The following is a 115,000-nucleotide window of genomic DNA, read 5'->3' on the forward strand; positions in this document are numbered from 1 at the left end:
ATGAAACATCTCCCAAAACCAAGCGCCCCCCTTCTCCTCTGGAGCCGCCTGGTCTCCACCTGACCGCTCCAGATGTCAACTACTACAAAACAGCTGCACCCTGCTTCCCTGCTGAGTGACGTATCACGAAACAAGTGCTCCCTCCGTCTTTAGATCCAGCAGAAGATTGTCTTCACTCATCACCTCCCTCCCAGACTGTAGGGAGTCACAAAACAAACATTCCAAAGGACCTGAAACTGCAGCTGACAGCTGTTAACACCCACACGCTGTTCCTGCATCGCAGCTTCATGCAAAACAGCTCAACACAAACACACAAAACACACAAACCCCTCCCTCCCGGGCCTGTTATGTTAAATTGTTATGCACAATAAATCAAGCGCTCCACTCTCCTGGGGCGGCTGACAGGTTACCTGGATGTAAACACACTGCAGGTGCTGCTGAGGCACAGGTGACCACGTCTGTTCTCACCTCCCTCCTTGGTTTATCATGCATCATAAATGAAGCGCTCCCTTTAGTCCAGGAGCTGCTCCACCCAACAAAAGATGATTTAATTCACCAAAACAGCAAAACAACAAATAATCCCAAAACTCTCCTCAAGCAGCAGCAGCACCTCCCTGTTGGCTCTGTACCACATCACAAACCAAGCGCTCCTTTTCCTACCTCTGGAGCTTCTCCTCTGGCATCCATCACAAACCAAACGCCCCCCTGCTGAAGCGGTAACACCTCCCTCCCCATGTCTAAAACATGCTTAACCACCCCTCCATACCTCCTTAACTGACATGCATTGCATTACAGACCAAGCGCTCCCTTCGTTCCCTCAGGAGCTGCACAATAATCTTTACCACCACCTTCTCCATCTTGCCTTAGGTGGCGTGTAGAGCATCATAAACCAAGCGCTCCTTTCATTAACTCATTAAAAACAAAGTCGAAGCACCACCTTCCTCTTATCTCCACCTCCATCTGGACACTTTCTCCTTGTGCTGCATCACAAACCAAGCGCTCCCTTCAATTACTTTGATAAGAAGCACCAACATCTTCACTTCCTTCCCCTCCCACCTCCCAGCTGGCACGTGATGAATCAGAAATCAAACACACACACACACACACACACACACACACACACACACACACACACACACACACACACACACACACACACACACACACACACACTGACTCATCATCTCCATCATCCACCTCCATCTAGACCCCCAAACAAGCATAGCATAGTACATAGTGCAACACAAACCAAGCGCTCCCTTCATTAATTCAACAAGCATCGTGTGTAATTCTGCAACTATAGCTGCTGTGTGGTGCATCATAAACCAAGCGCTCCTTTAATTTGCTCTTGAGTCTTCTGATAGACCTGGTGTTCCTCCTCTATCTCCTCCCTCCATCTAGACTCCAAGACTGTGAGTAGTGCATGACAAACAAGCGCTCTTGACATACACCACCATCATTTCTTGTGTCTGTGTTGCTGCTACTAAACCAAACCAACCCCTCCTCCTTTTAGACCTTCTCCTCGTGCAGGTGGTGTCCAACAAATCAAGCGCTCCCTTGATAACCTCAGGACCTGAAGCTTCAAAACCAAGCGCTCCCTTCATCACCATCATTTCTCTCTTTTGCACCACATAAAGTGCACCTGCCTCCAAAATCAAGCCAACCCCTCCTTTCATTCAGACCCTCTCCCCTGGCATGTGATGCACCACAAAACCAAGCGCCTCCCTCCATCACCTCAGGAGCTTTACATGCTTCTGTGGGGGGGTTTAACTCTGTGACACAAAGTGGAGCTGCAATAAAAATCAAACTAACCCCTTGCTCCACGTATAGCCTCCTCCCTCAGCATGTGGTGCATCACAAATGAAGCGCTCCTTCATTACCCTCATGAACTGGAGCTTTCTTCCTCTCCACAGGAGCACTCATCAGTTGTATTATCCTCCTCTAACATGAACTGTACCGGCAATTACAATCAAACTAACCCCTCCTCATCCCTCAGCATGTGGTGCATCAGAAAATCAAGCGCTCCCTTCATTAACCTCATGAGGTGGAGCTTCCCCCCCTTTCACACCCACAAAGCATCATCACTGTTTATCCTCCTGTAACCTGAACTGTACCAACAATTAAAATCAAACTAACCCCTTTATCCACATATAGCCTCCTCCCTCAGCATGTGGTACCTCACAAAATCAAGCGCTCCCTTCATTAAATCTCATGAGGTGGAGCTTCCCACAGAGCATCATCTCTGTTTATTATCCTCCTGTAACATGAAGTGTAGCAGCAGCAGCAACAACAACAAATCAAACAAACCCACCCTCCTTTCTTCAGCTGGCATCACAAACAAGCGCTCCCCCCTTCTTCTTCTTCATCACCTCAGGATGCAGAGGCATCTTGAGTGTTAGTGTGTGTGCGTGTGTGTGTGTGTGTATATGTGTGTTTTCTGCAACCAAATCAAACCAACCCCTCCTCCTTCTCCTCCTCCTCTAGACACTGTCCTCTTTAACTGTCATGCAATGCATCACAAACCAAGCGCTCCCTTCACCTCCAGCATGAGCATCTGAATCCCCGCAGCTTCACATCAAACACCATCATGTGCCCTCTCTCTCTCTCTCTCTCTCTCTCTCTCTCATCTCTCTCTCTCTCTCTCTCTCTCTCTCTCTCTCTCTCTCTCTCTCTCTCTCTCTCTCTCTCTCTCTCTCTCTCTCTCTCTCTTTTCTGCAACATCAACACACAAAAACACAAAAAGCTGCACCATAATGTCTGTGAAGGAGCAGCTCCGGTGTGTGTTGCATGCCAAACCGAGCACCCCCCCATGCCCCCCCGCCCCCCCCGTGTCTTACCTCTGGAGCTGCTGAAGGCGGTGTACCAGGACAGGGAGGACCAGCCCGCACAGCCCGAACAACAAGACCGTCAGGAAAGAGACATTTCGGAGCCTCATCTCCGGAGCACCGGGAGCATGTCCGCACCGAGAGAGGGGGGGAGGAGAGGGATGGAAGGAGGGAAGGAAGGAGGAAGGAAGGCAGGTAGAGAGAGAGAGAGAGAGAGAGAGAGAGAGAGAGAGAGAGACAGGTAGACCCGACACGCAGAGAGACGCGCTTACACACACAGAGAGAGAGAGGCGGTGACAGAGAGAGAGGCGGGCGGAGCTGTTGCCTTCTGAGCAGCAGCAGCGAGACTGAAGAGAGAGAGAGAGAGAGAGACAGAGAGAGAAGAGAGAGACAGGAGAGAGAGACAGAGAGAGAGACAGAGGAGAGAGGGAGAGAGAGAGAGAGAGGGAGAGAGAGAGAGAGAGACAGAGAGAGAGAGAGAGGGAGAAAGTGACATTCACATATTAATAATAATAATCATCTTTATTTATTTAAGCTTTAGATAATAACAGAAACACAGCAGCAAATAAAAAAAAAATGTTATACATTTTGTTGTACATTTGTTATGAATTTTTTTTATATAAGATTTATTAACATGATGAAAAAACATTTATATCAGCGAGAGACAAGAAATAAAAAGATGCTTCAGTCAAAAATATAAAAAGAGAAAGTATAAGAAGTATTTTCTGAATGTTTCAATATTACTGTTGAGTTTTATTTCACACTAAAATATATTTATTGTGAGACGTGACTGATTACAAATGAATGAATTTAGGTTAATAATAATAAATAATAAACAGTAAACAAGCTTCAGTTTGAGTAACATGAAGTTTTAACTAATAATTATTATCAGGTTGAAAGATGATGTTGTATATTATAACTTATATTTCTATAAATTCAAGTACAAACATCTCAGATCAGAGCCTTCACATGTGTTTTACTTCTATGTGTAATAATAATAATAATAATAATAATAATAATAATAAGTTAATTAAATCACATGTTTATTTTTTCTTCCTCACATTGTTTGTTTCTTATTAAGTCATAACTATGTTTGGATCAGCTGTGATATCAAAGGTCAGTTTTTATTCATGTTGAAATGAATCCAGCAGCCTGAGGCGCCACCTGGTGGCCAGCATGAGAACTGCAGGACAGTGTGACGTCATTCTGTCTGTAAATCAGTCAGAGTTAAAGTTTTAAGGTCATATTAATTGATATCTGACACATTTACAGTGTTTTAGCTTCAGATTCCCTCTTAGTGTTTCCCTGTTGAGCTGTGCTGTAACCATAGCAACACAAAGACTTTACTACTAACAACACTGAAGATGAAGATTTACTCTCCTCCTTTCTTTCTTTCTCTTTCGTTCTCTCATACTTCTTGTTCTTTCTTTCTCCTCCTTCCTTTTTTCTTATCCTTTCCTTCTGTCTGTCTTTCCTTAATCTTTCTTTCTCTTCTTCCTCCTTTTCCTTTCTGTCTTTCTTTTTACTGAATATTTCTTTCCTCTTTTTCTTTCTTTCTCATCCCTTGTCTTTCTTTCTTTCCTCATACTTTTTGTTCTTTCTTTCTCTTCTTCCTCCTTTTTCTTTTCTTTCTTCCTCTCCTCCTCATACTTCTTGTTCTTTCTCTTCTTCCTTTTCTTTTCTCTCCTCATAAACTCTTTTTTCTTTCTTCCTTCCTTTCTTTCTCTCATTCAGAAGACTGAAGCTTCATATTAGCTTCAGATCAACTTTTAAATCCATGTTTCCACAGAAGGAGGACTGTGGGTTTAGTCCTCCATCACTTCCATTGTAAACATGATGAAGGGATCTTCTAATGGTCAGTATGAACAGGAGGAATCATTACAGTAAACATGATGAAGGGATCTTCTAATGGTCAGTATGAACAGGAGGAATCATTACAGTAAACATGATGAAGGGATCTTCTAATGGTCAGTATGAACAGGAGGAATCATTACAGTAAACATGATGAAGGGATCTTCTAATGGTCAGTATGAACAGGAGGAATCATTACAGTAAACATGATGAAGGGATCTTCTAATGGTCAGTATGAACAGGAGGAATCATTACAGTAAACATGATGAAGGGATCATCTAATGGTCAGTATGAACAGGAGGAATCATTACAGTAAACATGATGAAGGGATCTTCTAATGGTCAGTATGAACAGGAGGAATCATTACAGTAAACACACTTCATGTTATTTTGGACTCCTGACTGTTGGATTAAGACAGACTTTAAAAGGGTTGAAACTGTCCTTTAGCTTAAAATTTTACTATTTAAACATACAAACAACAATAAAAACCAACATTCAAAATTCCTAAAGACAAATAAATACTTTGAGATTCACAGAAAACCAGAATAATTGACAGAAACAACTGAGTCTGATTTACTTAGGATATAATGTCTCTCTTTAAAAAACACTTTACACCTCACACATGATTTTATTATATTGCCTCTTTCTCCACTGTTAGTGCTTTACTGGTGTTTTCTGTGTGTTTCTATACTTGATTTCCCCTCTGTTGCCCATTTACACACCTGTCCTGCATCAGTCTTCATTGCTTCTTCTTCTTCTTCTTTGATGTTTAACAGCAGCTTGCATCCAACACGTTGCTCTACTGCCACCTCCTGGAATTAAATTACTCCTACAGCATCCCGGCTTTCTAATTCTTACCATCAGTCCATCAGTTCTTTTAAGAGTCCTGAATAAGTCTTTCCACTGCTTCCATACTCTAATATATCTATTTAACATGCCCCTCTTCTCTTAGCCCTCTGCTCTTTCCATTCCCTCCTTTATTTCCTTTCTTTCTTTCTTTCTTTCTGCTGCATATTTCCTGCAAATGTTAACTGCATGTTCTACGGTTCCTGGTGCCTGATAATACTCACAGAGTCCAGTTGGATGTTTCCTTTAATATGAAGAGTCCTGTTCAAGCTGCTCATTATTACTTCCTCCTTTCTATTTCCTCTGTTTCTCTTAACCCTCCTGTGTGTCCTCGAGTCAAGGAAGGAAGGGAGAAGAAGGAAGGAAAGGAGGGAGAAGGAAAGGAAGGAAGGAAAGGAGGGAGGAAGGGAGGGAGGAAGGAAGGAGTGAGCGAGGGAGAAAGGAAAAGAGGAATGGAGGAAAGGAAGGAAAGAAGGACAGAGGAAAGAAGGAAGGGGGAAGGTAGGGGAAGGAAAGAAGGAAGGACGGAGGAAAGAAGGAAGGGATGAAGGGAGGAGGGACGGAGGCAGAAGGAAGGAAAGGAGGGAGGAATGAAGGGAGGAAGGAAAGGAAGGAAGGACGGAGGAAAGAAGGAAGGAAAGGAGGGAGGAGGGAGGGAGGGAGAAAGGAAAAGAGGAATGGATGAAGGAAGGAAAGAAGGACAGAGGAAAGAAGGAAGGGGGGAAGGTAGGGGAAGGAAAGGAAGGAAGGAAGGACGGAAGGAAGGAGGGAAGGAAAGAAGGAGGGAGGGAGGCAGAAGGAAGGAAAGGAGGGAGGAATGAAGGGAGGAAGGAAAGTAAGGAAGGATGGAGGAAAGAAGGAAGGGATGAGGGAAGAGGGAGGGAGGGAGGGAGAAAGGAAAAGAGGAATGGAGGAAGGAAGGAAAGAAGGACAGAGGAAATCAATCAATCAATCAATCAATCTTTATTTGTATAGCGCCAAATCACAACAAAGTTATCTCAAGGCACTTTACACATAGAGCAGGTTCTAGGAAAGAAGGAAGGGGGAAGGTAGGGGAAAGAAAGAAGGAAGGACGGAGGAAAGAAGGAAGGGATGAAGGGAGGAGGGAGGGAGGCAGAAGGAAGGAAAGGAGGGAGGAATGAAGGGAGGAAGGAAAGGAAGGAAGGACGGAGGAAAGAAGGAAGAAATGAAGGGAAGAGGGAGGGAGGGAGAAAGGAAAAGAGGAATGGAGGAAGGAAGGAAAGAAGGACAGAGGAAAGAAGGAAGGGGGGAAGGTAGGGGAAGGAAAGAAGGAAGAGAGGAAGGAAGGAAGGAAGGATGGAGGGAGGGAGGGAGGAAGGAAGGACAGAAGGAAGGGAGGAAAGAGAGAAGAAGGAAAGAAAGAGAGAAGGAGGGAGGAAGGAAAGGACAGACAGAAGGAAGGAAGGGAGGAAAGAAGGAAGAAGGAAAGGACAGACAGAAGGAAGGAAAGAAGGAAAGAAGGAACAGTCAAAACAGACGGGATCAATTTGACCCGGGAGGACGACACAAAGGTTAATATCACTCTGTTTTGTATTGAATGCCTTCCTCTTACTTCTTGACTCCAGTGCTGCTGCCACTCATCATTGACTTTCTTCCATGCAAATACTCTTCCCTTCTGACTTTGACAGTTTAACTATAACATCTATATTTCCTTTATTAACAGCTTGTTTGTATAGATTATTCTCTCTTTCATTGCCCATAATGCCAAGTGTGTGTGCAGGAATCTAAATGAATGTAACCAAAGCGCCTTTTTTCTAATCAGTTGTGATTACTTTTCCATGATCTCATATATCAGGTCTGAACTATTATTGGATATACTGAGTTTTAGGCATAGACTGTATATAAAATGGACGTAACATCCGTAACGTCACCCATTGGTTTGTGGACTGCTGCTCAGAGGCCAATAGTATCGGATCTGAGCAGCGCCATCTTGACCATTTCAGGTGCATGCTGGGAAAAATAAAAACATGGATTCTACTTATATGGGCATCAGGAGGAGCAAGAGGCGCCCTCCTGAACCTGTGAACCAATCAACCTGTCAATCATGACGTAGCCACGCCCTAATGCATACCCTGCTTTATCGTCACATATAAAATCAGGGAGGCCAAAATGTCCCAAATGAACATCATACTGCATTGAAGAAGGCTTTAAACTAGCGATTGAGACCATAAACACATTTTGAAAACGTTTACTGAGGTTAGAAATCAAGTGAGAAGTTGGTGAATTCTCCATTGACTTGTATAGAGACGGAAGTCCTTTTGACACCAAAATGGTCGCCCCCCTGGTGGCCTTTTGATAGAATGCAGTTTTAAATTAATTCCGTGTTGGCCTCATTTCAGAGGACCGGAACTCCCCGCCTGTCTCAGACACAGCGTCCATGTTTCTGGTAGAGGTGGTGACTTTGATTGACAGGTGACACTTGGTGGGGGGGGCGGGGCTTCAGTGAACTCGGCGGGAACGCCCACAGTGATTGGGAGCAGAGAAAGAGGCTGATTTTTACAAAACTTTGAAGCCTAATTTCATATATTTGGCGATTTTTTGAATCATTCAAATTTGGCAGGGTGGTTAACAACACACTTTACTGTGGTATGTCAAACTCAGAACACATATTTATTCTTACTTTACACGGATTTTAACTACCATGATCTATAATGCTGTAAGAGCTCTAAACGTATTGATGTCCTGAAGTTGCAGTTTTTACATGACTCGTAACATATAAGGCCTACAGTTTCTCCCTGATAACCAGCGCTGAAACCAGTCTGTCCTACTCCCTAGACCTCAACCGTCCACTGCATTGGCTAGTCCTATGAATAAGGTCAGTCTGTAAATAAACACACACAAACTGTTATTATGAACTTTATATTTTTGGCTGATGCTGGCAATACATTTATATTATTCATTAAAAAGAACAGTGTGGATGTTATTGGTTTAAACATTGGTTAATGATCAAAATATGTTTTATTCTAAGTAAATTCCTGAAGTACTTCCAACAGTCAAAAGTCTTACTTTACAAAACACAACCACCAACATGGTAATGTGTAAAACATAAAAACACATTCACATAGTGTCTTCTGAAAACTGAAAAAAGTGCATTACAATGAACATTCATGAACAAACTAGTGTTCATACAAAACCTACTGAAAATATATAGGCCACATGACTATTTAAGGCATTGAAATGAAACTGTGTGTATAACAGACTTACAACACAGAACAAAAACAGCATTGTAATTGCCATAACAATAGCTTTAATTGTAAATATAAACCAATTAAACAATATTAACAAACAAAGAACTAGGAGCCTAAAAGTTGTGGTAGACCTGTGAAGAGTGAAAGAGCTGCTTAAAGAAGGTTGTGGGTGTCTCCTCATGCGTAGGACAGGAAGGAAAGTGCAGAGGAGGCGGATGCTGCTGTGGATGTGAGGTTGGCTGGAATGAAGGCACCATGATCATCCCGTTTGTCTCCTGGCTGATGATTGTTGATGGTTGATGATGGTTTTTGGTGGTAACACTGGGATCCCCCTTGTAGATCTGGGTTCCTTGGCCCAGTTTAACAAACCAATCATCACAAACCTACAGTAGGGGTTACAGTGGACTCTGATCTTCAGCTCGACAGTCAGATCAAGTTGGTCGTTAACTCAAGCCAAAATAAAGCCAATTCTTTCAAGGTGTGAAGAAATCAGGTGACACAGTTACTATGAAACTACTATAAGAACTACAAGAGAACATTGTGAAGATCTCATTCCCATTATCCCATTACAGTTCAAGCCTCTAATACACTAACAACAGAAAACAACAACAACTGGACTCAGTTTATCATTTCATTCATTTTGCAAATAAACTGTCAATCATGTGGTAACCATGGTTACATTTACAAGCAGTGAGAGATCATGTTGGTACTAAATACCATCAGCTGTGTGTGATCCTGTACAGACTGAACTATCTGGTCAACAGTGAGAAAGTTTGTTTAACAGGAGGAGACTCTCTCTCCTACAGAGACACAGAGAGACTCTCCCTCCTACAGAGACACATAGAGACTCTCCCTCCTACAGAGGACACAGAGACACTGAGGAACCAGGACGGACTCCAAACCCAGCACACAGAGGTTCAGTGAATGTGGTGTTGAAGGTGTGGAGGTGGATCAGTGTGTCAGAGGAGACTCTGTAGAAGGACAGAGTACCAGCAGGACAGTCCACATACACTGCTACTCTGTTAGAGACAGAGGAGGAGGAGGAGGAGGAGGAGGAGGAGGCGGAGGAGGAGGAGGAGGAGATACAGCCATCAGTTAATGGATCATTGTGACGGAAAGAGAAACCATCATCAAAGCAGTCCAGACTCCAGGACTGATCATTATATCCAAACAAATAGGCATCACCGTTTCCTTTCCTGCTGATTCTTCTGTAACTCACTGATATATCAACTGTTCCTCTCCACTCGACCTCCCAGTAACAGCGACCAGTCAGATCATTTCTACACAGCAGCTGACCCCAGTCATCAAATCTGTCTGGATGATCAGGATATGACTGATCCTCCTCCACATATGTCACCTTCCTGTTGTTGTCAGACAGTTTGAGTCTCCTGTTCGCTGTGTTTAGATCCAGTTCCAGTTCACAGGCATCTGATGGATAGAACGAGACACAATACAGCTGCAGTTATTGATCTATCATCTGTTTGATGATGAAATCATCTTCATCCTCAGTAGGATGTGAATGAGTGATGTCACAGTTTGATGAATGAAATGAAAAACAAACTTACACTTCCTCAGACCTGGTGTCAACCATCGGACTCCAGCAGGCTGTAGGCTGAAAGGAGGAGGGGGGTCAGAGCAGCATGTTCTCTTTCAGCATGCTAACATGGACATGACATCACTCTAGAAAAAGTCAGCCATATGTTTCCCCTGCAGCTCTGATCCTGATCACACTGAGAAGCTTTGCTGTTGCTAGGCAACAGAACTGTCAATCAGCCGAGTGCCGGTGAACTACACCTGACGACTATCAACAGCAGCTACATTCAGCCAATCAAAAACAGCGCCTCAACGTCAAATCACGTGGACAATGAGACTTTTTCTTTTCAGACTCAGCAGTTTTCTGAGTGTCCACCTGTCTGTCCATACCTGAGAGTGTCCAGTCTCCAGTGTGGATCCTTCAGTCCAGAAAACAGCAGCTTCTCTCCTGAGTCTCTTGGATGATTGTATCTCAGGTCCAGCTCTCTCAGATGGGAGGGGTTGGAGCTCAAAGCTGAGGCCAGAGAAGCACAGCCTTCCCCTGTGATCAGACATCCTGACAGACTGAACACACACACAAAAATACACATGTCACCTTACCTGAGATCACTGCAGGACTGGAAGCTCCTGTGTTTATTACTGTCATCAGCAATGTGTTTCTGTCATCTTTACAGTTAAATTTCATACTTTCAGTCACTATTTCTCAATTCAAAAGGCCAACCACTGTAAAGCTTTTATTGTGAAGTACTTCCAGCTTCCTGTAACCTCAGTCAACATGATGTTAGCGACTGCTAACTCTTCAGTTTCAGTGATCATCAAGTTTTAAGGTTGTTTGAAACTATCCATCCATCCATCCATCTTCTTTCCGCTTTATCCGGGGTCGGGTAGCGGGGGCAGCAACCTAAGCAGGGAAACCCAGACTTTCCTCTCCCCAGCCACTTCGTTCAGCTCTTCCCGGGGGATCCCGAGGCGTTCCCAGGCCAGCCGAGAGACATATTCTCTCCAGCGTGTCCTGGGTCTTCCCCGGGGTCTCCTGCCTGTGGGACGTGCCCTGAACACCCCACCAGGTAGGCGTCCAGGAGGCATCCTTACTAGATGTCCAAGCCACCTCATCTGGCTACTCTCAATGCGGAGGAGCAGCAGGTCTACTCTGAGCTCCTCCCGGATGACCTAGCTTCTCATCCTATCTCTAAGGGAGAGCCCAGCCACCCTACGGAGGAAGCTCATTTTGGCCACTTGTACCCGCAATCTCGTTCTTTCGGTCACTACCAAAAGCTCATGACCATAGGTGACGGTAGGAACGAAGATCGACTGGTAAATTGAGAGCCTTGCCTTTCGGCTCATCTCCCTCTTCACGACGGATCTGTGCAGAGCCCGGATTACTGCAGACGCCACACCGATCCGCCTGTCGATCTCCAGCTCCATCCTTCCCTCACTCGTGAACAAGATCCCGAGGTACTTGAACTCCTCCACTTGGGGCAGGATCTCATCCCTGACCCGGAGAGTGCACTCCACCCTTTTCTGGCTGAGGACCATGGACTCGGATTTGGAGGTGCTGATTCTCATCTCGGCCGCTTCACACTCGGCGGCGAACCGATCCAGTAAGAGTTGGAGGTCACGGTCTGATGAAGCCAACAGGACCACATCATCTGCAAAAAGCAGTGACCCAATCCTGAGGTCACCAAACCGGACACCCTCAATGCCCTGTCTGCGCCTAGAAATCCTGTCCATAAAACTTTTATGAACAGGATCAGTGACAAAGGGCATCCCTGGAGGAGTCCAACCCCCACTGGAAACGAGTCTGACTTACTACCGGCTATGCGGACCAAGCTCTGACACCGGTCTTACAGGGAACGGACAGCTCGTATCAGGAGTCCGATACCCCGTATTCCTGGAGAACCCCCCACAGGACCCCCCAAGGGACACGGTCGAATACCTTCTCCAAGTTCACAAAACACATGTGGACGTGTTGGGCAAACTCCCATGCACCCTCAAGGATCCTGCAGAGGGTGTAGAGCTGGTCCGGATTGTGGTCCAGAACCTCTTGGAAGCCGTCCGGAGGTCGTTCTCCATGGCCTCACCAAACTCCTCCCATGTCCGGGTTTTTGCCTCAGCGACCGCCGCAGCCGCACTCCGCACTCCGCTTGGCCTGTCGGTACCTGCCTGCCTCCAGAGTTCCACAGGCCAAAAAGGACCTATAGGAATCCTTCTTCAGCTTGACGGCATCCCTTACCGCCAGTGTCCACCAGCGGGTTCGAGTATTGCCGCCACGACAGGCACCAACCACCTTGCGGCCACAGGAACGGTCGCCCGCCCCGACAATGGAGGCACAGAACATGGCCCACTTGGACTCAATGTCCCCCGCTTCCCCAAGTACATGGTCAAAGCTCTCCCGGAGGTGGGAGTTGAACTCTCTCTAACACGAGGTATGTTTGGGCCTGCCTGGTCTGACCGGCAGGCACCAAGGTGAGCGTTGAAGTCCCCCAGCAGAATGAGGGAATCCCCAGAGGGAGCACTTTCCAGGACCCCCTACAAGGAGTCCAGAAAGGGTGGATACTCTGAACTGCTGTTTGGACTATAGGCACAAACACCAATCAGGATCCGTCCCCCTACCCGAAGGCGGAGGGAGGCTACCCTTTCATCCACTGGGGTAAACTCCAACATACAGGCACTAAGCCGAGGGGCAATAAGTGCTGCCACTCCTGCCCGGCGCCTCTCACCAGCGGCAACTCCAGAGTGGACGAGAGTCCAACCCCTCTCGAGAAGGCTGGTTCCAGAGCCCTTGCTGTGCGTTGAAGTGAGGCCGACTATATCTAGCCGGAACTTCTCAAGCTCGCACACCAGCTCAGGCTCCTTCCCCGTCCCTAGAGCTAGCTTCTGCAGCCGAGGATCGGACCGCCAAGGTCCCCGCCTTCGGCTGCTGCCCAGCTCACATTTCACCCGACCTCTTTGGCCCCTCCTACGGGTGGTGGGTCCACTGGAAGGGCGTCCCACGTTTCCTCTTCAGGCTGTGCCTGGCCGGGCCCCATGGGTGCAGGCCCGGCATGGCCATCGAGCCCCACCCCCAGGCCTGGCTCCAGGGAGGGGCCCCGGTGATCCACGTCCGGGCAAGGGAAACAAAGGAACATATATTTCACTCATCATTAGGGTCTTGTGAGCTACGCTTTGTCTGGTCCCTCCCCCCAGACCTGTTTGCCATGGGTGACCCTACCAGGGGCATAAAGCCCCCGACAACTGAGCTCCCAGGGTCATTGGGACACACAAACCCCTCCACCACGATAAGGTAGTAGCTCAGGGATGTCAGCAGAGACACAACAAAACTAATTAATATATATTAATAGAAAGTTATTCACAGGGTCTAAACACATGCTGAAGATAATCTGAGTAGATCAAATGTCCAGGTGTTTATCTCCTCATATAAATCACAGTTTAAATGATGATCAGTTGAACAGGTTGATTAATCCTGACCTGAGAGTTTCCAGTGTACAGTGTGGATTTTCCAGTCCAGCAGAAAGCTGCTTCACTCCTGTATCCTGCAGGTTGTTGTTACTCAGGTCCAGATCTCTCAGACTAGAGGACTGGGAGCTGAGAACTGAGGACAGAGCTGCACAGCTTCTCTCTGAGAGGTTACAGTCACTCAGTCTAGAGAATACATTTAGAAATGAATGATTTATTTTTCTCCACTCTTGAAAAACTCTCTTTGAATATCTTTTTAAATAAATCAATAACTATCTGAGTACTTACAGAGCTTTGTTGGAGGCTTTGACCACTGGCAGCAGCCTCAGAAGAGCCTCTTCTGAAGCAGAGTATTTCTTCAGGTCAAACACGTCCAGATATTTTTCTGATGACAGTAAGATGAAGATCAGAGCTGACCACTGAGCAGGAGACAGTTTATCTGTGGAGAGACTTCCTGATCTCAGGTACAGTTGGATCTCCTCCACTAGAGAACGATCATTCAGTTCATTCAGACAGTGGAACAGATTGATGCTTCGCTCTGCAGACAGATTCTCACTGATCTTCTCCTTGATATACTCAACTGTTTTCTGATTGGTCTTTGAGCTACTTCCTGTCTGTGTCAGCAGACCTCGTAGGAGAGTCAGATTGGTCTGCAGAGAAAGACCCAGGAGGAAGCGGAGGAACAAGTCCAGGTGTCCATTTGGACTCTTTATAGCCTCGTCCACAGCTCTCTGGTAGAAATGTGCTGATCTGCCTGTGAACACTTTAGACCACCTGGATGTTGCCAGCAGATTGACTCCAGACTTGATGAATGTCAGATGGACATGAAGAGCAGCCAGAAACTCCTGAAGGCTCAGATGGACGAAGCAAAACACCTTGTCCTGGTACAGCCCTCTCTCCTCTTTAAAGACCTGTGTGAACACTCCTGAGTACACTGAGGCTGCTCTGATATTGATGCCACACTCTGTCAGGTCTGATTCATAGAAGATCAGGTTGCCTTTCTGCAGCTGCTCAAAAGCCAGTTTTCCCAGAGACTCAATCATCTTCCTGCTCTTCTTACTCCAGTGTGGATCTGTCTCAGCTCCTCCATCATACTTGATGTTCTTCAGTTTGGACTGAACCACCAGGAAGTGGATGTACATCTCAGTCAGGGTCTTGGGCAGCTCTCCTCCCTCTCTGCTTTTCAACACATCCTCCAGAACTGTAGCAGTGATCCAGCAGAAGACTGGGATGTGGCACATGATGTGGAGGCTTCGTGATGTCTTGATGTGGGAGATGATGGTTCTGGCCTGCTTCTTATCTCTGAATCTCTTCCTGAAGTACTCCTCCTTCTGTTGGTCAGTGAACCCTCTGACCTCTGTCACCATGCCGACACACTCAGGAGGGATCTGATTGGCTGCTGCAGGTCGTGTGGTTATCCAGAGGCGAGCAGAGGGAAGCAGTTTCCCCCTGATGAGGTTTGTCAGCAGCACATCCACTGAGGTGGACTCTGTAACATCAGTGAGGATCTTATTGTTGTGGAAGTCCAGAGGAAGTCGACACTCATCCAGACCGTCAAAGATGAACACAACCTGGAACTCTTCAAACCTGCAGATTCCTGCTTCTTTGGTTTCAGTAAAGAAGTGATGAACAAGTTCCACCAAGCTGTACTTTTTCTCTTTCAGCACATTCAGCTCTCTGAAAGTGAATGGAAATGTGAAGTGTATGTCCTGGTTGGCTTTGTCTTCAGCCCAGTCCAGAGTGAACTTCTGTGTTAAGACTGTTTTCCCAATGCCAGCTACTCCCTTTGTCATCACTGTTCTGATTGGTTCATCTCTTCCAGGTGAGGCTTTAAAGATGTCTTCTTGTCTGATTGTTGTTTCTGGTCTGTCTGGTTTCCTGGATGCTGTTTCAATCTGTCTGATCTCATGTTCATCATTGACCTCTGCAGTCCCTCCCTCTGTGATGTAGAGCGGTGTGTAGATCTGATTCAGAAGGGTTGGGTTTCCTGCTTTAGCGATCCCCTCAAACAGACACTGGAACTTCTTCTCCAGGTTAGACTTGAGTTTACTTTGACATCTGACAGCATGAGCTCCTGAATGAACAAACACAAAAAAAGAATATAAACATATTTTCCTCCATCTCTTGAGACCTCAGTAAATGTCTCATTTATCCATCATGTTAAATCTTTATAGAAATCGTCTTACTGCTCTGCAGACAGTCAGCCAGGTCCTCCTGCTTCATTCTCCTCAGGAAGTGCAGTGTGATCTTCAGAAATGCGTCTTTGCTTCTCCTCCTCTGCTCTTCCTCCTCACCGTCCAACACCTCTTCATCCTCCCTCTGACTCTCTAAGCATTCTGGGTAATCTGAACTCAGAAGCTTCTGCATCCTGTTCAGATCGTTCTTCACAAAAGTGACGATGTTCTCCTCCAGCAGCTGGAACAGAATAATATATGAATGACATGATCAAACTAACATCATGAAGCAAACATCAGATCCATGTTGGACACACTGACAATCCACTGGTCTACAAAGTGCAGCATGGAGATGATTGTGAACACAATAGAAGTAAAAGTAGTTGTTGTACATGTACAGACCATAAATATGGAGTCCAGGTGTGTTTGATGCTGCTGGGCAGACTGACCACTGGGAACCTCTGAGCTCTCCTGGTCCACTCTGTGGAGGAATCATGAAGAATGAGCTCACATTATGTCTGTCCACACAGAGACAAACACAAGCTAAAGGTCCATCAAGTGATATTTGGATGTGAACAGAGAATCAGATGAGTCCCTGTAGTGGTAAAGGTTTACTAGTCCTGCTGATCCCACTGAGAATCAACAGCTCAGTCTGTTTGTAGCTTTCAGCTCAATGTTTGGCTTCATCAGTCAGTTTGGTTTAGTCCCAACAGTTCTGAACAAACCTCCATACAGCTCTCCCTCCCTCACTGTACACTGCTGAAGTGCCCCGGAGCAAGGCAGCTACAACCTCCAGCTGCTGCAGTGGAGCTGCTCAGTGTCTGCTTGTATCAGACTGGTTGAACTGGGCAGCTCCCAGTATGAACATGACATTGAGGTGTGTGTAAGTGAGAAAGTAGGCAGGTGTCATGTCTGAGGTGTTTGAGCAGGTTGAGTATTTAGTCAGACACAGTTTGTTGTGTAGCAAACTCTACTGGCTCCTGTCTTATTCATGAGTTTGATTTTATGAGTCAAACCGTGATGGAGGAAATGATGCTGACTTGCAGAAAGCCTTGACACAGTCATCCATTCAGTGCTGTTGTCATAGTTACAGTGCAGGTGTTTGGACACACATATCATGTCACTTTTCATTGCATTTCATGCATACCCTGCTTTATCGTCACATATAAAATCAGGGAGGCCAAAATGTCCCAAATGAACATCATACTGCATTGAAGAAGGCTTTAAACTAGCGATTGAGACCATAAACACATTTTGAAAACGTTTACTGAGGTTAGAAATCAAGTGAGAAGTTGGTGAATTCTCCATTGACTTGTATAGAGACGGAAGTCCTTTTGACACCAAAACGGTCGCCCCCTGGTGGCCTTTTGATAGAATGCAGTTTTAAGTTACTCTCATCATAGTTTTCGTCAACAACCTTTTCTTCCTGCCAAAAACAAGACGATTAACTAAATAAGAACTTAAGCACGAGGACGGAAACTATGATGAAATGTGGGGACACATTCATCAATGGATAAAAACAAGACTCACCCTTTCTTTGAGGAATGCTGTCTTTTAAAACATAAAGGGTCATCCTTCGACGAGTCACTCTTCATGGACACACAGCTGGGTTCAGGTCCAGGTTCTGGTTCAGGTCCAGGTTCTGGTTCAGGTCCAGCAGAGTCAGGTCTGTGCTGTTTCTTTGTTCTTCAACACAACACACACAGATGTTTGAGTGTGAATAATGATGCTGGAGTGATGTGAGTGGAGAACAGTGATGGACAGTTAGAGATCCTCATCTCACCTCTGAGCTTTGGTCTGGCTGTCATGTTCCCCACACAGAGAGCTTTTAGAGGGAGGGACTCCCTCCTCTCTGTCCTCACACTGATCCATAGCAGAGAAACACCTTCACACAAACACAACAACACATTATTTCTCTTCATTCCTCTCAGTCACATGACAAACACACACAGCTCTGACTGGAGGAAAGCAGCTCATTCACTTCAATACTAAATACACTCATCTGACAGTTTCCATGTTGTTGGCCCTTCGAGCTGCAGTGTCATATCCAACAAATCACTTCCACAAAGCTCACAATGGGCTTCACGCAAGAAGCACTCCAACCAAAACAGTTGTTCTTTAGTGACACGTACGAGTGATTTCAGACACTTGTGGCTTTCACCAATTTACAGAGACTTCTCTCTGAGGTACGAATGAAAGTGACGAGTTCAGAGCTGTCGTACGAGTCCTGAACAGACAGTCTGACTTTCTCACAGTTTAAATATGATACAGAAACCAAGTCAAATCAAATATAAATCTTTATATATTACAGAGGTTTAGGAGAAGACAGTAAAAATGTTTTTGCAGCAAGCTTTTGGATGGTTTGAAGACTAGAGGGAAACACTTCCTGTTGCTGTTTCTTTGGCTTTCTTTGGGGATCACATCACTTTTCATTTCTATCTGACAGACTTTGATAAGCTCTTCATCCTTTGATATGTTCCTCTTTTTGTACTAGTCTACTATATCCAGTCAGAGCAAGCAGCGGCAGCTCGTCCAATAATCCAAAATCAATCATGTTACCTGGACAGATGCTGCTGGATTCACATCCACATCAGCTCACAGAGACTTTCTATCTTCATCTGTAGAGGAAACACAGACAGAAAAGCTGAAAGATGATAAAGTCTGATCTGATCTCTGATGTTCACATGTTGCTGTGATTCTTCTTCATTGACCACATCTATAGACATTATATATACTGCATTCATATTTATATCAGTCAAGCTGTAAAGTAGAACAACAATGAATAATAAAACATATATTAATCTGACTCTAAATATAAACTTGTCAGTGTGAGCTTACAGAAACTTTTAATTTAAATGTTGAACCCTGTTTCTCTTTGTTTCACATCAACTGAAAGTTTCTCTCTCACTCTGTCTCTCGTTAAAAGGTAGTTTTTTCTCTCCACTGTCACCAAGTGATGCTCATGTGGGTCTCTTTAAATTAAACCTGAAGAGTTCGGTTTAGAACCTGCTCTATGTGTAAAGTTGAGATGACTTTGTGAGTCATCTCAAGCAGAGGTTTAACAATCTGTGAGCTGAGCTGCAGCCTGATTTCACCCCTTCCTCCACCACTGCACACACACTCTCTATGCTGTATATTCACATATTTTTACCTCCGTTTTTACTTTTGTTTGTTTTTACTCAGCATTTGACCCACATGTGTTCTCTGTGTTTCTTCTTCTTCAAACGACACGTAAAGTGATTTGAAGTTGAAGCTGTCACTAATACAGACAGCATGTTGTTGTTTTTCTCCACAAAGAAGACAAATGTGTGAAGTTATTGATGAACACTGACTCAGTACTGTCAGCTGTTATCACACACTTTAAAATGGAGGAAAACTTCCTGAACTGAATAAAGTTATAATAAATACCTTTACAATACAAACTGAATAAAGTTATAATAAATACCTTCACTATACAAACTGAATAAAGTTATAATAAAAACCTTCAGTGTACAAAATGAATAAAGTTATAATAAATACCTTCAGAAGGAGAAAAGCAATTGTGACACGATGAGCAGACAAAGTGGAATTAAACTTCAACAGGAAACATCAGCAATACAATGAGAGGAACTGGCTAACATATATTTCCTTGTTCTCTGAAATCTCACCTGACAGGTGACCTGATCTCACTTAACAGAAGAGGATAAAATAGAAAATGTCAAATGTAAGAAGCTTCAACTCCACTAATTTATCAACAACTAGAGCTTTTAACCATCCTGTCGTCCTCCCGGGTCAAATTGACCCGGTCTGTTTTGACTGTTCCTTCTTTCCTCCCTTCCTTCCTTCCGTCTGTCCTTCCTTCCTCCTTCTCTCTTTCTTTCCTTCCGCTCTCTTTTCTCCCTTCCTTCTTTCCTTCATCCATCCCCCTTTCTTCCTTCCTACTGTCCTTCCTTCCTCCCTCCCTCCTTCTTTCCTTCCCTCCTCCCTTCCTTCCTTTCCTTCTTCCCTTCCTTCTTTCCTCCCTCCCTCCTTCTTTACTTCCCTCCTCCCTTCCTTCCTTCCTTTCCTTCTTCCCTTCCTTCTTTCCTCCCTCCCTCCTCTCTTTCTTTCCTTCCTCTCTTCCTTTCTCCCTCCCTCCCTCCTTCTTTCCTCCTTCCCACCCTCCTACCTACTTTCCTTCCTTCCTTCTTTCCTTCTTTCCTCCATCCTTCCTTCCTTTCCTTCCTCCCTTCCTCTCTCCCTCCCTTCCTTTCTTGACTCAAGGACAACAGGAGGGTTAAGCTCTCTCTTGAGTATTTGTTTTGGATGTGAAATACCGATGTGGTTTGCTATTTTGGCCAAATCATTTTTTCAACAGTCAATTTGAATAAAAGATGGATTAGTTAAGAAAGAATTCAAATCAAACAGCGACATGACTAGACTGAACCTTCCTCCTCCAACAAGAATCCTTGGCAATCAATCATTTTATTATGTTATGAAAAAGGGAAACAATTATCCCAGATGAGCCCCCATTTATGTTACAACCCAGCTCGTTAAATGAAAGATGTTACATAAAAAACAGATGTTAAGGTTTGAAACTAAATTATTTATTAACCAAGATTACTCAAAATACTAAGCAGAGCAACAAGGGCCGATTGATGCTGCTCAAACAAACCAAAGAATAAAACCAAAAGAGGACTCCTAAAACAGAGCTAACAAATCTGTCTAATGTAATAAAAGTAAAAATAGAAACAAAACCTCTAATAACGATTGATACAAAAAATACAAAAAGATGAGCAGCACCCCTACTCCTGGTGAATTCTAACAAAAATAAATAACTAAGGAAGGTGTGTGTCAGCAATAACTAAACCTGACCCATATTCAACAACTCACAGTAAACTGAAAAAGAAAATGTGCAGAAAAAATATATATTAAAAAAAAGAGGCAAGAAAATAATTATGCAGCATCTCTCTGCACAGCTGGGTCTGGTCACAACGCCTCGTCCATCACTCTTCCTCTCATTCTCACCCTCCCTCTTCCTCTTCCTCTCTCTGCAACGTTTTCCATTGTTGTTGTAAAAAACAAAAGGTGCTCACTTGAGGTCTTTTCATAGTGCTTACTTCCTGATTGAAGTGCTAGTAATGAACCATTGAGTTGTTTGGCAGGTGGCTCATATATTGGCCAATTAGCTCATGTAGTGTCATTTTGAATGGCAGTGTTTTGAAACGGCAAACATGTGACTTCATGTCAGATTGTTGTGTCTTATGCAGAGAACCGTGTTCAGTGCATTTAAAAAGGGACATTTTGAAATGCAAAATGTGTGTAAAGCAGAAAATGTGTTTAGACTTTTGCAGACTTGAGAAGAGGTTTTGCTCTCTGTGTGTCAGTTTAAATAATTGTGCTATGATGTCATTTTAGTGTGTTAGAAATTGGAAAAAACTAATATATATTGTATATAATCATTAGTATGTTTTATTCATTTAGTATTTACCGCCCTCTAGTGCTCACTGTCAGTAACTACAACTCTCCACAAACAGCACATACATAATCTGCATAATGTCAGTCTTAGTGATACAGATTACAGACTGGTTTCATATTTATAAATGATAAAAATACATAATTTTGTCCATGTGTCACTTTGTTTTGACCAACCTCAGTCACAGTTCACATCACTCCTCATTTCCATCATGTGTTGATAAGGCAGTGGATTTGTGTTTGTGTTTATTTCACAAACTTCATTTCTTAGTTTTTTCCTCCAGTTTCTTCTCTTTTCCTCTCATCTCTGTACTTTTATAAATGAGATAACTCACCTTCTGCTGCATGAACAAACACTGTGAACAATCAAAGTAAAACCATGAAGAAAAGGGAGAAACCTGGAGGAACAGCAGCCCTCTCCAGTCAGCTGAATGTTGTTAATGAACTGCAGCTGGTTGTAGATCAGCAGCAATGAAACTAAATAACTGCTGGACTGTTTCGCAGTCATACTGAAGGTGAATATTGTCACATTCATGGCAGATGGAGTAAAGGAAACTATTAATATTGAGATATGATGTCAGTCAGTAGAGAAGCAGCTTCATAGAATAATGTTCAACATATAGATAGTGAATATACACCATCATCAAACCAGTGAGCCCACTGTTAGATTCATACTGGGACCAGTTAGACTGTGTTATGGGAGGACTGGTCAGAGAGAAACACTCAACTGTTTGATTCTTCACTACATTTTATTTCTCACAGCTTCAACAGACTTTAAATGCAGGACTTTTACTATAAAGAATTATTTCCTGGTAGTTTTACTACTTTTACTAAAGTAAAGGAAGCGTTTTATTTCTTCCACCTCTGAACAGATAAACAGAAACATGAGCGTCTTCTGCCACCTGCTGTTCACTCACAGCATCACATCCTGTCAGAGGAGAGGCTGTTTGCTTCACTCACACTTTCCAAACATGAACACAGGAACATTTAGGCTTTAAAAAGAAATGAACATTGTATAGATGGATGGATAGAGAGAGAGAGAGAGAGAGAGAGAAGGAGAGAGGAGCTCATTGCATCATGGGAGTCCCCCAGCAGTCTAAGCCTATAGCAGCATAAACTAGGAGCTGGAACCCTAACTATAAGCTTTATCACAAAGGAACGTTTGAAGCCTACTCTTAAACGTAGAGAGGGTGTCTGTCCCCCCGACCCAATCTGGGAGATGGTTCCACAGGAGAGGAACCTGAGAACTGAAGGCTCTGCATCCCATTCTACTTTTAGAGATGCTAGGAACCACAAGTAGGCCTGCATGCTGGGAGCAGTGTGTTCTAGTAGGTTAATGAGGTTCTATGATCTCTTTAAGATATGATGGAGCCTGATCATTAAGAGCTTTGAAAGTGAGGAGAAGGATTTTATAATAATAATAATAATAATAATAATAATAATAATAAGGTCAGTCTGTAAATAAACACACACAAACTGTGTTATTAAAACCAAGATCTAAAACATTAATTTCTCAAATAAGTGATTGCTACTAATGTACCAAACATGTTTTACTATCTGTATTTATCTGTATGAGTTTAACGATAACATGAACTTTATATTTTTGGCTGATGCTGGCAATACATTTATATTATTCATTAAAAAGAACAGTGTGGATGTTATTGGTTTAAACATTGGCTGATGATCAAAATATGTTTTATTTAAAGTAAATTCCTGAAGTACTTCCAACAGTCAAAAGTCATTACTTTACAAAACACAACCACCAACATGGTAATGTGTAAAACATAAAAACACATTCACATAGTGTCTTCTGAAAACTGAAAAAAGCTCATTACAATGAACATTCATGAACAAATTAGGGTTCATACAAAACCTACCGAAAATATATAGGCCACATGACTATTTAAGGCATTGAAATGAAACTGAACAGACTTACAACACAGAACAAAAACAGCATTGTAATTGCCATAACAATAGCTTTAATGTAAATATAAACCAATTAAACAATATTAACAAACAAAGAACTAGGAGCCTAAAAGTTGTGGTAGACCTGTGAAGAGTGAAAGAGCTGCTTAAAGAAGGTTGTGGGTGTCTCCTCATGCGTAGGACAGGAAGGAAAGTGCAGAGGAGGCGGATGCTGCTGTAGATGTGAGGTTGGCTGGAATGAAGGCACCATGATCATCCCGTTTGTCTCCTGGCTGATGATTGTTGATGGTTGATGATGGTTTATGGTGGTAACACTGGGATCCCCCTTGTAGATCTGGGTTCCTTGGCCCAGTTTAACAAACCAATCATCACAAACCTACAGTAGGGGTTACAGTGGACTCTGATCTTCAGCTCGACAGTCAGATCAAGTTGGTCGTTAACTCAAGCCAAAATAAAGCCAATTCTTTCAAGGTGTGAAGGAATCAGGTGACACAGTTACTATGAAACTACTATAAGAACTACAAGAGAACATTGTGAAGATCCCATTCGCCTTATCACATTACAGTTCAAGCCTCTAATACACTAACGACAGAAAACAACAACAACTGGACTCAGTTCATCATTTGATTCGTTTTACAAACAAACTGTCAATCATGTGGTAACCATGGTTACATTTACAACCAGTGAGAGATCATGTTGGTACTAAATACCATCAGCTGTGTGTGATCCTGTACAGACTGAACTATCTGGTCAACAGTGAGAACGTTTCTGTAACAGGAGGAGACTCTCCCTCCTACAGAGGACACAGAGAGACTCTCCCTCCTACAGAGGACACAGAGAGACTCTCCCTCCTACAGAGGACACAGAGAGACTCTCCCTCCTACAGAGGACACAGAGAGACTCTCCCTCCTACAGAGGACACAGAGAGACTCTCCCTCCTACAGAGACACAGAGAGACTCTCCCTCCTACAGAGACACAGAGAGACTCTCCCTCCTACAGAGGACACAGAGAGACTCTCCCTCCTACAGAGACACAGAGAGACTCTCCCTCCTACAGAGAGACTGAGGCACCAGACCAGACTGCAAACCCAGCATACAGAGGTTCAGTGAATGTGGTGTTGAAGGTGTGGAGGTGGATCAGTGTGTCAGAGGAGACTCTGTAGAAGGACAGAGTGCCAGCAGGACAGTCCACATAGACTGCTACTCTGTTAGAGACAGAGGAGGAGGAGGAGGAGGAGGAGGAGGAGGAGGAGGAGGAGGAGGAGGAGGAGGGGATGGATGTTTCTCTCTTATTGTGACAGACATAGTAACCATCATCGTCAGAACAGATCAGACTCCAGGACTGATCATTCCTTCCAAACAAACAGTCATAACTGTTTCCTTTCCTGCTGATTCTTCTGTAACTCACTGATATATAAACTCTTCCTCTCCACTCGACCTCCCAGTAACAGCGACCAGTCAGATCATTTCTACACAGCAGCTGAGGACACCTGCCATCAAATCTGTCTGGATGATCAGGATATGACTGATCCTCCTCCACACGTGTCACCTTCCTGTTGTTGTCAGACAGTTTGAGTTTTCTGTTCATTGTGTTTGGATCCAGTTCCAGTTCACAGGCATCTGATGGAGAGAACGAGACACAATACAGCTGCAGTTATTGATCTATCATCTGTTTGATGATGACATCATCTTCTTTTTTTTCTTCTTTTTGTCCCCCCAAAAAAACTTTACTGAAAGTTTGCAATGTACAAACAAAAGATCAGTCATTCCAGTTCACAGTTTGTGTAATAGCAACAGCATGGTTTACAGTCATGTGAAGGCATAATAATGATCATTAACAGTAATAATTAATGAGAGACAAAGGAAAGAAAAAGAAGAAAAAACAAAAACAAACTCTGATGTGACAGACTTCATAATCTTCTGTATAAAATGAAAATTGTATTTGTGACAGTTTATTGGTTGAAACCCTCTGAATGGATATCCATCATTGATACACACTTCTTACAACTTAAATAATGGAGATGAGTTTTGAAATTTACATTTATGGATGTGAAATGTTCCTAATAAAATATAGAGATTGATAATAGTACATCATTTATTTTCTTTGAATTTGAAATAAGTAATAATGTTCTTCCCTTCAATGTTGATTTTATGTGTTGTTTTGCACAATATAAAGCTCTCACGTTCTTTACAAAATGTTATATGAGCATAAAACAAGATTTAGAAAAGGTGCAACGAAATATTTGTTTTGAAGGTTTTTTTTAATGAGCCTTGTATTTTTTTTCTTTTTTATATATATATTGTTTATTATATCCTTTTATGTGTATAGCATTGTAGATTTTATTTATAATGGAGATATCTTTGTATTGTAAAAAGAATGCACGTTTCCTATCGAGAGTTTTTTGTATATTACGGAAATGAAAATAAAGTTTATTGGGAAAAAAAGGAAGCATCCTGGTTCCTTTCATACTCAAACAGAAATGTATATGAAAGTGTGTGCTAGATAATATACATAGAACAAATAAACACACACTAATAATCACTGTATGACATTAGCATGAAACCATGAATGCACGTCACTTATCACTGATTATAAAAAAAAAAGAAGCTAATAGAAAGTCTCCCTGTGGGCAGACACACATTAGGCCCATATCGTGGTCTAAACCAATCAGAGATGAAGGGCGGGACCCCCCTCTGATTGGCCCTGGTCCAGATATTCCTGTGTGTAATGCGTGTGCTGCAGTCAGACAGAGAGAGTGGATGTAGAGCAGGGCTGTCAACGAATATTCTGAATTCAAATATATATTTGAATATTTTTTTTAAATGGAGATTCGATTGTGAAAATTAATATTCGACTGTGGAGAAAAACACATCAGCAGCTGCTTTGTGAGTGGGCGCACTGCATGACGGGTCAGGGACAGAACAAAGTCACAGGAGTCGCACTTGCACAGAGAGAAAAACGAAATGGCAGAAAGTTCAGAGCCCAACTCGGAAGCAGTGAGAGTGGTTTGGACTTCAAGCAACCTAAAAAGCTGTAACGACCTCAGACAGGAAGGAGGACTCAAACGCTTAACTCGAAGGGAATTTATTAAACAAAAAACGCTCTCAAGGAGGATGATAAAACGGAACAAAAAACGCTCACTTGGAGGACAGAATGAAACAAGGCTTCTCGGGCTGCATGACGGTGACGCTGACAAGACAAAACGAACTGACACAAGACAAGACAAGGACTATTTGAACATGAGGTAAGGGGACACAGGTGGAACCAATCAGGGGCGGGGTTGACAATCACAGCGGAGGGAAGGCACACAAAGGGAGGAAGTCAAGATCTGAAACAAGAGGGAAAAGGTGAGTACAAAATAAAACAGGAAGTGCATGACAGGACGGGACATGAGTGACTTGACTAAATGAAAACATAAAGGACCAACACATGACACAAGACAAGACATTAACAAATTTGACGAGACATAACAGTACCCCCCCTTCTAGGGCCGACTCCTGACGGCCCAGGACTCCCAGAGTGGGCATAAAAGTCCCTGACCATACCCTTGTCCACAACAAAACGTGAAGGGATCCATGAACGCTCCTCTGGACCATAACCTTCCCAGTCCACCAAAAACTGTTTCCCACGGCCACGGTTACGAACCGCCAGGAGCTTCTTAACAGTATACACAGGCCCGCCACCGACAATCCGGGGGGGCGGAGGGGGGGCGGCGGCAGGCACCAGAGCACTTTCCCTGACCGGCTTGATCTTGCTGACGTGGAACGTGGGGTGGACCCTCAAGGACCTGGGAAGGCGTAGACGCACAGACACAGGGTTAATGACTTTTGATATGGGAAATGGACCCACAAACCTGGGAGCCAACTTCCTGGAGTCGACATGAAGGGGCAAGTCCTTGGTGGCTAACCACACCCTCTGGCCAGCCCTGTAGGGAGGAGCTGGCTGTCTGTGTCTATCTGCCGCTGCCTTCATCCGAGCTGAGCTCCGGAGGAGGGCCCGCCGAGCACCGGCCCAAATCCGCTGACAGCGTCTGACCATGGCATGAGCGGAGGGGACCGTGACCTCCTTCTCATTGGCAGGGAACAGGGGAGGCTGGTAGCCGTTGACACACTGGAAAGGTGAGAGACCTGTGGCAGACGAGGGAAGGGTGTTGTGGGCATATTCCACCCAGACGAGGTGGTCGCTCCAGGTGGTTTGGTTCTGGGAGACAAGGCATCGTAGGCACGTCTCGAGCTCCTGGTTGAGGCGCTCAGTCTGCCCGTTCGACTGTGGGTGATACCCGGAGGACATGCTCACCGTGGCACCAAGGAGCCGGCAAAACTCCTTCCAGAAGCTGGAGATGAACTGCGGCCCTCTATCTGAAACGATATCACTGGGAAAACCATGGATCCTGAACACATTAATCATCATGACCTCTGCAGTCTCTTTGGCAGAGGGTAACTTGACAAGAGGGATGAAGTGTGCCATCTTGGAGAAGCGGTCGACCACTGTCAGGATGGTCGTATTACCTTTAGACAGCGGCAGTCCTGTTACAAAATCCATGGAGATGTGGGACCATGGTCTTTGAGGGACTGGCAGCGGGTGCAGCAGGCCTATTTGGGCCCGAGGTGAGGCTTTATTTCGTGCGCACACGGGGCAGGCCACCACATATTCTGAGACCTCACTTTCCATGGTCGGCCACCAGAACCGCTGCTTGATTACATAGATGGTTCGCTTGACGCCTGGATGACATGTGAGCATGGACGTGTGAGCCCAGTGGATTACCTTGGAGCGTAATGACAGAGGGACAAACAAACGGTTTTGTGGACACTCACTTGGTGCTGGGCTCACATCATTAGCCTGCTTCACCTCTGATTCTATCTGCCATGACACCGCTCCAACCACACGGTTCAGTGGAAGGATTGTTTCGGGTTCTTTGGCAACAGGTTCAGGGTCATGAAGACGGGATAGAGCATCTGGTTTAGTATTTTGTGAGCCTGGGCGAAAAGACAGTGTGAAGTTGAACCTGTTAAAGAACAAGGTCCATCTAGCCTGACGTGAATTGAGCCTTTTAGCTTTCCTGATGTATTCAAGGTTCTTATGGTCGGTCCAGACTATAAAAGGTTGTTCTGCCCCCTCCAACCAGTGCCTCCACTCATCTAGAGCTGCCTTGACAGCCAACAGTTCCTTGTTTCCCACATCATAATTTCTTTCTGCAGGTGTCAACTTACGTGACAAATAGGCGCATGGATGCACCCTGTTGTCTTCGGCGGACCTCTGGGATAACACTGCCCCAATGCCCTGATTGGACGCATCAACCTCCACCATGAACTGCCGCTGGGGGTCCGGAACCGTGAGCACAGGAGCTGTGGTGAACCTTTCCTTGAGGCACCGAAAGGCTTTCTCGGCTTGGGGGTCCACTGAAAAAGTATCTTGGAGGAGGTGAGTGCATGCAGTGGTGCAGCAACAGAGCTGAAGTTACGAATAAACTTTCTATAAAAATTGGCAAATCCCAGGAACTGTTGTACCTTTTTCCTGCTGTCCGGAGTCGGCCAATTAGCCACCGCACTGACCTTTGCTGGGTCCATCTGTACCTTGTTGGCCGTGATAACGTAGCCCAGGAAGCTGACAGTAGCTGCATGGAAGTCACACTTTTCACCTTTGACATAGAGCTGGTTCTCCAACAGCTTCTGAAGGACTTGACGAACATGAAGCACATGTGACTCCTCATCTGGTGAAAAAATTAGAATATCGTCGATGTACACAAACACAAAAATGTTCAAAAACTCTCTCAGAACATCATTCACAAATGCTTGGAAAACAGCTGGAGCATTGCATAGCCCAAAAGGCATGACCAGGTACTCGTAATGACCATTAGGAGTGTTAAAGCCCGTCTTCCATTCGTCTCCTTCTCTTATCCTGATGAGGTGATAAGCATTCCTGAGGTCTAACTTGGTGAAGACGGTGGCCTTTTGGAGCAATTCAAAAGCAGATGCAATTAACGGAAGCGGGTAACGGTTCTTTACGGTGATGTCATTAAGAGGGCTATAGTCAATGCATGGCCTGAGTGAACCGTCTTTCTTACCCACAAAAAAGAAACCTGCACCAGCTGGAGAGGAGGAGGGTCGGATTATTCCTGCCTTCAGTGAAGAGGTTAGGTATTCATCCATGGCCGCTCTTTCCGGCCCAGAGATGGAGTAGAGACGCCCCTTGGGGATGGGGGCACCAGGTAACAGGTCAACGGCACAGTCAAAAGGTCGATGAGGAGGGAGAGACATGGCCTTCCTCTTGTTAAACACATCTTTTAAGTCATGATAGCATGAAGGTACATTACATAAATCTGGACAGTCAGTGTCAATGCCCCTGCTGCGTTCACTTCCTGGGCTCTCAGGGATGTTGGTCTGCCTCACCTGATTAACTTTACATGAGTGTGCACAGTCTCCTCCCCACCCCTTGATTTCCCCTGAGCGCCAATCTATGTGAGGGTTATGTTTTTTAAGCCACGGAAACCCCAAAATCAGTGGATGCTGTGCCGAGTTAAACAAATGAAACTGCATAACCTCGGTGTGGTCGTCTTTGAACGTCACCTGAATGGGTTCAGTACAATGAGTCACTCTAAACAGTCGACGACCATCCAAGGCACTGGCAGTTACCGGATGGGTCAGAGGAATAGTCTTAACCTGGTTCTGTCGAGCTAAGCTCCAGTCCATGAGACTTTCGTCTGCCCCAGAGTCAATTAAAACCCCATGAGTAACTGTCTGGTTGTTGATGGAGAATTCTACCTGGGTCAGTTGACGAGGAGGAAAGGCGGAGGTAAGCCTGCTCACCAGCGCTCTCCTCATGGCTGGTGAGCTCGACCCTTTCCCCGGACAGGTGGCAAGTTGATGGCCTGGCTGGCCACAGTAGAAGCAGCATCCCTCTTGCAGACGACGCTGTCTCTCCTCTGCAGTGATTTTGGTTCCCCCCAGCTGCATAGGTTCCTGTGGCTCTTGGGGAGGCCGCATTCTCCCAACACCTCCTGGCATGGGAGACGAAGTGGCCCTTGAAGGTTGGAATCCCGCAGAGTAACCTTCGTGACCTGGAGGACGACCTGCAGTCCGACGCCGCTCTCTCTCCCTTTCTCTGAGCCTGTTGTCCACCCGAATAGCCATGTCGATGGTGGCTTCCAGGTCCTGGGGGAGCTCTAAAGGTGCTAAATGATCCTTCACAGGCTCAGTAAGACCATTCATAAAAGCATCTATTAGTGCGGGTGTGTTCCACCCACTATCTGCGGACACAGTGCGGAACTCAATGGCATAATCAACCACTTGGCGCTGGCGCTGTTTGAGCTGCATGAGGACCCGAGAAGCATCTCTGGCAGGTGAGGAGTGATCAAATATTTTACTGAAATTATCTTGGAAATCTGCGAGTGACTGACAGATATTAGAGTCTCTGGACCATTCGGCTGTGGCCCAAGCGGCGGCTCGGCCCGTTAAATGGGACACAATGAAGGCAACTTTAGCCTGGTCTGACTCAAAAGCTGCTGGGTTGAGCTTAAAGTGCAGGTCGCACTGGACTAGAAAGGTTCTACAGTCACCTGAGTTTCCAGAGAACTTCTCAGGGGGGGCCAACCGCAGGGATATGGGGGCAACTGGTCCAGTAGGTGCCGCAGCTGGATTCTCTGCCGGTGGTGTTGCCGGGGGGGCTGTGTCTAGGCGCAAAAGGACTTGGTGTAGTTGACCCGCCAGGTGGTTGACCTGAGAAGTGACTGAGGCTTTAAAATCCTCCTGACGCTTGGAGAGTTCCTCCACACCCCGGCCGACGGTGCTTAGCTGCGTTGCATGCTGATGGATATTTGTGACCTGTGCAGCCATGGAGGTTTGGAGATTCTTCAAGTCAGCTGAGTCCATTGTTGGTCAGTTCGTTCTGTAACGACCTCAGACAGGAAGGAGGACTCAAACGATTAACTCGAAGGGAATTTATTAAACAAAAAACGCTCTCAAGGAGGATGATAAAACGGAACAAAAAACGCTCACTTGGAGGACAGAATGAAACAAGGCTTCTCGGGCTGCATGACGGTGACGCTGACAAGACAAAACGAACTGACACAAGACAAGGGAGACAAGGACTATTTGAACATGAGGTAAGGGGACACAGGTGGAACCAATCAGGGGCGGGGTTGACAATCACAGCGGAGGGAAGGCACACAAAGGGAGGAAGTCAAGATCTGAAACAAGAGGGAAAAGGTGAGTACAAAATAAAACAGGAAGTGCATGACAGGACGGGACATGAGTGACTTGACTAAATGAAAACATAAAGGACCAACACATGACACAAGACAAGACATTAACAAATTTGACGAGACATAACAAAAGCCCCGTTTGGAAATACTTCGGATTTTGGTCAGTAGACGGCAAAAATGCGGAGCCTGGAGATCAAGTTTTATGCAAGCTGTGTAAGCTACAGCTAGCTTACCATTCCACCACTAGCAATATGAGGGCACATCTCGAAAATGTGAACCCAAATGAGCATGCCCTTTTCCTCACTATACCGCTTCTCCAGATCCAGACATTCCAACTCTCCCGGAAGTTAAGGCGAATGGTTCGAACCTATGTGTTTTTTTTAGAGGGAATTTTCGCACGTCATTTTGGAGCAATTTTGACAGCCCTAATGTAGAGTGCATGTAGCCGCGGATGACAGGATGAAAAGAACGATTGACATTTCCCCACTGTGATGAAGTAAATATGTTATACATGTTATGTATGTTATACATGTTATGTATGTTATACATGTTATACATGTTATGTAGTATTTTTAAACGTAATTCACACACTTTAAAAGGAACAAGCCTTAAAATAGCATTCAAAAGAATTTCCCTCATGGTTATTTTCCTTTTTCCTTATTTTCCTAGCATCATAGAAACATTCTCTGATATGTTTATTTGTGCATTTTTTACACAGGATGTCAATACTGTTTATATAAAGAGTGTTAACAGTGGTATGTTGCATATTTTGTTTTTTATAGCTTTTCATTAATTCTATCATTCTGCTGGGAATGGAGTTTATTACTGAGGTAAATAAATGTATAATTCAAGTCCACAAAGTCCAGTAGATCAAAACCACCTTTGGCTTTAGGTCCAGAAAGGTTTTTTTCAGATGATGGTGCTTATTCTTCCAAACAAAATTAATAAACACATTATTAATTTCTTTACATGTAGAATCACAAACATTAAGGGAAAGTGCTGGGTACACACATCTAGAAACACCTTCAGCTTTAGTTAAAAGGACTCATGATAATAAGTCTCTTTGAAGCCATAAGTTCAATATAGTTTTAGTTTTTTTCATTTTGGGGGAGAAGTTAAGTTCTTACAGACATGAACACCGAGATATTTAACACAATGTTTATCAGGGATGTTATATAAAGTTTTAACATCGTTTGGAACAAACAGATTTATTGAGTTTGAGTGTTTGGGTTCTATTAATGAAACTTTCAATCTGATGTTTGTCCTTTAAGAATAAAGCTGTATCATCAGCTAGCTGGGCCAATGTTACTGTGTGTGTTACTGTGTGTGTGTGTGTTACTGTTACTGTGTGTAAGTAGCTCAGTGTTTCCCCTAGAAAATGTTTGTAGCGGTGCTGTGTGTCGGTAACCTAGCAACACTAGGGGGGTGCGGGGGTTTGCTCCCCCGGAAGAAAAATTTGAAATATAATAGGGTTGCAACTAACAATTATTTTGATAATTGATTAATCAGTCGATTATCTTTTCGATGAATCGGATACATTTTTTTAAAAAATTTCCACCCCTTCAATCAAAAACAAAACATTATTTCAAATTGACAATGCAAAAAAGTGCTCAAACAACATGTTGCTGCTTGGACGTCCCTGAGTTATTAAAGTAATATTAAACTATAAATAATAATTTAAACAAAACAACTAAATGTTAATGTCTGATACCTTTTACAAAATAACATGTATGCTACACAAAAAGAGGTATTTTCTGTAAATAAAAGATAAATAATAATAAAGGTTTATTTTTGTAGTTACCAGTTTTACTTTTACCATCATTAGGCTTCCATACTTAGCTACTAGCTGCTGCTCTCCTGCTGCTGACTGTGAGATCTGAGCAGGTAGAAGCTGATAGTTCACTAACTATAACCAGGGAGCAACAAGGTTAATGATCCACACAGTGACATTATATCATTGATATGACGCAAAAGCGACGAAAACCGAGCGTTTTTTGTGGATGCGCGCAGTCACTCTCTAGTGCGCGCTCTTGCTTGCTCGCTCCAGATTCCCGGAGATTGTGTCTCATTTGCGGGCGTCAAGGAGCCGCTATCAATAAGCGGGAGACTCCCGGAACGTCCAGGAGAGTTGGGTTGTCTGCTTTTGTCCTCCCCCTGCTGCAGTAGCTTATGAAAGGAGGGGCAGGTTGTGTTATGAAGCTTACACCGAAGCCAAAAGCAAAGTTATATGGTTAACTAGCTGCTAGCAACTTCTAATGAAATCGAGCAAGTGATCAACATAGTTAACGTCACGTTACTTCAAGCACCGTCATTCTTGCCGCTGCTGAATGTACATAGGGGAAACACTGGTAGCTTTCATATTAACTTAAGGTATTTAGATCACTTTATTGATCCATTGGTGTCCTCTTATGCAGTGTGTCTTACACCGTCGATGATGGCCACCGGGCCGATCCATTTGGTCTTTTTCCCTTCGTCGCAGGTGTTGTAACTGTGTAATTGACATAATATGTAGATGTCTGCCAGTCCACTAGATGGCGTTGGCTAGAGCTGTTACCTGTTGGGGAGTCCGACAGAGGATAGAAGAATAGTTGATACTGAAGACTGAAGAAATGTGGTGCCAGAGAGATTATAATGTGTTCGTCAAGAATAAAATAAACCCCCATTGTTCAGCAAGAAGCCTCCCGTTGAGTTACTACATAAATGGCGACGAGGATAAAGTTTCAGCGAATGCCTCGCGGGAATCAAGACGAATGAGTAAGACTCCCTGCTAAGTTGCTAAGTTAGCATACCACCCGGACTTTGTAACCAAGAAAAAAGTTTGGAAAAAAAAGAAGAAAAATCATGGCGGCGGCTATGGTAGGAAGCGCCGCTCCTTTTGATTGCCAAACCCAGTCATGGGAGGAATATTGTGAAGTGCTCCACCATTTTTTTGAAGCTAATGAGATCGACGATGCAAGTCGACAGAAAGCTATATTACTTAGTTAAGTGGGCAGTCAGACGTACAGCCTCATGAGGAACTTAGTCAGTCCCGCCAATCCAGGAGACAAGACATTTGATGAACTGGTCAAGTTATTAAAGGAACATTTCAACCCTAAACCCAGCGAGATTGTGCAGCGTTTCAAGTTTAATTCCAGAAACAGGAAGAATGGAGAAACAGTCATGGAATATGTTGCTGTGCTAAGGAAATTAGCGCAAGACTGCAACTATGGAGACAAGTTGTCTGAGATGATACGGGACAGACTGGTCTGCGGTATAGGAGATGACCGCATACAGCGCCGACTGTTGTCAGAGCCGGATTTGACATTCGACAAGGCACTGAAGCTGGCCCAGGCAATTGAGACAGCCAGCAAAGATGTGAAGGACTTACAATCTCTGGAGTTTGCACCGTCACACTTGAGGGCACCTCAAACAGTGCACAAAATGTCAGCAAAGCAGACCCCCAGTAGGCAGCAGCACCAGCATAAGGTTTGCTACAGGTGTGGAGGGGAGCAGCACAGGGCTGGGGACTGTAGGTTAATTAAAGAAACCTGTCACAAGTGTGGTAAAGTTGGCCATATTCAGAAAGTGTGTAGGTTCAAAGGCCCAGCCAGTAATTCAAAGGCTAGAGGGGGTGGAGTTCACTCAGGAAAGCAGGGGAGAACACAGGGAGCAAATTATGTCAGACAGGGGAAAGATGAAAAAGATGGCGTTGATACAGATGAAGTCATGTTCACACTGTACAAAATAGATGAACTTGATGTACTAGCATAAGAGCCATTTGTAGAGACATTGTCAGTTAATGAGACAGACACGCAGTTTGAGATGGACTCAGGGTGTGGGGTAACAGTAATAAATCACTTGGTGTTCAAAACCTTAGGGGGGGAAGGAGGCACCAAAATTACGCCCACGTCGAGTGAGACTCAGAACATACACAGGCCATAGAGTCTTGGGAGCAGCTGTGGTTAAGGTGCAGCACAAAGGGCTAGTACAAGACTTACCTGTGGTAGTTGTAGCGGGTTCAGGCCTCAGTCTGGTAGGCAGGTACTGGATTAGGAGGCTAGGTTTACAGTGGAGATCAGCACCCCAGGTCCATCACATCCAGGAAGAGACCTCAGAGGAGGTACAGGGGAGACCAGATTCCCAAATCCACCATCTGGGAGAAGTGACATTGGAGGAGGTACTGGGGGAGTATGGTCAAGTTTTCAAAGATGAACTCGGGAGATTCAAAGGCCCCCCAGCGAAAATATATGTGGACAAAGAAGCAGCCCCCAGGTTTTTTAAAGTCCGGCCCGTCCCATATGCTATGAGAGGAAGAGTTGAGAAGGAGCTCAACCGTCTCCTTGCCCAAGAGATCATTGAACCTGTTAAACATGCTGAGTGGGCAGCACCTGTGGTCCCGGTGCTGAAACCTGATGACACCGCAAGACTGTGCGGAGATTACAAACTGACGGTAAATCAGATCTCAAAGCTTGAACAGTACCCGATTCCCAGAATTGAGGACTTGTTTGCCACGCTTTCAGGTGGACAGAATTTCACAAAATTAGATCTGAGTCACGCTTCAATCAATCAATCTTTATTTGTATAGCGCCAAATCACAACAAAGTTATCTCAAGGCACTTCACACATAGAGCAGGTTCTAAACCGAACTCTTCAGGTTTTATTTTTAAAGAGACCCAACCTTCCCATATGAGCAAGCACTTAGCGACAATGGCAAGAAAAAACTCCCTTTTAACAGGAAGAAACCTCAGGCAGAACCAGGCTCAAAGTGGGCGGCCATCTGCCTCGACCGGTTGGGGTAGGGGGGAGAGAGAGCAAGAATAGGAGAGAGAGAGAAGCACATAGTTCATAAACATTAACGCTAGAAGGTCCGGGACTGGAATCTGTCATCCGGACGTCTACAGGCCCAGATTGCCTGTGAGACGAGAAAGCACAGGCAACTCCGGGGAAGAAGTGTAGGTTATTGAATGCATTAATAGTACATGAATGGTATTGGATATAGAGAGAGAGAGAGAGAGGAGGAGAGAGGAGCTCAGTGCATCATGGAGCTTATCACCAGATTCCCTTGGAAAAGGAAGCAAAGAAGTACGTGACCATAAATACCCATAAAGGTTTGTTCACATACAGAGTGCTACCTTTTGGAGTTTCATCAAGCCCAGCGATATTCCAACGGACCATGGAGGGACTGCTGCAGGGCATTCCTCGTGTGACCATCTTCCTGGATGACATCCTCCTCACAGGGAAAGATGACCAAGAGCACCTGGCCATGGTGCTGAAACGGCTACAGGAAGCCGGTCTCAGACTAAAGAGGGCCAAGTGCTTATTCATGAATGAGGAAGTGATGTTTCTGGTTCATAAAGTGGATGCAACAGGGCTGCACCCAGTCCATGAGAAGGTGCGAGCAATCAAAGGAGGCACCCACACCTTCAAATGTAACAGAGTTGAAGGCATACTTAGGACTGTTAAACTATTATAACAAGTTTCTGCCAAATCTGTCAACTGTCCTCGCCCCAGTGCACAAACTGTTACAAAAAGAGACAAAATGGCAGTGGGGAGAGGCACAACAAGCTGCTTTTGAAAGATCAAAAGAAATGATGCAGTCTGCTGAAGTGCTTGTTCATTATGACCCAGAGAAAGACATTGTGCTGTCATGTGACGCATCACCCTATGGAGTAGGTGCCGTACTGTCCCATCACATGCCAGGTAGAACGGAGAGACCCATAGGATTCACCTCACGAACATTGAACGCGGCTGAGAAGAACTATTCACAACTAGATAAGGAAGGACTAGCAGTGATGTACATTTATGGACGGAAATTCACAATAGTGACAGATCACACGCCCTTGTTGTCACTTTTCAGTGAGATGCGAGCCGTACCACAGATGGCCTCACCCAGAATCCAACGATGGGCGGTAACCTTGAGAGCCTATGAATACACAATAGTGTATAAAGAAGGGAAGTATCACTGCAATGCAGATGCCCTGAGCCGCCTTCCTTTACCGGAGGAAGCGGAAGTTGAGAGGCTGGAAGAGAGGGTTCTCATGCTGGAGAGCTCTTACTTGATCAGCTGTCACCAGCGTGATGTCAAAGCATGGACAGACAAAGATCCAGTACTCCTGAGGGTGCGGGAGATGGTACAAAATGGCTGGTCAGCAAAATTAAAAGGGGAAGAGTTTGCCCCATATGAGCTGAGGAAACATGAACTCAGTATCCAGAATGGATGTGTGTTATGGGGCTGGAGAGTGATTGTGCCAAAACCAGGCCGAGAAAACGTTATGAGACAGCTTCATCAGTGCCACCCAGGAGTGTCTAGAATGAAAGCACTGGCTAGGAGTTATGTGTGGTGGCCAAAGTTGGAGGATATGGTCAAGGGCTGTACAACATGTCAAGAGCACCGTAATATCCCTGCACCAGCTCCATTACACCCCTGGGAGTGGCCGGACAAACCGTGGAGCCGTCTCCATGTAGATTATGCCGGACGGTTTATGGAAAAAATGTTTTTTGTGCTCATTGATGCACATTCAAAATGGATGGACGTGTATACAGTGAACTCTGCCACTTCAGCCACTACAATTGAGTGTCTGCGTACCAGTTTCAGTAATCATGGACTGCCTAAGTTGTTGGGGTCTGATAATGGCACTTGTTTTACCAGCACAGAGTTCAAAGACTTTGAGTAAAAATGGTATCCGTCATGTGACCTCTGCATCCTACCACGCTGCCGGTAACGGGTTAGCAGAGAGAGGGGTACAAACATTCAAGAGAATGATGAAAAAATGTCCAGAGGGCACACTCACAGCTAAGGTAGCCAGAGTGTTATTTAGCTACAGAGTGACTCCTCAAACCACTACAGGCCTATCCCCAGCAGAGTTGCTTCTAGGAAGGAAGCTACGTTGCACACTCGATTCAATCCATCCAGACCTGAGCAGGAAAGTGAAGGAAAGACAAGAAAGAAAGATAAATGAGGAGACATGTGGATCAGATTCACACTCGCCACCAGAGACCACAAGAATGTAACAACAACCAACAAGCTGCTGCTATTCAGCCAAGTCAGGCCAACGAAAAAATCGAAGCATGGCTGGAAGCTGAGCAGGTGGTACTCAGTGGTGACAAGTTGGAGGAGCCAGCAGCTACAGAAGCTGTTGAAAGCTCAGAGACTGAACGGAAAACTGTTACAAATACAACTCCAGTAAGGAGACAGTCAAGAAGGGAAACTAAGTTGCCCAGTTACCTTAAAGACTTTCAGTTGCATTAAGAGAGACTGATTAACACTGTTATGGGCAATTGGACAGAGTTAAATAGTTATAATGTTCCGGTGATATGTATAGAAAATGCTTAAGGGGGAAGGGATGTTGTAACTGTGTAATTGACATAATATGTAGATGTCTGCCAGTCCACTAGATGGCGTTGGCTAGAGTTGTTACCTGTTGGGGAGTCCGACAGAGGATAGAAGTATAGTTGATACTGAAGACTGAAGAAATGTGGCGACTGAGAGAGATTATAATGTGTTCGTCAAGAATAAAATAAACCCCCATTGTTCAGCAAGAAGCCTCCCGTTGAGTTACTACAGCGGACTTGTTTGACTATTGGCCAGAGTATGTTTCTGCATTGTCTCTCCGTGTAGGTGAGGTCTTCTGCCATCAGTAGATTCTTCCTCTTCATTACGTCTGAGTTGAGGGAAGATCTCCATACTTTGTATCGGAAGGTGCGCATGGTGAATTGCATGCCGATAGGACGTGAGCTGTTTTCATCTCTTGTTCGTCAAACTCTGTACACAGTATCTATCATGAACCCGTTTGTCTTTTCCTCTGAGATGATCTGGGCCATTATGTCCATCACTTCCTTTCTCACATCTTTGTTGCTGTGCACCGGGAGAAGACGGAGGTTCCACCGCCGACTGTACCTCTCCGCCTCCTCTTGTCTTTCCTGGAGTGCAGTCGTCCGGTCGTTTGGCTTCTTCATGTTGTCATCTGTCGCCTTACACTGTAAGGCCTTTCACGTGTTCCTGCACGGCAATAATCTCCGCCATGTTTTTATTCACCATTTCTTCAAATCTGGAGAATCGGTCATTCAGCCCATTAATAGCTTTTAGGATGTCAGCGTTAGACACTTCAACTCTCTCCTCAGGAGTTTCGGTGCGGATCTTGTTTGAGATGGGGCATTTGAGAGGGGATTCGGGAAGAGTTGAGCATAAGCTTGAGAAGGATTTATCAGGCTCCAAATCCATTATCAGACCTCCCTTTCGTCTTGTCTCTTTTTTGGCCATATTCGCGGCGGGCACTTGTCTCTTTACTGCTAGCTAAACTTTTCTTTACAAGCTAACGTCAACAGTTCACTTTCTCGGAGACGCAACGTCGAAAAGCTCAGTTTTTTTTTTTTTGGGTAAGGTAGTCCTGCTGTCAGTGCATAAAATGCAAGGCCAATGACTCACTTCTCAAAAAACATTAATTTGAGTCCGTTTAAATCATTTAAAACGTCTGGTACTCATTGAAAATCCATGAGTTCACAGAAAAGCATCCACACAGGTCGCCATCTTGGACCGACCCATGACATGATCTTCATCCTCAGTAAGATGTGAATGAGTGATGTCACAGTTTGATGAATGAATTTAAAACATACTTACACTTCCTCAGACCTGGTGTCAACCATCGGACTCCAGCAGGCTGCAGGCTGAAAGGAGGAGAGAGCAAACATGGACATGACATCAGATATGTCCACCTGTCTGTCCATACCTGAGAGTGTCCACCTGTCTGTCCATACCTGAGAGTGTCCATCTGTCCATACCTGAGAGTGTCCACCTGTCTGTCTCTACCTGAGAGTGTCCACCTGTCCATACCTGAGAGTGTCCATCTGTCTGTCTCTACCTGACTGTCCACCTGTCTGTCCATACCTGAGTGTTCACCTGTCTGTCCATACCTGAGAGTGTCCACCTGTCTGTACATACCTGAGAGTGTCCATCTGTCTGTCCATACCTGAGAGTGTTCACCTGTCTGTCCATACCTGAGAGTGTCCATCTGTCTGTCCATACCTGAGAGTGTCCACCTGTCTGTCCATACCTGAGAGTGTCCATCTGTCCATACCTGAGAGTGTCCACCTGTCTGTCCATACCTGAGAGTGTCCACCTGTCTGTCCATACTTCAGTGTCCATCTGTCCATACCTGAGAGTGTCCACCTGTCTGTCCATACCTGAGAGTTTCCACCTGTCTGTCCATACCTGAGAGTTTCCACCTGTCTGTCCATACCTGAGAGTGTCCAATCTCCAGTGTGGATCCTTCAGTCCAGCAGAGAGAAGCTTCTTTCCTGAGTCTCCTGGATGATTGTATCTCAGGTCCAGCTCTCTCAGATGGGAGGGGTTGGAGCTCAGAGCTGAGGCCAGAGAAGCACAGCCTTCCTCTGTGATCAGACATCCTGACAGACTGAACACACACAAAACAACACACATGTCACATGATCTGAGATCACTGCAGGACTGGAAGCTCCTGTGTTTATTACTGTCATCACCAATGTGTTTCTGTCATCTTTACAGTTAAACTTCATACTTTCAGTCACTACTTCTCAATTCAAATGGCCAACCACTGTAAAGCTTTTATTGTGAAGTACTTCCAGCTTCCTGTAACCTTAGTCAACATGATGTTAGCGACTGCTAACTCTTCACTGCTAAAATAGATGTAAATAAAATAATACTCATTAGAAAGCAGCCACAGTGAGTTGATTAGATGAAGAGCTGCAGGTGACAGACTCTGACTACAGTTTGTATGAACATCAAACCTCCAACACGTCACAGAGGTAAATGACTCCGTCTCAGATGCTCACAGTTGAATACAGAACAGGAATCACAACTAATGTGGCAAATAAGGACTGAACACTGTGGAAATAACAGCAAAAAGTATCAGAAACCAACATTTCTGACTCCTTCATTCAGTTTCAGGGATAATCCAGTTTTAAGGTTGTTTGAAACTAAAGAAGAATTAAATGGTGGTTAACCAGATAACAGCTGAGGTGAAGTGTCATATCACCATGGTGAGTAACAATCACTATCATCCCAGCACAGATACTGCTCTGAGATTAAAAGAAACTACATCTGTTCACTGAATAACTGTCTGTGTGTTTTACTTTGGGCCAGTTACACAGTTCTTCATTCAGTTTGTGAATCTTAAAACTCCTCTCTGGTATTTCAGGTTCCAACAGCAGAGACACAACAAAACTAATAAATATATATTAATAGAAAGTTATTCACAGGGTCTAAACACATGCTGAAGATAATCTGAGTAGAGAAAATGTCCAGGTGTTTATCTCCTCATATAAATCACAGTTTAAATGATGATCAGTTGAACAGGTTGAAGAATCCTGACCTGAGAGTTTCCAGTGTACAGTGTGGAGTCTCCAGTCCAGCAGAAAGCTGCTTCACTCCTGAATCCTGCAGGTTGTTGTTACTCAGGTCCAGATCTCTCAGACTAGAGGACTGGGAGCTGAGAACTGAGGACAGAGCTGCACAGCTTCTCTCTGAGAGGTTACAGTCAGTCAGTCTGAAGAATACATTTAGAAAAATATTCAATGAATCATTTATTTTTCTCCCCTCTTGAAATAATTTATTTTAATATCTTCTCAATAAATCAATCAATCAATCAATCAATAACTATCTAAGTACTTACAGAGCTTTGTTGGAGGCTTTGACCACTGGCAGCAGCCTCAGAAGAGCCTCCTCTGAAGCTGAGTATTTCTTCAGGTCAAACACATCCAGATCTTTTTCTGATGACAGTAAGATGAAGCCCAGAGCTGACCACTGAGCAGGAGACAGTTTATCTGTGGAGAGACTTCCTGAACTCAGGTGCAGTTGGATCTCCTCCACTAGAGAACGATCATTCAGTTCATTCAGACAGTGGAACAGATTGATGCTTCTCTCTGCAGACAGATTCTCACTGATCTTCTTGATGCACTCGACTGTTTTCTGATTGGTCTGTGAGCTTCTTCCTGTCTGTGTCAGCAGACCTCGTAGGAGAGTCTGATTGGTCTGCAGTGAAAGACCCAGGAGGAAGCGGAGGAACAAGTCCAGGTGTCCATTTGGACTCTTTAAGGCCTCGTCCACAGCTCTCTGGTAGAAACGTGTTGGTTCAGGTTTGTCTTTAAATACTTTAGACCACCTGGATGGTGTTTGTTCTTCTTCCAGCAGATTAACTCCAGACTTGATGAATGTCAGATGGACATGAAGAGCAGCCAGAAACTCCTGAAGACTCAGATGGACGAAGCAGAACACCTTGTCCTGGTACAGCCCTCTCTCCTCTTTAAAGATCTGTGTGAACACTCCTGAGTACACTGAGGCTGCTCTGATATCGATGCCACACTCTGTCAGGTCTGATTCATAGAAGATCAGGTTGCCTTTCTGCAGCTGCTCAAAAGCCAGTTTTCCCAGAGACTCAATCATCTTCATGCTCTCTGGACTCCAGTGTGGATCTGTCTCAGCTCCTCCATCATACTTGACCTTCTTCAGTTTTGTCTGAAGTACCAGGAAGTGGATGTACATCTCAGTCAGGGTCTTGGGCAGCTTTCTTCCCTCTCTGCTTTTCAACACATCCTCCAGAACTGTAGCAGTGATCCAGCAGAAGACTGGGATGTGGCACATGATGTGGAGGCTTCGTGATGTCTTGATGTGGGAGATGATGGTGCTGGCCTGCTCCTCATCTCTGAATCTCTTCCTGAAGTACTCCTCCTTCTGTGGATCAGTGAACCCTCTGACCTCTGTCCCCATGCCGACACACTCAGGAGGGATCTGATTGGCTGCTGCAGGTCGTGTGGTTATCCAGAGGCGAGCAGAGGGAAGCAGTTTCCCCCTGATGAGGTTTGTCAGCAGCATATCCACTGAGGTGGACTCTTTAACATCAGTCAGGATCTCATTGTTGTGGAAGTCCAGAGGAAGTCGACACTCATCCAGACCGTCAAAGATGAACACAACCTGGAACTCTTCAAACCTGCAGATTCCTGCTTCTTTGGTTTCAGTAAAGAAGTGATGAACAAGTTCCACCAAGCTGTACTTTTTCTCTTTCAGCACATTCAGCTGTCTGAAAGTGAATGGAAATGTGAAGTGTATGTCCTGGTTGGCTTTGTCTTCAGCCCAGTCCAGAGTGAACTTCTGTGTTAAGACTGTTTTCCCAATGCCAGCCACTCCCTTTGTCATCACTGTTCTGATTGGTTCATCTCTTCCAGGTGAGACTTTAAAGATGTCTTCTTGTCTGATTGTTGTTTCTGGTCTGTCTGGTTTCCTGGATGCTGTTTCAATCTGTCTGATCTCATGTTCATCATTGACCTCTGCAGTCCCTCCCTCTGTGATGTAGAGCGGTGTGTAAATCTGATTCAGAAGGGTTGGGTTTCCTGCTTTAGCGATCCCCTCAAACAGACACTGGAACTTCTTCTGCAGGTTAGACTTGAGTTTATGTTGACATCTGCTAGCACGAGTTTCTGAATGAACAAACACAAAAAAGAATATAAACATATTTTCCTCCATCTCTTGAGACTTCAGTAAATGTCTAATTTATCCATCAAGTTAAATCTTAATAAAAATCCTCTTACTGCTCTGCAGACAGTCAGCCAGGTTCTCCTGCTTCATTCTCCTCAGGAAGTGCACTGTGATCTTCAGAAATGCATCTCTGCTTCTCCTCATCTGCTTTTCTTCCTCACCATCCAACACCTCCTCATCCTCCCTCTGACTCTCTAAGCATTCTGGGTAATCTGAACTCAGAACCTTCTGCATCTTCTTCAGCTCGTTCTTCACAAAAGTGACGATGTTCTCCTCCAGCAGCTGGAACAGAATAATATATGAATGACACAATCAAACTAACATCATGAAGCAAACATCAGATCCATGTTGGACACACTGACAATCCACTGGTCTACAAAGTGCAGCATGGAGATGATTGTGAACACAATAGATGTAAAAGTAGTTGTTGTACATGTACAGACCATAAATATGGAGTCCAGGTGTATTTGATGCTGCTGGGCAGACTGACCACTGGGAACCTCTGAGCTCTCCTGGTCCACTCTGTGGAAGAATCATGAAGAATGAGCTCACATTATGTCTGTCCACACAGAGACAAACACAAGCTAAAGGTCCATCAAGTGATATTTGGATGTTAACAGAGAATCAGATGAGTCCCTGTAGTGGTAAAGCTTTACTAGTCCTGCTGATCCCACTGAGAATCAACAGCTCAGTCTGTTTGTAGCTTTCAGCTCAGTGTTTGGCTTCAGTCAGTTTGGTTTAGTCCCAACAGCTCTGAACAAACCTCCATACAGCTCTCCCTCCCTCCGCTGTATACTGCTGAAGTGCCCTGGAGCAAGGCAGCTACAACCTGCAGCTGCTGCAGTGGAGCTGCTCAGTGTCTGCTTGTATCAGAGTGGTTGAACTGGGCAGCTCCCAGTATGAACATGACATTGAGATGTGTGTAAGTGAGAAAGTAGCATAGACTGTATACAAAAATGGACGTAACATCCGTGACGTCACCCATTGGTTTTTGGACTGCTGCTTGGAAGCAAATAGTTTCGGATCTGGGCAGCGCCATCTTAAAAATTTCAGGTGCATGCCGGGTAAAATAAAAACACGGATTCTACTTATATGGGCATCAGGAGGGGCATGAGGCGTCCTTTTGACAACAAAATGGACGCCCCCTGGTGGCCTTTTGATAGAATGCAGTTACATCCACGTTAGCCTCATTTCAGAGGACCGGAACTCCCCGCCTGGAAAGTAGGCAGGTGTCATGTCTGAGGTGTCTGAGCAGGTTGAGTATTTAGTCAGACACAGTTTGTTGTATGAGCTTCAGTCTGGCTTTACAGCAGCAAACTCTACTGGCTCTTGTCTTATTCATGAGTTTGATTTTATGAGTCAAACCTTGATGGAGGAAATGATGCTGACTTGCAGAAAGCCGTTGACACAGTCAATCATTCAGTGCTGTTGTCATAGTTACAGTGCAGGTGTTTGGACACACTGCTGTAAAATGGTTTATTTGTTACATTACAGGAAGAAGTAAAGTGTGTGATGTTGAAGTGGTTTTATCAGAACCTCAGGATATTACATGTGGGATGCTGCACGCTTCTATTTTATCCTCTTTTATTTCTTATGTATATAAATGATACGACAGCTGCTGTGACATCAAGCTGCTGCTGTGATGATTCTGCATTACTGCTATCTGGGAATGATGTCAGTGAAATACACAACTCTTAGTAAAGAATCAGAAAGTGTCAGAGAGTGGCTCATAGATAACAAGCTTTCAATACATTTGGGTTAAAGCCAGTCAATCCTGTTGGGAACAAAGACGTCAAGAACAAATACATTGAAAATCTTTTGTAATGAAACTGAAATTTGATGATATTTTGTCTCATATTTAGGAATAATATTGGACCAGTCACTGTCCTGTAAATCTGTTGTTGTTAAAAAGTTTGCCATCAAACTTCACTTCCTGTTTCACAGGCAAAGGCTGTTTTTGACTTTTCTGTTTAGAAACTTCTCATGTCCTCATTGGTACAGTGTCAGTTTGATTCTGATGTTCTGATTGGTTCAGTGGTTTAACATCTAAATTTAGGATCAAACTGCAGCTGATATAAAATAATATGATTCAGTATTAATGAAATGTTTCCTCTTTAACTCATGTTGGTTGTGATGAATTCAGAAGTGTAGGACTGCTGCCAGTACAGCTCAGAGTAGAACAACAGAAGCTGCATCATATGTTCAACATTATCAACGGCTTTGATCCTCAATACTTGACAGATAATGAAACATCCTCAGCATGGCTGTAACACCAGGGCCAGTGTGTGTTCATATAAAGTCTCTCCAGTGAATAATAGAGGCACAAGTTCCTTTTTAAAGCTGGTGCCGTGTTGTGGAACAGCTTCCTGTTACACATGCAGCTGTTAAACATGAGAGGAGCTTATAGAAGTCAGGTCAGGACTTATTTATGGAACAGGCTCACAGCTTTATAATGACATCTGAAATTAAATGTTTACTTTGTGTTTATGATTTAATTTATTTTGTGCTGATTCAGTTTCATGTTGTTTGTCTTGTGTTTTGTCTTTTAACATGTTGGGACGATGTTAGAAAGTGTTTTCACTTTAACATGTTTTTTATGTCTGTAATGTATAAATAAATAAATAAATCATGTCACTTTTCATATGATCAACTGAGTGAAACAGCATGAATGTGTTCCAGGAGAGACTGTGAGAACATGTGATGTGTTATCTCCATATTTAAATGATTATCACGTCTCCTCTCTATGACGGCCGGCTTTTCACTGACGAGGTCGGACAACACGTCATATAAACCAGTTCATTTCTAGCATAACCCAACATTTACTGTTAGTTACAGCTTACATCTGATCAGCTGATGGATGTCCTCCTTCAAAATTAATGTAAAAGTCCTTCGACCGGTCGCTCTTAAAGGACACACAGCTGGGTCCAGGTCCACGAGATTCTGGTCTCTGATGGATCCTGAAACAACAACAGCTCTGATTAATGTCATGTTGGATAGAAATGTAAAGTCTGTTCATTGTTTGCAGCTTTACATTCTTACCTTCCATCAGCTGGTTGTCCACGTTTAAAATATATACGTTCATCCATGGACCAGTCGCTCTTAAAGGACACACAGCTGGGTCCAGGTCCACGAGATTCTGGTCTCTGATGGATCCTGAAACAACAACAGCTCTGATTAATGTCATGTTGGATAGAAATGTAAAGTCTGTTCATTGTTTGCAGCTTTACATTCTTACCTTCCATCAGCTGGTTGTCCATGTTTAAAATATATTGGTTCCTCCATGGACCGGTCGCTCTTCATGGACACACAGCTGGGTTCAGGTTCTGGTCCAGCAGATTCTGGTCTGTGATGGATCCTGTTAGACAGAGAAGATGAACCAACATGGAGGGAACTTCTCTGAGTCTTCAGACACAGTCAGGGTTGGGAGGGCAACTTTGGAAACATTCCAGGTTGGAAACTTTCCATGGGAATTTACAGGAAATGTTGGGTAATTTATACAAACTATATTAAATGTATACAAACATAAATATCAACATTTCGTTTTGTCATAAGCAGACATGCAAACTAATAATTAAAAAATCAAACAAACAACATTTTGCCTGATTTAATTGTGATTAGAACTAGAAAAGGAGCCTGCTTTCAACACTCCCAGTGGAAGATAACCAGTGATCATTTTTGTTGATGAATCATTTTCATCATAGTTTCGTCAACAACCTTTTTCTTCCTGCCGAAAACAAGACAATTAACTAAATAAGAACTAAAGCACGAGGACGGAAACTATGATGAAATATATGGACACATTCATCAACGGATAAAAACAAGACTCACCCTTTCTTTGAAGAATGCTGTCTTTTAAAACATAAAGGGTCATCCTTCGACCTGTCACTCTTCATAGACACACAGCTGGGTTCAGGTCCAGGTCCAGCAGAGTCTGGTCTGTGCTGCTTCTTTGTTCTTCAACACAACACACACAGATGTTTGAGTGTGAATAATGATGGTGGAGTGATGTGAGTGGAGAACAGTGATGGACAGTTAGAGATCCTCATCTCACCTCTGAGCTTTGGTCTGGCTGTCATGTTCCCCACACAGAGAGCTTTTAGAGGGAGGGACTCCCTCCTCTCTGTCCTCACACTGATCCATAGCAGAGAAACACCTTCACACAAACACAACAACACATTATTTCTCTTCATTCCTCTCAGTCACATGACAAACACACAGAGCTCTGACTGGGCCTGGACTTTACTGCTGGGATGGACTGAGCACATGGCTTTCTATTGTGTCCCTGATAGGCCTACATCGCAATAAAAAAGCCTGCTCTGAGCTGTCTTCAGCCCTCAAACAAATGAAAGCGCACCTTTGACTAGGGTCAAATCACCCTAGAACTCATAATCCCACCGATCCTCATCCCTGATTGGCTCACTTCGAGCTGCTGAAATCACCAAAATCTTTAAAATGGGGACGCATACCTCAACGCTGCATAGCTGCAGAAGGGAGAAAATGACGATAACCTCCGGGGGACTCCTGTAATACCACGCCATCCACCACCTTTTGTTGACAACATTTTTCCTAATATAATAATCATCTTTCTAAATAATGAAGTCCAGAACAACGTCACCTCAACCACAGAACCAATGAACCAGATTTTAATCAAACTTTTATTGCATCACTGTTGTATTTCATGGTATTTTACAGGTGTTTCTATTTTTCTGGTCACTCAGTGTGTCAACAGACTGAATTTTAATTGTGACCAAACGTTTCCAGTTTCCTGATGTTTCTGCTGCTGATCAGCGTCTTATTAACAAAGCTAATTACAGTCAGAGAGGATTAATGAAGCTTCCACCAGTATTCAACAAAGCAACATAATAAATCTCTACTGCTGACACTAACATGATGAAACCTGCTGCTTACGTTACCTTTAGATGCTGAAAATCATTTTCATCAAGCTGATGACTGAAGCTGAAATGAATCAGCTGCTTCAACCAGGAAACCAAACGTGGGAAGAACAAACATGAAACTCACAGCAGGAAGGTTCAACTCTGAATTAATCTTTAACCAGAAGTTCACTGATCCCAGCACAGCCCTATTTACTGATTGATGCGCAGGTGCACTGAATGACTGGTGTAATGATGGTTTCTCAGTGTTGTAGTGAGTCAGTGTGTCCAGTAGGGGGCAGTGATCAGCCATTGTTCTAGTGACAGCAGCACTCACACCTTCAACACAAACATTCATGCATGATGACTGACCTCCAGTGGTCACTGTCGGTATTTACAACTCTCCACCTACAGCCTTGACTATAGTACTGATATTATGACACATTTACTGCATTATATCAGTACTAATATTCATCAGTCTGATAATGACAATATGTGAATACACACATTTTTCTGCTATAAATACTGACGTCAATAGTGATATTGATCTTTGTAAACTTATGGCGCTTCACTCTACAGTTCTAGCTCTACTCGGCTCGACTTGGTACAGTCCCAGTTACGACCTTTTCCATTACTATAGTTCCTCCTCAATGTGAGTGGGGTGGTCATAGCAACGCTGCATTAAACTGCCGTGACTTCGTTTTATACGCGACACAAACACATAAACAATGGAGGCAATGGTGTACTTGCTGCTCAGTCTGTGGCTTACTGATATGGACTCATACAGAAATAATCATTAGTATTTTTTATTTATTTAGTATTTACTGCTGGACCCACATTCATGGCAGATGGAGGAAGGGAAACTATTAATATTGAGATATGATGTCAGTCAGTAGAGAAGCAGCTTCATAGAATAATGTTCAACATATAGATCTATGTCCTCAGTTCTATGAGCTGGAAGCGCAGTGTTCTAGTAGGTTCATAAGGTTCTATGAGCTGGGAGCGCAGTGTTCTAGTAGGTTCATAAGGTTCTATGAGCTGGAAGCGCAGTGTTCTAGTAGGTTCATAAGGTTCTATGAGCTGGGAGCACAGTGTTCTAGTAGGTTCATAAGGTTCTATGAGCTGGGAGCGCAGTGTTCTAGTAGGTTCATGAGGTTCTATGAGCTCTTTAAGATATGATGGAGCCTGATCATTAAGAGCTTTGAAAGTGAGGAGAAGGATTTTATAATAATAATAATAATAATAATAATTAGGTCAGTCTGTAAATAAACACACACAAACTGTTATTAATACCAAGATGTAAAACATTTATTTCTCAAATAAGTGATTGCTACATAATGTAACAAACATGTTTTACTATCTGTATTTATCTGCATGAGTTTAACGATAACATGAACTTTATATTTTTGGCTGATGCTTGCAATACATTTATATTATTCATTAAAAAGAACAGTGTGGATGTTATTGGTTTAAACATTGGCTGATGATCAAAATATGTTTTATTCAAAGTAAATTCCTGAAGTACTTCCAACAGTCAAAAGTCATTACTTTACAAAACACAACCACCAACATGGTAATGTGTAAAACATAAAAACACATTCACATAGTGTCTTCTGAAAACTGAAAAAAGCTCATTACAATGAACATTCATGAACAAATTACTGTTCATACAAAACCTACTGAAATATATAGGCCACATGACTATTTAAGGCATTGAAATGAAACTGAACAGACTTACAACACAGAACAAAAACAGCATTGCAATTGCCTTAACAATAGCTTTAATTGTAACTATAAACCAATTAAACAATATTAACAAACAAAGAACTAGGAGCCTACAAGTTGTGGTAGACCTGTGAAGAGTGAAAGAGCTGCTTAAGGAAGGTTGTGGGTGTCTCCTCATGCGTAGGACAGGAAGGAAAGTGCAGAGGAGGCGGATGCTGCTGTAGATGTGAGGTTGGCTGGAATGAAGGCACCATGATCATCCCGTTTGTCTCCTGGCTGATGATTGTTGATGGTTGATGATGGTTTATGGTGGTAACACTGGGATCCCCCTTGTAGATCTGGGTTCCTTGGCCCAGTTTAACAAACCAATCATCACAAACCTACAGTAGGGGTTACAGTGGACTCCGATTTTCAGCTCGACAGTCAGATCAGGGTGGTCGTTAAACCAAGCCAAAATAAAGCCAATTCTTTCAAGGTGTGAAGGAATCAGGTGACACAGTTACTATGAAACTACTATAAGAACTACAAGAAAACATCGTGAAGATCCCATTCCCATTATCACATTACAGTTACACAGAGAGACTCTCCCTCCTACAGAGACTCAGAGAGACTCTCCCTCCTACAGAGGACGCAGAGAGACTCTCCCTCCTACAGAGGACGCAGAGAGCCTCTCCCTCCTACAGAGGACACAGAGAGACTCTCCCTCCTACAGAGGACACAGAGAGACTCTCCCTCCTACAGAGGACTCAGAGAGACTGAGGAACCAGAACAGAGCCAGAACCTAAACCCAGCACACAGAGGTTCAGTGAATGTGGTGTTGAAGGTGTGGAGGTGGATCAGTGTGTCAGAGGAGACTCTGTAGAAGGACAGAGTGCCAGCAGGACAGTCCACATACACTGCTACTCTTTTAGAGTCAGAGGAAGAGGAGGAGGAGGAGGAGGAGGTGGATGTTATTCTGTCATTGTGACTGACATAGTAACAACCATCATCATCAGAGCACCTCAGACACCAGGACTGATCATTCCTTCCAAACAAACAGTCAGTACTGTATCCTTTCCTGCTTATTCTTCTGTAACTCACTGATATATAAACTCCTCCTCTCCACTCGACCTCCCAGTAACATCGACCAGTCAGATCATTTCTACACAGCAGCTGAGACCAGATATCAAATCTGTCTGGATGATCAGGATATGACTGATCCTCCTCCACATATGTAACCTTCCTGTTGTTATCAGACAGTTTGAGTCTTCTGTTCATTGTGTTTGGATCCAGTTCCAGTTCACAGGCATCTGATGGAGAGAACAATAAGCTGCAGTTATTGTTCATCTGTTTGATGATGAAATCATCTTCATCCTCAGTAGGATGTGAATGAGTGATGTCACAGTTTGATGAATGAAATGAAAAACACACTTACACTTCCTCAGACCTGGTGTCAACCATCGGACTCCAGCAGGCTGCAGGCTGAAAGGAGGAGGGGGGTTAGAGCAGCACTTTCTCTTTCAGCATGCTAACATGGACATGACATCACTCTAGAAAAAGTCAGACATATGTTTCCCCTGCAGCTCTGATCCTGATCACACTGAGGAGCTTTGCTGTTGCTAGGCAACACAACCGTCAATCACACATGACGACTATCAACAGCAGCTACGTTCAGCTAATCAAAAACCGGCATTTCAATGTCAAATCATGTGGACAATGAGAGTGTCCACCTGTCTGTTCATACCTGAGAGTGTCCACCTGTCTGTTCATACCTGAGAGTGTCCACCTGTCTGTCCATACCTGAGAGTGTCCACCTGTCTGTCCATACCTGAGAGTGTCCAGTCTCCAGTGTGGATCCTCCAGTCCAGCAGACAGCTTCTCTCCTGAGTCTCCTGGATGATTGTATCTCAGGTCCAGCTCTCTCAGATGGGAGGGGTTGGAGCTCAGAGCTGAGGCCAGAGAAGCACAGCCTTCCTCTGTGATCAGACATCCTGACAGACTGAACACACACAAAACAACACACATGTCATATGATCTGAGATCACTGCAGGACTGGAAGCTCCTGTGTTTATTACTGTAATCACCAATGTGTTTGTGTCATCTTTACAGTTAAATGTCTCAATTCAAATGGCCAACCACTGTAAAGCTTTTATTGTGAAGTACTTCCAGCTTCCTGTAACCTTAGTCAACATGATGTTAGCGACTGCTAACTCTTCACTGCTAAAAATAAATGTAAATAAAATAATAGTCAAATAAAAAGCAGCCACAGTGATTAGATGAAGAGCTGCAGGTGACAGACTCTGACTACAGATTGTATGAACATCAAACCTCCAACACGTCACAGAGGTAAATGACTCCGTCTCAGATGCTCACAGTTGAATACAGAACAGGAATCACAACTAATGTGGCAAATAGGGACTGAACACTGTGGAAATAACAGTAAAAAGTAACAGAAACAAACATTTCTGACTCGTTCATTCAGTTTCAGTGATCATCCAGTTTTAAGGTTGTTTGAAACTAAAGAAGAATTAAATGGTGGTTAACCAGATAACAGCTGAGGTGAAGTGTCATATCACCATGGTGAGTAACAATCACTATCATCCCAGCACAGATACTGCTCTGAGATTAAAAGAAACTACAACTGTTACCAAAAACTGGTCACTGAATAGCTGTCTGTGTGTTTTACTTTGGGCCAGTTACACTGTTCTTCATTCAGTTTGTGAATCTTAAAACTCCTCTCTGGTATTTCAGGTTCCAACAGCAGAGACACAAAACTAATACATATATATTAATAGAAAGTGATTCACAGGGTCTAAACACATGCTGAAGATAATCTGAGTAGAGAAAATGTCCAGGTGTTTATCTCCTCATATAAATCACAGTTTAAATGATGATCAGTTGAACAGGTTGATGAATCCTGACCTGAGAGTTTCCAGTCCACAGTGTGGAGTCTCCAGTCCAGCAGAAAGCTGCTTCACTCCTGAATCCTGCAGGTTGTTGTTACTCAGGTCCAGATCTCTCAGACTAGAGGACTGGGAGCTGAGAACTGAGGAAAGAGCTGAACAGCTTCTCTCTGAGAGGTTACAAATACTCAACCTGGAGAATAATTTTAATAAGTTAATTCACAGATCCAATATATAAAGACAATAAAAGATTGCTGGGTAAACTTTTACAGACAGTTGAATACTGACCTGAGAGTTTCCAGTGTACAGTGTGGACTCTCCAGTCCTGCAGAAAGCTGCTTCACTCCTGAATCCTGCAGGTTGTTGTTACTCAGGTCCAGATCTCTCAGACTAGAGGAATGGGAGCTGAGAACTGAGGACAGAGCTGCACAACTTCTCTCTGAGAGGTTACAAATACTCAACCTGGAGAATAATTTTAATAAGTTAATTCACAGATCCAATATATAATGACAATAAAAGATTGCTGGGTAAACTTTTACAGACAGTTGAATACTGACCTGAGAGTTTCCAGTGTACAGTGTGGACTCTCCAGTCCAGCAGAAAGCTGCTTCACTCCTGAATCCTGCAGGTTGTTGTTACTCAGGTCCAGATCTCTCAGACTAGAGGACTGGGAGCTGAGAACTGAGGACAGAGCTGCACAGCTTCTCTCTGAGAGGTTACAGTCACTCAACCTGGAGAATACATTTAGAAATGAATGATTTATTTTTCTCCACTCTTGAAAAACTCTGTTTGAATATCTTTTGAATAAATCAATCAATAACTATCTGAGTACTTACAGAGCTTTGTTGGAGGCTTTGACCACTGGCAGCAGCCTCAGAAGAACCTCCTCTGAAGCAGAGTATTTCTTCAGGTCAAACACGTCCAGATCTTTTCCTGATGACAGTAAGATGAAGACCAGAGCTGACCACTGAGCAGGAGACAGTTTATCTGTGGAGAGACTTCCTGAACTCAGGTGCAGTTGGATCTGCTTCACTAGAGAACGATCATTCAGTTCATTCAGACAGTGGAACAAATTGATGCTTCTCTCTGCAGACGCATTCTCACTGATCTTTGTCTTGATGTACTTGATTGTTTCCTGATTGGTCAGCCAGCTACTTCCTGTCTGTGTCAGCAGACCTCGTAGTAGAGTCTGATTGGTCTGCAGTGAAAGACCCAGGAGGAAGCGGAGGAACAAGTCCAGGTGTCCATTTGGACTCTTTAAGGCCTTGTCCACAGCACTCTCGTGGAGATGTGTCTGGGAAGTTGTTTGTTCTTTTGCCAGCAGATTGACTCCAGACTTGATGAATGTCAGATGGACATGAAGAGCAGCCAGAAACTCCTGAAGGCTCAGATGGACGAAGCAGAACACCTTGTCCTGGTACAGCCCTCTCTCCTCTTTAAAGACCTGTGTGAACACTCCTGAGCACACTGAGGCTGCTCTGATATCGATGCCACACTCTGTCAGGTCTGATTCATAGAAGATCAGGTTGCCTTTCTGCAGCTGCTCAAAAGCCAGTTTTCCCAGAGACTCAATCATCTTCCTGCTCTCTAGACTCCAGTGTGGATCTGTCTCAGCTCCTCCATCATACTTGATGTTCTTCAGTTTGGACTGAACCACCAGGAAGTGGATGTACATCTCAGTCAGGGTCTTGGGCAGCTCTCCTCCCTCTCTGCTTTTCAACACATCCTCCAGAACTGTAGCAGTGATCCAGCAGAAGACTGGGATGTGGCACATGATGTGGAGGCTTTGTGATGTCTTGATGTGGGAGATGATGGTTCTGGCCTGCTTCTCATCTCTGAATCTCTTGCTGAAGTACTCCTCCTTCTCTGGGTCACTGAACCCTCTGACCTCTGTCACCATGCCGACACACTCAGGAGGGATCTGATTGGCTGCTGCAGGTCGTGTGGTTATCCAGAGGCGAGCAGAGGGAAGCAGTTTCCCCCTGATGAGGTTTGTCAGCAGCACATCCACTGAGGTGGACTCTGTAACATCAGTCAGGATCTCATTGTTGTGGAAGTCCAGAGGAAGTCGACACTCATCCAGACCGTCAAAGATGAACACAACCTGGAACTCTTCAAACCTGCAGATTCCTGCTTCTTTGGTTTCAGTAAAGAAGTGATGAACAAGTTCCACCAAGCTGTACTTTTTCTCTTTCAGCACATTCAGCTCTCTGAAAGTGAATGGAAATGTGAAGTGTATGTCCTGGTTGGCTTTGTCTTCAGCCCAGTCCAGAGTGAACTTCTGTGTTAAGACTGTTTTCCCAATGCCAGCCACTCCCTTTGTCATCACTGTTCTGATTGGTTCATCTCTTCCAGGTGAGGCTTTAAAGATGTCTTCTTGTCTGATTGTTGTTTCTGGTCTGTCTGGTTTCCTGGATGCTGTTTCAATCTGTCTGATCTCATGTTCATCATTGACCTCTGCAGTCCCTCCCTCTGTGATGTAGAGCGGTGTGTAGATCTGATTCAGAAGGGTTGGGTTTCCTGCTTTAGCGATCCCCTCAAACACACACTGGAACTTCTTCTCCAGGTTAGACTTTAGTTTACGTCGACACTTTGCAGCACGTGTTCCTGAATGAACAAACACAAAAAAAGAATATAAACATATTTCCTCCATCTCTTGAGACTTCAGTAAATGTCTCATTTGTCCATCAAGTTAAATCTTAATAAAAATCCTCTTACTGCTGTACAGACGATCAGCCAGCTCCTCCTGCTTCATTCTCCTCAGGAAGTGCAGTGTGATCTTCAGAAATGCATCTCTGCTGCTCCTCCTGTGCTCTTCCTCCTCACCGTCCAACACCTCCTCATCCTCCCTCTGACTCTCTAAGCATTCTGGGTCATCTGGACTCAGACTCTTCTGCATCTTCTTCAGCTCGTTCTTCACAAAAGTGACGATGTTCTCCTCCAGCAGCTGGAACAGAATAATATATGAATGACACAATCAAACTAACATCATGAAGCAAACATCAGATCCATGTTGGACACACTGACAATCCACTGGTCTACAAAGTGCAGCATGGAGATGATTGTGAACACAATAGATGTAAAAGTAGTTGTTGTACATGTACAGACCATAAATATGGAGTCCAGGTGTGTTTGATGCTGCTGGGCAGACTGACCACTGGGAACCTCTGAGCTCTCCTGGTCCACTCTGTGGAGGAATCATGAAGAATGAGCTCACATTATGTCTGTCCACACAGAGACAAACACGAGCTAAAGGTCCATCAAGTGATATTTGGATGTGAACAGAGAATCAGATGACTCCCTGTAGTGGTAAAGCTTTACTAGTCCTGCTGATCCCACTGAGAATCAACAGCTCAGTCTGTGTGTAGCTTTCAGCTCAATGTTTGGCTTCATCAGTCAGTTTGGTTTAGTCCCAACAGCTCTGAACAAACCTCCATACAGCTCTCCCTCCCTCACTGTACATTGCTGAAGTGCCTTGGAGCAAGGCAGCTACAACCTGCAGCTGCTGCAGTGGAGCTGCTCAGTGTCTGCTTGTATCAGACTGGTTGAACTGGGCAGCTCCCAGTATGAACATGACATTGGTGTGTGTAAGTGAGAAAGTCGGCAGGTGTCATGTCTGAGGTGTTTGAGCAGGTTGAGTATTTAGTCAGACACAGTTTGTTGTATGAGCTTCAGTCTGGCTTTACAGCAGCAAACTCTACTGGCTCCTGTCTTATTCATGAGTTTGATTTTATGAGTCAAACCTTGATGGAGGAAATGATGCTGACTTGCAGAAAACCGTTGACACAGTCAATCATTCAGTGCTGTTGTCATAGTTACAGTGCAGGTGTTTGGACACTATGCTGTAAAATGGTTTATTTCTTACATTACAGGAAGAAGTAAAGTGTGTGATGTTGAAGTGGTTTTATCAGAACCTCAGGATATTACATGTGAGGTGCTGCACGCTTCTATTTTATCCTCTTTTATTTCTTATGTATATAAATGATACGAGAGCTGCTGTGACATCAAGCTGCTGCTGTGATGATTCTGCATTACTGCTATCTGGGAATGATGTCAGTGAAATTCACTCTTAGTAAAGAATCAGAAAGTGTCAGAGAGTGGCTCATAGATAACAAGCTTTCAATACATTTGGGTTAAAGCCAGTCAATCCTGTTTGGAACAAAGACGTCAAGAACAAGTACATTGAAAATCTTTTGTAATTTGATGATATTTTGTCTCATATTTAGGAATAATATTGGACCAGTCACTGTCCTGTGAATCTGTTGTTAAAAAGTTTGCCATCAAACTTCACTTCCTGTTTCACAGGCGAAGGCTTTTTTTTGACTTTTCTGTTTAGAAACTTCTCATGTCCTCATTGGTACAGCATCAGTTTGATTCTGATGTTCTGATTGGTTCAGTGGTTTAACATCTACATTCAGGATCAGCTGATATAAAATAATATGATTCAGTATTAATGAAATGTTTCCTCTTTAACTCATGTTGGTTGTGATGAATTCAGAAGTGTAGGACTGCTGCCAGTACAGCTCAGAGTAGAACAACAGAAGCTGCATCATATGTTCAACATTATCAACGGCTTTGATCCTCAATACTTGACAGATGATGAAACATCTTCAGCATGGCTGTAACACCAGGGCCAGTGTGTGTTCATATAAAGTCCCTCCAGTGAATAATGGAGGCACAAGTTCCTTTTTAAAGCTGGTGCCGTGTTGTGGAACAGCTTCCTGTTACACATCCAGCTGTTAAACATGAGAGGAGCTTATAGAAGTCAGGTCAGGACTTATTTATGGAACAGGCTCACAGCTTTATAATGACATCTGTCTTGTGTTTTTGTCTTTTAACATCTTGGGACAATGTTGGAAATAAGTGTTTTTATCACTTCAACATGTTTTTATGTCTGTAATGTATAAATAAATCATATCATGTCACTTTTCATATGAACAACTGAGTGAAACCGCATGAATGTGTTCCAGGAGAGACTGTGTGAACATGTGATGTGTTATCTCCATATTTAAATGATTATCACGTCTCTTCTCTATGACGGCCGGCTTTTCACTGACGAGGTCGGACAACACGTCATATAAACCAGTTCATTTCTAGCCCAACGTTTACTGTTAGTTACAGCTTACATCTGATCAGCTGATGGACGTCCTCCTTTAAAATTAATGTAAAAGTCCTTCGACCGGTCACTCTTAAAGGACAGACAGCTGGGTTCAGGTCCAGGAGATTCTGGTCTCTGATGGATCCTGAAACAACAACAGCTCTGATTAATGTCATGTTGGATAGAAATGTAAAGTCTGTTCATTGTTTGCAGCTTTACATTCTTACCTTCCATCAGCTGGTTGTCCACGTTTAAAATATATACGTTCATCCATGGACCAGTCGCTCTTAAAGGACACACAGCTGGGTCCAGGTCCACGAGATTCTGGTCTCTGATGGATCCTGAAACAACAACAGCTCTGATTAATGTCATGTTGGATAGAAATGTAAAGTCTGTTCATTGTTTGCAGCTTTACATTCTTACCTTCCATCAGCTGGTTGTCCATGTTTAAAATATATTGGTTCCTCCATGTACCGGTCGCTCTTCATGGACACACAGCTGGGTTCAGGTTCTGGTCCAGCAGATTCTGGTCTGTGATGGATCCTGTTAGACAGAGAAGATGAACCAACATGGAGGGAACTTCTCTGAGTCTTCAGACACAGTCAGGGTTGGGAGGGCAACTTTGGAAACATTCCAGGTTGGAAACTTTCCATGGGAATTTACAGGAAATGTTGGGTAATTTATACAAACTATATTAAATGTATACAAACATAAATATCAACATTTCGTTTTGTCATAAGCAGACATGCAAACTAATAATTAAAAAATCAAACAAACAACATTTTGCCTGATTTAATTGTGATTAGAACTAGAAAAGGAGCCTGCTTTCAACACTCCCAGTGGAAGATAACCAGTGATCATTTTTGTTGATGAATCATTTTCATCATAGTTTCGTCAACAACCTTTTTCTTCCTGCCGAAAACAAGACAATTAACTAAATAAGAACTAAAGCACGAGGACGGAAACTATGATGAAATATATGGACACATTCATCAACGGATAAAAACAAGACTCACCCTTTCTTTGAAGAATGCTGTCTTTTAAAACATAAAGGGTCATCCTTCGACCTGTCACTCTTCATAGACACACAGCTGGGTTCAGGTCCAGGTCCAGCAGAGTCTGGTCTGTGCTGCTTCTTTGTTCTTCAACACAACACACACAGATGTTTGAGTGTGAATAATGATGGTGGAGTGATGTGAGTGGAGAACAGTGATGGACAGTTAGAGATCCTCATCTCACCTCTGAGCTTTGGTCTGGCTGTCATGTTCCCCACACAGAGAGCTTTTAGAGGGAGGGACTCCCTCCTCTCTGTCCTTACACTGATCCATAGCAGAGAAACACCTTCACACAAACACATCAACACATTATTTCTCTTCATTCCTCTCAGTCACATGACAAACACACAGCGCTCTGACTGGAGGAAAGCAGCTCATTCACTTCAATACTAAATACACTCATCTGACAGTTTCCATGTTGTTGGTACTTTGAGCTGCAGTGTCATATCCAACAAATCACTTCCACAAAGCTCACAATGGGCTTCATGCAAGAAGCACTCCAACCAACACATTTGTTCTTAAGTGACACGTACGAGTGATTTCAGAGACTTCTCTCTGAGGTACGAATGAAAGTGACGAGTTCAGAGCCGTCGTACGAGTCCTGAACAGACAGTCTGACTTTCTCACAGTTTAAATATGATACAGAAACCAAGTCAAATCAAATATAAAGCTTTATATATTACAGAGGTTTAGGAGAAGACAACGAAAATGTTTTTGCAGGAAGCTTTTGGATGGTTTGAAGACTAGAGGGAAACACTTCCTGTTGCTGTTTCTTTGGCTTTCTTTGGGGATCACATCACTTTTCATTTCTATCTGACAGACTTTGATAAGCTCTTCATCATTTGATATGTTCCTCTTTTTCTAATAGTCTACTATATCCAGTCAGAGCAAGTAGCAGCAGCTCGTTCAATAACCCAAAATCAATCATGTTACCTGGACAGATGCTGCTGGATTCACATCCACATCAGCTCACAGAGACTTTCTACCTTCATCTGTAGAGGAAACACAGAGAGAACAGCTGAAAGATGATAAAGTCTGATCTGATCCCTGATGTTCACATGTTGCTGTGATTCTTCTTCACAGCTCATTTGTCATTTTTATGGATTCAAGAGGAAAATGGAGGATTTACTGGAGAGGAGCTTCTCAGTTATATGTAAAGATAGACTGATTGATTTTTAAGGAGGATTTCTCTGAATTGAGACTCATGTTTTATTGTTTTTTTAATTATTCATGACTGTTTACTGATTATTTGAGCTCCAAAAGGCTCAATAGGTTTCAAGCTGCAATAAGACTAATTAGTGAGGAAATTCAGTGTGAAGAAGCTCACAGCTCATCTAAACTCATAATACTTCATCTGACCTCTGAATAAACACCAGACACTGAGAAGAAGAACCTCCAGTTACCTGAAGCACTTTATACTGACTGATTTACACCCACAACACTACTGTCATATTATATATTAACTTATTCATATAATTTAAACATCTCTTCTGCAGAGAAAGTAGGATCATTATATATTATATTATATATTATATTATATTGTGTCTGCAGGCTTCTTCTCAGCCTGCAGCCCAACAGGAGCCTGACAGACCAAACTCAGGGAACAACAGTCTCAGAGCCTCACTGAGCTTCTTGCTGTGAGTGAACTGTAATAACTGAAGGAGACTCAGATGAGCTCAGTAAGACTTTCATCAGCTCAGATTGTCAAAGGACAGTTTAGAGAGAAGTTGCTGAAAAATCAGTCTGAGGTTTGCTGGACTCATCCTGAGCATCGCTGCTTTGCTCCCAATGATTCACTGTATAAACCTGGAATCTGTGTGGAACAGCTGTTTCTCTACACAGAAGCATTGAAGCTAATAAAGCTATCATTAGATCTCAACACCACATCAGTTCATCAAGTTACAGCTGCTGAGCCGCTCTCAGTTAGGGTTAGGGTCAGGATTTAAGTGCCAATGAAAATGTTTTATTGTAACTTAAACAAAATAACTATCTACAAAAAGCATGAGGTGAGAGTAGCAGCATCAATGGTGAATGTAGTGTGTGGATGAGTGAGACTTTTGTCTGCTGCTGTTAAATGCAAAAGAAAACACCAAAACGAACCCAGAACCTGTAGCGGTGTGGAGCCTCAGAGAGAGAGAATGAGACCAGGCTGGCTAGAAGCCTCGCCAGCTGTCAGCACCTTGCTCCTGACTGCCAGCTCCTGCAGGAAGAGATCAACTTCATCATGGTGAGCAGAAAGGGAGGGGTCCTAACACTGTAACACCATTCAGACCTCATTTGTTCTTAACTTTTTAAAAACACGTTAGAGAATCACTCATTTGTGTTATTCTTGGTTTATACACTAGCACAGCCTGTATCTATAGCAACCATAACACAATCTGATGGTCTGTCTGTGCATTACATACCTCATACAAGTGCTAAACATTGACCTAAAAGTTAAATGAGTTCAATAGATTGTTTTTCAGCAGATATCATGACACAAAATGACCTGTACAAAACGGCTGAGCAGACCTACGAAGGGTTAAATTCAGAGGAGAAGATCTACATCACATATCAGCGTCACACAGTCTGAAAGCAGATGTTTCACAATCTGTGTGATCTGATTTAACCCCTTCTTCCACCACTGCACACACACACACACACACACACACACACACACACACACACACACACACACACACACACACACACACACACACACACACACACACACACACACACACACACACACACACACACAGATTACAGATTACTACTTATCTCCTCCTCTCTGTTTCTCCTCACTGATTCACTTTATAGTTTCTATAATGTGACATTTATTTAATATTGATATAATATAAAGATACTGAATGAAAGGTAAACTTTGGTTTATATTGCTGCAGCTCTTAGTTTGGTTCAAATACTGAATATCATAAATGAAAAGATGTTTTCATCAGTATGTCTGTGATATAGTTATAAAAGGTTTCAGACTGTTTATTACCTGTTAATCAATAATCATACCATACCAATCTTTTTGTTGGACTCTGGACATGAATATCCTTCACTAACATCATGATACTGGTTATTAAAACATAAACCAGTTCAAAGGTGACTGAACGGGGTTAGGTTGATGTCTGAGTTTATTTTATGTCTAACTGTCAGTATATGATCACATGACACAGTACTAAATACATTTTAGTATTTAGATCAGAAATAACCAAAAAGTTCCAGTTGAAAAAATGCTTTCAGTGAAAAAGTGTCAGCAGGGTTTATAATACAGGTGTGTGTGTGTGTGTGTGTGTGTGTGTGTGTGTGTGTGTGTGTGTGTGTGTGTGTGTGTGTGTGTGTGTGTGTGTGTGTGTTAAACCAGCTCATTATAAATAGTTAATGATTAACAGATATTCTCATTTAGAAACATTAACTGGTGGAAACTTCTAGCCTAAGCCTTCATAAACGTAAAGTCATCAATATGTTTGATGAATGCAGTAACATTTAGCAGCTGCTGACATTAGCATGAACAGCAGCAGCCAATTAAACAATTATAATGAATTACAATTATTATACTAAATTAAAGGATGAATACACATTAACTGATGGTGTTGAACTATAAATGGAGGGAAACATTCCCATTAACAGATAATCCAGATAATTTGATGACTTTCATCTAAAACCTGAAAACACTGCTGATACTTTATAAAGTATATTTAAATCCATCCAATTCAAGTGCTGATGGCCTTTTAACTCTATTTGCTTTATATTATCCACATGTTGTAATAAGTCTCCTCTATATATGAACATGAGACTAAATATTGAAAACATCTTTCCAAATGATTATTATTATTATTACCTGTTAATCAATAATCATACCATCTGTGAAACAAAGGCTTTTTGTTGGACTAACATCATGATACTGGTTATTAAAACATAAACCAGTTCAAAGGTGACTGAACGGTGTCAACCTTCAAACTGACACGAAACCTCTCTGATCATTAAATTAATGTCTCACATGAATAAAATGTTTTACACAAATAAACTGATGATTGTTGGAAACTGTTTTAGTTCATTTGATGTCACATCTGTTAGTACATGATCACATGACTCTGTTTAATACACTTAGTGATGTGTTGAAAGCTGATAAAATGAGTATCTGTCAGGTTGGTGTGCTGTTGTTCACTTGCTAGCTAGTGATAGTGTTCCTAATATAAGTGCAGCAGATTTTACTGTTTGAACAATAAATTCACTGCAGAACATCTATTAAAAACATGCTTTACTTTCACTGCTCAATATTAAACTGAACTAAACAATATATTATTAATAATGTATTTATTTCATGTGTGAAAAGCAGCACCGTCATACATTGATATTGGAATCATCTTTCTAAATGATGAAGTCCAGAACAACGTCACCTCAACCACAGAACCAATGAACCAGATTTTAATCAAACTTTTCTCAACAAAGTGTAACATTTATTACATCACTGTTGTATTTCATGGTGTTTTACAGGTGTTTCTATTTTTCTGGTCACTTAGTGTGTCAACAGACTGAATTGTGACAAATCAAACGTTTCCAGTTTCCTGATGTTTCTGCTGCTGATCAGCGTCTTGTTAAAGTTAATTACAGTCAAAGAGGATTAATGAAGCTTCCATCAGTATTCAACAAAGCAACATAATAAATCTCTACTGCTGACACTAACATGATGAAACATGCTGCTTACGTTACCTTTAGATGCTGAAAATCATTTTCATCAAGCTTCAACCAGGAAACCAAACGTATGAAGAACAAACATGAAACTCACAGCAGGAAGATTTCAGGAGTCAGCTGATTGACAGAAAGTCTCAACTCTGAATTAATCTTTAACCAGAAGTTCACTTTGAAGAAATATAATCAGCACAGCGCTGACCTTTGACCTTTGGAATAAAATACCTGGAGCAGCTAAAGTCAAATATTAACAGACTGTATTCATCCGTATCAGATTTAATCTTTATTGTACACATCACAACCCTGACAGGAAACCAGGAGCTTTATTTTGGTAGCTACATTTTACTGTGAAATTGAAGTATACTCACATGTTGATGATTTTTATGGTAAAGGTACAAACTCAGTGTGATGACATTTGACAGCCTGTTTATTGACTGATTGATGGGCAGGTGCACTGAATGACTGGTGTAATGATGGTTTCTCAGTGTTGTAGTGAGTCAGTGTGTCCAGTAGGGGGCAGTGATCAGCCATTGTTCTAGTGACAGCAGCACTCACACCTTCAACACAAACATTCATGCTTCATATTAACATGGGTGGAAGTGGACTGTTAAAGTGAATCACTGATGAGTCTGACACCAGAGTAATGTTTAAGGCCTTGAACTCGATGCTTTATTGAACCACTAAATTATCACCAAGAGAAATACACAGGACTGCTGCAGTGTCTCACAGTAAAATCAGTCAGACTCAACAGTTACAGTCATACACCGACAGAAAAGTAACAAACAGACCAACTCAACTGTTTCATTAATCAGTACATTTTATTTCTCAGAGCGTAAACACATATTTTTGAATGCAGGATTTTTATTTGTCAAGCAGTATTGTACTACTTTTACTTAAGGATGAATTTTATCTGAACAGTGTGAAACTTAATGTAATGATACAATTATGTCACCACTACTTGTAATGAAATGCTAAATTAATACTTAATTTCACATATAGACCTTAAGGAGGATGATTTGTGAGATTAATGAAAATAGAAAGAAGGAATTTATTCTAAACAGAGAAAAGAATATGTAAACCAAGATTTTACCTTTTGTGTGTTAACTTAGATTTGGCCAATAATAATAAAAAATAGACCAATTTAAATGTTTCCTTTTTTCAGAGCTTTTCAAATATTAAACCAAAATGAACAAATTAAATTGTCCACCCTTCAAAGTCTTTGTTAAAACCCGAGTAGTATAACATTCAATTCAATATCGCTTTATTGTCCTTTATTTCCTCCTCAGTTGCAAATTGTTTATTTTCCTTGAAGGTTTAGTTCAGTTCAGTTTGGTCAGTAAGTTTCTTTTTTCCACAGTCAACTAAGTAGTTTCAGGTCAGTTAGCGTCTCCTTTTTGTCTTTTATTTTGTTTGAGCTGATCTGAAATCCAAGTGGAGATCCAGAGAGTCCAAGTAGAGCAGCGTCTAGGCTCAGACTCTCCCACACAGACAGCAGTGGTGGTTGATGAACCTCCTGCTGCTGAACATCCTCTGTCTCCTCTCAGAAAGCAACCAGAAAAAAACTACCTGCATACCTACAAGTTCATTTAAGTTCATGTCAAAGTCTTTTATTTTAGTATGCAGATTAATATGAAGATCTTACGGTTATTCTCTAACCCTTTCTGAGCTTATTGCTGGTTTAAATGTTCACAAACAGAACATAAAAACATTCCTCACCGGAGAATTAGTCATCAAAAACACGTCTAATAGTGATCCTCCTTCATCCTCTGGTAAACTACTATATACTGAACCAAGCTAAGTCTCTTCTGGACAACTTTAACACTGAACTTCAACAAATAGAACAAGTGTTTCTCTCTTATTCTCATGTTAACTCCGACACACGCTGGACAGGCTCATTCTACAGGTGTTTACCGCCACCCTGTGGACGTTTAGTCAAACTACAACAATAACACTTAACTAGAAAACACCAGGGTAATGTTGAGTGCCACGGGGCTGCTGCCGGGACGAGTACACGATTTATTTCCAGTGTTCAAAAGTCACCCTGATCATATTCTGGTTTCAAGTATTAAGTACATCTTACTAGTCAGTATCAAGTGTAATGTACTTAGAATAGAATAAAACAAATCAAGACGGCTGCATGATTACAGAGTTGGTGGAATGAAGCTCAAATATACTGTTCATTGGCAATAATAAACCATATCCAGTAAATGTGGCTGCAGATATCAGAGCTTTCAGCTTTGATAATTCATAATTACCACTTGAATGTTGACCTGAACTCTGTTAACAAGTCACAATCTCATAATTAGCATCATTCCAATATGATATGAACGCAGCATGAAAGCAGCCACACTCCAGCTGCTGAGCCTCAGCCTTCACCATTAGAGGGATTCATTTAAGCAGCCAATAGGTGGCATGTTGTTCTGACAATCATTTGTCATGTGATATCTAAAGAAGTGAAGGAATCAGGTGACACAGCTACTATGAAACTACTATAAGAACTACAAGAAAACATTGTGAAGATCCCATTCCCATTATCCCATTACAGTTCAAGCCTCTAATACACTAACAACAGAAAACAACAACAACTGGACTCAGTTTATCATTTCATTCATTTTACAAACAAACTGTTGTAGCAAATTATGGATATTATGAGATATTAAAAATATTAAAATTAGCTTTCGTAATCAGTGGCACCACTGGAAGTTTTCCGGAAATTACGGTTATTAATTGGATACAATCAAATACCGTAATTCAATTTAAGACTTGGCTAAAGTCGATTAATTTCTGAATCAGTCAGATATCTAAAGATATGAATTCTCCGGCGTCAGGGACCGTCTTGATATTCACTCCAAATCAATACACACACGATCGACTATAAGTTTACTGAGGTTAGAAATCAAGTGAGAAGTTGGTGAATTCTCCATTGACTTGTATAGAGACGGAAGTCCTTTTGACACCAAAACGGTCGCCCCCTGGTGGCCTTTTGATAGAATGCAGTTTTAAGTTACTTCCTCGTTGGCCTCATTTCAGAGGACCGGAACTCCCCACCTGGCTTCTACACCCGCCCGCTTTCTCAGGTCAGCTGATCAGCTGCTCCTGAGTGTGCCTTAAACCAAATCAATACACACACACGACCGACTATGATTATAAGGGTTTTATTAACTAACAGTGATAAACATACAATAAAAGCAAATTGTGAATAATGGACAAAACAAAAGGAATAAACAAATGAATATATGGTTCTAATGAATGAAAGATGATGATGAATGGTGGAATCAAACAAAGGTTTTAGGTCCTATGGTAATGATATTAAAAGGGGATTAAAGGTAAGGAATACTTTCAGCTTAACTCAGTAACGCTCACAACTTAACACCAGCCTGATTAAAATGATAGATGGGTTATTCAGCCTTCTTTTCAGAAGATTAGCGGGATGCGATCTCGTTGGACTCCGGGATTCTCGAACTCCGTCCGGGCTGCGGGAACCGGTCAGCTGGCCTGGGAGGCTGCTCGTTCAGAGGGTCTCTGGAGGCGTTGTCTCTCTCTGGGGTCCCGGTGGTGAGCTCCTGGGATGGTTCGGTGCTTTTGGTGGTGCAGAGCGCAACTGATGTGACTTAATTCATTGCTCAATAAAGCTTCAAAAGTCGGAGCTGTCCAAGCGTCTAACTCAAAGTCTGTCAAACAGAACGAAACTTATTCTATCAAAAATCTAAATAAAAGTATTAAAAGTCTTTGGTTGACTTTAGTAAAAGGGCATCAAAAGAAGATAGTTGAGCTTCGGCTTGAATATACAAAAACTTGCTGATTATATAAAAAAGTTTGTGACTGAGTTTTGAACTATGCCACGTAAAATTGACAAAAATAAAGGAGTTACTAAAGAATAAAAGTTTAGAAGAGTTAAAAAGTGACGAAAAGAAAATGAAGTGAAGAGAAATTAAGAGAGAAGAAACTAAGACTAAGAGGTTAAGAGAAGAGACAGAATTTGCGTCTCCAGCGTTTTTTTGTGTGAAGAGGCTTGGTCTTGTGTTCAGGGTGGAACCCTACCTTAACCAATCAAATGGCTCCTTCTCCTAAAATGAATTACTTTTAAGAGGGGAAGAAGTTATTAACGGATTAATCAATTCTTTAGTCGGTTGACGCAATGCATTCAACATCATCGTTCACATTTGAGTATTTCATCCTGTATAGCACATCATTCATTTTAATACAGACACAAACACAGAATATTCGGTGACATACTTGAGTTATATCAGTATTACTTGTGGATCAGATCAAAACCAACAAGAGTAAACAATGAACCAACTGTAAAAAGGCTGTTAAGGTCTTTTCAGCAAATAAAGTAATGACATTTACGTTTATCTCATTTACTCATGTACTTCTTGTAGTATACATTTATACATCTTTACTTTATTTCATTCATATTTGGTGAGTTAATGCATCTTGATCTTAACAGTAGGTGTTTTGACATTGATAATATTTAAAGGTTTGTTCCTTGAGACTTTAATATGGTAACATCATGATCAACCTGAGAATTGTTTTAAACACACTTTTAATCAGAGAGTCATAAAAACACTTTTGTTGCTTGGAATGGCAGACAAGAGAGGGGGGGGGGGTTAAGAAATTAAAAGTTATTGGGGACTTCTGCCATTCGTCAACAAAGCAGGGGTTGAGGTGAGAGTTCAGTCAATAGTGAATAAGTTGTTAATTCTACTAGATTGTTATTCTGAGACGACAGTAAGTGGGGTCTTCTTTGATGTCTCTGTAATTTCACAAACTCCAGTATCAGTCTTTTATGGGGGTGTGAAGTTTTAATCCTCTGAGTTGGGTCTGCAGACGCTTAGACCAGATATTGATTCAGTCCTGTGGTCAGAAAGTCCTTTGATCTGCCGTGAACCAACAGAGGACTCAGAGACTCTCCCTCCTACAGAGGACACAGAGAGACTCTCCCTCCTACAGAGGACACAGAGAGACTCTCCCTCCTACAGAGGACACAGAGAGACTCTCCCTCCTACAGAGGACACAGAGAGACTCTCCCTCCTACAGAGGACACAGAGAGACTCTCCCTCCTACAGAGGACACAGAGAGACTCTCCCTCCTACAGAGACACAGAGAGACTCTCCTTCCTACAGAGACACAGAGAGACTCTCCCTCCTACAGAGACACAGAGAGACTCTCCCTCCTACAGAGACACAGAGAGACTCTCCCTCCTACAGAGACACAGAGAGACTCTCTCTCCTACAGAGACACAGAGAGACTCTCCCTCCTACAGAGGACACAGAGAGACTCTCCCTCCTACAGACACACAGAGAGACTCTCCCTCCTACAGAGACACAGAGAGACTCTCCCTCCTACAGAGGACACAGAGAGACTCTCCCTCCTACAGACACACAGAGAGACTCTCCCTCCTACAGAGGACACAGAGAGACTCTCCCTCCTACAGAGGACACAGAGAGACTCTCCCTCCTACAGAGGACACAGAGAGACTCTCCCTCCTACAGAGGACACAGAGAGACTCTCCCTCCTACAGAGACACAGAGAGACTCTCCCTCCTACAGAGGACACAGAGAGACTCTCCCTCCTACAGAGACACAGAGAGACTCTCCCTCCTACAGAGACACAGAGACTCTCCCTCCTACAGAGGACACAGAGACACTGAACCAGACCAGAACCCAAACCCAGCACACAGAGGTTCAGTGAATGTGGTGTTGAAGGTGTGGAGGTGGATCAGTGTGTCAGAGGAGACTCTGTAGAAGGACAGAGTGCCAGCAGGACAGTCCACATACACTGCTACTCTGTTAGAGACAGAGGAGGAGGAGGAGGAGGAGGAGGAGGAGGAGGAGGAGGAGGAGGAGGAGGTGATGGATGTTTCTCTCATATTGTGCCGGACAGAGTAACCATCATCAGAGCACTTCAGACACCAGGACTGATCATTCCATCCAAACCAACACTCATGACTGTTTCCTTTCCTGCTGATTCTTCTGTAACTCACTGATATATAAACTGTTCCTCTCCACTCGACCTCCCAGTAACAGCGACCAGTCAGATCATTTCTACACAGCAGCTGAGGCCAGACATCAAATCTGTCTGGATGATCAGGATATGACTGATCGTCCTCCACATATGTCACCTTCCTGTTGTTATCAGACAGTTTGAGGTTTCTGTTCATTGTGTTTGGATCCAGTTCCAGTTCACAGGCATCTGATGGAGAGAACGAGACACAATACAGCTGCAGTTATTGATCTATCATCTGTTTGATGATGACATCATCTTCTTTTTTTGGTCTTTCCCCCCCCCCAAAACTTTACTGAAAGTTTGCAATGTACAAACAAAAGATCAGTCAGTTCACAGTTTGTGTAAATAGCAACAACATGGTTTACAGTCATGTGAAGGCATCATAATGATCATTAACAGTAATAATTAATGAGAGACAAAGGAAAGAAAAAGAAGAAAAAAACAAAAACACAACTCTGATGTGACAGACTTCATAATCTTCTGTATAAAATGAAAATTGTATTTGTGACAGCTTATTGGTTGAAACCCTCTGAATGGATATCCATCATTGATACACACTTCTTACAACTTAAATAATGGAGATGAGTTTTGAAATTTACATTTATGGATGTGAAATGTTCCTAATAAAATATAGAGATTGATAATAGTACATCATTTATTTTCTTTGAATTTGAAATAAGTAATAATGTTCTTCCCTTCAATGTTGATTTTATGTGTTGTTTTGCACAATATAAAGCTCTCACGTTCTTTACAAAATGTTATACGAGCATAAAACAAGATTTAGAAAAGGTGCAACGAAATATTTGTTTTGAAAGTTTTTTTTTAATGAGCTTTGTATTTTCTTTTCTTTTTATATATATTTTTTATTATATCCTTTTATGTCTATAGCATTGTAGATTTTATTTATAATGCAGATATCTTTGTATTGTAAAAAGAATGCACATGTTTCCTATCGAGAGTTTTTTGTATATTACGGAAATGAACATAAAGTTTATTGGTAAACAAAAAAGAAGCATCCTGGTTCCTTTCATACTCAAACAGAAATGTATATGAAAGTGTGTGCTAGATAATTTACATAGAACAAATAAACACACACTAATAATCACTGTATGACATTAGCATGAAACCATGAATGCACGTCACTTATCACTGATTATTAAAAAAAAAGCTCACAGAAAGACTGCATGCTCTTACTTTGAAATGCAGAAATGACATCATCAGTAAGCTATCACTTGCTATCCGAAAATGGCCGAGTGATACGACCGGCGGAAAGTTTGTTTCAAAACTCCATGTGTGTAAAAAGCAAATCCACAAGCGTAGAAAAAGAAGCTCATGACATGACATCATCAGTAAGCGATCACTTGTAAACAAATCAACAAGCGTAGAACTGAGATCCACAAATAAAAACTGAGTTGACAAATGCCTGTTTGAAAGTTATAAATGTTAGGAAGATATTCACAAATGCTTTTCATTTATTTGTAAATTAATTTAATGTACTCACAGATATTTTTTTATTTGTTGAATTTGTTTGCGTATTTGCAAAATATTTTTGTGAGTATACAAATCTTTTTTTGTATTTGTGGAAGGTGTTTATATTTACAGATTACAAATTTACACACAGATTGTCGATCTGCACACACACATCATTATGAAACAAATCTAACTCCATAAAAAAAAAAATCTGAGGTTGCACCGGTGCGACCAGCTGTTCGGAAAAAAAAGAATCCCTGCGACTCTGAAAGTCTCCCTGTGGTTCAACCTTCAACAACAGACTCACATTAGGCCCATATCGTGGTCTAAACCAATCAGAGATAGTGAAGGGCGGGACCCCCCTCTGATTGGCCCTGGTCCAGATATTCCTGTGTGTAATGCGTGTGCTGCAGTCAGACAGAGAGAGTGGATGTAGAGCAGGGCTGTCAACAAATATTCTAAATTCGAATAATGAATGAAGATTCGATTGTGAAAATTAATATTCGACTGTGGAGAAAAACACATCAGCAGCTGCTTTGTGAGTGGGCGCACTGCATGACGGGTCAGGGACAGAACAAAGTCACAGGAGTCGCACTTGCACAGAGAGAAAAACGAAATGGCAGAAAGTTCAGAGCCCAACACAACTGTCAATATCTTTATAAAACATTTCCATAGTTGATACAAAGTTTTGACCAAAACTAAACGTTTGGAGTGCTTTAAATAAAAAATAATGTTCTATGTTCTAAGCTTTATAAAAATCAAGAATCACTATAAGGATTTATTATCAATGTTGTCAGAGTCGTCTGTTATGTTTGAACCCTTCTAGCATAAACCAATGACATCATCTTATCTATATTAGAGTGTAATAGGTCAGTAGTGTTACGTTATAATACCGTTTCATACAAGACATTCCTTCCTGTGTGTTACTGTGTGTGTGTTACTGTGTGTGTGTGTGTGTGTTACTGTGTGTGTGTTACTGTGTGTGTGTTACTGTGTGTGTGTGTTACTGTGTGTGTTACTGTGTGTGTGTGTGTTACTGTGTGTGTTACTGTGTGTGTGTTACTGTGTGTGTGTTACTGTGTGTGTTACTGTGTGTGTGTGTGTGTGTGTTACTGTGTGTGTTACTGTGTGTGTGTTACTGTGTGTGTGTTACTGTGTGTGTGTGTGTGTGTTACTGTGTGTGTGTTACTGTGTGTGTGTTACTGTGTGTGTGTTACTGTGTGTTACTGTGTGTGTGTTACTGTGTGTGTTACTGTGTGTGTGTTACTGTGTGTGTGTTACTGTGTGTGTGTTACTGTGTGTGTTACTGTGTGTGTGTGTGTGTGTGTTACTGTGTGTGTTACTGTGTGTGTTACTGTGTGTGTGTGTGTGTGTTACTGTGTGTGTTACTGTGTGTGTGTGTGTGTTACTGTGTGTGTGTGTTACTGTGTGTGTTACTGTGTGTGTGTGTGTTACTGTTACTGTGTGTGTGTTACTGTGTGTGTTTTACTGTGTGTGTGTTTAACTGTGTGTGTGTTACTGTGTGTGTGTTACTGTGTGTGTTACTGTGTGTGTGTTACTGTGTGTGTGTGTGTGTGTGTGTGTGTGTGTGTGTGTGTGTGTGTGTGTGTGTTACTGTGTGTGTGTTACTGTTACTGTGTGTAAGTAGCTCAGTGTTTCCCCTAGAAATGTTTGTAGCAGCGGTGCTGTGTGTCGGTAACCTAGCAACACTAGGGGGGTCCGGGGGTTTGATCCCCCGCAAGAAAAATGTGAAATATAATAGGGTTGCAACTAACAATTATTTTGATAATCGATTAAATCAGACGATTATTTTTTCGATGAATCGGATAAAAAAATATTTTTTTTAAATTTCCACCCCTTCATTCAAAAACAAAACATTATTTCAAATTGACATTGCAAAAAAGTGCTCAAACAACATGTTGCTGCTTGGACGTCCCTGAGTTATTAAAGTAATATTAAATTATAAATAATGATTTAAACAAAACAACTAAATGTTAATGTCTGATACCTTTAACAAAATAACATGTATGCTGTATTTTCTGTAAAAAAAAGATGAATAATAATAAAGGTTTATTTTTGTAGTTACCAGTTTTACTTTTACCATCATTAGGCTTCCATACTTAGCTACTAGCTGCTGCTCTCCTGCTGCTGACTGTGAGATCTGAGCAGGTAGAAGCTGATAGTTCACTAACTAGAACCAGGCAGCAGCAAGGTTAATGATCCACACGGTGACATTATATCATTGATATGACGCAAAAGTGATAGAAAACCGAGCGTTTTTTGTGGATGCGCGCAGTCACTCTCTAGTGCGCGCTCTTGCTTGCTCGCTCCAGATTCCGGGAGATTGTGTCTCATTTGCGGGCGTCAAGGAGCCGCTATTAATATGCGGGAGACTCCCGGAACGTCCAGGAGAGTTGGGTTGTCTGCTTTTGTCCTCCCCCTGCTGCAGTAGCTTATGAAGGGAGGGGCAGGTTGTGTTATGAAGCTTACACCGAAGCCAAAAGCAAAGTTATATGGTTAACTAGCTGCTAGAAACTTCTAATGAAATCGAGCAAGTGATCAACATAGTTAACGTCACGTTACTTCAAGCACCGTCATTCTTGCCGCTGCTGAATGTACATAGGGGAAACACTGGTAGCTTTCATATTAACTTAAGTTATTTATATCACTTTATTGATCCAATGGTGTCCTCTTATGCAGTGTGTCTTACACCGTCGATGATGGCCACTGGGCTGATCCATTTGGTCTTTTTCCCTTCGTCGCTTGTTTGACTATTGGCCAGAGTATGTTTCTGCATTGTCTCTCCGTGTAGGTGAGGTCTTCTGCCATCAGTAGATTCTTCCTCTTCATTATGTCTGAGTTGAGGGAAGCTCTCCATACTTTGTATCGGAAGGTGCGCATGGTGAATTGCATGATGATGGGACGTGAGCTGTTTTCATCTCTCGTTCGTCAAACTCTGTACACAGTATCTATCATGAACCCGTTTGGTCTTTTCCTCTGGGATGATCTGGGCCATTATGTCCATCACTTCCTGTCGACGGAGGTTCCACCGCCGACTGTACCTCTCCGCCTCCTCTTGTCTCTCCTGGAGTGCAGTCGTCCGGTCGTTCAGCTTCTTCACGTTGTCATCTGTCGCCTTACACTGTAAGGCCTTTCACGTGTTCCTGCACGGCAATAATCTCCGCCATGTTTTTATTCACCATTTCTTCAAATCTGGAGAATCGGTCGTTCAGCCCATTAATAGCTTTTAGGATGTCAGCGTTAGACACTTCAGCTCTTTCCTCAGGAGTTTCGGTGCGGATCTTCTTTGAGATGGGGCATTTGAGAGGGGATTCGGGAAGAGGTGAGCATAAGCTTGAGAAGGATTTATCAGGCTCCAAATCCATTATCAGACCTCCCTTTCGTCTTGTCTCTTTTTTGGCCATATTCGCGGCGGGCGCTTGTCTCTTTACTGCTAGCTAAACTTTCCTTTATAAGCTAACTACAACAGTTCACTGTCTCGGAGACGCAATGTCGAAAAGCTCAGTTTTTTTTTTTTTTGGGTAAGGTAGTCCTGCTGTCAGTGCATAAAATGCAAGGCCAATGAGTCACTTCTCAAAAAACATTAATTTGAGTCCGTTTAAATAATTTAAAACGTCTGGTACTCATTGAAAATCCACGAGCTCACAGGAGAGCATCTACACAGGACCCATGACATCATCTTCATCCTCAGATGAATAAAATGAAATAAAAACATACTTACACTTCCTAAGACCTGGTGTCAACCATCGGACTCCAGCAGGCTGCAGGCTGAAAGGAAGAGAGCAAAAATGGACATGACATCAGATATGTCCATCTATCTGTCCATACCTGAGAGTGTCCACCTGTCTGTACATACCTGAGAGTGTCCACCTGTCTGTACATACCTGAGAGTGTCCAGTCTCCAGTGTGGATCCTTCAGTCCAGCAGACAGAAGCTTCTCTCCTGAGTGTCCTGGATGATTGTAGCTCAGGTCCAGCTCTCTCAGATGGGAGGGGTTGGAGCTCAGACCTGAGGCCAGAGAAGCACAGCCTTCCTCTGTGATCAGACATCCTGACAGACTGAACACACACAAAACAACACTTCTCAATTCAAAAGGCCAACCACTGTAAAGCTTTTATTGTGAAGTACTTCCAGCTTCCTGTAACCTTAGTCAACATGATGTTAGCGACTGCTAACTCTTCACTGCTAAAAATAGATGTAAATAAAATAATAGTCAAATAAAAAGCAGCCACAGTGAGCTGATTAGATGAAGAGCTGCAGGTGACAGACTCTGACTACAGTTTGTATGAACATCAAACCTCCAACACGTCACAGAGGTAAATGACTCCGTCTCAGATGCTCACAGTTGAATACAGAACAGGAATCACAACTAATGTGGCAACTAAGGACTGAACACTGGAAATAACAGTAAAAAGTAACAGAAACAAACATTTCTGACTCCTTCATTCAGTTTCAGTGATCGTCCAGTTTTAAGGTTGTTTGAAACTAAAGAAGAATTAAATGGTGGTTAACCAGATAACAGCTGAGGTGAAGTGTAATATCACCATGGTGAGTAACAATCACTATCATCCCAGCACAGATACTGCTCTGAGATTAAAAGAAACTACAACTGTTACCAAAAACTGTTCACTGAATAACTGTCTGTGTGTTTTATTCTGGACCAGTTACACAGTTCTTCATTCAGTTTGTGAATCTTAAAACTCCTCTCTGGTATTTCAGGTTCCAACAGCAGAGACACAACAAAACTAATAAATATATATTAATAGAAAGTTATTCACAGGGTCTAAACACATGCTGAAGATAATCTGAGTAGAGAAAATGTCCAGGTGTTTATCTCCTCATATAAATCACAGTTTAAATGATGATCAGTTGAACAGATTGATGAATCCTGACCTGAGAGTTTCCAGTGTGCAGTGTGGACTCTCCAGTCCAGCAGAAAGCTGCTTCACTCCTGAATCCTGCAGGTTGTTGTTACTCAGGTCCAGATCTCTCAGACTAGAGGACTGGGAGCTGAGAACTGAGGACAGAGCTGCACAGCTTCTCTCTGAGAGGTTACAAATACTCAACCTGGAGAAGAATATTATAAGTTAATTCACAGATCCAATAAATAAAGACAATAGATTGGTGGGTAAACTTTTACAGAGAGTGTAATACTGACCTGAGAGTTTCCAGTGTACAGTGTGGACTCTCCAGTCCATCAGAAAGCTGCTTCACTCCTGAATCCTGCAGGTTGTTGTTACTCAGGTCCAGATCTCTCAGACTAGAGGACTGGGAGCTGAGAACTGAAGACAGAGCTGCACAGCTTCTCTCTGAGAGGTTACAGTCAGTCAGTCTGAAGAAGAGAAAAATATTTAATGAATCATTTATTTTTCTCCACTCTTGAAATAATTTATTTTAATATCTGTGTACTTACAGAGCTTTGTTGGAGGCTTTGACCACTGGCAGCAGCCTCAGAAGAGCCTCCTCTGAAGCAGAGTATTTTTTCATGTCAAACACGTCCAGATCTTTTACTGATGACAGTAAGATGAAGACCAGAGCTGACCACTGAGCAGGAGACAGTTCCTCTGTGGAGAGTCTTCCTAATCTCAGGGACAGTTGGATCTGCTCCACTAGAGAACGATCATTCAGTTCATTCAGACAGTGGAACAGATTGATGCTTCTCTCTGCAGACACATTCTCACTGATCTTCTCCTTGATGTACTCGACTGTTTTCTGATGTGTCTTTGAGCTACTTCCTGTCTGTGTCAGCAGACCTCGTAGGAGAGTCTGATTGGTCTGCAGTGAGAGACCCAGGAGATAGCGGAGGAACAAGTCCAGGTGTCCATTTGGACTCTTTAAGGCCTCGTCCACAGCACTCTGGTAGAAATGTGCTGATGATGAAGATGTTGTTTGTTGTTCTTCCAGCAGATTGACTCCAGACTTGATGAATGTCAGATGGACATGAAGAGCAGCCAGAAACTCCTGAAGGCTCAGATGGACGAAGCAGAACACCTTGTCCTGGTACAGCCCTCTCTCCTCTTTAAAGATCTCTGTGAACACTCCTGAGCACACTGAGGCTGCTCTGATATCGATGCCACACTCTGTCAGGTCTGATTCATAGAAGATCAGGTTGCCTTTCTGCAGCTGCTCAAAAGCCAGTTTTCCCAGAGACTCAATCATCTTCATGCTCTCTGGACTCCAGTGTGGATCTGTCTCAGCTCCTCCATCATACTTGATGTTCTTCAGTTTGGACTGAACCACCAGGAAGTGGATGTACATCTCAGTCAGGGTCTTGGGCAGCTTTCTTCCCTCTCTGCTTTTCAACACATCCTCCAGAACTGTAGCAGTGATCCAGCAGAAGACTGGGATGTGGCACATGATGTGGAGGCTTCGTGATGTCTTGATGTGGGAGATGATGGTTCTGGCCTGCTCCTCATCTCTGAATCTCTTCCTGAAGTACTCCTCCTTCTGTGGGTCAGTGAACCCTCTGACCTCTGTCACCATGCCGACACACTCAGGAGGGATCTGATTGGCTGCTGCAGGTCGTGTGGTTATCCAGAGGCGAGCAGAGGGAAGCAGTTTCCCCCTGATGAGGTTTGTCAGCAGCACATCCACTGAGGTGGACTCTGTAACATCAGTCAGGATCTCAGTGTTGTGGAAGTCTAGAGGAAGTCGACACTCATCCAGACCGTCAAAGATGAACACAACCTGGAACTCTTCAAACCTGCAGATTCCTGCTTCTTTGGTTTCAGTAAAGAAGTGATGAACAAGTTCCACCAAGCTGTACTTTTTCTCTTTCAGCACATTCAGCTCTCTGAAAGTGAATGGAAATGTGAAGTGTATGTCCTGGTTGGCTTTGTCTTCAGCCCAGTCCAGAGTGAACTTCTGTGTTAAGACTGTTTTCCCAATGCCAGCCACTCCCTTTGTCATCACTGTTCTGATTGGTTCATCTCTTCCAGGTGAGGCTTTAAAGATGTCTTCTTGTCTGATTGTTGTTTCTGGTCTGTCTGGTTTCCTGGATGCTGTTTCAATTTGTCTGATCTCATGTTCATCATTGACCTCTGCAGTCCCTCCCTCTGTGATGTAGAGCGGTGTGTAGATCTGATTCAGAAGGGTTGGGTTTCCTGCTTTAGCGATCCCCTCAAACACACACTGGAACTTCTTCTCCAGGTTAGACTTGAGTTTACGTCGACACTTTGCAGCATGAGTTCCTGAATGAACTAACACAAAAAAGAATATAAACAATATTTTCCTCCATCTCTTGAGACTTCAGTAAATGTCTCATTTGTCCATCAAGTTAAATCTTAATAAAAATCCTCTTACTGCTGTACAGACAGTCAGCCAGCTCCTCCTGCTTCATTCTCCTCAGGAAGTGCAGTGTGATCTTCAGAAATGCGTCTCTGCTTCTCCTTCTCTGCTTTTCTTCCTCACCGTCCAACACCTCCTCATCCTCCCTCTGACTCTCTAAGCATTCTGGGTCATCTGGACTCAGAAGCTTCTGCATCTTCTTCAGCTCGTTCTTCACAAAAGTGACGATGTTCTCCTCCAGCAGCTGGAACAGAATAATATATGAATGACACGATCAAACTAACATCATGAAGCAAACATCAGATCCATGTTGGACACACTGACAATCCACTGGTCTACAAAGTGCAGCATGGAGATGATTGTGAACACAATAGATGTAAAAGTAATTGTTGTACATGTACAGACCATAAATATGGAGTCCAGGTGTGTTTGATGCTGCTGGGCAGACTGACCACTGGGAACCTCTGAGCTCTCCTGGTCCACTCTGTGGAGGAATCATGAAGAATGAGCTCACATTATGTCTGTCCACACAGAGACAAACACAAGCTAAAGGTCCATCAAGTGATATTTGGATGTGAACAGAGAATCAGATGACTCCCTGTAGTGGTAAAGCTTTACTAGTCCTGCTGATCCCACTGAGAATCAACAGCTCAGTCTGTTTGTAGCTTTCAGCTCAGTGTTTGGCTTCATCAGTCAGTTTGGTTTAGTCCCAACAGCTCTGAACAAACCTCCATACAGCTCTCCCTCCCTCACTGTACACTGCTGAAGTGCCCTGGAGCAAGGCAGCTACAACCTGCAGCTGCTGCAGTGGAGCTGCTCAGTGTCTGCTTGTATCAGACTGGTTAGTAAAGAATCAGAAAGTGTCAGAGAGTGGCTCATAGATAACAAGCTTTCAATACATTTGGGTTAAAGCCAGTCAATCCTGTTTGGAACAAAGACGTCAAGAACAAATACATTGAAAATCTTTTGTAATGAAACTGAAATTTGATGATATTTTGTCTCATATTTAGGAATAATATTGGACCAGTCACTGTCCTGTGAATCTGTTGTTGTTAAAAAGTTTGCCATCAAACTTCAGTTCCTGTTTCACAATAATAATATTCAGTATTAATGAAATGTTTCCTCTTTAACTCATGTTGGTTGTGATGAATTCAGAAGTGTAGGACTGCTGCCAGTACAGCTCAGAGTAGAACAACAGAAGCTGCATCATATGTTCAACATTATCAACGGCTTTGATCCTCAATACTTGACAGATAATGAAACATCCTCAGCATGGCTGTAACACCAGGGCCAGTGTGTGTTCATATAAAGTCTCTCCAGTGAATAATGGAGGCACAAGTTCCTTTTTAAAGCTGGTGCCGTGTTGTGGAACAGCTTCCTGTTACACATCCAGCTGTTAAACATGAGAGGAGCTTATAGAAGTCAGGTCAGAACTTATTTATGGAACAGGCTCACAGCTTTATAATGACATCTGTCTTGTGTTTTGTCTTTTAACATCTTGGGACGATGTTGGAAATACGCGTTTTCACTTCAACATGTTTTTTATATCTGTAATGTATAAATAAATCATATCATGTCACTTTTCATATGAACAACTGAGTGAAACAGCATGAATGTGTTCCAGGAGAGACTGTGTGAACATGTGATGTGTTATCTCCATATTTAAATGATCATCACGTCTCTTCTCTATGACGGCCGGCTTTTCACTGACGAGGTCGGACAACACGTCATATAAACCAGTTCATTTCTAACCCAACGTTTACTGTCAGTTACAGCTTACATCTGATCAGCTGGAGGAAAGTCTGTTCAGTGTTTGCAGCTTTACATTCTTACCTTCCATCAGCTGGTTGTCCAGATTTAAAATGTATAGGTTTCCCCATGGACCAGTCACTCTTCAGGGACACACAGCTGGGTTCAGGTCCAGGAGATTCTGGTCTCTGCTGGATCCTGAAATAACAACAGCTCTGATAAATGTGTATGTTGGATAGAAATGAAAAGTGTGGCGCACCCTGGTGGTTGAGTGTTAGAGAGCATGCCACATGATCACAGCTGCAGGTCATTCCTCTCTCTGACAGATACTGTATGAATAAAGGCAAAAACCCGAAAAATAACTCTTAAAAGAAATGAAAAGTCTTTACATTCTTACCTTCTATCAGCAGGTTGTACAGGATTAAAATGTATAGGTTTCCCCATGGACCGGTCACTCTTCATGGACACACAGCTGGGTTCAGGTCCAGGTTCTGGTTCAGGTCCAGCAGAGTCTGGTCTGTGCTGCTTCTTTGTTCTTCAACACAACACACACAGATGTTTGAGTGTGAATAATGATGGTGGAGTGATGTGACTGGAGAACAGTGATGGACAGTTAGAGATCCTCATCTCACCTCTGAGCTTTGGTCTGGCTGTCATGTTCCCCACACAGAGAGCTTTTAGAGGGAGGGACTCCCTCCTCTCTGTCCTCACACTGATCCATAGCAGAGAAACACCTTCACACAAACACATCAACACATTATTTCTCTTCATTCCTCTCAGTCACATGACAAACACACACAGCTCTGACTGGAGGAAAGCTCACAATGGGCTTCATGCAAGAAGCACTGCAACCAAAACAGTTGTTCTTTAGTGACACGTACGAGTGATTTCAGACAATTTGTGGCTTTCACCAATTTTCAGAGACTTCTCTCTGAGGTACGAATGAAAGTGACGAGTTCAGAGCCGTCGTACGAGTCCTGAACAGACAGTCTGACTTTCTCACAGTTTAAATATGATACAGAAACCAAGTGCTCATATCTAAATGTGCTACTGGAAGGAAAGTCCAACAATGTGCAGACAGAGCAGGAATATGACAGCAGCAGGAAGACTCTACCATATGAACACATGCTGAGCACTGTGCTCACTTTACAGTCAGTGTGTGACATCACTAATATTTATATTATGTATTTATAAATATTCTGTCTGAAATTTGGCTCGCAGTAAACTAGACTGTATAGTGCTTGTTTTTTTAACAAAAGAGGAAAACTCTCCAACTTTTTGGTTTTGCCGAGTTATCAAAACAGGTAAAAATTCATTTTTACTTTTTACTTTAGTACTTCAGTACATTTCAGAGCCTGAACTTTCTTTCTTTTACTTGAGTAAAGAGTTGAATCAGAACTTCTTCTTTAGTACAGAATGGGCTTTTACCACATCTGACGGTGTTCTGTCGATTTCTGCTGCTTTGTCGAAAATTGCTACCGCCGCATAAACCGATAGGTCTGTTTATCGATTCACGCTACTCTATCAAAAAATGCTACTTTATGGTTGTCTACCTCTGTATATCAAATAAAGGCATAATGTAGTAATAAATAATAAAGTGTTTTCTTCTCTCATTTGTCTAATGTACAAAAAGTGTAATGAAATGTATGTCATGGGTAGTGTATTTTGATGGATCTTATACTTAGCATCAAAACATGCTCCCTCTACTCAACTCATTCAAGTAAGACTACTAATGACCTCACTGCCACTGGATGAATGGCTGCATATTTAGACATATCTCTTTAACATTTTTTAATTAATATTTCAGGGGTAGCATATTTTCATAGTCCAATAACATCCTATCAAATAATGCTCCCGCTACTCAATGCATTCATAAAATACCAATATGCTAAACCACATACTACATCCAGAGTCCAGGGCTCCAGCACAGTTTTTCCCAGTTTTCTTTTTTTTTTAATGATTCATTTTGAATAGTCTCAATTTTTCAAACATGTAAAACTTGAACATTTAGACTGAGGAGCCGCAAAAAATTATGGCCGTGGAAATTAAACTTGGGAAATCGGCTCTGCGCATGCGCAGAACCACAAAGTAGCAGTTCTCGACAGGTAGGAGAAATCGACAGAACAACTGTTCTCTTTCTACTTAATGTCCAACTTCTATGTGAATAGAGTCTAGCAATCTTCAGGGAATTCTCCATGCAGGCAGAACAATTTCATCACATAAACGGAATAAAGTTATAATAAATACCTTTACAATACAAACTGAATAAAGTTATAATAAATACCTTTACAATACAAACTGAATAAAGTTATAATAAATACCTTTACTATACAAACTGAATAAAGTTATAATAAATACCTTTACTATACAAACGGAATAAAGTTATAATAAATACCTTTACAATACAAACGGAATAAAGTTATAATAAATACCTTTACAATCAAGGCCGTAGACAGGATTTTTCAAATACCGAGGTCAAAAATAAGACCACAATTTATATGACTATTTGGTTCAATCCATGATGTATTGGCTATTTTCACTTCCACGATTAAACGAAACTTCAAGAAAAAAAATACCGAGGACATGACCTCGGTGTCCTCAATGGTAGCTACGGCCATGTTTACAATACAAACTGAATAAAGTTATAATAAATACCTTCAGAAGGAGAAAAGAAGCTGCGACACGACGAGCAGACAAAGAGAAAGTAAAACTTGGGTAAAGTTAGAAAGAGATTGGCAGATTCGAACTTCAGCGATCAATAGCTCATAAACGAAACATTGTTAAAACATAAAAAATGACTCTTTCCTATCGTAGTAAGGTAGACTATTGACTACAAACTCATTTTCGCCAAAACGAGTCGTCCTCCAGGCTGCAGGAAATACATTGCTCTCTATGCGCTGCGGGCGGAGAGGCGAGCGCTTAGGGACCGTCTACAAAGTGCACAGAAGAAAACTTTCATCCTTCTTTGAAGAAGCAGTTTTGAATACTGTACATGAGGTAGATTGTGTATTTGAGTCTGTAGGTCAAATAATGAAAGTAACCTACACCAATTTTAAAGTTTGTGAAGAGCACTTAAAGCAAAACCAATCTGGTCTACATTTAGTCATGGGTCTCCAGGTGTTTTATCTGATGTGAATTTGGTCCCATTACACTTTAACATTGAGAAATAATAGCCAAATGAGTGTTGTTTTATTACAAAGAGGAGAACCCTGGTAGATTTGGAGAAACTACAGTGTATAATATTGACGATATTGTTGATTTTTGAATATAAAAAATCCCCAAAATTATATCAAAACTAATTTTCCCACAATAACTGTTGTAGTATGATTATCAGGTGACCCTCGTTGTGTAGCATGATTTTGGTGAGTATACAGTGTCTAATATTAACGCTATTGACGATATTTCAAAATAAAATTCCCCATAAATAAAAAAACCCCACATTTTTCTGAAATAACTGTTGTAGTATGATTATCAGGTGACCCTTGTTGTAAAGCATGATTTTGGTGAGTATACAGTGTCTAATATTAACGCTATTGGCGATTTTTCACAATAAAATTCCCCAAAAATAAAAAAAAAAGATTTTTTTCTAAAATAAATGTTGTAGTATAATTACCAGGTTACCCTTGTTGTGTAGCATGATTTTGGTCATCCTACAGTGTATAATATTAACGCTATTGACGATATTTCAAAATAAAATTCCCCATAAATAAAAAAAACCCACATTTTTTTGAAATAACATTTGTAGTATGATTATCAGGTGACCCTTGTTGTGTAGCATGATTTTGGTGAGTATACAGTGTCTAATATTAACGCTATTGATGATTTTTCAAAATAAAATTCCCCCAAAAAAAAAAAAAAAGATTTTTTTCTAAAATAAATGTTGTAGTATGATTATCAGGTGACCATTGTTGTGTAGCATGATTTTGGTGAGTATACAGTGTCTATTATTAACCTTATTGACGATATTTCACAATAAAATTCCCCAAAAATAAAAATAATTTAAAAAAATTCTGAAATAAATGTTGTAGTATGATTATCAGGTGACCCTTGTTGTGTAGTATGATTTTGGTGAGTATACTGTGTAATATTAACGCTATTGACGATTTGTCAAAATAAAATTCCCCAAAAATAAAATATTTTTTTCCCCTGAAATAACTGTTGTAGTGTGATTATCAGGTGACCGTTGGTATGTGGAGTGAATTTGGTGAGTATACAGTGAATAAAAGTGGAGATATTGAATATTTTTCGCTTTTGCACTTTGTAGACGGTCCCTAAGCGCTCGCCTCTCCGCCCGCAGCGCATGGAGAGCAATATATTTCCTGCAGCCTGGAGGACGACTCGTTTTGGCGAAAATGAGTTTGTAGTCTACCTTACTACGATAGGAAAGAGTCATTTTTTATGTTTTAACAATGTTTCGTTTATGAGCTATTGATCGCTGAAGTTCGAATCTGCCAATCTCTTTCTAACTTTACCCACGTGAAAGAAAACTTGGAAACATCAGCAATGAAATGAGAGGAACTGGCTAACAGATATTTCCTTGTTCTCTGAAATGTCACCTGTCAAATGTAAGAAGCTTCAACTCTACTAATTTATTAACAACTAAAGCTTTAAGCTCTTTTGATTATTTGTTTTGGATGTGAAATACCCATGTGGCTTGCTATTTTGGCCAAATCATCTTAACGACAACAGTCAATTTGAATAAAAAATGGATTAGTTAAGAAAGACTTCAAATCAAACAGCGACATGACTAGACTGAACATTCCTCCTCCAACAAGAATCCTTGGCAATCAATCATTTTATTAGCGTTTTATTTCTTCCACCTCTGAACAGATCAACAGAAACATGAGCGTCTGCTGCCACCTGCTGTTCACTCACAGCATCACATCCTGTCAGAGGAGGAGCTGTTTGCTTCACTCACACTTTCCAAACATGAACACAGGAACATTTAGGCTTTAAAAAGAAATGAATGTTAGAAATAATCCGATCCAGTGGAGTCACTGAGCCTCAGCAGCTCTCTGTTGTCTCCTCCTGTAGTCTCCTCCTCTAGTCTCCTCCTGTAGTCTCCTCCTCTAGTCTCCTCCTGTAGTCTCCTCCTGTAGTCTCCTCCTCTAGTCTCCTCCTATAGTCTCCTCCTATAGTCTCCTCCTGTAGTCTCCTCCTGTTGTCTCATCCTGTTGTCTCCTCCTCTAGTCTCCTCCTATAGTCTCCTCCTGTAGTCTCCTCCTGTTGTCTCCTCCTGTAGTCTCCTCCTGTAGTCTCCTCCTCTAGTCTCCTCCTGTAGTCTCCTCCTATAGTCTCCTCCTATAGTCACCTCCTGTAGTCTCCTCCTGTAGTCTCCTCCTGTAGTCTCCTCCTGTAGTCTCCTCCTGTTGTCTCCTCCTGTAGTCTCATCCTGTTGTCTCCTCCTATAGTCTCCTCCTGTAGTCTCCTCCTGTAGTCTCCTCCTGTTGTCTCATCCTGTTGTCTCCTCCTATAGTCTCCTCCTCTAGTCTCCTCCTGTAGTCTCCTCCTATAGTCTATTCCTGTTGTCTCCTCCTGTAGTCTCCTCCTCTAGTCTCCTCCTGTAGTCTCCTCCTGTAGTCTCCTCCTATAGTCTCCTCCTCTAGTCTCCTCCTGTAGTCTCCTCCTGTAGTCTCCTCCTGTAGTCTCCTCCTATAGTCTCCTCCTGTAGTCTCCTCCTATAGTCTCCTCCTGTAGTCTCCTCCTGTAGTCTCCTCCTATAGTCTCCTCCTCTAGTCTCCTCCTATAGTCTCCTCCTGTAGTCTCCTCCTGTAGTCTCCTCCTATAGTCTCCTCCTGTAGTCTCCTCCTGTAGTCTCATCCTGTTGTCTCCTCCTATAGTCTCCTCCTGTAGTCTCCTCCTGTAGTCTCCTCCTGTTGTCTCATCCTGTTGTCTCCTCCTATAGTCTCCTCCTCTAGTCTCCTCCTGTAGTCTCCTCCTATAGTCACCTCCTGTTGTCTCCTCCTGTAGTCTCCTCCTGTTGTCTCCTCCTGTAGTCTCCTCCTGTAGTCTCCTCCTATAGTCTCCTCCTATAGTCTCCTCCTGTAGTCTCCTCCTGTAGTCTCCTCCTATAGTCTCCTCCTCTAGTTTCCTCCTATAGTCTCCTCCTGTAGTCTCCTCCTATAGTCTCCTCCTCTAGTCTCCTCCTGTAGTCTCCTCCTGTAGTCTCCTCCTATAGTCTCCTCCTCTAGTTTCCTCCTATAGTCTCCTCCTCTAGTCTCCTCCTATAGTCTCCTCCTGTAGTCTCCTCCTGTAGTCTCCTCCTCTAGTCTCCTCCTGTAGTCTCCTCCTTGTTGACTCCTCCTGTTGTCTCCTCTTTTTCTGACTCAATGACCTCATTAGAAACAGAGCTTCTGTGTTGAACAGCTGACAGATGATGTCACTGAGTGTATTTTTAATCTATACTGTATAATTAAATATAATGTTAACTCTTTACTACATAATGCTGTTTGTCTGTCTGAATTAAATAAAACCCAAAGTGTTGTCATTTCTTCAGCAGGGAAATAATGTGTTTTAATAGTTTAACACTTTATTAAACAAAATAACAGTAAATAAATCAGTAAAAACATGGTTATTCTGCCTGTTTCACATCAGTCAGATTGAATTATCCACATGGCTGCAGTACCAACATTTGGCCAGCAGGTGTCACCACTGACTTTTACAACTAGCCTGAGGACTCTTTTTTTCTTTTTTTTTTCTTCAAAACTTTATTGAAGTTTGAATGTACAAAAAGATCAGTCATTCCAGTTCACAGTTTGTGCAATAGCAACAGCATGGTTTACAGTCACGTGAAGGCATAATAATGATCATTAACAGTAATAATTAATGAGAGACAAAGGAAAGAAAAAGAAAAAGAAGAAGAAAAAACAAAAAACAAAAAAACAAATAATACAATACAACACAATATAACACAATACATTATAACACAATACATTATGATACAACACAACACATTATAAAACAATACAACACAACACAACACATTTAAAGAGACCCAACATTCCCACATGAGCAGCACTTGGTGACAGTGGAGAGAAACATCTCCCTTTAAACAGGAAGAACCCTCAGAACCAGACTCACAGTGGGAGAACATCTGCCTTGACCGGTTGGAGGAGAGAGGAGAGAGGAAGGAGAGGAGAGAGAGAGGAAGGAGAGGAGAGAGAGAGAGGAGAGAAAGGACAGGAGAGAGAGAGGAAGGAGAGGAGAGAGAGAGAGGAGAGAAAGGAGAGGAGAGAGAGAGGAAGGAGAGGAGAGAGAGAGAGGAGAGAAAGGACAGGAGAGAGAGAGAGAAAGAGGAGGAGAGAGAGGAAGGAGAGGAGAGAGAGAGAGGAAGGAGAGGAGAGAGTAGAGAGAGAGAGGAAGGACAGGAGAGAGAGAGAAAGAGGAGGAGAGAGAGGAAGGAAAGGAGACAGAGAAAGAGGAGTAGAGAGAGGAAGGAGAGGAGAGAGAGAGAGGAGAGAGAGGAAGGAGAGGAGAGAATAGAGAGAGAGAGGAAGGAGAGGAGAGAGAGAGAAAGAGGAGGAGAGAGAGGAAGGAGAGGAGAGAGACAGAGGAAGGAAAGGAGACAGAGAAAGAGGAGTAGAGAGGAAGGAGAGGAGAGAGAGAGAGGAAGGAGAGGAGAGAATCACATTGAAGGTCCGGGACTGGAATCTGTCATCCGGTCGTCTACAGGCCCAGATTACCTGTGAGACGAGAAAGCAAAGACAACATTAATAGTACATGAATGTTAATGGATATAGATGGATGGATAGAGAGAGAGAGAGGAGCCCAGTGCATCATGGGAGTCCCCCATTATAAATTAGGCTGTACTTATATAGACGTGTAGTCTTTATGACCACTCAACACATTATGACTACATTACATTCACTCATTCACACACTGATGGCAGGAGCTACCACACCAACCTGCACATCAGGGGAAGCTAATCATTCATACACATTCGTACACCGTTGGCATAGCAACGGGAGCAATTTGGGGTTAAGTTGCCCAAGGACACATCAACATGTGGACTGGAGGAGACAGGAATCGAACCGCCACTCTTCAAATTGGAGGACAACCGCTCTACCTCCTGATCCACAGCCTATAGTCTCCTCCTCTAGTCTCCTCCTCTAGTCTCCTCCTGTAGTCTCCTCCTGTTGACTCCTCCTCTAGTCTCCTCCTGTAGTCTCTTCCTCTAGTCTCCTCCTATAGTCTCCTCCTGTAGTCTCCTCCTGTAGTCTCCTCCTGTAGTCTCCTCCTCTAGTCTCCTCCTGTAGTCTCCTCCTGTAGTCTCCTCCTATAGTCTCCTCCTGTAGTCTCCTCCTCTAGTCTCCTCCTGTAGTCTCTTCCTCTAGTCTCCTCCTATAGTCTCCTCCTGTAGTCTCCTCCTGTAGTCTCCTCCTTTAGTCTCCTCCTGTAGTCTCCTCCTGTAGTCTCCTTCTATAGTCTCCTCCTGTAGTCTCCTCCTATAGTCTCCTCCTGTAGTCTCCTCCTGTAGTCTCCTCCTGTTGTCTCCTCCTGTAGTCTCCTCCTGTTGTTTCCTCCTGTAGTCTCCTTCTCTAGTCTCCTCCTGTTGTCTCTTCCTGTTGTCTCCTCCTGTTGTCTCTTCCTGTTGTCTCCTCCTGTAGTCTCCTACTGTTGTCTCCTCCTGTAGTCTCCTCCTGTAGTCTCCTCCTGTTGATTCCTCCTGTAGTCTCCTCCTGTAGTCTCCTCCTGTAGTCTCTTCCTGTAGTCTCCTCCTCTAGTCTCTTCCTGTAGTCTCCTCCTGTTGTCTCCTCCTGTTGTCTCCTCCTGTTGTTTCCTCCTGTTGACTCCTCCTCTAATCTCCTTCTCTAGTCTCCTCCTGTTGTCTCCTCCTATAGTCTCCTCCTGTAGTCTCCTCCTGTTGTCTCTTCCTGTTGTCTCCTCCTGTAGTCTCCTACTGTAGTCTCCTCCTGTAGTCTCCTCCTGTAGTCTCCTCCTCTAGTCTCCTCCTCTAGTCTCCTCCTGTAGTCTCCTCCTGTAGTCTCCTCCTGTAGTCTCTTCCTCTAGTCTCCTCCTGTTGTCTCCTCCTCTAGTCTCCTCCTGTAGTCTCCTCCTGTAGTCTCCTCCTGTAGTCTCCTCCTCTAGTCTCCTCCTGTAGTCTCCTCCTATAGACTCCTCCTGTAGTCTCCTCCTGTAGTCTCCTCCTGTTGTCTCCTCCTGTTGTCTCCTCCTGTTGTTTCTTCCTGTTGACTCCTCCTCTAATCTCCTCCTGTTGTCTCCTCCTGTAGTCTCCTTCTCTAGTCTCCTCCTGTTGTCTCCTCCTGTAGTCTCCTCCTGTTGTTTCCTCCTGTTGACTCCTCCTCTAGTCTCCTCCTGTTGTCTCCTCCTGTAGTCTCCTTCTCTAGTCTCCTCCTGTTGTCTCCTCCTGTAGTCTCCTCCTGTAGTCTCCTCCTGTTGTTTCCTCCTGTTGACTCCTCCTCTAATCTCCTTCTCTAGTCTCCTCCTGTTGTCTCCTCCTGTAGTCTCCTCCTGTAGTCTCCTTCTCTAGTCTCCTCCTGTTGTCTCCTCCTGTAGTCTCCTCCTGTAGTCTCCTTCTCTAGTCTCCTCCTGTTGTCTCCTCCTCTAGTCTCCTCCTGTTGTCTCTTCCTGTTGTCTCCTCCTGTAGTCTCCTACTGTAGTCTCCTCCTGTAGTCTCCTCCTGTAGTCTCCTCCTCTAGTCTCCTCCTCTAGTCTCCTCCTGTAGTCTCCTCCTGTTGTCTCCTCCTCTAGTCTCCTCCTGTAGTCTCCTCCTGTAGTCTCCTCCTCTAGTCTCCTCCTGTAGTCTCCTCCTATAGACTCCTCCTGTAGTCTCCTCCTGTAGTCTCCTCCTGTTGTCTCCTCCTGTTGTCTCCTCCTGTTGTTTCCTCCTGTTGACTCCTCCTCTAATCTCCTCCTGTTGTCTCCTCCTGTAGTCTCCTTCTCTAGTCTCCTCCTGTTGTCTCCTCCTGTAGTCTCCTCCTGTAGTCTCCTCCTGTTGACTCCTCCTCTAGTCTCCTCCTGTTGTCTCCTCCTGTAGTCTCCTTCTCTAGTCTCCTCCTGTTGTCTCCTCCTGTAGTCTCCTCCTGTAGTCTCCTCCTGTTGTTTCCTCCTGTTGACTCCTCCTCTAATCTCCTTCTCTAGTCTCCTCCTGTTGTCTCCTCCTGTAGTCTCCTCCTGTAGTCTCCTTCTCTAGTCTCCTCCTGTTGTCTCCTCCTGTAGTCTCCTCCTGTAGTCTCCTCCTGTTGTTTCCTCCTGTTGACTCCTCCTCTAGTCTCCTCCTGTTGTTTCCTCCTGTAGTCTCCTTCTCTAGTCTCCTCCTGTTGTCTCTTCCTCTAGTCTCCTCCTGTATTCTCCTCCTGTAGTCACCTCCTGTAGTCTCCTCCTGTAGTCTCCTCCTGTTGTCACCTCCAGTAGTCTCCTCCTGTATTCTCCTCCTGTAGTCACCTCCAGTAGTCTCCTCCTATAGACTCCTCCTGTAGTCTCCTCCTGTAGTCTCCTCCTCTAGTCTCCTCCTGTTGTCTCCTCCTTTAGTCTCCTCCTGTAGTCTCCTCCTGTTGTCTCCTCCTCTAGTCTCCTCCTGTAGTCTCCTCCTCTAGTCTCCTCCTGTTTTCTCCTCCTATAGACTCCTCCTGTAGTCTCCTCCTCTAGTCTCCTGCTGTTGTCACCTCCAGTAGTCTCCTCCTGTATTCTCCTCCTGTAGTCTCCTCCTGTAGTCTCCTCCTGTTATCTCCTCCTGTAGTCTCCTCCTCTAGTCTCCTCCTGTTTTCTCCTCCTATAGACTCCTCCTGTAGTCTCCTCCTCTAGTCTCCTCCTGTTGTCACCTCCAGTAGTCTCCTCCTGTATTCTCCTCCTGTAGTCACCTCCAGCAGTCTCCTCCTATAGACTCCTCCTGTAGTCTCCTCCTCTAGTCTCCTCCTGTTGTCTCCTCCTCTAGTCTCCTCCTGTTGTCTCCTCCTCTAGTCTCCTCCTCTAGTCTCCTCTTGTTATCTCCTCCTGTAGTCTCCTCCTGTAGTCTCCTCCTGTAGTCTCCTCCTCTAGTCTCCCCCTGTTTTCTCCTCCTATAGACTCCTCCTGTAGTCTCCTCCTCTAGTCTCCTCCTGTTATCTCCTCCTGTAGTCTCCTCCTGTAGTCTCCTCCTCTAGTCTCCTCCTGTTGTCTCCTCTTGTTGTCTCCTATAGTCTCCTCCTCTAGTCTCCTCCTGTTGTCTCCTCCTGTAGTCTCCTCCTGTAGTCTCCTCCTATAGTCTCCTCCTGTAGTCTCCTCCTGTAGTCTCTTCCTCTAGTCTCCTCCTGTAGTCTCCTCCTGTAGTCTCCTCCTGTAGTCTCCTCCTATAGACTCCTCCTATAGACTCCTCCTGTAGTCTCCTCCTGTAGTCTCCTCCTGTTGTCTCCTCCTGTTGTCTCCTCCTGTAGTCTCCTTCTCTAGTCTCCTCCTGTTGTCTCCTCCTGTAGTCTCCTCCTATAGTCTCCTCCTGTTGTTTCCTCCTGTTGACTCCTCCTCTAATCTCCTTCTCTAGTCTCCTCCTGTTGTCTCTTCCTGTTGTCTCCTCCTGTAGTCTCCTACTGTTGTTTCCTCCTGTAGTCTCCTCCTGTAGTCTCCTCCTGTAGTCTCCTCCTGTAGTCTCCTCCTCTAGTCTCCTCCTGTAGTCTCCTCCTATAGACTCCTCCTGTAGTCTCCTCCTGTAGTCTCCTCCTGTTGTCTCCTCCTGTTGTCTCCTCCTGTTGTCTCCTCCTGTAGTCTCCTTCTCTAGTCTCCTCCTGTTGTCTCCTCCTGTAGTCTCCTCCTATAGTCTCCTCCTGTTGTTTCCTCCTGTTGACTCCTCCTCTAATCTCCTTCTCTAGTCTCCTCCTGTTGTCTCTTCCTGTTGTCTCCTCCTCTAGTCTCCTCCTGTAGTCTCCTACTGTTGTCTCCTCCTGTAGTCTCCTCCTGTAGTCTCCTCCTGTTGATTCCTCCTGTAGTCTCCTCCTATAGACTCCTCCTGTAGTCTCTTCCTGTTGTCTCCTCCTGTAGTCTCCTCCTGTAGTCTCCTACTGTTGTCTCCTCCTGTAGTCTCCTCCTGTAGTCTCCTCCTGTTGATTCCTCCTCTAGTCTCCTCCTGTAGTCTCCTCCTGTAGTCTCCTTCTCTAGTCTCCTCCTGTTGTCTCCTCCTGTTGTCTCCTCCTGTAGTCTCATCCTGTTGTCTCCTCCTCTAGTCTCCTCCTGTAGTCTCCTCCTTTAGTCTCCTCCTGTTGTCTCTTCCTGTTGTCTCCTCCTGTAGTCTCCTCCTGTTGTCTCCTCCTGTAGTCTCCTCCTGTAGTCTCCTCCTGTTGTCTCCTTCTCTAGTCTCCTCCTGTTGTCTCCTCCTGTTGTCTCCTCCTGTAGTCTCATCCTGTTGTCTCCTCCTCTAGTCTCCTCCTGTAGTCTCCTCCTCTAGTCTCCTCGTGTTATCTCCTCCTGTTGTCTCCTCCTGTAGTCTCCTCCTGTAGTCTCCTCCTGTTGTCTCCTCCTGTCGTCTCCTCCTGTAGTCTCCTCCTCTAGTCTCCTCCTGTAGTCTCCTCCTATAGTCTCCTCCTGTCGTCTCCTCCTGTCGTCTCCTCCTGTAGTCTCCTCCTCTAGTCTCCTCCTGTTTTCTCCTCCTATAGACTCCTCCTGTAGTCTCCTCCTCTAGTCTCCTCCTGTTGTCTCCTCCTGTAGTCTCCTCCTGTAGTCTCCTCCTCTAGTCTCCTCCTGTTGTCTCCTCCTGTTGTCTCCTGTAGTCTCCTCCTGTAGTCTCCTCCTCTAGTCTCCTCCTGTTGTCTCCTCCTGTTGTGTCCTGTAGTCTCCTCCTGTTGTCTCCTCCTGTAGTCTCCTCCTGTTGTCTCCTTCTTTAGTCTCCTCCTCTAGTCTCCTCCTGTAGTCTCCTCCTCTAGTCTCCTCCTATAGTCTCCTTCTTTAGTCTCCTCCTGTAGTCTCCTCCTGTAGTCTCCTCCTCTAGTCTCCTCTTCTATTCTCCTCCTGTTGTCTCCTTCTTTAGTCTCCTCCTCTAGTCTCCTCCTGTAGTCTCCTCCTGTAGTCTCCTCCTGTAGTCTCCTCCTCTAGTCTCCTCCTGTAGTCTCCTCCTGTTGTCTCCTCCTGTTGTCTCCTCCTGCAGTCTCCTCCTCTAGTCTCCTCCTGTAGTCTCCTCCTGTAGTCTCCTCCTGTAGTCTCCTCCTGTTGTCTCCTCCTGTTGTCTCCTCCTGCAGTCTCCTCCTCTAGTCTCCTCCTGTAGTCTCCTCCTGTAGTCTCCTCCTGTAGTCTCCTCCTGTTGTCTCCCGCAGTCTCCTCCTCTAGTCTCCTCCTCTAGTCTCCTCCTGCAGTCTCCTCCTGTAGTCTCCTCCTCTAGTGTCCTCCTCTAGTCTCCTCCTGTAGTCTCCTCCTCTAGTCTCCTCCTCTAGTCTCCTCCTGCAGTCTCCTCCTGTTGACTCCTCCTCTAGTCTCCTCCTCTAGTCTCCTCCTGTTGATTCCAGTGTAACATTCAGGTGTTTTCTCTTCCACATCACACCTGAGAAATCACCTGATCTTTCCACCAATCAGCATTCAGCATTCATTAACAGACATGTGATCATGATCATGTGACTGCTGATCATAAACTTCCATCTGCATGAGAAGATGATTATTGATCTGTGGTTTATAGATCGATGGACGTCACATGGTCACAAAACAATAACAAAACATTCACCTCACCTGCACGAGTCTCTGATGTCATCAGTGTTTTATGAGCCAATCAGAAAAGTCTTTACAGGAAAATATGCTAAATTTAACCTTAATTATTAAATATTATTATTATTATTATTATTATTATTAATTAAGGCATCATTTAGGTTAAAGAGAGCCATGTTCCTGCTGTTGCTCCAGTGTGAGAGGAGCTCTGAACACTTTAGTCTATAGAAGCTGTTTTTAATACAGAAATACATTTCCTGTATTTTCTGGTTGTTTTCTAATAAAGAGAAATATATGATCATTATAGCATTACTAAAACAACTAATCTAATGGTGCCTCAGACTGTGTGTTTATCTGTAAATACTTTGCAGTACAGTTTGAGGTACTTGTACTTTACTGCAGTACAGTTAGAGGTACTTGTACTTTACTGTAGTACAGTTTGAGGTACTTTTACTTTACTGCAGTACAGTTTGAGGTACTTGTACTTTACTGTAGTACAGTTAGAGGTACTTGTACTTTACTGTAGTACAGTTTGAGGTACTTGTACTTTACTGTAGTACAGTTAGAGGTACTTGTACTTTACTGTAGTATTTCCATGTGATGCTACTTTCTACACCTCGCCTCCTTTCCTTTCATCCTCTTCCCTCACCTCCTTTCCTCACGTACAAGTACCTCTAACTGTACTACAGTAAAGTATAAGTACCTCTAACTGTACTACAGTAAAGTACTAGTACCTCTAACTGTACTACAGTAAAGTACTAGTACCTCTAACTGTACTACAGTAAAGTACTAGTACCTCTAACTGTACTACAGTAAAGTACTAGTACCTCTAACTGTACTACAGTAAAGTAAAATCAAGTCAACGTATTTATTTAGCCTGATATCATAAACTTCCATCTGGAGGATTCACAGTTAATAAAATAACATCTTCTGTCGTTTGACCCTCAAAGAGCTTCTAAGAGCTGCAGAGTTCGTGAGGATTCTGTGATGATGATTTACAAGAAAGGAAATTATGAAAATGAAGAAAAGAACAAAAGATGAAGAAAAAAGGAAGAAGTGGTTAACAACCAAACATAGAAAGAAAAGAGTCACATGCAAGAGGAAGGTGAGTAAAGAGAAACAGGAAGGAAACAAGAAAAAGATGAAACAAGGCAGCAAAGGTTTCTGTTTGCATACTTTGGTCATTGGTTAAATTCAAAAGAGCTTCAACGAGGAGTGAGGAAAGGAAGCAAGGAAAAGGAAAGGAGGCAAGGGAAGAGGATAAAGAAGAGGGTGAAGGAAAAGAGGCGAGGTAAGTGGATGAAGGAAAGGAGGTGAGGTTAGTGGATGAAAGGAAAGGAGGCAAGGTTAGTGGAAGAAGGAAAGGAGGCGAGGTTAGTGGATGAAGGAAAGGAGGCGAGGTTAGTGGATGAAGTAAAGGAGGCGAGGTTAGTGGATAAAAAAGAGGGGAGGAGGAAAGGAGGCAAGGAAAAGGAAAGGAGGCGAAGGAAGAGGATAAAGAAGAGGTGAAAGAAAGGAGGTGAGGTTAGTGGATGAAGGAAAGGACGCAAGGTTAGTGGATGAAGGAAAGAAGGCGAGGTTAGTGGATGAAGGAAAGGAGGCGAGGTTAGTGGACGAAGGAAAGGAGGAAAGGGAAGTGGATAAAGGAGAAGGGAGGAGGAAAGGAGGCGAGGTTAGAAGATGAAGGAAAGGAGGCGAGGTTAATGGATGAAGGAAAGGAGGCGAGGTTAGTGGATGAAGGGGAGGGAGGAGGAGGAGGAAAGGAGGCGAGGTTTGTGAATGAAGGAAAGGAGGCGAGGTTAGTGGATGAAGGAAAGGAGGCAAGGTTAGTGGACGAAGGAAAGGAGGAAAGGGAAGTGGATAAAGGAGAAGGGAGGAGGATAGGAGGCGAGGTTAGAAGATGAAGGAAAGGAGGCGAGGTTAATGGATGAAGGAAAGGAGGCAAGGTTAGTGGAAGAAGGGGAGGGAGGAGGAGGAGGAGGAGGAGGAAAGGAGGCGAGGTTAGTGAATGAAGGAAAGGAGGCGAGGTTAGTGGATGAAGGAAAGGAGGCAAGGTTAGTGGACGAACGAAAGGAGATGAGGTCAGTGGACGAAGGAAAGGAGGCGAGGTTAGTGGGTGAAGGAAAGGAGGCAAGGTTAGTGGATGAAGGAAAGGAGGCGAGGTTAGAAGGGAGGAGGAAAGGAGGCGAGGTTAGTGGATGAAGGAAAGGAGGAAAGGGAAGAGGATAAAGGAGAAGGGAGGAGGAAAGGAGCCGAGGTTAGAAGATGAAGGAAAGGAGGCGAGGTTAGTGGATGAAGGAAAGGAGGCGAGGTTAGTGGATGAAAGGAAAGGAGGCGAGGTTAGTGGACGAAGGAAAGGAGGCGAGGTTAGTGGGTGAAGGAAAAGAGGAAAGGGGATTGTATAAAGGAGAAGGGAGGAGGAAAGGAGGCGAGGGTAGAAGATGAACGAAAGGAAGTGAGGTTAGTGGATGAAGGAAAGGAGGCGAGGTTAGAAGATGAAGGAAAGGAGGCGAGGTTAGTGGATGAAGGAAAGGAGGCGAGGTTAGAAAGATGAAGGAAAGGAGGCTAGGTTAGTGGATGCAGGAAAGGAGGCGAGGTTAGTGGATGAAGGAAAGGAGGAAAGGGAAGTGGATAAAGGAGAAGGGAGGAGGAAAGGAGGCAAGGGTAGAAGATGAAGGAAAGAAGGCGAGGTTAGTGGATGCAGGAAAGGAGGCGAGGTTAGTGGATGCAGGAAAGGAGGCGAGGTTAGTGGATGAAGGGGAGGGAGGAGGAGGAGGAGGAGGAGGAGTAAATCAGTGTTGGAGACTCTGACGCGGAAGAAGAATCAGCCTCGGAGAAGGAAGAAGAAACACAAAATGAGAGCAGCCCCTCCGGCTCGCTTCACACTTGTTGATTAACGTTTATCTCCAGCCCTGCAGCGGGGATTGGACGTGTTCCCAGCCGGGTCCTCGTGTGTTTCCCCCGGGTGTGGAGCTGCTGGTTTTAAGGCTGCTGCACGGCTCTGACTATTACTGTTACTGTTACTGTGACTATTACTGAAGCCTTTGCATGAGAATAACATCACCGACAGACTCAGCATCCAGCTTCATTGGCTCAACATTTCATCTTTTATTCATCCAGCTTCACATGCGGGAATCTCCGGGAATCACGCCGAGCACAGAGCGCTCTGAGCCGGGCAGCACCACTGGGTGGCACCGCTGTCTCCGGGCGCAGAGACTCTGATCTCAGCGTGGTGGATGAGCTCCTCGACATCGAAACGACTTCAAACCCCGACCATTTCTACCTCCTACACACACCAGCTCATTGCTTTAAGAAGGTTGCATCCACGATTAATATTTTAAGGAGTCGGATGTTTAGAGAGCCGGTGAGGCGGGACGCTGCAGGAATCACGCCGAGCACGGAGCCCTCTCCGCCGGGTAGCACCGCTGGGTGGCACCGCTGGGTCCAGCCGGTGGGATGACTCTCCACCGGCGGTTAACGACGTCACGTTTAGCAGAAAACTAATCTCGTTTGGATCACACAAAGTCGTGACCTGCTTGCATACTTTGTATTTTTAGGAACTCGATAATAAGCTACCGAAGCAGAGGAAACACTCCCACCGAGCGCAGCGCCCTTTCCCCGGGCTGCGCCGCTGTGTCCGGCCCGGTGGGATGTCTCACCACTGGGGGTGGAATATTTTCTAGAGATCCGGGCTTTTCTGTGTCTTAACCCTTCCCTCTGTGTTTCCCCCGCCTGCCGGAGACTTTGTGTGTGTGGACATGGCGGACAGTAGCCGGACTGCGAGCCCTCTGACGGTGAAGAAGAGGGCGCAGCAGTCCCCCGGGCTCCGGCCCAAGTACCAGAGCTCTGCAACGGGCCACTGCTTCAAGAGAGTCACCCTGACCAAACCCACCTTCTGCCACAGCTGCAGTGACTTCATGTGGGGCTTCATCGGCTTTCTGTGTGAAGGTAAGACTGCCATAACTGATGCATAATGTAAAAACATGCATTCAATTATTTAGAGCACTAAAGTTGAGCTAAGGGCTGGGTGGTATGGATCAAACCATATATCAGAATATCTCAATGAAATGAAGTGCAGTCCTTGGCAGTGCAGAAGAGCTAACAACAAAATAAGAAACACATAAAATCAGTATAAAACAACACACTCACTCATCCACATAACTATACTGCACACAGTCCTTAAAGTGCACATCCAGTATAAGACAGAGGTGCACGTGCACGTGAGTCACTGCAATACTAAATCATATATATATGTTTTAATCTATACTGCTTTTTGTAAGACGTCAAAAGACATCTGATTGTATCTATACTAGCTGGCCCTGAGCTCAACTTTGTGACAAAATAAATAAAATATTGTGATATATCAAATATATCGATACACCGACAGGCCAAATAACTCCATATCAATATCACTACATTATAATAGGGATGACTTCTGGTGCTTTCACAGAATGTTTGATACATAATCATCAATAATGTGAATATAATGACAAAGTGGGTAAAAGGTAAATATTACAACTACTACAACAGTGTTGTAAGTTCAGAGAATGACATCATTTTACTGTAATTAACCCTTTAAAAGCAGGAAAAGACTCTTCAGCTGTATCACGATATTATGATATATAGTCTCATATCACGATAATAATATAATATCAATATATGGGCCTAGTTGAGCTGTACCAGTACTCCCAGTATGAACCCAGCTTCATCCCTGCTGCTGATGCTCTCTCTGTGTGTGTGTGTGTGTGTGTGTGTGTGTGTGTGTGTGTGTGTGTGTGTGTGTGTGTGTGTGTGTGTGTGTGTGTGTGTGTGTGTGTGTGTGTGTGTGTGTGTGTGTGTGTGTGTGTGTCGAACCTAAACTAGGTGTGTTTGGGTTAGGTTTAGGGTTAGTACATATATACACCAGTACTCCCAACATGAACCCAGCTTCATCCCTGTTGCTGCTTCCCTGTGTGTGTGTGTGTGTGTGTGTGTGTGTGTGTGTGTGTGTGTGTGTGTGTGTGTGTGTGTGTGTGTGTGTGTGTGTGTGTGTGTGTGAACCCAACCTAGGTGTGTTTGGGTGTCTCCTGCAGCTCCTGCCAGTCATGTGATGCAACCTTTTGTTTTGTGTTAATGTTCAGATTTAAACTGGTTCTGTCAGGTGTGACTGGTTCCCAGTTTACTCTGAGAAATCACAGAAAGTGAAGGCGCAGATTGTGGAGTGTGTGTTCACTGTGTGTGTTTCTGTGTGTGTTCACTGTGTGTGTTCAGTGTGTGTTTCAATGTCCAGTGTGTGTATTCACTGTGTGTGTATTCAGTGTATGTTTCTGTGTATGTCCAGTGTGTGTGTTCAGTGTTTCAGTGTGTGTTTGTGTGTGTGTTCAGTGTGTGTGTGTTGTGTGTTCAGTGTGTGTCTTTCAGTGTGTGTATATGTGTGTGTTCAGTGTGTGTGTTTCTGTGTGGGTTTAGTGTGTGTGTTGTGTGTTCAGTGTGTGTCTTTCAGTGTGTGTGTTTCTGTGTGGGTTTAGTGATTCAGTGTATGTTTCAGTGTGTGTGTCCAGTGTGTGTGTTCAGTGTGTGTGTTTCAGTGTGTGTATGTGTTTGTTTGTTTGTGTGTCTGTGTGTGTGTTTCAATGTCCAGTGTGTGTGCGTCTCACTATGTGTGTTTCTGTGTGTGTTTCAGTGTGTGTGTGTGTTTCTGTGTGTTTGTGTGTGTGTGTATGTTTCAGTGTGTGTATGTGTGTGTGTTTCTTTGTGTTTGTGTGTGTGTGTGTTTATTTGCATCCCCTGCAGGCAGTAAAAGAAGAGCATCCTTTCATTTCCTTTTCCCTCTTTTCTTCCATCCTGTCCTTCCTTTTCCTGTTTGTGTTTGTGTGTGTTTATGTGATTATGTGTGTGTGTGTGTGTGTGTGTGTGTGTGTGTGTGTGTTTATGTTTGTGTGTGTGTGTGTGTTTATGTTTATGTGTGTTTATGTGTGTGTGTCGGAGGAGGTGTAAAAATGTCTGTTGCTCAATCGTATTTGCAGTCAAGTCGTGATTTACTTCCTCTGGTCGGCATGGCAACAGCGGACTGGCAGTGATGCTGGCTGGTGGAGGAATGTGTGTGTGTGTGTGTGTGTGTGCGTGCGTGTGTGTGTGAGAGGTGAGCAGAGACATGACCATCCTCCTCCTCCTCCTCCTCCTCCTCCTCCTCCTCCTCCTCCTCCTCCTCCTCCTCCTCCTCCTCCTCACCACCACCAGCAGCAGCAGGCGCATTAAAAGCTGCAGCAGAACAGCGATTACATAACGTTTCTTCTTTAAGCCGTCACTTTGGATTAACACGGACCTGTGATGTCATCAAAGTGCTTCATCTGTGATTGTTCTCCGCGTTATTATTGTTTTTATTTTTTATTATAATACTAAAATCTCTTCATTATTCACCTTCTAATGTAAGTGGAGGACACAGCTGTTCATTTCTCTGCACGTAGCCGCTCTGATGAACTCTATAACCTGACTGCTTCATGCATCATTTCTATCAGTTATTAAAACACTGCGTTACGTTAATATCACAGGAATAAAGAAGTCTGACAGGTTGGAGTAAGGCTGGGTGTCCTTTAAAACATGAGGATACAAGCAGCAAGCCAAGTTCCTTTAAAATGATACTGATACCAATTAAGATACCCATCATGTGAATAAAATGCCTCCACTCCTCCTCATCTAAATGATTAGATTTTAGATTTTTAAATATGTTTAATTGGTTTTCTAGTGTTTCCACATAGAGATGAACTGTATCAGACATATATGCATGACATCATGACAACTCACTGCTGTAACAGGACATTTCATCCTAGTGTTCCTGAAGAGAGTCATAGAAGTCTAGACATGGCCTCCATATATTAACACATGTTTGAAAGGATCCTCTAAGTGTGTATTTAATAAGTACACACAGATCACATCCCTGATCCAATGAGTGAAAGACGGACGGGCTCGTTGCTTCCATTTAGTTAGAATTAAACGTCTTGCTTAATGTGGTGAAAGTATTCAAGTTATTAATATTTAATGAATACAAAATGTTCAAAATCAGCATGTGGGACAAAGCATACACACACACACACACACACACACACACACTGTACCTAGACACTATGTAATAATATACAGTAAGATACACACACAGAGACACACACACACACACACACACACACACACACTGTACCCAGACACTACGTAATAATATACAGTAAAATACACAGACAGAGATACACACACACACACACACACACACACACACACACACACACACACACACACACACACACACACACACACACACTGTACCTAGACACTACGTAATAATATACAGTAAGATACACACACACACACACACACACACACACACACACACACACACACACACACACACACACACACACACACACACACACACACACACACACACTCTGCTGAAAGTTGCTAGTTACAGAGTAAAGTCTGTACATAAAGCTCCCAATGCAGGTAGATCTGCTCACAATGCAGGTATCATTTAACAGATATACCTGCATTGGGAGCAGATATAACCTTTACATACTCTTCATATTAAGACTTATAATTAGTCTCTGCACCAATTCACATTCATAAATCCCCCATCAGTCATTAATAAATACTTATTTAATCCTTTTATTTGATTAATTTGATGGAAAACAGACTTTCACAATCACTGTTTTATCCTCCAGGAGAACATTTTATAGATTATAATGAATATAACGACATGTTTGAAGCTGATTATTGGATTTTTAAAAATAAAAAAAGGTCAAATTTGCACAAAAATAATAATAAACAAAAAGATGCATTTTATTTCCATTTTTCTATACTGTGGGTCACATTAGGAAAAGTCTGGTGAACAGTCAGATTTGATCCTGAACAGTTTGTAAAGGGTTAAAATATTTCAAAACAACTAATTTGGTTCAAACTAACTAACAATTATTTCCATTTTCAATTAATCTGTCCATTTTCCCCCCAATTAATCAATGAATCAATCAGGTTATTGAGTATAAAACGCCAAAAAATGGTGAAAAATGTTGATTTTTGTTTCTCAGAATAGTTTCAGATGAATTTTCTGAAGTTTAAACGACCGACTGCTGCAGAAAACCTTCATCTTATCTTCAGGATGACGTTTAACACTTCCACCTCTCATCTGGTCAAACTGTCATTTTCTCCAATATTTCAGTTTATGATCAAATATGTGCAGAACTGAAAACATTCCCAGCAGCCTCGGTGGTACTCTGCATGCAGCTGTTCAACCTGATAAAGACGTTTTTCTTGTTCCTCAAACCGTCTTTAAAGTTTAATTATAGATTGAATTAGATTTTATCAGTATGAAAGTTAAACTGCTGCTAGAGAAGAAGAAGAAACCCACGCTGGTGGTTGACCACAGGAGACGGTTGGAAAGGATGTTTTTCACTTTCACTGGGTTCAGTTTGTACTTTTGCACATAACAAACATGTCATAGTGTGTCCACTGTCGTCTGCAGCATTAACTAACCTAACCCTAACCCTGTCCTCTGCAGCATTAACTAACCTAACCCTGTCCTCTGCAGCATGAACTAACCCTAACCCTGTCCTCTGCAGCATTAACCAACCCTAACCCTGTCCTCTGCAGCATTAACTAACCTAACCCTAACCCTGTCCTCTGCAGCATGAACTAACCTAACCCTGTCCTCTGCAGCATGAACTAACCTAACCCTAACCCTGTCCTCTGCAGCATTAACTAACCCTAACCCTGTCCTCTGCAGCATTAACGAACCCTAACCCTGTCCTCTGCAGCATTAACTAACCTAACCCTAACCCTGTCCTCTGCAGCATTAACTAACCCTAACCCTGTCCTCTGCAGCATTAACTAACCCTAACCCTGTCCTCTGCAGCATTAACTAACCCTAACCCTGTCCTCTGCAGCATTAACTAACCCTAACCCTGTCCTCTGCATCATTAACTAACCCTAACCCTGTCCTCTGCAGCATTAACTAACACTAACCCTGTCCTCTGCAGCATTAACTAACCTAACCCTGTCCTCTGCAGCATTAACTAACCCTAACCCTAACCCTGTCCTCTGCAGCATTAACTAACCCTAACCCTGTCCTCTGCAGCATTAACTAACCTAACCCTGTCCTCTGAAGCATTAACTAACCCTAACCCTGTCCTCTGCAGCATTAACTAACACTAACCCTGTCATCTGCAGCATTAACTAACCTAACCCTGTCCTCTGCAGCATTAACTAACCCTAACCCTGTCCTCTGCAGCATTAACTAACCCTAACCCTGTCCTCTGCAGCATTAACTAACCCTAACCCTGTCCTCTGCAGCATTAACTAACCCTAACCTTAACCCTGTCCTCTGCAGCATTAACTAACCCTAACCCTAACCCTGTCCTCTGCAGCATTAACTAACCTAACCCTAACCCTGTCCTCTGCAGCATTAACTAACCTAACCCTGTCCTCTGCAGCATTAACTAACCCTAACCCTGTCCTCTGCAGCATTAACTAACCCTGTCCTCTGCAGCATTAACTAACCTAACCCTAACCCTTCTGGGGGGTTTCATAGCTGAGGATCCTTTTAACTTGTGGAAAGTGTTTGAGCATCTTTTTAAAAGCACTTTATGAATAAAATGCATTATTAAACAGTTTTCCTGAGCCTGAAGCAACGTTTTGAAATGTCTCGTTTTGTCCAAAACCCAAAGATATCCAGTTTATGATGATATAAAACAGAGAAAAGTAGGAAATCCTCACATGAGAAGAAGCTGCACTCAGAGAATGACCTGGCATTAAAGCATGGTGAAAGACAAATAGATAATAATAATAATAATAATAATAATAATAATGCATTTTATTTAAAGGCGCCTTACAAAGCACACAAAACACAACAACAGTACATCAAACAATATAAATCAGGTAACATTTAGTGCAAAGATAAAGAATAAATATGAATGTGACTATAAAGTGCATCAGTACAATAAATAAACAAGAACATGATGCATAGTTAGTGTGAGACAGAGTATGCCACTCTGAATAGGAGCGTTTTCAGGCGGGATTTAAAGGTGGAGACAGAGTCAGAAGTGTAAATGTCTGGTGGGAGAGAGTTCCTGAGGCGGGGGGGCAGATCGGCTGACGGGTCTGGACCCCATGATGGTAGTTAAGTTGGCAGATGGGGCAAAGAGCTGGTTGGCAGAGGAGGATCGGAGAGTTCTGGAAGGTGTGTAGATGTGAATAAGTTCAGAGAGATATGATGGTGCCAGGCTGGGAAGGATCTTGTAAGTGAGGAGTAGAATCTTAAAGTCAATGCGGAATTTGATAGGAAGCCAATGAAGCTGCTGCAGGAGTGATGTGTTCAATAGTGATGCATTAAATATCAAATAGGGCTGGGTATTGTTAAGAATCTCACGGTTCGATGCAATATCAATTCAATTCGATATTAATTTAAATGCTTCGATATCGATTCAGTAATAAGTAGAAATACACAAATAATTCATTAGAGTACCTGTTGGTAGTTTTATAATTATTTATTTTCATGCCCATATGAACAGCCATGATATAACTCATAACATTTATGAGCAATAAAACATCTGAAAATAAAGCATTAGCACAATAATACTGATAACAGAGAACAAAAGTAAACTATATGACATTACTGAATTAACACTGAAGTAAAGTGCATGTAAACTTCAATTATATTTCTTTTTCTTGGCAATTGTGATATAACTCACATAACATTTTACCAGTGGCTAAGGTGCTTCGTTGAAAAAAATAGGAGATGCGTCTCACTCTGCCGAGAAGCCGGGTGACCTCAGGGGTTTTAAGAGCAGCCTGTGAAGCCAAATTGAGTTTATGGGCAAAGCAGCCAAACATGCAACCACTCAATGAGACTGACAGCAGCTAGCATGTTGGTGGCATTGTCGGTGACAACTGCCGGTACGTTCTCCGTTAACCCCCATTCATTTATTGCCTCTGAACAAGGTTGCTTCGGTTGCCATGTTTTTGTTGTTTGGTCGAGTGCGGCCTCCGTCCGTACAACGCCAATCACACAAAGGTGTTGCTCACTGCGCCCCCTACTGGCCAGGGGCTTGAATCGATTCAGAGGATTTAATGAATCGATATTGAATTGGGAAAGAATATATTGCAATGCATTGATGACTCGATATTTTTACCCACCCCTAATATCAAATGTTCTTTATTGTAAATGAATCAGACGTGTCTATCTGCAGTGAGAGTCCCTGCTGAGTCACTCGTAGTAAACCGGTGTAATAACGGCTCGTTGGGGCTGGACAGGAAAAACCTGACTGGTCTCCACGGTGACGCCGCCGAGCTGAAAACTCACAGAAAGCTTTTTTTTTCTTTTTTTCTCTTTTTTTTTTAACCTGCAGAGCTGCTGATGAGCTCAGAGTCAGAACGTGTCCAGAGAGAGAACATGTGAGGTTAACCACAGCGTGAAAGAACAGACACGAAGAAGAAAACCACAGAGTAAATGTCAGTTAGACAACAGAGAGGCAGCGAGTGGGCGAGGTGGAGACACGCTCACACCTTCCTCTCACTGCTGCCGCTCAGATCGTTATTAGCAGCGTGCACGCGTGGGAACACTCACGGCTCTCAGGTCATTTCATCTGAACACTTGTTTCCTGCTGTTGTGTTTTAGATGTGAGTGAAGACATTCCTTAAATAACAGCGTTGAGAAGAGATCTGAGCACTGATATGTGTCACTTCTCTGTTTTACACACCGCAGAGTAGAAGAAGACGTTCAGGTTACTTCCTGTAACTAAGACAGTAGATTTATTTAAGAATAATTAAAGTTACTGATATAGATGATTCACTTTATTATGATATATGTAAGTTTATATTGTGATGCTTAAGCTAATATATTGTTTCTGGAATATTAATATAATTGTAATTAAAATAACCAAATGTCTGTTTTTCTTTAATCCGGTTAATTAAATATCTGACTAACATTTCTATTATTTATCATTAAATACAATATTTATCATTGTGGTGTGAAACAGCTTCAGCTTAATTTGCTGCAGCTTTATTTCTTTTCGTTGTTCCTATTAAACAACCTAAATATGTTTTACACCGATCAGCCAAAACATTGAAACTAGAGATGCTCCATATTGGCGATATCCGATATTGTCCAACTTTTAATTTCTGATTCCGATATCTGCAGGAACTGTTAGGTAACAACATATCTTATCTCCTGTTGTGGAATTAACACATTATGCCTGATTGTATTGTGATGCTCCACTGGATGCAAACATAAATGCAACATGGCTCCACATGTAAACACTGTCTGTGCAAAAATAAGACAACTTCAATTTAAAGCGATGATTCGGCGTAATTTCGACCTTGCATCATTTGCACCATGACGTCTATCTAACCACCCGCTCCGGGTTTTTTTAGAGCCATCAGCTGCATGGTTTAGTACCGGCGCTAACGGACCCACCATCTCGTACATTACCCCACTAATAATGCCTGGGTTGGTATCAAACCTCTACAGTAGTACAGATACAGTCTTTACACTTCAGGTCAGTTTAGGGGCTGCTCTGATTGCTCAGGTCACTAATATTATTAAATATAGTTATTATTTTTTTCTTTTTCTATTTCATAGTTACTTGTTTTTAATTTAACTTGTGAATTTTAATATAGGTAGAGGCCCTGTATATAAGCCCTATTGGGTTTCTTGCACCTTTATTTTGTTGCTATTTCTTTATCTTTTTCCTTTTTGTCTTATTATTGTGCAAAATAAAAACCTTCAAACTTCAAACACAGCAAACATCAGCTGTATTCTGGGTCTGCAGGGATTTGAACCTGCAGCAGTATTAGTGCCTTGCTCACCGGTCTGTGTCTCTCTCTCCTCCTCAGTGTGTAACCTCATGAACCTGCAGCAGTATTAGTGCCTTGCTCACCGGTCTGTCTTTCTCTCCTCCTCAGTGTGTAACCTCATGAACCTGCAGCAGTATTAGTGCCTTGCTCACCGGTCTGTGTCTCTCCTCCTCAGTGTGTAACTACATGAACCTGCAGCAGTATTAGTGCCTTGCTCACCGGTCTGTGTCTCTCTTCCTCAGTGTGTAACTTCATGAACCTGCAGCAGTATTAGTGCCTTGCTCACCGGTCTGTGTCAGTCTCTCCTCAGTGTGTAACTTCATGAACCTGCAGCAGTATTAGTGCCTTGCTCACCGGTCTGTGTCTCTCTCCTCAGTGTGTAACTACATGAACCTGCAGCAGTATTAGTGCCTTGCTCACCGGTCTGTCTCTCCTCCTCAGTGTGTAACCTCATGAACCTGCAGCAGTATTAGTGCCTTGCTCACCGGTCTGTCTCTCCTCCTCAGTGTGTAACTACATGAACCTGCAGCAGTATTAGTGCCTTGCTCACCGGTCTGTCTCTCTCTCCTCAGTGTGTAACTTCATGAACCTGCAGCAGTATTAGTGCCTTGCTCACCGGTCTGTCTCTCTCTCCTCAGTGTGTAACTTCATGAACCTGCAGCAGTATTAGTGCCTTGCTCACCGGTCTGTGTCTCTCTCCTCAGTGTGTAACTACATGAACCTGCAGCAGTATTAGTGCCTTGCTCACCGGTCTGTCTCTCTCTCCTCAGTGTGTAACTTCATGAACCTGCAGCAGTATTAGTGCCTTGCTCACCGGTCTGTCTCTCTCTCCTCAGTGTGTAACTTCATGAACCTGCAGCAGTATTAGTGCCTTGCTCACCGGTCTGTGTCTCTCTCCTCAGTGTGTAACTACATGAACCTGCAGCAGTATTAGTGCCTTGCTCACCGGTCTGTCTCTCCTCCTCAGTGTGTAACCTCATGAACCTGCAGCAGTATTAGTGCCTTGCTCACCGGTCTGTGTCTCTCCTCCTCAGTGTGTAACCTCATGAACCTGCAGCAGTATTAGTGCCTTGCTCACCGGTCTGTCTCTCTCTCTCCTCAGTGTGTAACTTCATGTGTCATGAGAAATGTCTGAAGACGCTGCGCTCGGCTTGTTCCTGCATGGCTCCGTCTCTGGTCCGGGTGAGTAACACACTGCTGCTGCTTCCTCACTGAAACCCGACATGATGTTTATTGATCAGCGCAGCACCGATCACACAGCCTGACAAGCTGCACCGATCAATAAACCAGTGATAAACACACACAGGCTGTGATGGAATGAGCTCTTATATTCTAGTTGTTGTTGTTTCTGTTTCCTCTGATTATCTTTTAATTAATTATTTTATAATAAATAGGATTTATTTCTGTTTGTAACGTCTCACACAGGATAAGAGTTAGTGATGTTTGTTAGTGTCCATGTGGTTTAGTTTAAATTTAAAGGATGGAAGAAGGAAGGAAAGGAGGGAGGAAAGGAAAGAAGGAAGGGAGGAAGCAGATGAAGGAAGGAAAGGAAGGAAGGAAGGAATGAGGGAAGGAAGGAAGGAGGGAAGGAAAGAAGGAGGGAGGGAGGAAGGAAAGGAAGGAATGAGGGAAGGAAAGGAAAGAAGGAAGGGAGGAAGGGAGAAAGGAAGGAAGGAAGGACACAGGAAGGAAGGAAGGTAGAAGGGAGGGAGGAAAGAAGGAAGGAGGGAGGGAAAGAAGGAGGGAGGGAGGAATGAAGGAAGGAAGGACAGAGGAAGGAAGGAAGGTAGAAGGGAGGCATGAAAGAAGGAAGGAGGGAAGGAAAGAAGGAGGGAGGGAGGTAGGAAAGGAAGGAAGGAAGGAATGAGGGAAGGAATGAAGGAGGGAGGGAGGAAGGAAGGACAGAAGGAAGGAAGAAAGGGGGATGGAGGAAGGAAAGAAGGAAGGAAGGAATGAAGGAAGGAAGGAAGGAAGCAAGGAAGGAAGGAAGGAAAGGACGAAAGGAAGGAAGGAAAGGACGAAAGGAAAGAAGGAAGGGAGGAAGGTATGAGGGAGGAAGGAAGGAACGACAGAAGGAAGGAAGAAAGGGGGACCCAGCATCAAATTTCTGCTTTTAATCCATTTAGAGAGAATATATTAGAGGATTATGGCAAAAATGTCTAAGTGGTGTAACCATAAAAGAATGATAAATATTACATATTTTATCCACCTAGTAAGAAAGGAAGAAATATAAACAAGGGAGAAGAGAAAGAAAGGAGGAAGAGAAGAAAGAAAAAGTAAGAAAGAAAGATAAAAGAGGAGGAAGAGAAAGAAAGAAATGAGGAAGAAGATAAAGACAGAAAGAAAGGAGGAAGGAAAGAGGCAGAAGAAAGAGAAAGATAGAACACAGAAGTTGGAGGAGGAGAGAAAGACAAAAAGAAAGAAAGGAGGAAGAGGAGAAAGAAAGCTGTCACATTTTTTCACATTTTAACCCTTTAAATTTAAACTAAACCACATGGACATAAATATTAAAGAGTTCATATCCTTCACATCTACATATTCTCTATATTAATACTCTGAGTCTCTACTGGAATAAAAACTCCTTATTTATCTTCTACTGGTCCTTTATGCAGCGCCTCAGTTCAGCCTCTGTCTATTAACAGGCTGTTTTTAGCTCCTGTCTCTTTAAGTTCTGACTTGCAGGCAGCATTTCTACATGTTCCCGTCTAGTATCTGAACTCTGATCATGTTCAGTGATACGTATGTTAATCTGTACATCATGTTCCACTACAAACAGCTGATTCACAGCACGTCAGCAGCTCCGACCTGCAGCTCATATTACTGATAAAATGATAAAAAAGTAACGACAGGAGGACAAAACACATATTTACATTTTAGAAGACAAATTAAAAAGATGAGAAACACTTTCAGGAGCTCTGAGAAAAATTTAAAAATGACACAATCTTCTCAGAAAGAGAAAGTACCAAATTACTAGAAGTGATAGAGAAGTGATAAAGTGATGATGAGCAGTCAGTTTAACATCCGTGACGTCACCCATTGGTTTGTGGACTGCTGCTCGGAGGCCAATAGTATCGGATCTGAGCAGCGCCATCTCGAAAATTTCCGGTGCATGCTGGGAAAAATAAAAACATGGATTCTACTTATATGGGCATCAGGAGGAGCATGAGGCGCCCTCCTGAACCTGTGAACCAATCAACCTGTCAATCACCACGTAGCCACGCCCTAATGCATACCCTGCTTTATCGTCACATATAAAATCAGGGAGGCCGAAATGTCCCAAATGAACATCATACTGCATTGAAGAAGGCTTTAAACTAGCGATTGAGACCATAAACACATTTTGAAAACGTTTACTGAGGTTAGAAATCAAGTGAGAAGTTGGTGAATTCTCCATTGACTTGTATAGAGACGGAAGTCCTTTTGACACCAAAACGGTCGCCCCCTGGTGGCCTTTTGATAGAATGCAGTTTTAAGTTACTTCAGCGTTGGCATCATTTCAGAGGACCTGAACTCCCCGCTTGGTTTTACCGATGTGTTTTTTTTTTTTTTAAATGTTATTTGACGGTGTTGACGTGTGCTGCCCCCTGCAGGTGCCGGTGGCTCACTGCTTCAGTCCGGCCGCTCAGAAGAAACGTTTCTGCTGCGTCTGCAGGAAGCAAACGGAGGGAAACACGGCGCTGCGCTGCGAAGGTGAGACCAGTCAAACCATCACCTGTCAGACCAGTTTAACCAACAGTTACTGGCAGGTGTTTTATCACAGCAGGATGTTACTATGGTTACAGCACAGCTCAACAGGGAAACACTAAGAGGGAATCTGATGCTAAAAAGACTGTAAATGTGTCAGATATCACTTGATATGACTAACTCACACTGATGAAGATCAATAGAAGCTGATCAGATACTTTAACCCTCCTGTTGTTCTCGAGTCAAGGAAGGAAGGGAGGAAGAAGGAAAGAAAGGAGGGAGGAAGGAAGGTAGGAAGAAGGAAAGAAATGAGGGAGGGAGGAAGGAAGGAAGGAAGGAAGGTAGGAGGGAGGGAGGAAAGAAGGAAGGAGGGAGGGAGGGTGGGAGAAAGGAAAAGAGGAAGGGAGGAAAGAAGGACAGAGGAAACAAGAAAGGAAGGAAGGAAGGGAAGAAGGAGGGAGGGAAGGAAGGACAGAAGGAAGGAAGGAAGGAAGGAAGGGAGGGAGGGAGGGATTAAGGAAGAAGGAAAGAAAGGAGGGAGAAAGGAAGTAAGGGAGGAAGTAAAGGAAGGAAGGACGGAGGAAAGAAGGAAGGAAGGAAGGAAGGAGGGAGGGAGGAAAGAAGGAAGGAAGGAGGGAGGGAGAAATGAAAAGAGGAAGGGAGGAAGGAAGGAAAGAAGGACAGAGGAAATAAGGGAGGATGGAAGGAAGGAACGGAAGGAACAGTTAAAACAGACGGGGTCAATTTGACCCGGGAGGACGACACGAAGGTCAAATCACTGATTTAGTTTCATCACTTTACATTAAAAGCACATTAGAAGGTTTTAATATTCAGTCTGAACAGGAGGAATAATTACAGAGAGGTTCATATGGAAACCTGACTGCTGCTTTAACACAATGAATAAATTATAATTCTTCTAGTTCATGTTGACTTTAAAGTTAATCTCATAAAGTTTTATATTGATTGATGTTTATGAACGAGCTGCAGAACGGCTCCAAAAACAACCAAATATCTCTAGTGAGGTGAAACAGATCATTTAAAGAGATATTTAATATAAAGCACTCTGACTGGTTCTCTAATCTCAGCAGAGTGAATCTACACTTTACCGTTTTCCCCTCCGCATGTTTAAGGCTGTGTTGAAATGTGAGATTATTGATCTCTTCCTGCTGACTGCTGTTTAACCTCCTGGCTCTGAACGCTGGTTGTTGTGAAACGTCTCCTAAAGAAAGTTAACCTCGATCCTTTAGTGAGAAAAATCATTACAGGCCAACTTCACTACGTTGATTTCAGCTGTTTGAGACGTTTCAGTCTGGTTATAACCCTCTCCACAGAGACATCGACCCCAGAATGAACTTTGACCTATAAGTAGATTATATCTTAACAACTAGATTTAAAAGCAGCATCAGGTTTGTTAAAATGTACATTTAGTATTTTTGTTGGTTTTATATCATTTGAAATGACATTTGCACCATTTTATACCAAAAGTAACACTGAATGCTCCTGAAAATGTCAAATGGTGTAACCACAAAAGAGGAGAAAGAAAGAGAGGAGGAAGAGGAGAAAGAAAGAAAGGAGGAAGAGGAGAAAGAGAGGAGGAAGAGGAGAAAGAAAGATAAAGGGAGGAGAAAAAGAGGAGGAAGAGGAGAAAGAAAGAAAGGAGGAAGAGGAGAAACAAAGAGAGGAGGAAGAGGAGAAACAAAGAAAGGAGGAAGAGGAGAAAGAGAGGAGGAAGAGGAGAAAGAAAGAAAGGAGGAAGAGGGGAAACAAAGAGAGGAGGAAGAGGAGAAAGAAAGAAAGGAGGAAGAGGAGAAAGAGAGGAGGAAGAGGAGAAAGAAAGAAAGGAGGAAGAGGAGAAAGAGAGGAGGAAGAGGAGAAAGAAAGATAAAGGGAGGAGAAAAAGAGGAGGAAGAGGAGAAAGAAAGATAAAGGGAGGAGAAAAAGAGGAGGAAGAGGAGAAAGAAAGAAAGGAGGAAGAGGAGAAAGAAAGGAGGAAGAGGAGAAAGAGAGAAGGAAGAGGAGGAAGAGGAAAAGAAAGAGAGGAGGAAGAGGAGAAAGAAAGAAAGCAGATCTCCATGGTAACCAGAGTAAATGTAATATGTAGAACAATTGTATTCCATTACCTTTATTTAATATAAAGTTATAATGTAAGATCATGCCAAACTAGTTGATATGGTGTTTTATTGACTATTTACTGTTTTTAAGCAAGTTGAATTATTTGGTACAAAGTTTTTATGGTTACACCACTTAGACATTTTTGCCATAATCCTCTAATATATTCTCTCTAAATGGATTAAAAGCAGAAATTTGATGCTGGGTCCACAAAACAAGAATGTGTGAAGTTATTCATACGTTTATTTTATCATTTTAACCCTTTAAATTTAAACTAAACCACATGGACACAAAAACACATCATTGACCCTTATGTATGTGTATATATACATCTCTCGGTCTCTAGGGGGCGCTGTTTAAAAGTTCTGGTACTGAAATATTCAGAATTTCACACTTGAGCTTATTAAGAATGTTAACACATAATTTAGAAAGAAGTATTCCCCAAAATACCCCTTATTAAACATATAAGTATTAATATATATATACACAATAAATACACATATCATACCATACCTACACTTACATACACACATTTACACATTTATACATTAAAATATAAATTCAGCATTAAAATAACATGTAAATAGAATAAATAATTTTATACTTTAATCCCAATTAACCTTTGTGTCGTCCTCCCGGGTCAAATTGACCCCGTCTGTTTTGGACTGTTCCTTCTTTCCTCCCTTCCTTCCTTCCTTCCTTCCGTCTGTCCTTCCTCCCTCCCTCCTTCTCTCTTTCTTTCCTTCCTCTCTCTTTCCTCCCTTCCTTCCTTCCTTCCGTCTGTCCTTCCTCCCTCCCTCCCTCCCTCCTTCTTTCCTTCCTCTCTCTTTCCTCCCTTCCTTTCTTCCTTCCTTCTGTCCTTCCTCCCTCCCTCCCTCCCTCCTTCTTTCCTTCCTTCCTTTCCTTCCTCCCTCCCTCCTTCTTTCTTTCTTTCCTCCCTCTTACCTTCCACCCTTCCTTCTTTCCTCCGTCCTTCCTTCTTTCCTTCCTTCCTCCCTCCTTCCTTCTTCCCTCCCTCCCTCCCTCCCTCCCTCCCTCCCTCCTACCTTCCTTCCTTCCTTCCTTCCTTCCTCCCTCCCTTCCTTCCTTCTTCCTCCCTTCCTTCCTCCTTTCATTCCTTTCCTTCCTTCTTCCTCCCTTCCTTCCTCCTTTCATTCCTTTCCTTCCTTCTTCCTCCCTTGCTTCCTTGACTCGAGGACAACAGGAGGGTTAAAGAAATGTGCTCTATCCTAATAACAGAATAAAGAAGAAGAATATATAATTTAATCTGTTGTTTTATTAAAATAATGAATTTACAGTTAAGTTACAAACGTGTCAACATCTCTTAAAACTCTCCAGCTTTGTGTTTATATTTAATATTTAACTTATATAAAGTTTTATTATTGTTAAACATAACAGCAGCTGATAGATACACACACAGAGTAACACACATGATAGACTCAGTGTGCAGGAGAAGCTGCAGCAGTGAAGTCGAGTCTATAATTAAAAGCTGAACTGTGTAAAATAGTTCAGAGCAGATGTGTGTCACGACCTTTGACCTCACATTCCTGACCGGAGCTCAGATTACACGTCACGGATAAAACGCTGCGGAGAAATAGAAGAAGAGGGCCGCAGAAAATAACTGACTATAACACGTGTGTGTGTGTGTGTGTGTGTGTGTGTGTGTGTGTGTGTTTGAGAGTCTCCCTCTGTGTGTGTGTGTGTGTGTGTGTGTGTGTGTCTCTATGTGTCTGTTTGTGTTTTTGTGTGTGTGTGTGTGTCTGTGTTTGTGTGTGTGTGTGTCTGTGTGTCTGTGTCTGTGTGTCTGTGTGTGTGTGTGTGTCTCCCTCTGTGTGTGTGTGTGTGTCTGTGTGTCTGTGTGTGTGTGTGTGTGTGTGTGTCTCCCTCTGTGTGTGTTTGTGAGAGTGTGTGTGTCTGTGTGTGTGTCTGTGTGTGTGTGTGTGTGTGTTTGTTTGTGAGAGTGTGTGTGTGTGTGTGTTTGTGAGTGTGTGT

At 43.1% G+C, this 115,000-nt stretch overlaps 3 protein-coding genes across 4 annotated transcripts in view; 1 reads left to right on the forward strand and 2 right to left on the reverse strand.

The window, feature by feature from the left end:
- Positions 1-24,304: 24,304 nt before the first annotated feature.
- On the reverse strand, positions 24,305-83,625 carry LOC133986368 (uncharacterized). Its single transcript, XM_062426191.1, has 27 exons — positions 83,438-83,625; positions 81,415-81,516; positions 81,180-81,317; positions 80,867-80,980; positions 58,938-59,057; positions 58,742-58,855; positions 58,543-58,659; positions 56,525-56,603; positions 56,135-56,363; positions 54,253-56,023; positions 53,974-54,147; positions 53,705-53,878; positions 53,436-53,609; positions 52,342-52,512; positions 51,949-51,995; positions 51,774-51,823; positions 47,990-48,084; positions 47,174-47,293; positions 46,978-47,091; positions 46,779-46,895; positions 44,382-44,460; positions 43,992-44,220; positions 42,080-43,880; positions 41,780-41,953; positions 40,670-40,843; positions 40,051-40,097; positions 24,305-24,873 (listed from the first exon to the last, which is right to left on the reverse strand). The coding sequence occupies exons 2-27, from the start codon at positions 81,501-81,503 to the stop codon at positions 24,305-24,307; spliced, it is 7,080 nt and encodes a 2,359-aa protein (XP_062282175.1). The 5' UTR covers positions 81,504-81,516; positions 83,438-83,625.
- Positions 69,435-78,708, reverse strand: LOC133985969 (NACHT, LRR and PYD domains-containing protein 12-like). Of its 2 annotated transcripts, XM_062425728.1 has the most exons (7): positions 77,160-78,708; positions 76,905-77,078; positions 76,640-76,813; positions 75,631-75,804; positions 75,468-75,514; positions 69,902-70,441; positions 69,435-69,473 (listed from the first exon to the last, which is right to left on the reverse strand). In XM_062425728.1, the coding sequence occupies exons 1-7, from the start codon at positions 78,653-78,655 to the stop codon at positions 69,451-69,453; spliced, it is 2,628 nt and encodes an 875-aa protein (XP_062281712.1). In that variant the 5' UTR covers positions 78,656-78,708; the 3' UTR covers positions 69,435-69,450. The 2 variants fall into 2 exon arrangements, with proteins under 2 accessions (XP_062281712.1, XP_062281713.1); XM_062425729.1 differs by lacking the exon at positions 76,640-76,813 and having other exon boundaries at positions 77,160-78,707.
- A 14,167-nt stretch (positions 83,626-97,792) lies between the features above and the next one.
- LOC133986369 (diacylglycerol kinase theta) overlaps positions 97,793-115,000 on the forward strand; it is a 35,630-nt gene continuing 18,422 nt past the window's right edge. Inside the window, 3 exon segments of the mRNA XM_062426192.1 lie at positions 97,793-98,347; positions 108,318-108,397; positions 110,806-110,905. Of these exon segments, the coding sequence (XP_062282176.1) occupies positions 98,158-98,347; positions 108,318-108,397; positions 110,806-110,905 (370 nt within the window). The 5' untranslated portion in view covers positions 97,793-98,157.

Source organism: Scomber scombrus, chromosome 9 (genome assembly GCF_963691925.1).
Source record: "Scomber scombrus chromosome 9, fScoSco1.1, whole genome shotgun sequence".
Classification (NCBI taxonomy): Eukaryota; Metazoa; Chordata; class Actinopteri; order Scombriformes; family Scombridae; genus Scomber; species Scomber scombrus.

Excerpts from the sequence above, each read along its gene's own strand:
- LOC133985969 (XM_062425728.1), bottom strand. The coding sequence starts at position 78,655 with ATGACAAAGGGAGTGGCTGGCATTGGGAAAACAGTCTTAACACAGAAG. Across the intron at positions 76,814-76,904 it reads TGTACACTGGAAACTCTCAG|GTTGAGTATTTGTAACCTCT; the intron begins GTCAGTATTACA and ends ATTCTTCTCCAG. Across the intron at positions 75,515-75,630 it reads TGGAGACTGGACACTCTCAG|CCTGCAGCCTGCTGGAGTCC; the intron begins GTATGTACAGAC and ends TCTTCCTTTCAG.
- LOC133986368 (XM_062426191.1), bottom strand. The coding sequence starts at position 81,503 with ATGGATCAGTGTGAGGACAGAGAGGAGGGAGTCCCTCCCTCTAAAAGC. Across the intron at positions 81,318-81,414 it reads AGCCAGACCAAAGCTCAGAG|AACAAAGAAGCAGCACAGAC; the intron begins GTGAGATGAGGA and ends GTTGTGTTGAAG. Across the intron at positions 51,824-51,948 it reads GACACCAGGTCTGAGGAAGT|ATGCCTGTGAACTGGAACTG; the intron begins GTAAGTGTGTTT and ends TCTCTCCATCAG.